Raw genomic sequence first — 144179 nt, 5'->3', positions numbered from 1 at the left:
TCTATAGAGATGGCCCCACGACCACAACGGAAAACCAAGAGCCAAGATGCGATCAAGAGATGCAATCACGATCCTCATGTCATTGCTGCTGTGGCCAAATTGTTTTGGCATGACAGGAAGGTAGACAAGGCTAGGATTTGGTTTAACAGAGCAGTAACACTTAGTCCTGACATTGGAGATTTCTGGGCATGGTACTACAAATTTGAACTTCAGCATGGGACAGAAGAAGAGCAAGCAGATGTGCTGAAGAGATGCATAGCTGCAGAGCCGAAGCATGGGGAAAGATGGACGATGATTTCCAAGGCTGTTGAAAATTCTCACCAGCCGACAGAGGCCACACTGAAAAAATTGGTAGTTTCTCTGGGAAAAGAAGAAGGCTCTGCTGTGGGCACATAGGTCATAGAGTGGTATTTCACATACTGGTTTGCGGTTCTCAGATTGCCCTGCACCTTTAAACAAGTAACTTATTTTGCTTGCCACAAGCAAACGGCTCCCTCTTTTTCCTGGGCAAGCTTTGCAAGTTAGGATTTGTATTTGTTAATTTTGCATTGTAGTGTTGGCGAATCCTGTAAAACAAACATTGACAGGAAGCGTACCTGAATTCGCCATAGTGCGTGTAGGAAATTCGGCGTTCTCCTCAGCCGGTCGATGCCCACAATGAGCCCATGCCTTAAGTCGACGGTGACCATGACCCTGTTCGGCTGCATCCGAATGCGGAACTGAATTTGGCAGGGTAAATGTTATGAATGTCTCATCATCCTCATAGCCCCTAACCCCTTTACCTAATGGGAGATTAGGTAGTTACATGAATGTGGTTACTCCACATTCACGTAACTCTCACCCATTATCCCCATTACGTGGCCACTAACGTGACCCGCTAATGGGTGTCAATCCGGGTCACACTGTGGGTTGGACCCAAACCCATAATGTCCAACATTTTCCCACTTGACCCATTGACACAAAAAGTGTACTAAATCGATGTGTATATCGTTATCTCGATTTAATTCTTTATGTGGTTTCACATGCCACCCTTTATCACAAGGATGAATCGTATGAGTCATGGATATGAACATTTTTTTATGAAATGTCATATTTTCATGTACTACGCTACAATTCACCTTCAGTGCTTAGGCATATAGAAAATTATCTTTATGAATAGGTTGGTCTCTCACCTATTTTATTGGTCCTTTAATATTGTTATTCTGTTATTCTCTCTAACCCATATGAGAGATTCTTTATGCAAAATCAACAATAACACAAAACCTTAGAGAATCAAAACATAAACACAAATGTGATCACATAATGTATTGTCATACATCAGAAGGAATAAAAAAGACCCATTCCCTTTACATGTTGAGAATACAATCTCGGTGCTAGCTCTTTAATTAGGGGATCCACAGTCATTTCTTTCATCTCAATTGTATCAATACATACCAGATGATTCTCAGTCCTTTCTTTAACAACAAAATATTTTAACTCCATGTGTCGATACGATGTTGAGCTCTTGTTGTTATTTGAAAAGGACACGACTGCTTCATTGTCACAAAAGATCTTTAGTAGTCTCTCAATAGAGTCCACTATACCAAGACCCATAATGAAGTTTCTTATCCAAATGGCATGTGACGAAGTCTCGTATAGAGCAATAAATTTTGCCTCCATGGTATGAGCAGCAGTGGTAGACTGCTTTCCACTTCTCCATGAGACAACACCCGCTAGAAGGAAAATGTATCCAGTAGTGGATTTTTTACTGTCAATACACCCTCTTAAGTCCGCATCAGAGTATCCAACGACCTCTAGGTGGTCAGCTTTCCTGTATGTCAACATCTAGTCTTTCGTTCCTTGTAAATAGCGCATGACCTTCTTCGCTGCCTTCCAGTGCGCAATGCTTGGATTTGACTGATATCTACCAAGCATTTTCACAACAAATGCTATATCAGGTCGAGTGCAGGTCTGTGTGTACTGTAAACTCCCAACTGCCGAAGCATATGAGACAACATTCATCTGAGCCTTCGCAATATCATCCTGAGGACAGTCCTTTAAGCTCAATTTATCCCCTTTCACTATAGGTGCTGAACAAAGAGAATAATTTTTCATCTCATATCTTTTAAGAACCTTAAGGATATAGGATTTAATTCTGAGAGAGGCCAAAGACACCCTTAGTTCCGTTACGACAGATCTCGATTTCAAGAACATAAGTGGCCTTACCCATGTCTTTCATATCGAAATGAATGAAAAGAAAATCTTTTATTTCATGTAAAAGACTCAAATCATTAGTTGCAAGAAGAATATCGTCAACATATAAAACCAAAATTATGTACTTACTCTCACTAGTCTTAATGTAAATATACTGATCAACAATGTTTTCAGTGAATTCAAAGTTCATTATTACCTGATTGAACTTCTTAACCTACTGGCGGGAGACTTGTTTAAGTCCATAAATTGACTTATTCAATTTGCAAACTAAGTTATTCAAGTCATCTATACTGAAACCAGGAGGTTGTTGCATGTATACCTCCTCATCCAGATCCTCATTCAGGAAGGCAGTTTTCATATTCATCTGATGCAGCTTTAAATCAAAATGAGCTACGAGGGTCATGATTATCCTCAATGATTTTTTAGTTGAGACAGAAGAAAAAGTCTCATTATAATCAATGCCTTCTATCTGTGTGAAACCTTTTGCAACAAGCCTCCTAGCCTTGTATCTCTCCACATGACCTTTAGAGTCTATTTTGGTTTTATAAACCCATTTACAACCAACAGGTCTAACTCCATCAGGTCGAGGTACAAGATCCCACACTTGGTTCTTTGCCATAGAGTTAAGCTCTTCTTTCATGACATTAATCGAATGTGTTGATCTTTAACTTTCAATGGCTTCTGCAAATGTGAAAGGATCTTCGTCAATGTCTATGAAATCATTTGACTCTTGTAAATACACCACATAGTCCGGATGGATAACATATTTCCCGATTCTGGTAGACCTCCATACAGGTGCTACAGGTGGTTCAAAATGAGCCTCTGTATCCTGTTGTTGTTGTATATCCTCATCAACAACCAGATCTATTTGGGATTGATGTTCATTGACTGGAATTTCTCTTACATTACTCGAAGGAACAATGATAGAGAAAATCAGGTCTTTATTCTTAGCAGGTGTGAAACCTGAATCCTGCATTTCCTCAAAATCAATATTTTGAGACGCATCTATCCCAACAGAACCATTTTCAAGAAATCTTGCTTTATCTGTTTCCACTATCTGTGGTGTACGAGATAGACAATAAAGCCTAAAGCCTTTCGATCTTTCTGGATAACCAATGAAGAAACCACTAGTTGTCCTAGGATCAAAAGCTTTTATATGTGGGTTATACAATTTAGCTTCTACTGGACATCCCCATATGTGCATATATGATAAAGAAGGTTTTCTACCTGTCCATAACTTGTAAGGAGTCTTTTGAACAACCTTCGTAGGAACCTTATTCAGAATATGCACTGCAATCCTAAGAGCTTTACCCCACAAGGTCAAAGGGAGGTTTGAGTGATTCAACATCGCTCAAACCATTTCTTTCAGCGTACGGTTTCTCCTTTCAGCTACACCATTCTGGTAAGCACTACCAGGCATGGTATACTGAGGTACAATGCCTTCCTTTTTTAGAAACCGCGCTAATGGACCTTCCTTTTGTCCCATCTCAGTGAAACGACCATAATATTCGCCATCTCTATCAGACCTGACAACCTTAATAACTTCACTTCTCTACTTCTTTCTTGAAGTCCTTAAAAACCTGAAAGACCTCTAATTTTTCAGATAATAAGTAGAAATACATATACCGTGAGTAATCGTCTATAAATGTGACAAAATATTTTCACCTGTATAACACGGTGAGAAAAGGCTATAGACATCCGTATGCACTATTTCTAACTTTTCATTGTTGCGTTTGACATCTTTCTTATATGTGTTAGACTGCTTAGCCTTTATGCAGTCAACACATGGCTCTATATTAGTAAAATCAAGGGATCCAAGGATCCTCTCTTTCATGAGTTTTTTTGGACTCTCTCTTTTGAGATATGTCCTAACCTCCGATGCCAAAGCAAATAGGATTGATCATCCTTTAGGCCATGTTTATTGTCAATCATTGTGTTCTCAATGAAGTGAGATTCCCGAATTTATTCCCGAATTTGGAATTTGGTTCTTAATCGATACAAACCATCACACATATATACAAAACCTATATTGATTGAATTTTTCATAATAATAAGTTCAGATTTTTCAAATTTAAATACAAAGTCAAACTTATCAAGTTTTAAAATTGAAATTAGGTTCCGACTATAAGATGACACATAAAATGCATCGACCAAATCCAATATAAATCCTGACTCCAACACAATTCTGCAGGTCCCAATGCTCTTGACATGCAACAACATCTTATTTCCTGAGAAGATGCTTCTTTCATGCTTCGTTGGTTCCCTTTTGTTCAGAAATGCCTGCAAAGAGTTGACAATGTGCACTGTGGCACCAGAATCAATTCACCAACTGTGCAATGGAACATGAATTAGATTGCATTCATGAGAAACGAATGACTTATTACATTTATTTTTGAGCCACTTCTTGTACTTCAAACAGTCCACCTTCTTATGCCCCTTTTTTTGCAGAAGAAACACTTTATAGAAGGGCTTCCTAACTGGGATTTAGCTTTTGCTTGAGAGTTTGAACTCTCCCCAGTGGCTTTCTTCTGATTCTTCCTTTTGAAGGAGCTTTTCTTTGACCTCGATCTCTGTTTATCCTTATGAGAGGTCATATGTGCACTTGGCACCCTCTCACCTTTCAATCTCTCATCTTTGTCAACACACTTGGCCAATAGGTCATTAAAAGAACACTCATCATTATGTGTGTTGTAAGAGATTTTAAAGGGTCCATACTTAGTAGGTAACGAGGTTAATATCAGATGGACTAAGAAGGAGTCAGAGATGGCGAACTTCATATAATTCAGTTGAGTCACAATATTCCTCATTTCCAAAATGTGTTGTCGGATGTGACTGTCACCAACATATTTCATAGACACTAATTTGGACATTAGCGTACTGACCCTTGCTTTATTAAAAGTGACGAACTGAGCCTCAATGGATCCCAGAAATTCCTTCACAGTCCTACAATGAGGAATGGCGCCTCGAATATTCTTAGCCACTCGAGATTGCAAAAGCAACAGGCTAAGTCTATTCGAGCGCTCCCACTTCTCAGAGGCAACCTTCTGATCGGATGTACTCTGCTCTGTAAGAGCGGGAGGTTCATCAATTCTAAGGGCCAGATCTAAATTCATATAGCCCAAAGTGAATAATACAATTTCTTTTCAATCAGAAAAATTTGATCTGTCTAAAATGGAGATATTACTAGAACCGTCGATAAGTAAGAAACATGATAAAACAAGGAACGAAAACAGAAAAACATTACTATTATTGCTTAGACGAGACTTGTGTTGAAAAGGTAAAAGTGAGACCCTTTATTTTCACCTTTTCTGAGACATGCATAGTTGAGCCATTATCGTTTCACTTTGGTGAAAATGATAATACTCATAGTTGCTCTGTCTTTTCAATTCTCAAGGAATTGACTTCAATTGGTGAAACTAGTAGATCATATATCTAGAGGCAATTCAACACTATACATTTGGGTACGAAGATGCTTCATGGGCTGAAATACACATCTACTATCACACCCTGTGTAAATTTGGAACACAACGACCTACCTTTGGGTAGAATCGATGTTTCATAATTTCACACACAATCATAATAACGAATCTTAATACGGTCCAAAGAATCCTTAATTAACATGACTTAGATCACTTTGGTGATTACAAGAATCGGACAATCAAGATCTTTTACCAAAAATCTTATTCGTATTATGGAGCACGCCCATGAACACATTATAATGCATGTATATTCATGACATAATATAAGTTCATGCTTCAACTAATATACATAAACTAATTGTCATAAATTTAGTTACAATTCATGCTTAAAATCATCATGCACAACTTAACCAACGCAAAATACATGAATTAACATGCATAAGTCATGCATTATTTAAAATAAATATTTTATAAAGCATGAAAAATAACAAAAACATGCTCATATGGGTAAAACCCAGGGTTCTCAAGTAGGAACCAGTCTAAAAACACTATGAACCGGTCTGAAACCGCCCCGAACCGGTCATCTAAGGGTCTGAACCGGTTCTAAACCTTATAAACCGATACTAAATATTAACAAAAGTTCATAAACCCTATAACCGTATGCCAAAATCCCTGTATCTCTTTATATTTATGAAAATAGTGTCTCAGCATCTTGAAACGAGTGAAAAACTGGGAAGAACCGGTCAAAAACGGCTCTAAACCGGTTTTGGAAGGGGCCGGATCAGGTTCCTGATCCGATTCAGTCTTAATAGTGTTCGAATCCTGCTTAATCATGGATCCGACCTGGTTCAAATGGGATCCAGGTCTGACCTGACCCATACTTGATACGGGTCGGACCCGACCTGAACAGAACCCTGGTTAGACTCGGTCTGAAACGGACCCGGGTTAGACCCGGTCTAAAAATGGACCCGGGTCAGACCCAGTCCGAAACAGTCCCGGGTCGGACCCGGTCCAAAACAGACCCGGGTCAGACCCGACTCTTAATGAATCTGAATCGGACCCGGTCCTAAATGGACTCGGGTCTAACCCGATCCGAGAGAGACCCGATTCTTTCTGGATCAGACCCAGACCTGGTACCATTATGGGTCCGGGTCAGATCTAAGAATAAACCGCAGACTCGATCCACCCAAAATGTGTTTAGATCGGGTCTGTCATCGGATCACCACGCCGGACCCGATCCGATCCACTGTTAAAATGAAATAGAAACCCGATTTCTGTTTTCATTTTAATAGGGAAACCGAAAGGGTTTTCGCCCTTTTCGGTTCCACGACGACCCACGTCATCGAACGAGGATCGACGCCGGTTGCCAGCGACCGATGCCGCCTGTCGACGACTGGCGTCAACCCATCGACGAAAGACGTCACCCCACGATGACGATGCGAGGCTTTGTCGTTCGATGGCTGAAGAGGCAGAGGAAGAAAGAGCACGACTGGTGCAGCAACGCCGAGGACCGACGATCGATCCAGCCGGCATATCGCCCAATGGCAATTGTCCGATTCGGCGACAACCCCGGCACCACTGATCCTGCTGCTGTTTACGAATGCCCCAAAAATCCTCTGGCAACCCACGTCGCCCTCCCATCGGCGAACGACGTCGCCCCACGGCGGCGTGCTATTGCCGACACTGGCTGATCCTGATGGACGCTGGGCAGAGATAAAAGGGTTTTTTTTAACCCCAGACGCCGGTCATCCGGCGTTCTCAACCCCGGCAACTCCTTTGGCATATGTCGACCACCCTACAACCCGACGATGCAGGGGATCTCAGGCGACGACTCCAACGGCGATCCCGACGACGATAGATCCTCTCTGCTACATCGATAATTTTTTTTTTAATGAGGTTCGCCTGAGCCGACCATTGCCGGAAAATAGATGTCGCCCCTACGGCGACAATTGTCAATGAAGGTTGTCGCCCTACGACGACAGTCTGCCGAAAAAAAAAATTCCATCCTCTGTCGCAAACAGTGATGTTTGCGACAGTCTGCCAGCATGTCACCCCACGGTGACATGCTGTCGCAGAATCCAGAATTCAAACAACGGGGTGAAACGCCGAAAGGGCCTACACGGCCACACGCAGCGGAAATGCGTGGCAGTGGACCCATAACCCAATGTTGGCGAAACTTGTAAAACAAACATTGACAGGAAGCATACCTGAATTCGCCATAGTGCGTGTAGGAAATTCGGTGTTCTCCTCAGCCGGTCGACGCCCACAATGAGCCCAGGCCTTAAGTCGATGGTGATCATGACCCTGTTCCACTGTATCTGAATGCGAAACTGAATTTGGCAGGATAAATGCTATGAATGTCTCATCATCCTCATAGCCCCTAACCCCTTATGTAATGGGAGATTAGGCAGTTACGTGAATGTGGTTACTTCTATCCCCATTACGTGGCCACTAACATGACCCACTAATGGGTGTCAATCCGGATCACACTGTGGGTTGGACCCATAACCCATAATGTCCAACATGTAGTTCATGCAATTGCAGTATGAATTTCTCAATGTCAAAGAAAGCTTCTGAGGTATTTTCTCCTAACAATGCTTGACTTGCTCTTGTTGCCTTACATTTGTGAACTTTGAGTTGTTTGATATCAAAGCACATTCCCAAAATAAATATTATGACACCATCTATTATAGATTTCACCAATGTTCTCTTTTGGACCCTAAAGAATGGTCTTCCTGTTTTTCTTCTGTCTATCCCTTTCCCGCTTAGAAAATTTGCTTGCTGCCTTAGTTTGTGTTGCAGTTTCAGTCATTGTTTAGTAACCAACTTGTTGCTTTCCTTTTTATGTATTATTATTCTTTTAACATTTCTCAGTAACAAACTCTTAGTAGCTTTGTTTGTGGACATTGATTATAGTGAGTGTTGACGTTAGTTGGATGTCCTTTGTAGTTGCTTGCACAATGTCGGACACATTGATTTTTGACAATCGGCACTTTGGATTTGTACAGGTGGCAACACCTTGCTCATGTGAATCTAAAGGGTCCTGCCTGCACTGATCCATACAACAGTTTTGGGAGTTGAAACCGTGAACTCCCGCTGGCATAAGGTTGCTTCTTATTCTGCCCTGCAGTCAGCCCTAGGAGGGCTATCCAAGCATATCTATAGTATCTCAGGGAGGCAATTTAAATAGTTTACTTAATCTTCTTACTGTCCCCCTCATTTAGGGGTGTAAAACAGGGCGAACCAAGCTGATGAGTAGGCTATATGAGTTCTTGTTACAGTTGAGTGCAGGCCTGTGCTTGTGTCATGCCCCTGCAAGCATGTTCAAGTTTGACTTACTTTTCTAATGTGATGCTATAGTTCAATTTAGGTCTCCTTTGAAGTTTAAATTATGAACACATTAATTTTGAGTAGTCCATTTGAAGCAAGCAAGGAGGGAGGCCTAAACCCCCACTAGCCCCAGGATATTATAAATAAATGACAGAATAGTATCAATCAGTTTCCAGGATTGCCGTTTGCCTCCTTTTCTTGCTTGCTTTAATTTATCTTCTTGTAATCTAAATTCTCAGGTTATATAATTCTTTTGCCTGTGGCATGTTAAACAAGTGGACGTTGACTTGTTTGATGCATAATGTGGCTTAAGCTCTTGTACGTGTGTTTTCAATCATGAGAGGCATATAAAAGTAAGCTCTCATTGTTAGCATAAGACAAAAAATAAAAACTATTGAAATGCTCATTGCTCTTTCTATAGTTGGGTGTCACCTGTATGCAAGTTTGTGAGGAGGATGGAGGGGAGGCTACAGCGTGTGGGAGTGAAGGGCAGTTGTCAAATATTGAGGGTAATGCGTTTGTGAGGTGTTGCTGTCACCTTTGAACTTGCATCGACAAGTTCAAGGGAAGTTAAACTTGCATTGTTCTGTGATTCTTCTCATATACAGTCCGATTTCTACAGTGCATTGATACTTCAATTTTCAGAGCGAGTTGGTTTGAACCGTGTAGACGGTCTGCGACAAAAGAAAAAAAGAAGGTTAACAAAAAAACACCAACACATTACAACTATTCTAAAACTAGGGCTTTGCCTAAAATGTGTTGGTAATTTTTAGTTAACTTTTTTCTTTCGCTGCATACCGTCTACATAGTTCAAAGCAACTCGTTCTGAAATTTGAAAGAGCATTTGATGCTAACACACTCTGAAAATCGAACTTTGTATGATAAGAGTTACAGGACAATACAAGCTTAACTTTCTTGAAACTTATCAATACAAGTTTAAACGAGGTAACATCACTTCACTGGGTCATTGGAATGAATGATTGTTTGAGCATATTCATTTGTTAATGAATGAAATCAATTTGATTCATTGACAAATTAATGAAATGAATTATTTTATGAGCATGTTCATTTGTTAATGAATGGTATCAATTTGATTCATTGTAAATTTAATTCACCGTGTATTTTTTGATTCATTTTAAATTTGATTCACTGCCATTTTATGATTCATTGTTAATTCAATCCATTTGTAAATTGGATTCACTGTCGTTTTTTTTATTGGCATAAACTATTAAAAGATAAAAATTACAAACCTACAAAGTTTGCATAAACTGCGCAAATATGTGATTTACTTCATGAATAAAATTTATGAAATTTGCATAAAAAATATGCGAACTTTCTTTTAAACTCGAACCTTGAAATTTTGCAAATACTTGAGTTACTTCACATAAAAAATTTACTAAATTCACATAAACAATTTGTGAACTTTTTTTTTAAACTCGAATCTTGAAACATCGCAAATACCTAAGTTACTTCGCATAAAAAATTTATTAAATTCACATAATAAATTTGCAAACTTTTTTTTAAACTTGAACCTCGAAACTTCACAAATACCTGAGTTACTTCGCATAAAAAAGATACTAAATTTGTATAAACAATCTATGAACTTTCTTTTAAACTTGAATTTTGAAACGTCGCAAATACTTGAGTTATTTCAGATAAAAAAATTACTAAATTCATATAATAAATCTGTATTTTTTTTTAAACTTAAATCGACAAACTGTGTAAATACCTGAGTTACTTCGCATAAAAAATATAACAGTGTCATATAAAAAATATGTGAAATGTCTTTCAAACTCAAACCTCCAAACTGCGTAAGTACCTGAGTTACTTTGTATAAAAAATTCAGAAATATGCATAAAATAGTTGTAAATTTCTTTTAAACTCAAACATCTAAACCTTGCAAATAGTTGAGTTACCTTGCATAAAAAATTTACTAAATTCACAAAAAATATGTGCGAGCGAACTTTTTTTTATTCTTTTAAACTCTAACCTCAAAAAATCGTAAATACCTTACTTACTTCGCATAAAAAAATATATGCAATTCGCATAAAAAGTATGTAAACTATCTTTCAAACTCGAACCGACTCTTGGACTCTGTGTTATATAAATAATAATGGCTAAGATATCACATATTCTAAGGCTTGCATTCTAGCATTATTCTCGTAAAATCTAGGTTTTTCTTTGTGGTCTCCACCAAAATAACCGAACAACTATTTTCGGCGTTTCAACAACCTTTTTTCGATGTTATGATGACTAAGAACCCTAATGCAACTTTTCTTGAAAGTATTTTAAAAGAGATTTTCATTAAAAATTATCAGTGCAAACCATGCATCAAATCTTAAATTAACCGGTTCACACTAGTGGTGAAGTTCGGGACGAACTCAGGAAACAGGTTTATAACTCTTGTACTCCACACAAGAACGAGCCTTATTGCCTTAAATGAAATGTAAATAAAATGTGCTACCCTATTCTAGAGGTTCGAGCGAAAATAAAAATTATTACAACCCCAATAAATTAAATAGCTAGTGGTGCTAAAAAAAATAAAAATAAAGAAAAGTAAAAATTTGCAGGGCTTTGTTCGCTCACAATCTAGCCTTCTTTTGTCCGCACGTGCACGGCCCTCGCTATCGCATTCTAGTCAACAAGCTAGCGCCCACCTGCAAAACACTAAACCATAAAAAACAAGCGACACACTAGACTACCTAGTCTAGTTAATATTAGTTACAAGAAATAAAAATAATTTAAGAATCATAAATTTAAATGCATCTAAATATAATTAAAAAAAATAATCTACAAATAAATTCACTAACCTAAGATCTATCATTATACCAATAAACTAAGAAAAACACGTAGACTTAGTGGAGCCATGTTCTGCTAGGATCTGATCAACAAATCCATGTGACGAATTATGGCTGGTAGGTCAAAAATCAAACCAGTTGGACGTTGATTGAATTGGTCTTTTGACCGTTCGGCAAATCTGGCTTGGCGCCTATGCTGAATAAGATTTTTACAAGTAAAACAATTCACGCACTCAACTGATCAGGTTGGGTTGGGTTTGGCTGGCAGCTGGCTGGTCGACCACACCCAGATCGACTGGCCCTGCTTGGTTGTGCTGGGTTGACTGCTAGGAGGATCTGACGAGATCAAATCTGGTCAGATTTGAGCTGGTTTGATGGCAATCAATTAACAGTTTAGGCTTGATATGATTTAGTGGGCTGCCAACCAGACCTATTCGCCTTACAAGCTTACCGAATCTGGTAGGATTTCAGCTGGCTTGATCAGTTTAAATGGCTAGACGTCGATCAAGTCTGCTCGCAAATCAATCGGTTTGTCAGACTGACAGAATAATTGATTTGGTCTGGTATGATCGGGTCTGATTTGACTGTTGTGCGGCTACCAGATAATGATAAAAAAATATTCAGATTGGCTGGCCAAACTAGTGTGCTTGATCAAGCCCGATCAGCGCCTGATCAAGGATAACTGACCAGATCTACTGATGATGGCAAATCTGATAAAAATTTGGACCTAGCAGATTGGCATGTATTTTGTGTTTTTCCTTTTCAACAAAAAATAACAATAAAAAAACTAACTATTATTCAGAAAAATAATTAAATCCAAAGGGACTAATCTATGCAACAAATGACGCTAAATGAAAAGTAAAGAGAAGAAGAAGAAAAAGCGTACCAGGGGTTCGCTTCCGATGGATTGGGGAGAGTAGATCGACCTTCCCAATGCTTGCATGCGTCATCCAGCGCCTTCGATGAAAAAGAAGAAGAAGCCGACGAGGAAACAGGATAGAAGGAAAGAAGGAGAGAGAGAGAGAGAGGGGGGAGGTTAAGAGGGTGTTTTCAAAAAAAATTCTAAACAGGTCCTCTAATGTTCAATAATTTCTCAAAACCACCTCTTCCAAAAATTATTTTCTAAAAACTTGTTAGTAAAAACTAAAATTTTCTAAAAAACTCAAGTGGGTCAAAACTTGTTTAATTTTTTCTGTAGTTAATATCAAACTCTTCTTTGCAAGACCGTGCACAAACGTCGATTAAACAAGGGTTGTTAATGCTACTTTCACACAAAATCATGCATACAAACTGCATCAAATAATGAATAAATTATCCATGATCAAACCCTCTGTTCGTAAACTACGTCATCCTTCAACTAATGTGTCATGAAGTATGTGAACATCTTGAAACTTGAAGAGAGAAGGCTACACCTTCACCGTCTTTGCCTCAAGAGTGGTCGAAAGAGAGGTTTTTAGACGTTTATCACAGAAAATGAAGGCTGAAATTTTGTCACTCCGTAAGAAGCAACCGCAAACACCAGCCAAAAAAATGGATGAAGGGGTTGTTGTCACAATGATGTCTCCTATTCTCGGAGCATCTAAGGAGGGGGGGGGGGGGGGGGGGAGCGGGAGCGGGAGAGGTGGAGAGGACTCGATGAAAGAGCATTTGTTTAAGTCATACACTCACTTAGAGGTTGTTGGAGTTGTACCTGAGTTGTCTCCTCTCTTTGTTGCGAATACGGATGATAAAAGGGCAGAGGATGAACCTCAATAAGAGAAGGACCGAGTTGCACAACGATCGAATATTTTTCAGCCAGGGTTGAAGGTTGTTGTGCAACAAAAGGACATTTTTCAACAAAGGGAGAAGGCAGCTCAGCAAGAGGAGGACCGAGTTGCACAACGATCGAATGCTTTTCAGCCAGGGTTGGAGACCATTATGCAATGAGAGGATGATTCTCAATAAGGAGAGAAGGCAACTGAGCAAGGGTCGGAGACATCGTAGCAAGAGGTGGATGCCGAGAGGAAAGTACAATCTCCGAGGATTTCTTTGAAGAGAGGAAGAAGGTTCAATGCTCTTAGACAAGAGCCACAAGTTGATGAACACATGCATCGCTTCTATTGGTTCCAAGCACGATAGTGATTCAAAGCTCTCCTAAAGGATATGAAAGAAATGCTCGATGATATGCATTTTTGAAGTTTCTTTGATATTTCATAGATTATTCACCTCCTCTTAGAGGCCATAGTGAAGTCTTGAGATCTAAAAACCAATACCTTTTAATTTAGAGATATGGAAATAACCATCACATCGAGGATATGACACGAATAATTGAATTGAAGTGGTACGGGATGCCAATAAGTGGTCAACAGTGAAAAAATCACAAGCAGTTGGCTACCATGGTTTTGGAAGCAAGTGCCTCCAAAGGAAAAAAGCTGAAATTACCATAATTGAAGAATTACCGTGACCTCACAAGGATGAGGAGGGCGACGAGGAGGATGAAGGACAAACTACCGTATGCTTGATGAAAGACTGGTAGTACCTAAAAGAAGAATCTGAAAGCATTCTTGCTCTACTTCGGCAGGACATGCCTATTCATTAAGAGAAGTCGATCCATAGTGTACCAATCTTAAATCATGTCCACTAATACACATGAAGGGCAGTTGTATTTGCATACCTTTATGCCTCATTGAAAAGGTCAAAAAAATAACAAAAAAGTGTTAAAAATGATTTATGAATTTGATGTGCACATTATATTTAAATAGGAGAGCATCTCGATACCCTATGAACCAGGTGAAGCGTGACCATGAAGCGTAAGGGCTGTTGTCATTGCTCTGGTTTATTTAGACATTGCCAAGTTCGACTTTCCCAACTCATGAAAAATTACTTAGGCTCTGATTGGGAGCCGGTATTTAAGGAGGATTTAATTAATACCACCTTTGGTGTTTGAGCCCATGTTTTGAGAGAGATGAGAATGGTGTTGAGGGTGGAGATGGGTCATTTTCAACTACATCGTGAGGAATATAGTTGACAACTCCATTCTCATCTCTCATTCTCTCCAACACCAGCCCTCAAATAGAGCTTAATTGGAAGAAGGCCTGAATAATTCAAGAGCCATCAGTGATTGTTCGAAAGTTCCAGCCAGGATCTCTCTCTCTCCGCACATTGGCTGGCCTCCAGTTGGTAAAACTCTTGAGGTCCCCCTACAGTGCCCACCTGGGAGTGCACCCAGTTTCAACCTTGCACAGACTATAGAACATTGCAAGATGAGAAATCCCCAGTTATTGTCTCCAACTCAAAATCTTTCCACGAATACAAACGGAGCAGTTACAGTCGCAGGGGAAACAGTCACTCCAATAACATACATCTCTCTCTCTGCTTTCATTTCCTTCCTTCAAGCAAGGCCCACCAGCTTCTCACTAATCTCCCACACCTTCCTAGCTTTCTCCACGTCGCTCGCTTCCTGAGACAATTGATTCTGGAATGAAGCAGAGTCCTTGTTCCAACTCCAGTACACGCCTGACTTGCTCAGGCTTGGATCACTCACCACCTTGAAGCCAAAACACAGAAACAGAACAGTTTTGAGTAGACAAATCATTTGTCAATTGGAGGGTCTCTCTCTCTCTCGCAAACAAAACAAGAACTGAAGATTTAAGAACCAGAAGCAGATTGTCAAATGTGGTTCCCCTACAGGCCCACTGCGTGTGTGGTTAAGTATATACTTGATGATACTAACTACAGAGTAGCAATGGATACCTGAGCTAGTCTTTTGCCGGAGTCTTCCTCTGAGACGAAGCCCTTTGTGATGTACTTCTGGAAAGGAGGGAAGAGGAGCCTGAACAATGGGATGTGCTCCCTGAACAATCCGGTTGTGGCGATGCATCCCGGGTACAATGAGGCGAAGGTTATCCCTGTCTCCTCATGGAAACGCCTGTGGAATTCTTGCATCATGAGCATGTTGCAAACCTTGCTGTCCTTGTATGCCTTGGCTCCATCGAATTGCCCTCCGTCGATCATGGCTGCTGTGTTGAGCCCATTCAAGCCTGCTGCCAGGCCCCGGAGGTCGCCGAGGTTTGCCTTTGGAGGCACGTTCCCGGCCAATGTGTTTGTGTTTCCTGCTCCAATTCCACCCCCCCAAAAACCCAGCAAAATCAACAGCAGCTCGCGGAAGAACCCAATCAAAGAGTGTAACAAGAATTCTTGATGATCTTGTTGTTGTTACCTGTGATAGATCCAACTATGACGAGGCGCTTCGACGGGTAATCGGACTTCTGCAGGTCATCAAGGAGCAAGCGAGAGAGGAGGAAATGACCTAGGTGGTTTGTCCCCACGCTCAATTCGAAGCCTTCAGCAGTGAAGGTAGGTTGCTTGGCGGTGGGGAGATAGACGGCGGCATTACAAACGAGCACATCCAGCGGCTTCTCCGACCGCCTGAAGTTGTCGACGAACTGCCTCACGCTGTCGAGAGAGGCCAAGTCGAGATGCATGATTGTGTAGCTGTCTTTGGACATGCCGGCGGACTTGGCAGCCCGCTCGGCCTTGAGGAAGTCTCTGCAGGCCATGATCACATGCCATTTCCCGCTCTCTGCTAGCGCCCTCGCAGTGGCGAGGCCTAGCCCGGACGAAGCACCAGTGACGATGACGTTCCCTTTCCTCAGGGTTTTCTTCCCATCAGTAGTTGCCCTGTTGATCGATGGAGTGGTTACTGCTGTTTGTGCCCTTACGCTGCCCACCAATACCCTCTGCTTAGCCTCTCTCTGCAAAAACAACAACAACAATATAGAAGACCAATTAGAGATGTATGCATGCAAAATTTTGCCCAAAGTGTCAATCAGAGATGCATGCATGTAAATTTTTGGCCAGTGTATCCGCATTTCTCGAAGAACAGGGTGCGCGAAGTTTTGAGTTTTAATGTTCTCCGCACCCGGCTACCAGTGTCCAGACAGGCCTGTTCTACACAATTCTGTCAGCGCAATCAAATGCTCCTTAAGATGGATGATAGAGAAAACCAACCTTGGTTCTGAGAATGGGAGGGTTGAAATCAGATTTGTGATGTTCAGAGAGTGGAACCCCGAAGAAGGCGGCGTCCTTGCCGGTGCTTGTCCTCGTCTGCCATGAAACAAAACATCAAAACGCCTCAATTTAACTCATGGAGAAGAAAAAAGGAACCGAGACAAACTAAAGAAGAAAAGCAGCAGAATGGGGATTTGTTAGCAGCAACCTCCTTGTGAAGTGAGAGTGTGGAAGGAATGACAGAGCCAATGTGTGCTTGAAGCGCCATGGATAGAGAGACTGGGAGAGGGGGGTAATGGAGGAGATATTTAGCTCACCTATAAATAGAGGGAAAGGGGAGGGGATGCCCGACTTGAGTGGTGGATATGTGATCCTAAATTGTGGATAGAGACGCTGCCACCTCAAACGAAATCATCCAATGGGTGTTTGCTCATGGGATTTCCGCGCGTGAATGTTTCCCTCCTACTTTATTTTTTATATGGAGCAGTAGCTCCTCGCAAAAATCCAAACTTTCACCGCAGTAAGTGAGTCTCTGCTATCTTTCCCGTCCTTTATTCTTAATTTGGAGCAGTAGGCCCTCGCAAAAACCAAACTTTTCACCGCAGTGAGTCTCTGCTATCTTTCCCGTCCTTGATTCTTAATTTGGAGCGGTAGGCCCTCGCAAAAACCAAACTTTCACCCGCAGAGAGTTGGTCTCTCTCTCTCTCTCTCTAAAATTGGTTACTTTTGCTCCCTACCCGGATCGACCCTAGAACTTGTTTGATGAAAGTCAGGGTCCGTAGATAGTCCTTGAATCTGAATCTTAGCAGTTGAGATGTTCTGAGCGCCAATGACAATCCAAACCTAGGTTAGGCTCTTATCCATTCAAGTATCAAACCAATGGGGGTAAGGAATTAGGATTCAGCTGTAAACTTTAGAACAGAACTCTTGGTATCATAGGTTATTTTTTTGTGAGCCCATGTAGTGAAAGGCGAACCCAACTTGGTCAGCCTCAAGGTTATCGCTTCCCTGCACCGCCGATTTGTAGATTGATGCCTGAGGGTCATCGGTTCTGTGCATCATCTCATGTGCAGGGAATCGATAGACTCAATGGGATGCAGGTTCCACTCACAATTTTGAAAAGTTTTTGCCAAAAGTAGGGTTCAACGATACATAATTTTTTTATTTTTAATCAACGAGAAATATTTTTTATTGTTTTGGGATGAAGGCATAGTTGTTGTTGTTGTTGTTGAGAAATATTTTTTATGTTCTAATATTAAAAATACTTTTAATGAAATATTATTGAAAAGTAACAAAAAATGTTAAAAATATCAAAGTATTTGTCATATGAATCATTGTTAAAAATATCGAGCAAATTGGCACGTCACCTGCGACAAGTGGTTAAAATGGCGTGTCCCTGTGATGTAAAACCCTAAACTCTAAATAAGAGGAGGAGAACCGGGATGTCGTTGTGCACCCAAAAAGCTATGACGAGGAAGGACATTTGGTTGCACAACTTGAATGAAGTGGAGCACCAAATGACCAAACAAGTGGTTTGGCAATTTGGTTATGTTCAACAATGAACCAATCACCCTGACGTAGTTAGCAAAACTATCTCGATGACAATCAAGAATAAGTCAAAGAATTACCTCACTCTATTTCAATTAGAACTTGCAGATTGGTGCGAGGGCGTCCAAGACATCTACTTGTCCTTCATGGTAGTTGCCAATGATGATGTTTAGGCAGTCTCTACGAAAAATGTCCTTAGTAATGGAGAATTTGTTCTCTGAACCACTTTAAGGAACAAGTTCTACCGACAATTTTTTCCAGGATTGAAATAATGGAAAAAGAAGAAGAATTCAAAAAATTGAAGTAAGGGAGCATGAGTGTGGCAACCTATACCGTCAAGTTTAACTCATTATCTAGATTCGTGAAGACTTTAGTGTCTACTAAGAAGCATAAATGCAAACTTCATGAGCATGGACTAAAGTAAGAGATTTTGAGGATGATGAGACCACTTCAAATTCAGAAGTTTGCTAGGTTAGTGGAAATGACATCTCGTTATGAGTTTTGAGATACCTCAACATCAAAGTCAAAGGTAGAGGAGAAGCCGAAGCAAGTATAACAGGGACAATCTAATTCATCGTCCCGAGGTTTCTTCAAAAAGAGAAAAAATAACAATAGATTTTTGAAGACACAAGAAGGAAGAGCATATCAAATTCATCCATAAAAAACTTCTAACAACTCAGAGTCGCCAGAAAAGTTATGCAAATAAGAGGCAATGCGAGTTAGAGTTTGGGCAAGGTGACAATGTTTTCTTAAGGATATCACCTTTTAAAGGAGTAATGAGGTTTAGAAAGAAAGAAAAATTAAGTCCAAAATATATTGGACACTTTGAAATCTTGAAAAATATAGGTTCTACAGCTTATCGATTGGCATTCCCCCCATCATTGTCCAGGATGCACAATGTGTTTCATGTATCCATGTTAAAAAAATATATGCTCCACCGTGATGCGATAAAGAAACCAAGGCCAAATCTGATGGGACATGTTCCACACGATTACATCATTATGATGCGATAAAGAAACCAAGGCCAAATCTGATGTTAGTGCAGTCCATTGCTGAAATACCACCTCCAAGGGGTCCCTTCTCAAAACAATGTTTCAAATGCTCATATTAGGTGAGCTAACTTCCCTTACCGTGCTGAATTTCCTACGTGTAACATAATACAAATCAAGAAATTCATCCTGAAGCAGGCGATCACCCTTCCACTTGTCTTGCCAAAAGAAAGTACAAGCACCATTACCTACCTGAACCTTAATAAATTGATAAAAGGCCTTGATTATCGCCATTCACCCTTTCCAAATTCTTGAACCCCCTTGCCATTTATAGTTCTCTGACCAATTCCAAGGCAATTTCGATAAATCATATTTTTTAGAAAAAACAATGGAACATTGCCAAATTTGAGCATGCTAACAAGGCTTGGAATTATCTTAAGAGAATGTATTCTCTTAAAGATATTGCACATATATGGAATGTGCAAGATAGAGTTCAGACTATGATCGAAGGGGATAAAACTATTAGAAAATATTATAATGATCTATCCAAATTTTAAGAAAAATTGGCTCTTCTAGAGTCAAAATAACATTGTCTCGAAGATATAGATCTCTATCAAAGACAAATAGATGCAGAGCATTTTTATCAATTCATTAATAGTTTAAGACTGAAATTTGAATCTACCAAATCTATTCTTCTCCATAGAGAAAAAGTTTCTTCTATTGAAGATACTATCAAAGAATTGAGTATGAAGGAAAATAGATTGATTATTATTTGCAATAATTATTTCCAGAGTTTCCTAAAATCACAAATCCATCATTTTCTATTATAATATACTTATTATAATTCAACAAACATTTACATTCCAGTAAACATTTTCTGTTATAATTTGACGGACATTTATAATTCAACAAGCATTTGTTCTTATAATTCAACAAACATTTACCTTCAAATTTAAAACTATATACAATCCACCTATCATTTTTAAAACTACATACATTCACTCTCAACATATATTATAATTGCATTTACAGATATTTACAAAACATTTTTTACTTAATTACAATAATTTACAATTACAAAGCACTATTTAGTTTACGATTATATTGATTTATATTAAATCATTGTTACATTCAAATGTTTACAATTATATTGATTTACAATAAATCAATGTTACATTCAAATGATTACAATTATATTGATTTACAATGAATCACTGTTATATATATACAATCGAAGATGGAAGTCACTATTATGGATGTGTCAGGAGCACTAATAGGTCCTCGATGACCCGATCTTTGTTAGTGATAAGGTCAATTTAAGTTTGTATAATGGACTCTTTTACTTGAAGAAGTTCCTTCAACATGTAGATTTCAACTAGTGCAAGAGCTAATTAGTCATCCACTCCACTTGTAGTCCTTAGTTGCTTCAGACCCCTTGCCATAAGTTCCTCCTCCAAAATGACCCGCTTTGTAGAGGGTCTGCTTGCAAATTAGAGGTTGGCACAACTACATCTACATTATCGTCGACAAGTACTATGGAGGACAAACATATGTCTTCGTTGTCATTGCACCAGTCTTCAAGTTCGAAGAAGAATCGGATGGGGTAATCATTTGTCCTATCATTTATTGTCAGTGTGACAGTTTTGCTAACTATGGCAGGAAACCGATTGGTTGCTGAATATAACCAAATTGTCGGACTACTCGCCATTTGGTGCTAAACTTCATTTATATTGTGCAACTAAATGTCTATCCTTGTGATGGTCTTTGCTTGCACAACCATATATTCATTCTCCTCCTCCTCCTTCTCCGCGTCTTCATAGGGACATCACTTTACCTACATAACGAAGTTTCATTTATGGTTAGTCCTATATTATATTACTTATAAATAAGTATGAAATATTATAAAAATATTCACATTTACCCTAGTCATTATTCACAATAATTTTAAGTAATGGGCATTGGTCATGTGATGACCATACGCTCTTTGACCAATCCTCTCTTTGTTGCTAGACCGACTCTGCATTGCAATATGTGAAAATTTAGGAAGAATGCGACATTTTAGAGGCCTTCTAACAGATATGTGCTCTTATATCCAAACCTGTAGGGATTCATACAAATATTAACATATATTATATTGTATATTAAATAAAAAATAATATTTTAGTTTAAATCAATAATTTAGGTACAAATAAAGGAATAACTACCTCCAACAACACCAACATGCCGGTGATGTTCACTTTTTCAGTCTTCACGCTACTCAGACCTGCATAGAGGTGTGTAAGTGTAGTTGCTCTCCATGCATAGTTCTTGATGCAATCCAAGTCTCTCACCAATTCAATATACAAACTATGGATCGACTTTTCACCACTGTCGATGAATACACATGTGCCCAAGAAGTAGAGAAAGAATAATTTGAGATGCTTATCCCAGATATTACCAGTCTTCCCTCCAACACATGATAGTTTATCTTTATTCTCTTTGCCTTGCTGGGGCCAAAGTAATTTCCCAACCATGATAACTTCAGCCTTTCTCCTATAAACACATCATCTTTTGCTCTCAAATAAATATCACAGATCTGCTTCAAATCTTCATAACATTGTCCATTCACTAACTCCTCATGACACTTAAATCTAGTGATTTGTATCACATCCTCCAACGTGATGGCCATCTTAATATCTTCAAACTGGAATATGATGGTTACCACATTCTAGAACTGCACAACAACCTCTATGAGGGGATGACTAATGTCTCATGTTGTGATCTCCAAGAATTTTTGAAAATATATATGATCAAGTCTGTCCTTTACATCCTTCGATAGAGATAAAAACATTGTTGTGCTTGAAACCAATAGAACCGATGCATGTGACCTGTACGATTACTCACCTCACCTTATGGCTCCTACAATATATATATATATATATATATGATAATTTAATAAATGATTGAATATAAAATAAAAAATAATTACAAACATCTTAAAAATATTTATATACAAAATAACAAATGACAAAAGTACTTGTCTAGGAGCACCATACCTTCTTCTCTGTATCAATATCTTTCTCAGAGTTTGCACTTTCTTTTCGGCATCCTCCCCTTGCTGAGTTGTCTCATCCTTTTTTTGCAGAGTTTCTCCTCTCCTTACTAATGTGCCTCTTTTCATTCTCTTTGCTAAGGTACCTTCTCTGCCCCTCTATCATCTACATTCTCCATGAGCATGTCTCCAATTTTATCTACCTGGTCATTGAGATTAACAAACTCAAAGTGAGTGCATGGGCTAAACTTCTTATTCGCTATGTTCACTTTCACCTCTCCCTTAGATGCTTACGGAATGGGAGACATGATTGTGACAACAATTTTTTCATCCTTTTTTACACATTCTGCTTCGGTTTTGTGCCGAGCAAGAGTTGTTAACTACAATTTGGCCAATATTTTAGGTGTTTTCTGCTGCTCTTTTGGAGTGACTAATAATCGAGCTTATATTTTTATGGTAAATGTTGGATAATCAATATTTTGGCCATTGAGCAGGCTCCCTTTCTATCCAAGTGTTAAGTTTATTACATATATTGTAGTACATAAAATGACCTAGTACATAGTTTTTCTTCTTTGACAGTTCTTGATATACTCAAACACTAGCATATGGTGTGGGTGTGGGCCCCTCAGACACAAACTTCTCAGTCACCATACTGTATCAAACTCTGCAAACTTAACACTAAGAAGCACAAAATTTAACCTTTAACATTAAAGGAAATAAGCTAAACTAAAAAAACGTGCTTAAAATAACATTACAGAAAATAAGCTAAACTAAAAAATATGCTTAAAATAAAATTTAACCTTTGACATTTAACCAACAACCCTGCATACAAAATAACTTAAAGAAATTTAAGCATTCCAAAATAGCTAAACCAAAAAACATGCTTAAAAAGCATCAAACAATGTTTAATTGTATCAAATAAGAAAAAGAAAATTTGCAATGCCTCAAGCCATTAAATCAAGGTATGGTTAACTTGTTGTCTTACTATAGAAGCAAGAGCATCAAACCATTAAACCAAGTAATTGAATCACTATTCAGTTGTGTCAATAAAACCCAATGTTTAGAAAGGTAAACTAATACTGCTATAGTTTCTTACATTTTTCAATGTATTGATTGTAGGCATATTTTCTATATGAAAGATAAATATGGTACAAGAGAGAAGATGCAACAATATAAAAAAAAAATCTAAAATATGTAAACTCAATATTCTCAGTATTTTATAAACATTGAGGAAAAGGGTTACCAAAAAACTAGTTGAAAATACTATGCTTACCGAAAAAACTCGGTGTTAAGAATGTATTTACCAAAAAACTCACCGTCGATGAATTTAAAAAACTCAACGATGAAGTGTCATCAATGAATCATTGAAAAGTGGCCAAAAAAGTTGATGGTTTTTTTTTAGGAAAATCAAGAAAGTTGGAGACCACAAAAAAAAAAACCTAGAATATACGAAAATACCCCTGTATGTGGACAATCACTTTTTATACCCATGAAGAGTTGCATTTATTTTAGTAGAAAAATCGCAAACATGAAAGAACATCACATATTTAGATATGCGGTATTTGCGTAGTTAATAACATATTTGTGTGTCTCCACACAATTAGATATGTAATCTTTTTATAAAATAAGTGATTTTATTGCATTATTTATGAAGTTACGATTAAAGGAAGTTCACATAAGTTATATTTATGCACTTCGCGAGGATCACAAAAAACAAATGTGTAAATATACGTTTAGGTGACAGTTAAAGAAAGGAGAAAGAAGGTTTGCATGGTCTCCAACACTTTTGGTATAAAATATGTGATTTTTTAAAGGTATTTACGAAGTTACAATCATAAGGAGGTTTACAAAACATGTTTTTGTGTGCTTCATGAAGACCACAAAAAATAAGTGTGAACATACATTTAAGTGGTGATTAAAGAAAGAAGAAAGGATGTCCACATGATTTTCTGCAGCTTTGGTATAAAATATGTGATTTTACTAAGGTATTTGCGATTTTATGATTAATAGAGAAGACTGTATAAATAACATAATTTTTTACGTGCTTCTTAAGGACCACTAAAAATGTGCAAACCTTCTTTTAAGTGAGAGTTTGTAATACCTGACAAGCAGAGCAATATATCGCACAAACTTCATGAGTTTCACACATGCAGAGAGTAAAATGTCCTAACGAAGTTGGCTATTTATGGTTTTGGTCATTAGGTGGAATTAGGCAAATTGTGAGGTTTTTAAAAAACATGTCATTTTTATCATACAATATGATAATTTTCCATATAAAAAGATGGTCAATTCAAAACTAGTTTAAGCCATTATTTATAATATCCAAGACTTGACCCATTTTCATTATATTTCTATATTTGAGACCAACCCAAACCCAAACCCATAGTTCCATTAAAATTGATTGGGGATGTTGAGTCAGGTCAGGTATACCTGACCCAGTTACACCCCAAACAATAAGTGATATTAATACTACTTTGATTGTGGATCCATCTAGTTTATTTGTATATCAATTTAGTTTGACCATAGATCTACCCAATTTATCTAGATCCATTTGAGTACAGATGATCCAATCCATTTGAGCATTAGAAGATATTAAGCAGATTGGTCAGGGGCCTAGCTTCTTAGGGCGCATGCAAAAAGCCCTAACTTTTCATAAAAAATCACAACTTTTGATGTGTTTCTGCAAGGCCCACAATAGCAATGAAAGCACAAGGATCCCTTTTCTCGAGGAAAAGGGAACCCAAAATTATTGCTAGACGCCCTTGTTCACGGTAATGGTTTTTTTTTTTTTTGGGGGGGGGGCAGTCTGCAGTCAGACTCATCTTCCACAGAAGAGAGCTCCATGGTAAAATCTATTGTGGAGCGCTCTTTCATGACACAAACTCCCCCTTAATGTCAAAGAGTGAGGAGTAACTTCAATCACATTAGCAAATTTGGCACGATTACAAGTATAAAGAGTCTTAGCTATTATAAGTTCAACAAATAACCATATTGTTCTTACAAAATGACATATTTTCTAAAATGTCCCACATTTTGCATTATCCACTATGTCCACAATTGCAGGTGCTCACTTTTTTAGGACATTTTTATCATTTTTATGCATGAATCTCCTTAGGTTTGCATGCTACCATACGGATGTCCTCTCTCTCTCTCTCTCAACTCTCTTGTCTATCATCTCTCTTGTGAGAAACACAAAAGAGAGAGATTAGAGATCAAAGACGAGTGAGAGAGACAAAGAGGATGTTTACAAATCATGCATGGTAGCTCTTTTAGTTATATTTGAGGACCTCCTTGATGAATAGTTACTTAAAGAAGATTCACATGGTAGCTCATGAATATCATACTATATATGTGAGTGTTAGCACACATTTGCAGACCTCCTTGACAATCTGATCTATTTAAAGGAGATTCACATGGTAGCTCATGAATGTCGTACTATATATGTGTGTGAATGTTATCACACATTTATTGACTTTCTTGATGATTTGATCTATATAAAATAGATTTGCATGGTAACTTGTGAATGTCGTACTATATGTATGTGTGAATGTCACCACACATTTGTGGACTGCATTGACGATCTGATCTACTTAACAGATATTCGCATGGTATCTTTTGAATGTCATATATATATATATATATATATATATATACCACACATTTGCAGGCCTTCTAGACAATCTGATCTACATAAATGAAAGACACACAAAAGAGAGAGAGAGAGAGAGAGGACATTCATAAATCATGCATGGTGGCTCGTTTAGTTAAATTTGGGGACCTCCTTGACGATTAGTTAAAGGGTATTCACATGCTAGTTCGTGAATATCATACTATATATATGCAAGTGTCATCACACATTTGCAGACCTTCTTAACGATTTGATCTACTTAAAGGAGATTTTCATGGCAGCTCATGAATGTTGTATTATATATGTGAATGTCACCACACATTTGCATACCTCATTGACGATCTGATCTACTTAAAGAATATTCATATGGTAACTCACAAATGTCATGCTATATATATGTGAATGTCATCACACATTTGCAGACCTCCTTCATGATTTGATCTACTTAAAGGAGATTTTTATGGTAGCTCACGAATGACGTACCATATATGCAAATATCACCACACATTTGCAAACCTTATTGACAAACTAATCTACTTAATGAAGATTTGCATGGTAGCTCACAAATGTCATACTATATATATGTGAATGTCACCGCACAATTACAAACCTCCTTAATGATCTGATTTACTTAAAGGAGATTCACATGGTAGCTCACGAATGTCATACTATATATATGTGAATGTCGCCACACATTTGCGGACCTTATTGAGGATCTGATCTACTTAAAGGAGATTTGACATTTGCATATATATAGTACAACATTTACGAGCTACCATGTGAATCTCTTTTAAGTAGATCAGATCATCAAGGAGGTCTGCAAATGTGTGGCGACATTCGTGAGATGCCATGCAAATCTTCTTTAAGTAGATCAGATCGTCAAAGAAGTCCACAAATGTGTGACGACATTCGCATATATATAATACGACATTCACGAGCTACCATGTGAATCTTCTTTAAATAGAACAAATCGTCAAGAAGATCTGCAAATGTGTGGTGACATTCACATATATATAGTACGACATCCATGATCTACCATGAAAATTTTCTTTAAGTATTTGATCGTTAAGGAGGTCCACAAATGTAACTAATCGACTACCATGCATTATTTATAAACGTCCTCTCTAGTCTCTCTCTTTTGTCTCTTGTCTCTTCTCTCTCTCCCACTTTCGTCTCTCCTCTTTCTCTCCCTCTCTCTCATCGAGAGAGAGAGAGAGAGAGAGAGAGAGAGAGAGAGAGAGAGAGAGAGAGAGAGAGAGAGAGAGAGAGAGAGAGAGAGAGAGGACATTCACATGAAACCTCAAAAGATTTGTGCACGTGAAAGGTAAAAATGTCCTAAAAAAGTGGTCCACCTGACATGTAGGGATAATACAAATTGTAGAACATTTCAAAAAATGTGTCATTTTGCAAGGACAATATGATAATTTTTTGTTATAAGTTTTAGTTGTTTTCATAATCCAAACTTATTAAGTTTCTATAATTTGCTTAATATATAACATATACTGTAGATGTTTTTAATGTTTAAATTTGTTTTTAGAGAAATCAAAATCAATTGCTTATAATGCACTAAGAACTTGATGAAATAATCAAGGTTTCTAGTTAAATTAGTTTAACCTAAAGCATAGTTTTTTAGCAACTGAGCAATGACAAACATATATACAAGTTTGATTAAGCAAAAAATACATGCAACTATGTTTTCTAGAAGTTAGAATAACTTGAGACTCTATATTTCTCTTTATATATATATATATATATATATATATATGAGTAATGTTACAGTGCTCCAAAAGCAGCTACTCCCACATACTAGAAATCATAGTTGTAGGTTATATCTTCTAAATCAGACCTTTGGATGTACTCAACATAATTTATTTGATAGGAATCAGGCTTGGGATCATGTTTTTGGACATAAAACAAGATTTTTTAAGTCATAAAATTTTGATACATTGTGAGCCATTGATTTTTAAAGGTCTTAAAAAACCTATGTGTATGTTATAATCACATGATTCATAACTTGTTTTCTACTAAATAATGCTTATGGATCATATCTATAGGGTTTGATCATTAAAAAAAGTTAAAGGATTTTGAAAATCGCTTCTATTAGGTGGGAATAGGTGCTCTGGGAGCACCCTAAGAATACTATATATATATATATATATATATATATATAGAGAGAGAGAGAGAGAGAGAGAGAGAGAGAGAGAAGAACGTGATCGCTGCTAACCACTTTTCTAGCTAACTGGGCTTTCAAAGTGTTTTTCTTATGTATTACTTAAATTTGACCCTACAAATGTATTCCACATGATTTTATAGGAATTGACCCTTGAATCGTCTGATTGATATACAAGAAGGATTTTATAAGGTTTAAAAAATTGATGGTCCAAGATTTTTCTAAATATTCAAGGCGTAATAAATTATGTTTTCATCAAAAAACATGAATCAAGTGTCATTTCCTAGTAAATCAATCGTGTTAAACACATTTGTACAATCAAATTTAAGTAATACATGGAAAAAACTTCTAAAGCCCGAAGTGGCTAGCAGTTACCTCCTTCTCTCTCTCTCTCTATATATATATATATATATGGGATGATCTAACATTAAACTAATTATGTTTAAAATTAGATGAATTCAACCTTATGAATGTAAGGTTACTTTTTGAGCTAAAAAAGGTAACCTCCTTGATAATCTGATCTACTTAAAGGAGATTTGCATAGTAGCTGACGAATGTCATACTATATATATATATATATATATATATATATATATATATATATATATATATATATATATATATATATATATATATATATATATATATATATGTGTGTGTGTGTGTGTGTGTGTGTGTGTGTGAATGTCACCACACATTTGCGGACCTTCTTGAGGATCTGATCTACATAAAGGAGATTCGCCATTCGCATATATATAGTACGATATTTATGTGCTAACATGTGAATCTCCTTTAAGTAGATCAGTCCATTAAGGAGGTCTACAAATGTGTGACGACATTCATGAGCTACCATGTGAATCTCTTTTAAGTAGATCAAGTCATCAAGGAGGTTCACAAATGTGTGACGACATTCGCATATATATAATACAACATTCACAAGCTACCATGTGAATCTCCTTTAAATAGATCAGATCGTCAAGGAAGCCAGCAAATGTGTGGTTCGGGTGCTACCATGCAAATTTTCTTTTAGTATTTGATCATCAAGGAGGTCCACAAATGTAATTAATCAACTACCATGCATAATTTGTCAATGTCTTCTCTAGTCTCTCTCTTTTGCCTCTCGTCTTTTTTTCTCTCTCTCTCTTTCGTGAGAGAGAGAGACGAGAGGACATTCACATGGAACCTTAGAAGATTTGCGCATGCGAAAGGTAAAAATGTCCTAAAAAGGTGGTCCACCTGCGATTGTGGACATATAGGGATAATGCAAATTGCTAAACATTTTGAAAAATATGTCATTTTGCAAGGAAAATATAATCATTTTATGTTATAAGTTTTAGTTGCTTGTTTAATCCAAATTTATAAAGTTTCTATAATTTGCTTAGTAGATAACACAAATTTTAGATATTTTTACATTTAAATTTCTTTTTAGAGAAATCAAAATCAATTTCTCATATTGCACTAAGAACTTGATGAAATAATCAAGGTTTCTAGTTAAATCAATTTGATCTAAAACATAACCTTTTAGTAACTGAGCAACGACAAACATATATAAAAGTTTGATTAAGCAAAAAATACATGTTTTCCAGAAGTGAGAACAACTTGGGATTCTCTGCATCTCTCTTTATATATATATATATATATATATATATATATATAAAAGCACCTACTCCCACATACTAGAAATCATAGTTGTAAGTTGTATCTTCTCAATCAGACCTTTGGATGTACTGAACATAGTTTATTGGATAGGAATCAGCCTTGGGATCATGGTTTTGCACATAAAATAAGATTTTTTAAGTCATAAATATTTGATACATTGTGAGCCATTGATTTTTAAAGGTCTTAAAAAACCTAAGTGTATGCTATAATCCCATGATCCAAAACTTGTTTTCTACTAAATAATGCTTATAGATCATATCTATATGGTTTGATTAACAAAAAAAGTTAAAGGATTTTGAAAATCTAAAGCTTTTATTAGGTGAGAATAGGTGCGATGGGAGCACCCTATATATATATATATATATATATATATATATATATATATATATATATATATATATATATAGAGAGAGAGAGAGAGAGAGAGAGAGAGAGAGAGAGAGAGAGAGAGAGAGAGAGGTGGTAGTTGCTAACCACTTTTCTAGCTAATCGAGCTTTTAAAGTATTTTTTCCATGTATTACTTAAACTTGACTGTACAGATGTGTTTTACATGCTTGATTTTATAGGAATGAACTCTTGAACCATCTAATTTCGATATACAGAAAAGATTTTATAGTTTAAAAAAATTGATGGTCCAGATTTTTCTAAATATTCAAGGCTTAATAACTCATGTTTTTTATTGAAAAAACATGAATCAAGTGTTATTTCCTAGTAAATCAATGTGTTAAACATATATGTACGGTCAAATTTAAGTAATACATGAGAAAAACCCTTCTAAAGCCCAGTTAGGCAGTTAGCTAGAAAAGTGGTTAGCAGCTTCCACTCTCTCTCTCTCTCTCTTTATATATATATATATATATATATATATATATATATATATATATATATATATATATATATATATATATATGGGTTAATTTAACATTAAACTGGCTATGTTTAACATTAGATGGAGTTATAAAAATGGCTAAAACACCTTTAAAATAATGATATTTTTTTTAAATACAAGGTTACTTTTTGAGGTAAAATAGGTAACTTTGATAGCTTCATAAAGTTTTAAAAAAGTGTTCAAATTTTCAATTTCCTCAAAGTTTAAAAGACCTATAATGTCCAGAAAAAGTAGCCATACATTTTCAAAAATGTCATTATTTTAAGTGTTTTAGTTATTTTCATAAGATTAAATTCATCTAATGTTAAACACAATTAGTTTAATGTTAGATTAACTATATATATATATATATATATATATATATATATATATATATATATATATGTATGTGTGTGTGGTGATGTGGACTTGACCATCAGCTAGAAGTCATAGGCACAAGTTGACCCAATAGGACCTTATAAGTGGATTCAACATGGTCCAAATGGTAGGAACTGACTGTTGGAATTTGTTTTTCAATGAATAAGTATGATTTATGAGTCAAAGAATATCAGACTATGAGATGTTGATTTTTCAAAGCTCACAAAATTGTGCCTACAATAATCGAACGATCCAATAGCCAATTTCCACTAATCAAACCACGTAAATGATATTTGTAAGGTTAGTTTCATGAAAAACAGATAAAAAACAACTCATTCATATGTAACGGTGAATATATATGTGTGACCGTTCAACCAAAAGAAGGTATAAATCATCCAAAACAGTTTTAAAAATCACATTTGAAAGAATTTTTTGGCAAATCCAACCACCCGAATGTGATCTTCATGTTAAAAAAATTCTAAGAACTGAGTCTTATTGCCAACCTTTTTTATGCGTAGATTGGATTTTTATGATTTAGAAAACTTTACAAATTTCAAAACCATAGTTTTTTTAGCACGTTATAAAATCCTATAAACAGATAAAAAAAAGTGCTAGAAGAGCAAGATCTTATGTTTTTTACCTTAAAAAAGGCATTCATATGATCATATTTGCCAAAACACGCTTTTAAAATTGATTTTTGAAAGTCATTTACACGATTTGTACCTTTGGTTGGACGGTCTCTCTCTCGACCTAAGGGGTTTGGCATAGTGGGATGGGGCCTAGACTGTTTGATGGACAGTCTAGGTTCAAATCCCATGGGCATCAACCCCTGGTGTCAGCCGGAGCTTGGCAACTATCTGGAGTAGCCAGCGCAGCTAAGTCTCTACGCCTGGAGCGGTTTCTCCGAGTAAAAACAATATATATATGGGGAGAGAGAGTGAGAGATGGCAGTGTCCAACGTTATGTCGGACGAACATGCACCACTGATCTTGTGCAGGATCAGCGGTTCAGTGAAAAAAATGTGCTTTAGCAGCAGTCATGATTTTAAGATATAAAAAGTGTTTTAATGACACTTTTTAAATTGATGGATCCCTGCAGTTCAACGCTTCCTACTGGAAGAGAGACTTATGGTACGTTTGGGTGCCTCAACTCAACGGGATTTAGAATCAGAATGATTTCAAATCATTCTGATTCTAAATCCCAGGGCAACCTGTAAGATTTAGAATCTCACGGGTTGCCTGTAATCTCATGTTCGGTTGAACATGAGATTTCAGGCTATTAGAATGGCTTTCTCAGGTTCCTCTGAGAAAGCGATTCTGAATGATCCAACCGAACATCAACTTAAAATCGTATCTGGGATTGGTTCTGAAAATTGCTGCATGTTTGTTTCTATGCTTTCTCACATTTTCAATGCCTTGCACTCATTTAAATGATACCTCAGGTCAATTTCCTACTAGCTGCCCTACAACCTTGGTTTCCACTGGTGACTGGTGGTGCAGGAGGCTGTAGAGTTAAAGGCAGAGCACAGGAAGGCGAAAAGGGGGGTCATTTTCAAAAAATAACCTTATCTACTTATTGGAAATGTCATCTTAAGGTCTCAAAATCAGGTTACAAAAACACTGTTTTGGAAGGGCTTTCATCCCAGACACCTTCAAAATGTTTTCAGAAAAACGAATTCTGAAAACGCCAAAGCCCACTGAATCTCTTATGTTTTAGTGAGATATGAGCGGTTGACTGTTTGTCACTCTAATGAATACATCTGAGCATCAGAAATACTTGAAGTAATACATGTTTTCTACTGAGTAAACTATGATAAACACATCTACAAGTAGAAATTAAGCAAGAAAAACCTGCATCTTTTTTGTAGGGTCCTACGAAGGGACCTTGCAATTTTCTCCCTCAATCAGCTGTCCGGCGAAGCACACTGGGGCATGGAAAGAGAGACAGGGTCAACAGTGGCAGGATCTGGGGAGAGAGAGAGAGATGCACCCAGGAATGTCTGAAACTCATTGGACATTCCTAGGTGAATTGGTCGCACACATACAGAGACAGGTACACACACAGGGGCATGCTCGTGCAGTAGGAATACTCCAGACAGAAATGGTATGAAATGTGTTTCATTCTTCCAGTTAGCCTCAACATGCAAAAGTTTTAGATAACATACTTTGGTGTATTATATACTACTCAACAAAATCAGATCACTCCATCACCTTCGAAAACAAAATGCCTCAGTTAATCGTGAAAGAGTTGATTTGGACTTTGTACAAGCTAGACAGAACTGCCTACCAAAATTTAATCACGTACAGATGATTGTTAAATGAGTTGAAACCACTCCCTATGCAGATGTGCACGGAAGATCCTCGGAAAAACTTACTGGATCGGCCAAGGGCTGTGGTGGTTTATTCTCTAAACAAGGTTTGGGTGGCCTGTTTGGATGTACCTGATCAGCTGTGTCAGAGGAAATACTGAACTGCAAAAACAGAAAAGGAAAAGAAAAAGATGATGACAACAGATAGAGCATAGATGCAAGTTGTAAATTAGCTATATATAGTGTTGCATTTTCGTCCAAGTCTCCCATGGATTTTGCAAACTTGGAGTCACCAGTGAAACTGGCACCAAACTAATGGTCCTTAAGAAAAACAAAGTAACCGGGTGGCCAACCTAACCAAGAGCAAAGCCAACAGCCTTGAGTGGAGCAAAAAGTACACTCAGGGAAGGAATTTAGCATATCAATTAGTCAACAAAACCTTGTGACAGAATTCAGAATGGATTACTTTAATGTTAGGGAGAAATGGCAAGGAAAGAGCATTTGATGGATTGGAGTTATTCATCATAATTTTTGCTTTACTTCTAGATTCCATCAGTTTTGGTTTTTCATCCATGTTCAATGATTTTCTTTTTTGGTTCATATCGCGGACCCCAATTGTTTTGGGATGAAGGCGTAGTTGTTGTTGTTTGTACATGTCTTGATCTTTAAGAGTAATGGCTTGTCACCCTCCTGGTTTTTCCTTTTAATGAAAGCCTGCTTTCCTTTCAAAAGAAAAAGAATATTTTCATGCAATTCTCACCACATATGAGTACAGTAATAGGAATATTGACTATAACATAGTGTTTCTCCAATTAGATGCTAGTTGATAGCATATCAGTGCCCTCAAAATCGTGAACAGCATTTTATCATATTTGGAAAAGGAAATGAGTGCAAATCTACATAGGTTTTAGGCTGAAACTCTAACTACACCATGTCCATTGTATCAGTACCATTTACTTGTAGATTCAAGAACTAAGAGCACGTTAGAAATTGAACAACATATATGATCCTGATACTCTTAGAGGTCCACCATGTCTGTCCCTCTGACACCGACATTGACACTTGACATGACTTAATCAAAGCTATTTTCAAACTCTAAAGAAACCAACACTTTTGGACATGCTGCACATAGCGTGTTCAGTATTAAACACTCCATGTGCTGCACATGGACACTCCAAAATAAAGAAATGCTTGATAATTACATTTTGTTTTCTCAAGCATTTACTATTGTGAACAGAAAAGAACTTTAGCACCAAATAGCCATTTGAGTTTCATTTTCAAAATAAGCCTAGCAATTTCTCATCTAATCTTCAAGAACTTTTATATATTATGTACTTTTTTTCATACAAATTTTTCATTTTCTTGTGTTTTCGCATTGCCTCTCTCTCTCTCTCTTGCCACACTTTTGTTGGTTTTCTTTCATTCCCCTTTGACAATAAAAGGAGGCTCAATAATCTTGTATTATATATATATATATATATATATATATATATATATATATATATATATTGTAATACCCGTGAATTTTATCCGATAAATAAACTTGAGTTTTATGTTCTTGAACTGAATATCAGATAATTTTTATTATTGTATGTGTTAATTGTATTTAGATATCGGATATTCTATTTGGATCTTCAATGTTGGAACCTTTATACCCTGTTCAGAACTTCGATTTTTCCATTTGAATCTTAGTTAAGAGATCTCAAACATTTTAAGTGGATAACCAATAAGGAATTTTAAGCAAATGGATTGGATCTTTGATATTGGATCCTCCCTATCAGGGTCATATTGGATATTGGATCCAGAACAAATGGAGTTGATCCACGATGTTAAAACCGGATTTTAGTGAGGAAAATTTCAATATCGGATCTATAACACTTTCATGGGATCCGTAGTAGCTTATGCGAAGTTTAGACCCACAATATGTCTTTTGGATCCTGTACCTCGGAGATTCTAATGTTGTATGGATCTAATTAAAATTTTAATGTTGGATCTATAATAGATTGTTGGAATCCACGATTCGGATCCGGGACCCATATCAATTCGGGTCCATATATATATATACATATATTAGAAATAAATAGATAAATATATATATAAATAATTTTAATAAATTTACGGTTGGATCCATATGGATCCAACTCACGGATCCACATCGCAAGAGGGACGCGGATCCAACACTCGGTTGGATCCCGGGTCGTGGATCCAGACCCGAGCCGCGCCCCACGTACGCAAGGTAAGTGTTTAAATTTTTTTTTTTACCCGATACTGGGCTTCCCGATATGCTGCGTAGGGTTCTGAGTGAACCCTAACACCAGACGATGGCGTGAGAGGGGAAGGGGTGTGCGCAGCCGCCGGGGAGGAGGAGGTAACTACCTCCTTCCGTTTCGGGGCCACCTGCCTTATTTACTCCCCTCCCACACCTCTCTTCCTCCCATCTCCCTCTCGTTTTTGCACGCGCCAGCAGGGCAGCCGACACCCTTTTGCATCTCCCCCCCTGCGCTCTTCCCCTCCCGTTTCCTTTCCAGCAGCCAGCAGTGCCGCTGCCGATTCCCCTTCCCTCGCATACTTCCTCGACTCCCGATGTCTCGCTGCAGCAACCACCCTCACCGGAGCCGGCGGCCCTCCTTCTGCAACAACAACCTATGAGCGCCGAAACAGGTAGGATTCCTGTATCTCTTCTTGCTGGATATTGAATTAGTCTGGGTGTGATGGGGTTGGTCAAGGAGAAAACCTGTGTTTGGCATGCACCGAGTGTCAGACGAGACTCTTGGCTGTCAGAAAAGCCTAAATATCGAATTTGGGTGGGTTCTTGCCAAACCCTAACTCGGCAATATCTGATTCCATCGATTTGTGGGTTCTTGCATAACCCTAACCGGGAAAATCCCAAATCCGATCGATGTGGGGTTTCGGTTGAAGCACTAGATCGCCCCAGCCGTGGGGTTCCGATTTCTTGTATTTGATAACCTCAGATTTGGGGGTTCGATTCTTGGGTTAGATGACAGAATTTAGGGGTGTTCATTCCAGTATTTGGGTGGAGGAAACGTTGAAATTTTTGTATGCTTTATCATGCTGATGAAATCCCTGTTGATTGATCATGTTAGTCTTATCACATAACACACATACCCTGTTGATGTGAGTTCGGTTGGTCGATCATGTTAGTTTTATTCGGTAACACATTTCATCCCTAGGTTAATTCTTGGTTAGCCGAATGTGTCGGTTTCATTCTGAACGTATAGCTTACTTATAGTAAATTCTGTTAATTGATTCTTGTGTCGTTCATTTTGAGACTATAAGCATGTTAAATTAATTTCTGCTAACCGATCATGATTGTTTCACTTGTAAAATATGGCATCCTTATGCTCAATTCAGGTCAATAGAATGGTGTACAATTCAACCAGCCTCGCGAATTGACTTTATTGATAGTTTCTAAAAGTATATATTATGACTTGAGTTTGAAATGCCTCATAGGTTGGTTAAATTGATTTGAGTATTATAAACTAAACAATTATAGGTCTTTATAAATACATATGATGTTAAAACTCTGTATCGGATTTTGGAATTTACTTAGGCTCTTATGAATTTAAATAACTATACATTCAGATAGTGGTTTTGTGATTATACCACATGGCTTTCAAGAAAACTAGAATATGGTTCGCGTGATTTCAAGGTTGAAACAACAGATCAGACTTTGTAATATGTTTAAACAGTGAATTGCGTTCGCCAGGCTTCTCTGGTGTCGGGACAGATCTACATATACTTAAACTGTTTTGTTTTTTTTTTCTGTCAGAAAATGTATTATTTGAACTGCTGGGATGTGGTATGATAGTTGTGTTGAGGAATGGGGTTTTTAAATTGGTTTCACACATACGATGGAGTATATAGTGATATATGGATATGTGCTTTGCCTAAGGGGGCAATATATGAATGAGTTACCCGACGTGGGTACTTGAGTTATTGGTTTACGTGCTATGATGATAAGAATGATAAAAACCTATTTGTAATTATGGTGTGCTAAGTGAGCCTCTGAGAATGTAGACTTCTCTCAATTGTTGATTCATGTAAAATGGTCATACTAGCCATACTATTGTTGGATCTCAAAGGAGGATCATGTTAATCTATTTTGTTGTTTCATCATAGGATTCTGAAAAATTTAGTTTGACTAGCCCTATATGTGATATCAGTGATCTCTGTTAAATAAAATCTATAGGTTCACAACATCATGTGATAGGATTAGGAATCAACATGCTTATTTTATGGGATTGTTAAAATTGTTTGGAAACGGATTGAAACATTTGCTATTTCTAAATATACATACCTGGTAATCTGTTGTGGGAGAAACCTTGGAAGCAAGTATACATGAGAATCTAGTTGGATTCATGTTAAGTTGAAATTTAAGTTAATATTTACAGGCATATTCAGTTGATATGCAAATTCCTATTTAGATGCTTATAGATGGATGCTCGGGTCCATATGAAGTTGCATATTAGTTAGATGCTCAATGCCTATGTAACTGCATAGTAAGTGTATGTTCAATTTCGTACAAAGCTGCATATCAAGTTGATATTCAATGCAAACTTAATTGCATATTAGGTTGTTATTCACTGTTACATGAAGCTGTATATTAAGCTAATGCTCAAATGCTTATTTAGCTGAATGGTAAAATGATATTCAATTTTATATACTAAGTTGCATAATTTAGCATGTTCAATTGCATATTCCTTAAAATAGGCAAAATGCCATTAAGTATATATCATCTAGAAGGTGCAAATGGCCATGAAGATGTTTATTCTCCAATGTTCATATGCATGTTAAACTGTATATATTTTTCTGAAATACTATTGCCTAACACTACATATTTGCTGAAAGTATTAAATGCCAACTAAGCTATATATCTTGTGGAATGTTCAAATGAGATGGTGTTTGGAAAAAGGTATATAGTTGTATTACCAAATCTCTAAGATTACCCTGCATGCTCAATAAGGGACACCAAGAGTGTCTTTGCTTGTTGGCAGAGCTTTTAATGCATGCCACCCTTTTTATAGATGGAGGTGTTGTGGTAATTTTTCTATTAAAGAATAAATAAATAATAATAATGATGATGAATGATGATTTGATAACCGAACCTATGGGTCGGTTTGTTATGGACATATGAATGTCAAGCGAATGTATTGAGGGTCAGGCATAGACCATCGAAGTTATGATGTGAATCCACATGGAAAAAGAAAATATAATATGGTTGCCCAACTGGTTTAAAGGCATCGGGGCATTCGTGCTTGACTGGTTTAAAGGCACCGAAGCACTTTGGGTGGGTTATGCAATCAATATGACAAAGGTCTGGGACTGGTTTATACACCTTGGTAAAATGACTAAGGTTGGGAATTTTACTGCTATGATAGTAGAAGGAAGTTGGGGAAATGCCCCATACTTCGGGAATATAATTAAATGAAAAGATTAACCCATTCAGACTCGGGCTTACCTTGGAGAGGGTAGGTGGTACAAAACTCCGGGGACATGTGTTTTACTGTTTCGAGCTAAAGTGACTCGATGGTCCCCAGTCCTCGGAGTTGGGGGGACCCGGACTACCAATATGTCCTAGGTGGTAGCTCTTTGTTCTTCTGCAGAAGTAAGGATGCATCCTGTTTTTGTTTTGGCCTTTGGGAGATTCTCTCGGTCACTGGCCGCTCCCTTAGGATTTTCAGTCTCAGTTAGAATGTTCGGGTTAATAAAATACCCTTGAATAATATATCCCCGAACGTTCTCTTCTGTGATGGTTGCCTTGGCCCGTGTGTACCCGCGGGATAAGATAATATAAACACTATTTAGAACAGTTAGGTATCACAGTGAGTGAAGTTACTCAAGGCCAAACATGTGCATATTCTTTCAGCATGCTTTATATTTTGAAATTTAAATGAACTGAAATCCTGAAATGGGTAAATATGAGAAGATTGAACTATTACATGAAAGTTATGCATGTTATTGTTATTGCTGTTGCATAACTTAACTCACTTGCTTATTAATGTTGCATACCATGTTCTACCTGCTCACGTATATGACTGTTAATTACTGTTGTTGCTTTACGTGCTATTGTATACACTAAAGATTTACACTTGACACCCACATCATATACTAGACTCATGATGTACTTGCATTAAGAGTTACAGTTTTCCTACTTAGACGTGGTAGTCTAATTCCAATCAATTTATTATTTTTCAGGTAAAGAATATGGTTTATGAGCGACTGCAGGATGAGGCATCGAATCGAGGTTTTTGGATTTATTGTTCCAGGAATCGCTTGGGTTTATTGTAATTTTTAACTGTTCATATAAATTATAACTCTGTTAATTTTCATTGATAAATGGAATGAGATAAATGTGTTGCGTTTTCTCTCCACCGTAATGTCTCGAAATATTTAACCCTATATTATTTCTTGTTTCCGCTGATATAAAAAAAAATCTTTAAATTTTGGGTTAAAATTTCAGGGCGTTACATATATATTATGCATACACATACAAATTATGGTGCAGGTACAAAGGATATGACATGGAGAATTTTGAAATTATGGGTACAGGGTATGACGATACACATACATATTGGCTACACTCTTAGAGTACAGTACTTCAGCTCAATCTGGTGCACGTTTTATTTGGCCAATTTGACCCCATGAATGCATTCAGCATGGTCCATTTACTAGGAAATCCACTTTGAATTAGACGGTTTCAACGCAAAAACATGATTTTCTTTAATTGAAAATTTGAGCCATTGTAGACCATTGAATTTTGTAGCCCTTAGAAAATTTGCTTATACAACATGATCGGACTAAAACATCTTTTTGACTAAGCAAACCATATAGATCATATCCATAGGGCTTGATTCACAAAAATCCCAAGAAAATATGAACAGGTGGTTTCAGCTAGAGTGTATGGTACACTCAATGGTATCCAATATTTTCCCTATACATTATGCATATAGTATCAATGAGTTCAACATCACCTCATGCATTTTCAAGTACAGCATACCATACATATGAGCTTAGCATTGTTTATTTAATATAAATCATGTTTTAAACTAGCCTAAATGTGGGAGGCTTCTTTTTTACAATTATACTTTGTTGCAATTCAAATTGTTCATTTTTAACCTTATTTAAAATACATTTATTTATTTTTAATTCAAGGGATGTTTTGAAGTAAAGGAATCATAAAAGATTTATTCATATAGTTAGGTTTACTTAAATATGCATGAGTAATAAGATATTACTCATACATACCACTTTAGTGAATGCCCTTATCACCAGACAAGAATGGATGTACTTGGTGCATCCAACTTGCACAAAACCAAAAAAAGGCTTTAACAGCAGTAGCTGACTGATGCTAATGGCTAAGACTACTTTTTTGTACACTTCACCCACACTGTTGAACATGCACGCATCTGTTGGGGCATTCGCCCTTAAGGGTGTTCAAATTTACACTGGGATAGTGTTTGCTACCCTCGTGGGTAAAGAACCCCCTAGTTGCAACTCATAGGGAGGCGTTGTTTTGACCAAATCTGACCTCATGGATGTGTTCAGCATGGTGTCAAAATAGTAGGGATGGACCCTTGAATTGTAGTTTTTTTTATGTAAAAGTGTCTTTTGAGGTTTGAAAATTTGGTACATTGTAGGCCATTGATTTTTCAACCCTCATAAAATCTGACATATACATGAGAAAAACATGATCCAAAAGTCAGTTTCTACTAAATATGTAGATCATATATGAAGGGTCAAATGTGTAAAAAAACTGACAATAAAAAAAATACATTTTCCACTAGGGGGTTCCCACGAGGATAGAAAATATTACCAAATATACGACCCACGCCTATGATTTCTAGCTCATTCCGACAGTCAACTCGATGTGAACAAATGTTACCCCCCATATGTATGTATGTATGAGATCAAGATTGATGTTATGGGTTTGGAACAGGTAAATAATCATATTTAACAAACATATAAAAAAATGATTTTGTACGGGCATGATATTTTAAGTAAAAGGAAGGAGGCATGACATTTTAGGTAAAAAAAGAGGGGGAGAGGGGCACATGATATTTTGAGTAAAAAGGGTAGCAAAAAGAAAGGGGGCATGCTGTTAAAGTATATATATATATATATGTGTGTGTGTGTGTGTGTGTGTGTGTGTGTGTGTGTGTGTGTGTGTGTGTGTAGTTATTTCTTGACTGTTTTGTATATGTAATAGGTTGTGCCCATTAGGGGCATTTTTGTCTTTTTATTATCATGTAATAGGTGGTGCCCATTAGGGGCACTTTGGTATTTTTTCTTTTTTGTTGTCTTTATTCCTTCTTTGTAGCCGTTGGGACTATCCCAACAGCTAGTTGGCTAGCCCTCTTTAGAGCTTGTATCCTCTATAAATATGGATCTCTTCCATATTATGTGTGCTTTTCTCAAGCATTTCTAGTGAATAAAATATTTAATTTTTATAGTGTTTTGTTTTCTTATGCTTGCCCATTAGTGGCTATTGTGATCATATTTTTTATTCTTGTATTTGCCCTTAAGTGGCTTGTGTATTACCCCTTGGTGCACTAGTGCTTGTGCACAATTTTTTGTTTCTTGTATGCCCTTACTGGGTTCATCAATGTATTGTTTCTTGTTTCATTACACATAGGGTGTCAACGGGTTGGCTTTGGTTCGAACCCAGGTGGAACCAGACCTAGCCTTGATTTTTAGGTATGGTATCAGGTCTGGATCTGGGTCTAATCAGAGCCATCATAAGTGTAATATCGCGTATTTCGGTACTTAGTCATTTTATAATTTTGATGAAAATTTGGCTAAGTCTGAGAAAAAAGTCGTTGAGGCTCGATTTTTAGATTGATGTTTTTGAGTCTGGGTTTGACCCAAGTCTCATCAACTAGGTCTAAACGAGCCAATCGAAACCTGAGAAAAAGTTTTTTTTTTACCTTTAAATTCAAACGAAATTTGAGCGAAGTTCAGGTTATTTTCAAGCGAAATTCGAAATTTGGTAGTCGTGTAATATATTGTTGGGTGCGTCTCAAAATGCTGAGCGCAACGATATCTTGTCTTCCTGATTTTGAGTTCTAGTTTGCCCGAAAATCGCATTTTTCTGAAAATTGAACAGTTTGTCGAAATGGATCCAGAGTTGGATCGGTTTGGATCCAGAGTTGGATCGGTTTGGATCCAAGGCTTAGGATCCAAATTTTTATGGATTTGGGTTCTATTTAGGTCCTACTTAAATCTGGATTTGATCCAGATCTTGATCCATTTTTTTGTTTTGGGTTTGGATCTTGGATCCGGATCCAAATCCAACCCCAATGTTTTTTCAGCTTTAAATTGAATATAAAGCTTTATTTTGGGGTGTATTATAGTTAAGAAACCTTTAGGGTTAATTTGGTTATTTTTGAAAGTTTTTAGATAATTTTTATTAATTAATATTCAAAAATTAATTAATTAAATAAATAAATAATATGAATTCTAAGTTTCTTTTTTTGGGCTGAGCTTGCTTATGAGTGGTTAAGAAAGAGTTTTAAAAGTTTTATAAAGTTGGAAAAACTACCAAACATGGAAAAGTCAACATTTGGTAGAGTTTTAAAAAAACTAAGAAACAAAAGAGAGAGGTTGTTCCACTTTTTGGGAACGCTTAGAAAGATAATTGGAGAAAGGGGGGGGGGGGGGCGTCACCCCCTCTCCCACCCATTACTTAAAAGAGAGAGAGAGAGAGAGAGAGAAAGAAAAAAAAAGAAAGAGAAAGAGGGAAAAGATGAGAGAGAGAGAAAGAGAGGAAGAAGAGGAAGAAGAGGAAGAGAGTTCCTCTTCTCCAAACAGCCCCTGTTCCACCATCATTCTTCTCTATTTTTCGATTTTTATCAAAGGTACGGATCTTCTCTTTTGAATCTAGGTGAGAAATCGAATATCAGTTCGATTTTATGCTATATCTTGGATAAAAATCCATGGAAAGCGTGTTAGTGATGAGTTTCAAAGGAGAGAGACATGGATTTTTTTCTCCATGGCTGAACTTTTTGTTTTTTTTTTCCTTTTATCATTTCATGAAAAAAGGGGGTTTTCATACATACGTGTCTGTGGGGCAGTCAGCCCAAGCCGAGTGAGTCAGCTGGGCTGACTGTTTGACCCAGCCGACTGGGTCGGCCGGGTGGTTCACCTGTTTGACAGACTTAGCCGACTGGGTCGGCTGGGTCATGTCTTTAAAACAAAAGGGGAGAGTTAAACAAAAAAAAAACTTTTTTCTTAGGGGCTGTCAGCATGCCCTGACAGCATGTGCACACAGGCCCAAATTGGGCCTGTGCATGGGCTGTCATGCCCAACCGACAGGGTCGGTCAGCCTGGTTTGGCAGAGACCTGCTTGGCCAAGTCTGGCCCTTGGGCAGGACTGGGACAGGCCTGGTAGGGTTAGCCCGACCCAGGGCTTGCTAGTAACCCCAGCCGACCAGTCGGCTGGGTGTGAACCCTGTAGGAACAAAAAAAAAAAATTTTTTGTGTATTATGTGCTGCCTTTGTATATCTCCAGAAATATTTTTTTCCATTATGAAGGTTTCAGCTATGTGCATGCTAGAACTGAATTTTCACAAGCCTGTGATTAACTAATGTGGCATGATCAATGTCCAAATGCAGTGTACTATGTCACATGGGTGCGGGTGCGGGTGCGGGTGTGGGGATGCGGCACTTCCAAAAAACCCGGGTGCGGGGGTGTGGTAAAAATAAATAAAAAAATTATATATATAGTCCTTCAGATCCTCGGTGCGACACCCTAACATTCGCGTTTTACCAACCAAAGGCCAGTCAATTTGAAGTTAATGATGGGAGGGGGGTTTCCTCCTTATCCAATTAGCTTAAAATCCGATACTTAAGGGTTTTGATCGGATTTTGGATACGGGTATGAATGCAAAACTAAATACCGAACGCCAATCCGATCATTAATTGGATCCGATTCTGGCTACCGAACCCGATTAATCGGTTTCGGATGTCGGGGGCAGAATGTTCTATACGTGTATGTACTACGGTACCCACCCAGAACACCACCCACCGCCAACCGGGGATAGCCGGTGGGCATCTGTTTTAGGGTTACGGGTTGAGCCAGTCAGGCAGTATAAATACAAAGCCTTGGGAAGATAGTAAACCCCTCTCTCTCTCCCCCACGTCTCTCTCTCTTATATCGAACCAACAAAACCCTCTCTCTCTCGTATATATAAGCGATTGTCTTCCCTCGCTCTCCCTCTATAAAACCCATCGAATTCAAATTTTTCCCTCCTCGATCTCGAACTATCCCACGAATTTCCCATCGTCGGACGGATCTTTTTCACCGGAATCGTTCGTCGATGAGGAGAAATTGGGGATCCTTATTTCTTGGGTTTTCTTTGGGTGCGATCGACGGTTGATGAGCGGAGAGTGGGTGATTTGAGGTCGGGGAAGATGTCCGATCAGGAACTAGAAGGTAGCCAGCCAGTCGATCTCTCTAAGCATCCCTCTGGCATAGTATTGACCCTACAGTAAGTTCTTGGTGTTAGTTTTGGATCATGGATCCGACCCACACCACATTCCAAGGATCCACCTCGGGATGCATGGGCGGTGACATATTGTAATTTATTTTTATTACTTGTGTAATGTTATACTTTGTACAATACATATAAATAGTAATAGAAAAGGGAAAACCTTATTGCCGCCGACTCCCCTCTTCTCTCTTTACCTCACCTTTGTCTCTTGCAGGTTGATCTTTCTAACATGGTATTAGAGCACAGGCGCGGAAATCAATCATCTAGAAGACCTATAAGGACCAGCACGTGCTTCTAAAGGACGTAGGATTTATTTCTGTCTCTTTTCCTTAATCAGATTTTTTTTTCTTTTCCTTAATCCTTTTTCACGTCATTCTAGTTTCTCTTTCGGTTCTTTTTCATTTTCAATATTTTCTGGTACGCGCGTCTTAATATTCTGTTCCAGTCTGCCGAATATTTGATTTTCTCCCCAAAAATATTTTTGTTCAACATTTTCTGGTTCGCACGTCACTACTCCTCTGTGTGACGAAGGGACTGATATTATTTTCAGCACACAACATTGTTGTTTTTCTCTCAATACACTGTCAATACAGTCGGCACTCTATTTTGGTATCATCCCATTCCTATTTCCTATCTGTTATTACATCTCATTCTTCATATAATCCATGGATTCCAAGTTGAACCCTAGTTTTCTTACTCACCTCATGACCCACAAGTTATCCCATGATAACTACCTACTTTGGAAGCGTCAGATTGTGTCTTTTATTCGCAGTCATGGTCTTTATGGGCATCTAGATGGGCGATCACCCGCCCCACCTACACATATCGTGCAAGAGATAACAGGTGAAGATGGAAGGTGAGTCAACTTCGAACCACCAATCCTGCTTATGATATATGGGTACAACGGGATCAGACATTAGTTGCTTACATAACTTCCACACTTTCTGATCGTGTTTTACAAACTATTTCTGATGATCAATCTGCTGCCGAGTTGTGGAATGGACTAGCTCATTCCTTTTCTCAGGTTTCCGAATCTCGGGCTTTGCAACTCAAGTGGCAATTCCAATCCATGCGAAAAGGAAACAAATCTATTACAGAGTTCATGGGGGATGTCAGGGTGATTACAGATCAGTTAGCTGCCATTGGAAGTCCTGTATCTGATAAGGATATGGTACAACAGGTATTAGGTAGCCTTGGACCTGAATATCGCATGTTTTGCACGACACTCCAGGTTGTCTCAGTTCTTCCATGTTTTGATGATCTTCAATCTAAGCTTTTGCAATATGAGGTCAGTTTAAATCAGGAACACGCGTCAGATGATGCTCATCCTGTGATGATGGCACATACGCCTATTCAAACAGGAGTCTTATTTACACCTCCTCGTCCCAATGGAACACCTATGAACAAAGGAGGATTACTACCTACACCAGGTGGAGGAGGTAGTGGCTCAGGCAGTGTATCACGAGGGGGACGTATTCCTACTTGTTTTCTATGCAATAAGCGGAGACATGTTAAAGCAAATTGTTGGTACAATCCTCAGAACCAGAACAAAACAGGGAGGCCAGGGCAGAAGGCAATTCAGACGTTTGCACGCACTCCTCAGGGACAGGTTCTTCCACAGGACGTACAAAATATCCTTATGACTATTTTCAATCAAATGAATTTGCGCCAAAATGATGAAGGTATATGGTATATTGATTAAGGGGCAGCAACACATGTTACTTCTGATGCAGGTAAATTTTCTCACTTGACTCCTTACACTGGAAATGACACTATAGTCATAGGAGATGGATCTCACCACCCCATCTCTCACACTGGAAATGTCTCCCTTTCTTTGCCTGAATCTCAATTACCCTTGTCAAATGTCTTACTCACACCTGCTATTCAAAAGAATATTCTATGTCAAAATTAGTTGATGAAACCAATTCTTCCGTTGAATTTACTCCTTCTGTTTATCTTAAGGATCTTCACACCAAGAAGACGCTCGCTAAAGGTGAACGGCGCGGGAACATGTACGTCTTTGAAGAATCTCATGTGCCTTTGAAGACGTCATCTTCCGTAGCCGTGGCTTCTTCAACTTCTTCATTTCCAACATTTTTGAGTCGATCTATAGATCATAGTTCTTCATCTAGAGTCTTGAAACTTAATAAGCCAAACTTATGGCATCTTTGTTTGGGTCATTGTAGTCAAGTTTTTCTTGACAAGTTGTCTGCTAAAGGTTTAATACCCGCAGTCAGTTTAGAGTCAAAATGTCCAAGTTGTCACTTATGCAAAAGTCATGTACTTCCTTTTCATAGTATCAATAAAAGAGCAACAAAGCCTTTTGAGATTATATGCTCAGATGTTTGGGGTCTTGCGCCCACTGCCTCTCTTTCTGAATCTCGATACTATGTACTATTTCTTGACTCTTACACTCTATTTAGTTGGATTTACTTCATGAAAAACAAACATGAAGTTTTCAAGTTGTTCAAACAGTTCCATGCACTAGTCCAAAACCAATTCAATACCAATATTGTATATTTCCAGTGTGATGGGGGGGGGAGAATACATATCCCATGATTTTAGTGAATATTTGAAGGAGCATGGCATCACACGTAACATTTCTTGCCCTCATACCCCTCAACAAAATGGAGTAGCTGAGAGAAAACACAGGCATATTGTTGACAGCCTTGAGCATGATGCACACTGTGGGTATTCCTTTCTCTCTTTGGACAGAGGCTTTCCATACAGCTGTTTACGTTATCAACAGGTTGCCCATGACCATCCTTGAAGATAATTCTCCGTATTTTGTTCTTTATAATTGTCATCCATCATATGAAGAACTACATCCTTTTGGTTGCGTATGTTATGTTCATATTGATCATTCATTGAGAAATAAGTTTCAAGACAGAGCTGTGCAGTGCAAGTTTCTTGGGTATGCAGATGACTATAAGGGATACAGGTGTTATGATGCTCATACAGGCAAAATCCGGGTATCTAGAAATGTTGTTTTTGATGATGAAAATTTTGACACTCTGGGTTCATCTTCCACAGATACACAGGACAGTTATGATCCTTGGCTCAGTGACTCACTTTTATATGATTCGTTGCTTTATGATGATTCATCTTTATTGACAGACAATGAACCTTATACTTTCGATGTGGAACCGCATATGGAAGACATTCCTCCTACAACAACATCCTCACATTTTTCTGGCCTTGTTTATTCTCGTAGAGCTCATCCAGTCAATGATGAGACTCCTCTACGACGTTCCACTCGGATTAGACATCATATAGATCGCTGGGTAAGTTATAACAATTTCTCTTTGGATTTTCAAACATTTCTAACTAGAGTGTCCAAAGAAACAGAACCTTCCGCCTTTCATGAGGTTGTACATTCTCGTGCCTAGGTAGAGGCGATGAATGAGGAAATGGAAGCATTGCATGAATGCAATACATGGGAGATTGTACCAAGGCCAGATAACAAGAATGTTGTAGGATCCAAATGGGTGTACAAGATCAAGCACAAACCAGATGGCAGTGTTGAGCGCTATAAGGCTCGTCTGGTTGCACGAGGCTTCACACAGCAGTATGGGCAGGACTACGATGAAACGTTCAGCCCAGTAGTAAAATTGGGCACCGTCAGGATTATCATTGCATTGGCGTTACAACATGGATGGTCACTTAGTCAACTTGATGTTAAAAATGCATTTCTGCATGGTGAACTAAAGGAAGAAGTTTACATGGAGCAGCCACCTGGTTATAGCATGCATGATTCATCCAATTGGGTATGTAAACTTTGATGCTCTCTTTATGGCTTGAAACAAGCTTCTCGATCTTGGTTTGAAAGTTTTTCCACGAAGATCCAGCATCATGGGTTCACTAAAAGTGTTCTAGACCATTCATTGTTCATATTCAAAAGTGATTCAGCTATTGTTTGGATGCTTATATATGTTGATGACATCATTATCACCGGGAGTGATGAGGTTCACATATCTTGGGTTAAGTCTATGCTGATGGCTAAATTCAAGATGAAAGACTTGGGTCCCTTGCGATATTTTTTGGGTGTGGAAGTTGATAGTCGACATGAGACTATTACATTGAGCCAACATAAGTACACTATTGATATTTTACTTGCTACAGGGATGGAGAATTGTAAACCAATTAGCACACCTTGTCTTCTAAATCATAAGCTAAGTGCTAAAGAAGGCACTACTTATCATGATCCTACTTTGTATCGTCGAGTTGTAGGGATGTTACAATACCTAACATTCACTAGGCCTGACATAGCATACTCTGTCAATCACGCTTCACAGTTTATGCATGCTCCTACAAATGTACATATGGAAGGAGTGAAAAGGATCCTTCGGTATTTAAAGGGTACGATTGGAGATGGCTTGATGTATACCAAGGACAGAGCTTATACGTCAGGACATCGACTATTCACTTACACAGACGCGGATTGGGTTGGTGATCCTGACGAGCGCAGATCAGTTTCGGGGTATTGCATTCTTATCGGCAATAATATTGTAACATAGAGTAGCAAGAAGCAAAAGGCAGTGGCGCGATCTAGTACTGAAGCAGAGTATCGTGCAATGGCAGCAGGAACAGCCGATGTTACATGGGTGAGACATCTACTGCAAGAATTACAAGAACTGATCTCGTCCTCTATGCTTCTTTGCGATAATCAGAGCGCTATTAATATTGCCTTCAATCCCATCCTTCATTGTCGCACGAAGCATATCGAGATCAATCAACACTTTGTTAGACAAAAGGTGGAAGAAAAAGAAATTGAACCTGCATATGTTCGGTCAGATATGCAAGTTGCTGACATCTTTACCAAGGGATTATCCACTCATCAGTTTTGGGCACTCAAAGACAAGTTGAGCGTGATCAAAGACCATACTCAACTTGAGGGAGGCTGCTAGTTTTGGATCATGGATCCGACCCACACCACATTCCAAGGATCCACCTCGGGATGCGTGGGCGGTGGCATATTATAATTTATTTTTATCACTTGTGTAATGTTATACTTTGTACAATACATATAAATAGTAATAGAAAAGGGAAAACCCTATTGCCGCCGACTCCCCTCTTCTCTCTTTACCTCACCTTTGTCTCTTGCAGGTTTATCTTTCTAACACTTGGTTCCCGATCCGTGAGTTTTTTCTATTGTTTTTTGTGTCGTTGTATCGACGGATTGGTCGTCGATGGGGCTCTTTTTTGTTTCTTCTCTTTCTTGGGTTTGGGCAATCCGTTTGGTGAATGTTTTCTCTTTCTTTTTTGTTGGGGTGTGGGTCTCAAATTTTTTTTTTTCATTAGGGTTTTCTTTGATGAATGTGGTGGTGTTTGTGCACAAGAAGGCGCGTGATTGTTTTGTAGGGAATGATCTTTTATCTGAAAATTGGACCAAAATGACCCTGGGTGCGATCAACGCACCCAGGGTTGGGTTGACCGCACCCGCACCTGCACCCGCGTCGCGTCGACGCGGCTGCGGCACCCTGTGACATAGAGTGTTAACTACATGGGTATCTTGTGAATATGTACAAATCTAAAATATAGTTGCCCAAGTAGTCCCATATGTAAAGAGATGCATGAATGAAAGTTTTGCATGTGATGTATGTGAATTAAAAACATGTATTCGTCAAGAGTAAATGCATTAAATGAAAACATACATTTGACATATTTATGCATAGTGAATGAAAGCATACAATGGACTGAATAGATGCATTACATGAAAGCGTGCATGTGTCACTATCATGTGAATTGAATATGAAAATGCTTTTAAATATTCTTGTCTCACGCGCATAGTTGAAACATGCAAATATGAATGTGTACTTAAAAAGCATGTCATTTATTTTCGTATATGGCATGTTGTTATGGTTTTTGCGTATAGTGCATCGATGATCGAAATGAATCATCGTGGACTTGGTAAGCCCTGAGCTTTGGTTTGTTCTTTCTTTAATCATTTCAAATGCATTGCAAAAATCATATTTATTTTTATTTCATAGTAATGCACTGTTCTCTGTGTTTCAACGGGCAGGAGTTCCGTGATGGCTCTCGCAAGGGTAGATGCAAGTTTTTGCCTTAGCTTTTGCATGTTGAATTGTAAATTTAATAATTGGCATTTAATAAAAAGATAATAAATAAAAATAGTGTAATATACGTTCTGAGATCTCCCATCGAAAAAATAGGCATCTTAGAGATTCGATTTTGGAGAACCACGAGGATACAAAACTCTGTATGCATTACTTATTACCCTTGAACCCGATATTGAGGTTTTTTTTCCTGACCACGGTTTTAGGGAGAGTCCGCCACTTTACCTGGGGGTGGTGTGTTCGACACAACTGTTGTTTTGGTATACTAAAAAAGTAGCATTATTGGATGTGGAGGTCCTTAGTGTCCCGGCATTAGATATGGAGGTCTAATGTTCCGAAGATGATTCGGTCGAGGGCTAAGTTTGAAACCCAGTAATAAAATACAACATGTGTGCTAAGCTACCCTGGGAACCCAACTTGACCTCGAAAAATTGTACTCGTTTGGTGTATCCGCGGACAACAGTAATTAAGAAGATGAACTTAAATTGTATGCATTTAATAGGGCATGCATATGGAAAGGAAAACTTTAAGTAAAGATAATAAAGTGTTCATGCATTGCACATAAATCATGCATATTCTTGCTATGCATTAAAACATGCATATTTTACCTGTTCACTTAATTGTACATGTTGGTAGATGCATGATGTTTAATTTTTAATGCATGTTAAATGTCTTGCTTACTTAAATTGTGATCTCTATTATTGATTAATGTTCTTTCATGCTTAATAAATGCTTTCTATTACATGAATGTTTAATTGAATTATATAAATATCATAATGGTATTCCTCTAAGTTATTGCATGAAATCTTATTTGTACTCTTTATGCTCATTCATTTTCATTAGAGAGATCTGTATGCAGAATTCTTCGGATTTCTGACACCCTCTTTTGTATTTTTTCGCAGCCACAGGAGACCAGTAAAGCGACTAGCTTCTGTGAGAGCTATGAGTCACATTTTTTCTGGACAGTTCACAGAAGAACGGTGTAGCTTAGTCTTCTTTATTTTTCCTTTTTACATTTAGTGGTTATTGCACTCTGAATTCTTCATTTATGTAATTGTCTCGAGACTTATCACTTATTATTTTAATAAAGGTTTGGTTTGGTATGAATGATAATTGTAAGCTCTATTGTGGTTGGTTGTTTTATCTAATTGAGAGTAGAATTGTAAAGGCCCCGGGTTTCTGTAATGACCCCAACTCATAACCCTTAAGGAGTGTGAAATTTTATTTTTTTTAAAAAGTGCGGAAACAATCCCACAGACCTGTGGCCTTTACAGTTAAACGCAACCACCACCACAAGGGATCTTATACTCATCTTTCATACCAAACCAAAATCAAATCAAACTTTATGTATTCAAATGTAAAGAGTCTGAGACATAAGTAAATGAAAGTAAAGAAAGCAAAAGAAAGACAAAAGGAAAGAGCCACGCATCTGAGGCTGCGAAAAACACAAAAAATAGGATGTCAAAATCCAAAGAATCCTGGGTAAAGGTCCCTCTAATGAATCAAACAAATAAAAAGAACATAAATAAGATTCATGCAATATTTTAGAGAGACATAAATGTAACACATTCATGATTTAAACAATTATTCATGCAATAGAGAACATTTATTAAGCATGAGGAAACATTTAATAACAACAGAAATCACAATCTAAGCCTTAAAGACATTTAACATGCATTAAGAAACATCATCGTGCATTCATCAGTATATCACAATTAAGAGAACAAGTAAATATGTATGATCTAATGCATAGTAGGAATATGCATGATTTTAATGCATATGTATGAGCGCATTATTATCTTTAGTGAAGTTTTTTTTTTCCATATGCATTTTCTATTAAATGTACACAATTTAAGTTTCTCTTTTTAATTATCGTTGCCCGCAAATACACCAAACAGGTAAAATTCCTGAGGTCAAGTTAAGTTCCCAAGGTAGCTTAGCACACAAATTGTATTTTATTACTGGGTTTCAAACTTAGCCATGGACTGATATCAAGAAACAACACCATCCATCGAAATATTAGAAATCAGCATCTAATGTCGGGGACACCATAGAAATCAGCATCCACTGGCGCCACTTTCTTGGTATACCAAAACAACAACTGTGTCTATACATCACCCCCAGGCAAAGTGGCAGACTCTTCCTAAAACCGTGGCCAGGAGAATAGCCTCAATATCGAGTTCAAGGGCAACAACAACGCATACGGAGTTTTAGTATCCTCACGGTTTCTCCAAAACCGTAATATCCAAGATTCTCACAGTAAAGAAGGGACATCAAGGAAACATCAATTACACTCTTCTTCAATTTCTTTTATTTTATTATTAATTCATCTCTTTTACATTTGCAAATCAACATGCAGAATTAATAACATAAGCTTGCAAATCAGCATGCCAAGCTCTTCACAGGACCACAGCTCGTGGCATCATGGAACAATGCAATAAAAACAATAATATCACATTTGATTTTTGCAATGCATATAACAACTAAAACAAAGAGCAACACATGTTCGAGACTCATACAACCCAGGATGATCCGTTTGATCATCGATGCATCTGTATGCAAAAATCATGAATAACATGCCAATATGCATTCTTTCCACATGCTTTTCAATGCACATTCAGCTATAAAAATTTAAAAATGTGCATGAAATAATACTACACATGCATGAGTTCCCATCTTCATATTCATCTCACGTTTTTTCTCAATACATGGTATTCATGTCAAATGCATGATTTCATTTTATGCATCTACTCATGTCAAATGCATACTTTAACATCGCAGGTTCATGTCATATGCATGCTTTCAATTACGTGAACACTCATGCAATGTTCTACATACAAACACATTAATTCCATGCAAACTCATGCATAAGAAGCTAATCTTATATTAAAACTTTAACTTAACATGAAGCATTTAGTTAAAGCATTGGAAACAACTTATACCATGGCAACAAAAAACAAATCATGGCAGCACCCATAAACGTTTTTGTTCCACTAATTACGTAGGGGTATACCTAATAAGTTTTGCATGACCATATGTGTTTTATCACCTTATAAGCAGGCATGACAGGATGCCTAACATTAAGCAAATCTGCTGAAAAAAAAAAATCGATTGGGTGATTAAACATGAGTATATATACATAAGAGAACTTAAATCAGTAATGTCAAAAGCATCTTCTAAACCCAACAAGTTTTGGTATTCTTTCAACAATCTCTTTAGAGAAAGCTATTGATGCCTGCCTATGCAAATAGCAGATATGTACCGGGTTAACTATACATATTCAACACATTTTTATTTTACATAAGCTATAATACAAAAACATGCATAGTCTCTTAGCCAATTGTTGGAGTGGGCAAAACCAGCAATCTCCTACAACAAGATGTAAATGGCTTATAGCATGTTTTGTGTCATTATGCCCAAGAACGGATGGGTATAGATAAGAGAAAGAGCAGCATATGCTTAAAGCTGACAGGGCTTTTGTCTGGCCAGTTCTAACCATATGAATTCTGGGTTAAAGCAATACGAAATGTGGATTCTTTGAAATGCTTTCTGTTGCGCTGCCTGTAAAGCCAGACTAAATATCTTATTTCTTCTGTCTTCCAGATTATTCTCTGTTTCAGGAATGCATGCCTTGCTTTACTCAAAAATTTAGATCTTGACAAACAGCTAGCCTAGGTGGTAAAATGCTCTAGTAAGATATTCAACGTCTCAAAAAGGTTATCCATGTTACAAATCCATACAACCCTCTAAAAGTTCTCAGTTCAAACTTCTTCTGCAGATTATTTTCCTAAAAGCCCTTTGTACCCTATGAAGGCTATAAACATCTCATACAGATTTATGACCACCAAGCACTAGAATGTACAAGATTGACTAGCAGATCAAGATGTTGTCATTGACATTGATTTAGATTCCAGTTCTTCTCCGCAGTTCTAACTTCTAAGTCATCAGTTCCAGAGTTGTGGCTATCAGATATGATAGACTTTCTCCAAAACATCAAGCCTTTCTTGCTTCTTACGTTGTTGTAGAATCATATATTCTGATTCTATCCTTTTAAAAGCATTGAGTACCAAAAAGTTGGACTATCACACCAAATGCAAGTGCAGAGAACCAGACACTATTCGCCATTGGCATGGATGAGAACTAAATGTAAGTTTTGGATAGTCATTTATCAATTCTAGAACTCTCCTCCATCCAGAATAAATATCTTGTCAGATATCACACTAGTACCACTTAAGGAAATTTAGATATTGAAGCTAACCAGTCAAATTCCTCTCTTATAAAATCATGGAAGATTTCAGACTCCTGCTATCATGTGCACCAGAATGTTTCAACTTTCAACACTTACATGATCATTGCTTGTTGTTGATGAAGTAACATACTGGGCTTTGTTTCGAAAGCTACCCATCATCCCTTAAATATTTTCATGCTTGCTTTCCTATGTTCAACATTTCGCGTATATTTTTTTTTTCTGAGATGAACCAACTACACCCAGCCGACCCAGTCGGCTGGGGTTCGGTTCAGGCCCAGCTGGACCCAACCAGCTGGGTCCGATCTGGACAGACCTGGCAGGGGACTACCAGGTCTGCCAAGTCCAGCCGCAGGCTGGTCCGGGCCCGGCACGGCCTAGCATGCCCAGCCGAGCTACTCGGCTGGGCTGCCAGGTGCCCAGCCAGCACCCTGCTGGGTCTGGTTCAGCCCAACCAGACCCAGCCACACCTGGCAGGACCTGGCACGTCAGGCCAGAGTCGGCTGGCCTGACCGCCAACCCACCAAGGGTCTAAAAAAAATATACTTATATTATTTTCTTCTTCTTCTTTTAAAACATAGAAACCTTTTTTTCTATAATACCATGAACCAATAGGCCACCAACACAATTTTTTTTTCACGAACGCGCATGAAGATAAAATATTATAACATAGGTTTTTGGTGCATCCCACGATCCAAAAACATGGATCATCCATGGAGATCGATCATACCATAATATCAACCCTTAACAATTTATTTGTACCGTCAAACCCATGCATTTTTGGCATAAAAATACACATGTACAGAATGTTTTTTGTTGCTACGTGTATAAAATCGAAAATACTTCCATGAAAGAGGATCTACAAAACCTCATCCATGTATTTTAGAGTAAATATCTAGATTTACTCTTTTCCCATGCATTCTTCTCAAAAGCATCGCATGAAAATCCAATTCATATTCTTTTTCTCATCTGAAACAAGAGAGAAACCCGTACCTTTGCGTGAATCGAAAGAAATAAATGGTGGATCAAGGGTTGGATGGCTGAAAAAGATCAAATATCCTCCTCTTCTTCCCCCTTTTACCTCTTTTTTCCTTACTTTCTCTCTTCCCCTTCTTTTTTTCCTTCTCTTTCTCCTTTCTATCTCTTTTTGAAGTGTTTTTATAGGCCCCCATAGGGGAGGTCGCCCCTCCTTCTCCAGCCCTCTCTAAGAGAGTTTCCAAAAGGATGAAAACTCTTTCTCCTCCCTCTAGTTTCCTAATTTTTTTGAAATACTACCAAATGTTGACTTTTCAAAACAAAAACTTCCAATTCTTTTAAAACACTTTCCTAACCTCTCTTAAGATGGAATAAGGACTCTTTTAAATAATCCTACTCATCCCCAAAAATAAAAATTCAGAATTAGTATTAATTAATTAATATTAATTAAATTTATCTAAAGACTTCCAAAAATTACCAAATTAACCCAAAAGGCTCATCAACCTTATTAGACTTCAAATTAAGGCTTTATAGTGCATTTAAAGCTGAAAAAACGTTGGACTTGAATTTGGATCCAGATCCGGGTCCAAGATCCAAACCCATACCCAAAACGAAAATGGATCAAGATCTGGATTAAATCCAGATTAAAGTAGGACTTAAATAAAACCTAAATCCATATTAGTTCGGATTGTAGGCCTTAGATCCAATCTGATCCAACTCCGGATTCGTTTCGACAAACTACTCAATTTTCAGAAAAACATTATTTTCGGGCCAACTGTAGCCCGAATTTAGAAAACTAAAACACCGTTGCGCTCAGAATTTCGAGACGCATCCAACAATATATTATACGCATATAAAAATCTGGATTTCGCCCAAAAATAACCCGAATTTTGCTCGAATTTTGCTCGAATTTAAAAGTCAAAAATAAAACTCTTGCTCACGCTTCGTTTGGCTCGCCTCGCCCTTGTCGATGAGACCTAGGTCAAGCCCAGACTCAAAGACTTCAGTCTAAAAATCGAGCCTCAAACAATTTTTCTCTCGGACTTAGCCAAATTTTCGAAAATCTCAAATTTAACTAAGTGTGAAAAATACGCGATATTACAGTTTCTGAGAAGATTTCTGCAATGGTTTAAAAAAAATCTGCATTTTCAAGGGGTATGAGTTGGGGTCGTTACAATAAGAAAAACCATACCCGGACCCGATAAGAACTATATGAACCAGACCTGGGCCATACCCAGTAAAACAATGTTTTTTATCATTTTTACATTGAAAAATTATGGGTCTTAATCGGAACTCGCATCGGTCTGGCATAAAAAAAAATCACAAACTATACCCAGGTCCATGTATTAATCGGACCTTCGAGTCTTCTTACTTATCACCATAACCAGACCCTATAGAGTTTGGTATGGGTTGAGTCTGGGTAAACCCGACCCATTGACACCCCTAATTACACATGGGTGATATTTAGGTAAAACAATGGAGGATTCTGTCCCCTCCCTCAAGTAAAACAAAGGGGGATTCCGTCCATCAAACCCCACCTCTCTCTCTCAAAAAGAATAAGAAAGAGAAGCAATTGTTGTTATGAGTTTGGATCAGGTAAGAAGTCATACCTAACAAACATCAGAAAATAATTTTTGTAGGGCATGATATTTGAAGAAGAATGGGGGAATAATAGTTTACATAAAATAGATCGGATTGGGAGAGGGACACATGATATTTTTTAGTACAAAAGGAATGAGGTGGGGATGATATTTAGGTAAAACATAGGGCATTTTCTCCGGATTGGGAGAGGGACACATGATATTTTTTAGTACAAAAGGAATGAGGTGGGGATGATATTTAGGTAAAACATAGGGCATTTTCTCCCCCTCCCCACCCACCCCAAAGAATAAAAAAGAGGAAACACCTCTCTCTCTCTCTCTCTCTCTCTCTCTCTCTCTCTCTCTCTCTCTCTCCTGCTGTTGACAGCGTGGGGAAAGGATGATGTCAAGGTCCTGGCGAGGAGTTAAGGCCAGGTGAAAGGGTTAAATAAATAAAATAAAAAAACTAAAAGTTGTTTTTTTTGGTAGGTTATGCATTAGGTGTGACCCGTATCCAGAGACATATCCATACTTGTACCCATGGTGACACAGATACCTGACCCTGCCAGACATATATAAAGTTGTGTCCACATGTCTAATTTTTAAATGTTCAATGTATCTGACACTTCATGCATGTCTGACACAGATACTCGTATTATTGGATGGGTAACATAAGTTCATCAAAACACTCAGAATTTTATTGGATATCATAGTACATGGTTGGGTAAAATCATGACCCAGTGAAGCTGCATTGTATTTAAGCATCTGAAGATTCATTGTTGTGTCTTCAACAACAGAATTTTCTCACATGAGAGTACAAGGCATTAGATTTTCCCCATTTCAAATAGGAAATGGCATGTAAAGGCAAAATTGAGTAAATAATAGGAAATATCATTCACTGTGACTTACATTACATGTATGTAGCTTTGCTTTTTCTGAAAGTAGTTCCCAATGGGGTATACGAGCATTCAGCCAGATAGGCTTATAAAACCGAGAGTGGCTCTGAGTGACTATATTTTACCAAATCTGACTCAACTAATCAACCAGGTCCATAATTGATTACTATACCTGACCAAACAGAGCTGGGTTGGTCCAATATTCTACCAAAATAAGTATTGTTCTTGCTATCATTATCTAGAGCTATGTCACAAAGATATGGCAAAAGGACACAGGACATATCATTTTTGTGGAAATTTTCATTACTGAGTAGTATATAAGATGGCAGGACATGACAGTGCTTTGGAGTATCCTGGTAATCAGCTTTCTGAATTCCAGAGAAGAATATGCCAAAGAGACGCAGCTTCACTACAACATTGATGAAAATGCAATTTTAAGCATGTTAAGTACTTATACTGACCTTGAAAGCACATCCTGCCACACAAGCATGAAAGCATTCCTGCTTAAGGACAAAAAGAAAAAAGAGGCTTGTGTTATGGACTAATCAAACTACAACATATAAGAAAGTACACATCTTAACCAACAGAACTCCATACATTGCATCTTGTTGTTTACTCCCAAGTCCTACCAACTTTACATGTATCCAAAAGCATTACAGAAACTAACCCCACTTCAGTGCATGGAATGCTGATAAACAAGTTACAGAATTTTAAAACTGAAAATCCAACTTTGCAGTTATTTCAAATTCAGGTTGGACCATAGTACATTAAATGATTGAAACTAGATATAGTAATTTCAACCATAGACATTTTTCTTTCCTTTTTCTAACGAGAAAATATGCTTTGTTTCATATCACAGTTGAGTCATAGTCATTGAGTCATTGCTGTTTTAGCTTTAACACAGGCACAATGGAGAAGGAAGATGTCAGCAAGGAAGCTTTTCATGGAGGCTATCCGGACACCAGGGACCATTTTGAAGGAGGGAAACTGAAGCCTACAGGACAAGAGAATGTTTCACGAATGAGAACACTGATGTTTGACTCCATTGTTAAAATGTGACTATCTGTATATATATATATATATATATATATATATATATATATATATATCAGGGGTATTTTGGTCATTTCTCATGTTGTAATAGGGACAGTCTAGTAGAGACTGTTCTGTAATTCTCGTTTCCTTTTATTTTGTATTTTCTTTTCTTCTTTTTTTTGTGACTGTTACAGTCAATATAACTGTTGGAGGCAGTTCCACTGTTAGCTGGGAATTTTTTATGTGATTTGTGTTTGGTGATTGTCTCCAAAGTGAGATTGTATTTGGTGATTATCTCCATAGTGAAATTGTATTTTGACCCATTAGTGGTCCTTGTGTATTTGTGCTCTCTTGTAGCCATTAATGGCGTTCCATTCTTCATTTCATGGTATCCAAGCCACAGGATCCTGTAATTCAAGAATTATCTTGATCAAGCTCTCCTTTTGGAGATTATTCTTTTCAGGCTATCACTATCATGGCAGATAGGGAATTTTCTTCCATCATCTCCTTCAAACTCTATGAGAACAACTACCAAAATAAATTATAGGGTTTTATTAGTGGATCCATTACCGAATCTCAATTAAAGCTAACAAGGAAAGAAGGAGATCAAGTGAATGTCATCTCCTATGAAGAGATAGAACAAGCTCTAAAGGAATATCAAGACAAGTTGGAGGACTGGGAGGCGACCAATACCCAAATACTCTCATGGTTCATGAATACTATGGAGTTCAAGATTGTCACCAATATCATTAGAATCAAGAAGGCATGTGATGCATGGGTATTTCTAAAAAGCACATTTATTCAACGAAACATGGCTCAGTTATACTATCTCCAAAAAAAAAGGTACGTAATATCAAGCAAGGAGATAGAAGTGTTAGAAACTTTTATGGTCTCTTATCACAAATATGGAATGAATTAGCTATGCTAGAACCTAAGTGGGAAGGTTCAGCAATAGAAACAAGGCTAAAATAAGTTGAGAGAAAAAAATTTCCCCTTGTATGAGCTTAGACCGGAATTTGAGAAAGTAAGGTCATCCGTTTTTCATAAAACTTTTGCACCTCCTATAAGTGAGGCTACTGCTGAAGTATGTCAAGAAAAAACCAGACTTGGGATGCATAAGACTAGTGATAAGGTTATTGTCGTATCAAGGCCGGAGAACCATGTGAGAATATATAAACCTCTTCACTTTGAGAAAAAATTTAATTGAGGAGATTTTGAGAAAAAATACAATGGAAGAAGAAAGATCATTTGTTATTTTTGTAATGAACCGGGGCAACCAGAATGCCCAAAACTCAAAAGAAAGGTGTCAGCAGTGAGTGAAGAAGCTCTCAAACAAGAAACAAGCAAAAAAGGCAAACTCAATGACTTGATGATCGCTCAATTGGCGGAACCCGTTTCATAAATACTAAAAGTCACTCAATCTACATCCGGTGCCATTGTGTCTACCACTTCCCCTCCAGGTAAGTCCGCTTGGATTTTATATTCGGGAGCTTCATTTCATATGACACCTAATGAGTTCCTACTATCCGATTGCACCAATTCATATTTTTCATGCATGTCAACCGCCGATGAAACTTCTCTAAATGTGAAAAGTATAGGAAATTTAAAAAATCTTTTAAAAGACTCAAAAAAAAATTGGTTGCAAACGTTAGAGTCATTCCACAACTTATCCTTTTCTCGATTTTTCGAATTTCCGATTATGTGTGTAAGGATTTCTTCTAATTTAAGGCTTGTTGGGTACAGGATCTCTAGTCAGGGAAGCTGATTGGACAAAACCATAGAAGAGAAGACCTCTATTATATGGATTTTTTGTGTCTTCCTAAAGAATTTTTTTGTAACTATGCCAAATAAATTGACTTAGATCTTTGGCATAGAAGATTAAAACACCCAAGTATATCCAAATTATCGCTTTTTCCATTTTTTGAAAAATATTGTAAGGAAAAAGGTTGTGTAATGATTGTATACTTGGAAAAAAATAAAAATGCTATCTTTTGGATCTAGAACCTTTTTGTCTAATGAACCTTTTGAATTGGTGCATTTGGATGTATGAGGCCCCGGATGTATGAGGCCCCACTCTCGTTATGTCAAAAGGTGGATTATCATACTATGTTACATTTATATATGTATGAGGCCCCCGCTCCAACATGTTTTTTAACCATACATTCATATCATGAGCCTTTAAGCTATAAGGAAGCCAAAGACATAAAAGAATGGGCTGATGCAATGAATTTACTACTAGAAGCTTTACATAAAGCTAGTACTTGGAAAATTCAACCTCGCCCTAATGAAAAAAGACTATATGATGTTAGTGGGATTTTAAAATTAAAATAAAGAGTGGCTGATTACTAGAAAGATATAAGGTTAGGTAAGTTGTGAAAGGGTACTCTCAGAAATATGGTATAGATTATCAAGTATGACCACTGCTAGGACCCTAGTTGTTGTAGCATCCATTAGGGATTAGTCCATATATCAGTTAGACTATAAGAATGCATTCTTAAATGGGATTTTGAATAAAGAAATCTACATGGATCCTTCTCTTGATCTAAGTATTGAGAAAGGTATGGTTCTCCATCTTCGTAAAACTTTATATGGCCTTAAACAAATTCCTAAAACTTGTTATGATCGGTTTAATAAAACTATGTTAGATCTTGGTTTTAAATCATGTTATACTAACACTGCTCTTTCTATAAGATCTACATGTTCCACACTTGTCATTCTACTCTTGTATATTGATGATATGATCATCACTATGTCACATGCATGCGGGAGCGGGTGCAGGGATTCGACACTTCCAAAAAACCCAGGTGCGGGGGTGCGGCAGGGGCAAATATATATATATATATATATATATATATATATATATATCATGTATAGTGTATATGTATAAATGTATGGTAGCTGTTAAGGTCCATGACATTTATGCATGTTAGCACGTTCACCACAATTTTATGCCCCTAACAAATTTAAAAATTGATATGGTGATTAGGTGTATTAATTGTCACAATTATGGACATTTTAGTAATTTTTATTAGGAAAACATATTAATAATTGTGCATTTTGAATGCACAGCTAATAAGTGTGTAACTTATTTTTACACAAAATTGCAAAAATAGCAATTGGTGTCCATTAATGCATGGAACCGCCAGTCATTTTTAAACTTCAAGGGTGTATTTTATGGTCATGTGTTAACACCTGCAGATGGCTATGGAAGTCGACACACTTATTAACTTCCTAGACTGATCCCTATTCATGAGAAGCCTTTTGTTTTATGTTTGCAGAGGCATTGATTTTTTTTAGATGTATATCTGAATGTGTGTGCCCAACTTGCTTTTTACCATTTTTTTATCTTATATGGTTGTCCCCAAAGATGAAAGTGATGAGTTGTGGAGCCTGATGCATTGTTTTTGCCCTTGCAGGAAGGGGGGTCCGGGGGCTCCCCCCGTCCAGAGGGGGCGCCCCTGGCGGGGGGTTATAGGGGGGCAGCACCCCCCTCCCCCCCAAGATTTTTTTTTTTAAATTCTGCAGCCCATTTCATAGGGCAATTTTAAAAAAAAAATCCAAAAAAATGGACCAAAATGACCCTGGGTGCGGTCAACGCACCCAGGGTCGGGTTGACCGCACCCGCACCCGCGTCGAGTCGCGTCAACGCGGGTGCGGCACCCTGCTAGCCGAATCCCTGTTACATAGGATCATCACTAGGAGTGATAAGAAAGGAGTTGAAGAAACTAAATTTATGTTTAAGAAAATTTTTTATATGACTGACTTTGGTTTCTCGAGATATTTATTAAGTATTAAAGTAGCCTATTAACCAAGAGGATACATCTTGTCTCAGATGAAGTTTGCAACTGATATCATTGCACGTCAAGGAACCATAGATGAAAAGCATGTTGACACTCAAGAAGTGATCAATGCCAAAATGAGAACTAAAAATGGGGTCTTGTTGGATGATAGAACACTATATAGACAACTTATTGGATCACTAACATATTTATCTATTACTAGACCAGATATTGCGGATGCACACTGCAAGTCAATTTCAATATGTGCGACCTTCGGTCTACATGAGTATTATGTTGAGAATAATTCGATACATTAAAAATATTATATCTAAAGGGATTTTCTTATCTTCTTCCTCATTATTAAATCTGATTGTATATACTAACTCTAATTGGGGAGGAGATCCGAATAATCGACACTCAACTACTGGTTTTTATTTGTTCTTAGTTGATTCTCTTATATCTTGGATATGTAAAAAACATAAGGTATCATTGTCCTCCACGAAAGCTTAATACAGGGTGATGGCTACAACAACAACCGAGGTCATGTGGCTGAGGTCTTTGCTTAAAGATATCAGAGTTTATGTCTCAAAATCTTCAAAACTATGTTGAGATAACAAAAGTGTCATATATATTGTAAGCAATCATACATCTAAAATCAACAAACAAAGCACATCAAGATGGATTGCCACTATGTTCGAGAAGAGCATTTGAAGGGGACTATTGATTTGCCATATATACCATTTGAATTTCATATTGCGGACTTCTTCACTAAAGCACTTTCCTTACCGCAATTTTTTTTCTCCTTAACAAACTTTTGGTGATCTCACTGCAAGTTTGAGGGGGAGTGTTAAAATGTGACTATATATATATATATATATATATATATATATATATATCATGGGGTATTTTGGTAATTTATCCTATTATAATAGGGACAATCTAGTAGACTGTTTTGTAATTCTTGTTTCTTTTTATTTTGTATTTTCTGTTTTTTTTGTTTTGTGACTGTTACAGTCAATATGACTGTTGGAACAGTCCAACTGCTAGTTGGACTGCCTCCCTTTTGCTTTCTCTTGGCTCTATAAATAGAGCCATCCCTCATGTTGTAATGCATGCTTTTTACAAGCATACTTAAGATATTATAAAGACTATTTTTTATGTGATTGTGTCCAAAGTGAGATTGTATTTGGTGATTATCTCTACAGTGAGATTGTATTTTGACCCATTAATGGTCCTTGTGTATCTGTGTTCTCTTGTAGCCCTTAGTGGCATTCTATTGCTTTTGTTATGACTTCATTTCATCCATTCCCTGGAAGAATATAGTCAAAGAAAGAAGTTCAAAAAAGCAAAAATAATTTGGTATCCAGCAACAAGTTCAGGGTTTGGTTGGAATTAAGATTGCTTCAGACACCAGAAAGAATCTAAATTCTAACAAATCAACCCTGGTCTGATCAAACAGCATGTATGCTGAAGTGACAGGTGAAGGTTGAATGCGCAGAAAATATGGTCTTGCTCCACCAGCAACAAGCTGGAACCATTACTCCATAGGGAAAGAAGAAAGCCCTCCAAGCTGAATCTCCTCATGGATCACAACATCAATAATGCAAGACCACCACCTAATTCCATGTCGTCAATCCCCAAAGAATCCACACAGCTTCCAGTGATTTCTGAGTTGACTACCAACAGGCTCCCCTTTAAATAATAACAGTACCAAAAACTGCTAAATTGTGGCCGACTGCAACCTCATCCCTTCAATCTTCCACCTATGTTGCAGAGCTGAACACATGGTCACTAGAGTGCATGTGAATTTATAAGAAGCCAAAGCAGGAAAGGGTGGATTTAAAACAAGTTAAAACGAGAATCACAATAAGTGCATACATGGGAAGCAAATGAAGAGCATGCATTCTTTCCTAATTCTGTGGAAACAGGTGTCTCTGAAGCAAGATCAAGAGCTACTTGGAAAGCAAAAAGAAAAGCATGTGATCAGTTTTATCATATTCAAATCCCTCAGTTTGATTCTGCCTTGGATTGACCAAGAGAAAATCTTATTGAAGACCTCATGAAGTAGAAAACTTTGAAATGAAAGAGAACCAAATATGTGAGTTAAGTTTTCCAGTTCATTTCTTAAAACCAAACGCCAGGGGGGATCTTTTATAGCCACATATAGCCATCATTTACCACTCAAGATAGCTTTCTGCCATATATAGCCATCATTTACCACTCAAGATAGCTTTCTCTTCATATCCAATAATAGAAACTTAGCCTGAGGAATGCCAGGGTACAACACTCTTAAGGTACCACTTGGATGACACCCAAAACCCAGTTTAAAACTGGGTTTTGGGTGTAAGCTGGGTTGTGTGCCTAAAAATCAAGTTTTGGTGTGTTTGGGTGGCGTACCAAAACTTGGTTTCATCCATGTCATAACAAAACTTGGATAAGCGAAAAAAGGGCCCCCAAGGTATGCAACCTGGTTTATAAGGCCCAACTCCCTCAACTCTTACTCTTTCTCTCTCCCATCCCCCACCTCCCAATACAACCTGTGAATCCAGCCACTTTCCGGACGAAGATTGTTTCTTTTTTTCTTGGTATTTTTGTTTTGGTGGTGGCTTGTCGGCCATTTTCCAGGCAGCCACCGGCCGGGAAATGGCCGACCTAGGATTGCCCCAACCATATTTTTTTTTCATTTTTGACATGGCCGACCATTTTCCAGCCATCCACCAGCCGGAAAAATGGTTGGCTAGCCATTCCCTTTTTTTTCTGTCTGCCCAAATTTGTTACTCCTATCAACAAGTTGTAACGGAATACAAAAAGATTAAATGTCATTTATGAACATATACAATCACAATGACCACTTATGGGTCAATTACATAAACACAAATCAGCCACTTAAGGGCACACAACACATAAAAAATATAGGATTGTATTGAGAAATGCTCTAAGCAAAAGCATGAAAAAGAGCAGCGGTTTCAATCCCTATATATATACAAGAGAGGAGGACCATATAGCCATTGGGGAAATCCCAACTTCTCTATGGCCTAATTACCATAAGTCCCATGACCTATTTTATATTTACAATAATAAATAAAAAATAAAAATAGAAAATAAGACAATGAACAATGACATGTACAATGACCAAAATACCCCTACATAAGTAAAAGATCAAAATACCCTCATTATATTGATATATTACATTGACACCCCCCCTCAAACTTACAGTGTGATCACCAAAAGTTTGCCTAACAAAAAATGAAATCTAAGAGAAGGAAGAACTTTAGTTAAGAAGTTTCCAAGCTCATATTCAAACATGACATATGGCACTTTTGTTGTCATAGAATAATCCTGATGGTGTTGTTGATGGTACTCTCATGTCTTCTAGTAAGCTTCTTAACAAGACAATTATGATATTGTGGTGGCCACAGCAAGATACTCGACTTCTGTGGACGATAGATACCTTTTGGTTTCTTTTTACATTTTCAGGACACCAGTGAGTCTCCTACAAAAATACAGAAACCAGTGGTTGAGCATCGATCATTAGGATCTTCTCCCCAGTCAAGAGTCAGAATATGCAATTAATCCAAGAGGAGAGGAGGATGGCAATACTAATCTTTGATTAACAAATTTTTTTAAATATCTAATAATACACATAGCAGGAGGTAAGAGAGTGCTGAAATTGACCAACAGTGTATATTGCATGGGATATGTCTGGTATGGTGATAGTCAAGTACGTCAAGGCACCAATCATATGTCGATATGGAGTGGGATCGTCCAATAGAGTTTTATCATCAACCTTCATCTTTGAGTTGATAACTTCAAGTGTATCCACTCTCTTCTCGTCAATTGGTTCAGACCTGTCTATAATCTCAATAGCAAATTTAGATTGAGTTAACAATTATCCTCGGGTAGAATAAGTCACTTGAATCCTCACGAAAAATCTGAGAAAACCTAGATCAGTCATTTCAAAATTCTGTTTGAGTACATGCTTAATATGATTTACTCTTTGTTTGTCTCCTCCTTATATGATTATGTCATCAACATAAAGGAGCAAAATTACAATACCTGCAGCAGATTTCTTAACAAATAAAGTAGTGTTAGTATAACATGAAAAATATCCAAGCCTAGTCATAACAGAACTAAAGCGACCATATCAGTCCTTTGGTGCTTGTTTGAGACCATACAAGGCCTTTTTAAGATAAAGAACCTTTTCATTCAGAATATCATACCCAAGTGGTGGATCCATATACACTTCTTTTAATTCTCCATTAAGAAATGCATTTTTGGCATCCATTTGGTAGATAGGTCATTTCCTAATAGAAGCCACAACTATAAGTGTTCTAACAGTAGTCATTTTAGCGGCAGGGGCAAAAGTCTCATCATAATCTATCTCATATTCTTATGAGTACCTTTTGGCTACTAGTCTGGCTTTATGTCTTTCCAATGTTCTATCACTCATAGTTTTAACCTTGAAAACCCATCTACATCCTATTGATTTTTTCTCAGGTGGTATCAATTCTCAGGTTTTAGATTTTTCTAATGATCTTATTTATTCACACATGGCATTTTGTCATTCTAGATAGTTTTTAGCTTGATTATATGAGACCAGATCAAAGTAAGAGAAATTTTTTGCTACACAGGCTTTGTATTGAGGAGCAAAAGACTCATATGTCATAAATTTATCAGGTTCTTTATGTTGTCTTTCAGAGTGCCTAATATTTTTGGTTTCTTGGGCCTCTAGGTTGGAATATTTTTCTAAGGCATTAGGAAAGTTGTTCTCCTGTCCTCTTTTATATTGAATAATTTGAGAGTGATCCTAATGTCCACCACACTGAGTATGCATTTGAGGTTCATTATTATCAATTTGATTTTCTTCTAATATCCCAACTCTAAAAATATATATTCAAATTTTCTCTTAAGCACATTTTTATCAAAAAAACTTTCTTTTTCTAAAAAGGTAATATTTCTTGAAACATACAATTTATCATGTTCAAGATCATAGCATTGAAATCCCTTTTGACTCTCACCATACCCAAGAAATACACTGGTGATGGCTCTTGGAGATAACTTGTCATTTTTGTTGGTTAACACAAAACACTTACAGCTAAAGGTTCTTAGTCTAAAATAATCAAGAGAAATTTTAAAAAAGTTTTTCATATGGAGTTACGTTTTAGAGTTTTGACGATGGAAGTCAATTTATAGGGTAAACTCAAGATTTGCCTCAACCCAAAAATGTTTTAGAATACTTTTAGAGAAGCAAAGTCCTTGTTGTTTCTACTATATGCCCATGTCTTCATTCGGCTAATCCATTTGGTTGGAGTGTGTTTGCACATGACCTTTGGTGTAAGATTCCATTGGTTTCTAAGTAACTTTTGAAATCATTTGACATGTATTTGTAATGAGAATTGCGGAAATACAAGGTACAAGAAATATCACAAAAGGAGTTCAATGAAGAACCAAAACACGTAAGCACATAATGTGCACAACACACAAAACCCACTAAGGGGTAAATGCCAAAAAGCAAAATAGGAACTTTATTGAGAAAAAAAGAGTCTTAGAACACTGTATATATATTAGAGGGAGAGCCCTCTATTTATACAAGAGGAGAGCCATTGAGAGGGGGTCATTGGAGCTCCCACCATAGACGTTGGGGAGCCCCAACGGTCACATTAATGACCGTTGGGGACCCCCAACGTCTATTAGTATGGGCCCCCCAATGGACCCAGCTGAATTACAAAAAATAAAAGACAAACAGAAAATAGCAAAAGGAAAATCCTAAGAAAAAATACAATATTTAGTGAAATAACCAAAATACCTATATCGGGTATTTTGGTATATATATATATATATATATATAGAGAGAGAGAGAGAGAGATATTAACACCCCTCCTCAAATTTTATACGGAAAAAACCAAAAGTTTGTTAAGGAGAAATAGAAAACAAGGAGAGGAGTGGGAAGCGCTTTGGTGAAGAAGTCAGCCAACTGATATTCGGATGTGATATAAGGCAATGGGATGGTTCCCTTGAGGTATTCATCTCGAACATAGTGATAGTCCATTTCGATATGCTTGGTGCACTCATGGAAAGTATGATTGCTTGTAATGTAGATCGCACTCTTGTTGTCACAGCACATCTTCGAGAGAGTTGAGATGGTGATCCCCATATCGCAGAGAAAATTTTGAAACCATACAATTTTCATGCTTGTAGTCGTCGTGGCACAATATTCAGCTTCTGTGGATGATAAGGAAACTTTTTGTTGCTTCTTGCACCTCCAAAAAATAAGCAAATCCCTAAGAAAATGTAAAAACCAATAGTTGAGATTCGATCATTGGGATTACCACCCCAATCAGCATCAATATAAGCAGTTAAATCAAAAGATGAAGATGATGATAAAAAAAGTCCTTTAGAGATAATGTTCTTGATATAGCGCACGATTCTCTTGACAACTGTCATATGAATTATTGTAAGAGCATGCTGAAACTAGCTTGTTGCATGAACGGCATGAGCAATGTCAGGTCGAGTGATGGACAAATAAGTAAGAGATCCAATTAATTGTCGATAAGGAGTAAGATCATCAAGTAAAACACCATCTTCAAGTCTTAATTTAACATTTATAACTTCAGGAGTCTCTACTTTCTTTTCATCTAAAATCCCCGACTTAGCACAAATGTCTACAACCAGCTTCATTTTGGAAAGAATGTATCCTCTAGGTGAGTAAGCCACCTCAATACCTAAAAAATATCTTAGAAAAACCAAGTCAGACGTATCAAAAGTTTTCTTTAACATAGACTTAATGTCATTTACTCATTTTTTGTCATTGCCCGTGATGATCATATCATCAACATAAAGAAGGAGAATTATAATAGAATCACTTGTTTTCTAAACAAAAAGAACAGTGTCAGTATAGCAAGAGACAAAACCCAATTTAATTAATACATTACTAAATTTATCATACGAAGCTTTAGGAGCTTGTTTAAGACCATATAATGTCTTTTTTAATTTCAAAATTTTTCCATTTAAATTTATGTCAAGAGGAGGATCCATATAAACTTCTTCACCAAGATCTCCATTTAAAAAGACATTTTTAACATCAAGTTGATAGATGGGTCATTTCTTAATAGATGCAATTGCAATAAGGGCTCGAACACTAGTCATTCGAGCGATCGGGGCAAACGTCTCATCATAATCTACCCCATACTCTTGAGCATATCCTTTGGCTACCAATCTAGCCTTATATCTTTCTAAAAAACTATCACTTTTGGATTTTAATTTAAAAACCCATCTACAACCTATGGGTTTCTTTCCTTGCGAGGGAACAACAATTTCTCAAGTTTGAGCTTTCTTAAGAGCATTAAGTTCATGTTCCATTGCTTCATTCCAATGAGCATATTGTTTGGCATCATTATAGTGAGATGGTTCATAGGAGTGACGAGCTATTAAACAAGCTCTAAAATTTGGTGAAAAAGATTCATAAGAAACAAATTTATTTGGTACTTTAGAAATACAATTTAATCTTCTTAGTGAAGATTCTTCCATAGGGGTATTTTGGGAAAATTTGTCAAATGCACATGGATGATTGCTTTCACTTCTAGCATAAACTTATTTCTTACATGTTCATCCATATTTTTATGTAAATCATTTCCTTCATTGTTAAAAGATTTACATTATAATCATCATTGAGAGACTCAAGGGTCTCAATAGAATTAGATTTGTCTTCTCGGAGTAATAAATCAAATAGGAAAGAATAATCAACATTTTCTTTTAGATCATTATTTATAAAACCATTTTCTTCTTCAAGAAAAGTAACATCTTTTGAAATATAAAGTTTGTTATTTGATACGTCAAAACATCGGTATCCCTTTTGTTTTTCACCATATATCAAGAAGACACATTCAATAGCCTTTGGAGAAAGTTTATCATTCTTGTGAGTAAGAAACTAAGAACAAAACATTTACAACCAAAAATTCTTAATCTCTTGTAGTCGGGAGTCATGTTGAAAAGTTTCTCAAAAGGAGAGAAATTGTTTAAAGATGATGAAGGTGTTCTATTAATTAGGTACGTTGAAGTCAAAACGGCTTCGGCCCAAAATGATTTTGGAATGTTTTTGAAAATTATAAGAGTTCTAGTTGTCTCTATTATATGTCTATGTTTTCTTTCCGCAAGCCCATTTTATTGCGGAATGTTGGGACAAGACCTTTGATGACAAATCCTGTTTTGTCGTAAATAAGATAAAATTCATTTGACATATATTCGCCCCTTGAATCCGATCTTAGAATAGATAGATTACTTAAAAATTGATTTTTAACCATTGCATGAAACTCTTTAAAATAGAAAAATACTTCTGATTTTCTATTTAAAAAATATATCCATGAATATCTAGTGAAATCATCCACAAAAACTACATAGTATGAAAAAACTCCTTTAAATATGACTGGTGATGGACCCCACACATCGGAATGTACTAATTCAAATGGTCGTGTAGAGAAAAAAATTCTTTGAGGAAATGGAATAGTTTTTGATTTAACAAGTATGCAATCTTTACAAATTATGGTTTTTTCTTTACAAGTGTTTCCCGAAAAGGAGAAAAGAGACATCTTAGCAAAATTTGGGTGTTCAAGTCTCTTATGCCAAACATCAATACTTTTGACATTTACAAAATTACAAAATGACTTGGATGGTAGTGTCAAAAAATCCATAAAATATAAATAACCCCTCCTATGGCCTTGCCCAATCAGTTTCCCTGACTTGAGATCCTGCATGAAGCAATCTTTAGGTGAGAAAGAGACTTTGCAGCTATGATCGGTAATTTGAGAGACTGAAAATAAGTTTAAATTGATTTTTGGAACAACCCTTGTTTTTAAAACAAAAAACTCTTGAGAATATTTTAAATCAAGTGTTCCAATGTTTTCAACTTTTAAAGAAGTCCCATCGGCCGTCGAAACAAAAGATGATGTAGGGTTGGAATAGATATTAGAAAGAATGTTTTTACGTGGTGTCATATGAAAAGAAGTACCTGAGTCTAGTATCTACATACCTGAAGGAAATGATGAAGATGCTATGGCAGCACCCAAAGTTGAGGAAGTCTTGAAGAGATGTTGGAGTGCCTCCAAAATTTGAGTAAGAGTTTTTTTAATGTCTCCTCCATTGTTGTTTCCCTCTTCTTTCTTTGAAATATTTTCACCAAACGAAGCCATCTTTTCCCTTTAGCTTAGGACAAACTGGTTTAATATGTCTCAGTTTGTTACAATAGTGGCAAATAATACCCTTTCTAAATCCATTAGTTTTAGCAAAGTGAGGAGGCCTATATGTTTTAACATTGGATCCCGGCCTAGTCACAGCCAAGACTTCATCATTTTTACAAGTCATGCCAAGACGAGTTTCTTCTTGGCATACTTCGGCAAGAAAATCTTCAATAGGTAAGGCCTTGCTTCTATGAAGAAGAGATGCCCTCACTTGTTCATATTCCAGTCTAAGATCGTGAAGAAATTGAAAGAAATGTTCATTTTCAATTTGTTCTCTTCTCATTTCAATATCTTCCAGAGCCACCCACTTGGGTTCTAGAAGAGCAAGTTCATCCCAAAGGGGAGATAAGACACTAAAATAATCTCGGACATTCATGTCCCCTTGTTTAGTAGATCTAATATTTTCTTGACAAAAAAAAAATTGTCTAGCTAAATCTTTTTGGGTATACATACCCATAAGGAAGAACCAAGCTACATTGGTTCTTCTAAACTTAGCAATGTTGGCACAAATTTTAATGTCAACATTGTTCATAAACCACGCCAAAATTTTGGCATGGTTACTTTCCCAATCCTCTACCTTTGATTGATGCTCATTAATAGCTTTAATCTGATCCTCACCATCAAGAGCCTTTTCAACGCCACCTTCGATCTTGGTGAGCTTCAATGTTGGTTCAAAAGTAGTCTCCATCACGAAGCCCCATAGCTTTTTTCCACGAAGATGATTCTCCATAGCGGACGTCCACATTAAGTAGTTCGATCCATTGAGTTTGAAGGCGAGCTCTACTCTTGAGTCGTGCTCCATGATGAAGAGGAAGAGTAAGAGAGAGAGAGAGTTTAAATAACTTCCAAGATTACAAGGAGCCCCAATGACTCTGATACCATGTAATGAGAATTGCGGAAATACAAGGTACAAGAAATATCACAAAAGTGGTTCAATGAAAAACCAAAACACACAAGCACATAATGTGCACAATACACAAAACCCACTAAGGGGTAAATGCCAAAAGGCAAAATAGGAACTTTATTGAGAAAAAAAGAGTCTTAGAACACTATACATATTAGAGGGAGAGCCCTCTATTTATACAAGCAGAGAGCCATTGAGAGGGGGGGGGGGGGGGGCATTGGGGCTCCCACTATAGCCGTTGGGCCCCCAACATCTATTAGTGTGGGGCCCCCAATGGTCCCAGTTGAATTACAAAAAACAAAAAATAAAAAAGACAAAAACAGAAAATAGCAAAAGGAAAATCCTAAGAAAAAATACAATATTTAGTGAAATAACCAAAATACCCCTATCGGGTATTTTAGTATATATATATATATATATATATATATATATATATATATATATATATATATATATATATATATATATATGACTATATACATATATTTTAACAGTATTCTCCCCGTGAATCAGAATAAAAGATAGATATATTTGTTTTGAACAGATTTGTAACCAATTTGTGAAAATTTTTAGAGTTTTCAAATACTTCATTTTTGTGCCTAAGAAAGTAGATTCATGTATAACGAGAATAGTCATCCACAAAAATAACATAATATACGTATCCACCTTTGCCCCCATCATAAAAAACTACATAAGTTCCACCTAGCTTTTTCTTGAGAGTTGGGCAAGAGCTTTTCATGTAGCCAAAGCCCTTAAAATAGTGACACTGAATAGAGCTTAGGTCACCTCTTCCTCCAGCTCTTCCACCACCTCTACCACTAAATCTGCCAGGGACTGCAATAACCCTGTCACTGAATGAATAGGTTTTAAGAGACCTTATTTAGTCTCTTCTGCAATATTCAGTTACGACATTGGTAACCGAGAAAAAAAGTGGACGATGCAGTATGACACTCACCCCGTCAAACTCTGGTTGAAGAGACATAAGAAAGTCAATAATCCTAATTGTTTCATATGTCACCTGGGTACGTGTAGGGGTGCAGGTACGAGTACGAACGATACGACACAACAATTCCAAAAAATGAGGTACGGGGACAAGGCTATATATATATATATATATATATATAAGGTTTGGGTCTGGATCATATATGGATCAATATTAAGGTCTATATTAAAAATTAAATAGATATTTCAAAAATTAAATGACCATGACATACGTGTAATTTTCAAAAAAAAGGGGAGGGGAATGAAAATTTTAAAAACAAGGTCTATATGTGTAATTTTCAAAAAAAGGAGGGGGAATGAAAAGTTTTTATATAAGGGGAGAGGGGTACGTCGTAACATCCTCTCTCTCTCCACGAAGGAGAACAAGGAGAAGATGAAGATGACGGCAAAGAAGAAGGTGCAGATTGAGAGACTCTCAGCCAAATCAACATTCAAACAGGCTCTCTCTCTATCTCTCTCATTCTTTCCTCTTTCCCATAGACGAAAACCTTACCCGACCCAACCCACAGTCCCACGTACCCGTGCCGCACCCGACACCCGTATGCGTGTCGAGCCGTGTCGACATGGGTACGTGGCCTGTTTTGCAGTGTCCCGGTAACATAGGTTGTTTCCTTGTGTTGATCAAGAAGCCCTAGACAAGTTTGGCATGAAGTGCACTTCTGACACTTTGCACACTTTTTGCATTTGGTTTGGCCCTCTGTGAGTGCAAATGCATCCCAAATTCTTTGCATGTAAGAATAAAATTCGTCAACTGACTTGTTTCCTTGACTCGTACCCCCTCAATTCTTGAGTGAGCTGGTATTGCCTAACCCGATTCTCTTGCTTGTAAACTTGTTTGAGATATGTCCATGCTTCTTTGGCCTCCTGAAATTTTGAGAGGCTTATAGCTATATCCACTGTTCTACCGAACCTAATATCTAAGCATTCACTCATGCATTATTTACTATTCATTCTTCCAATAGTTTCTCACAATCGGCATCTGTAGGCTTCGGTTTGATTTTGGTCCCATGCAAATAGCCACTCAGCCCCCTTTCTAACAATTACGGCTGTCATGAAATCAGCCCAATAAACATAGGTTGTCCGGTCCAACTTCACCGAAACAATTTGAATTCCTTCTTTCTCCATTCCTCACACAACCCCCAACTACAATATTCAATAATCCTCCACACAAACACAAACAAGCAGAACACACTCCAAAATAGCACAACACCAGCCAAATAATGTGTTATTCACAGCAGTATGCAACAGCACCTCCAAACTACCACACTGCCATATGACAATCACTCAACAAGACTAAACTGATATTGAAATCCACCAATATAGATGCTAAAAATAACAATAAACCAGCCAATCTAGCAAATAGAAGCATTCATACAGGCCAAGAGATCACTTTAGCACACAACCAAAATACCCTATGATAGCAGCTCCAAAATTTCCACTACATGTACCAAATCACATGAAGCACATGTTCAGCACAGTAACCACCTCTTGCATACAACAGCAGTGATATCTAACAGATTTCAAAGGACTGCAAACAAAATATATGCGCAAAACCAAAATCGATGTGCCTAGTACATAAATAATAGGCTATCGATAGTGAGAAACTTCCATATGAATCGATAAATGTCACCCAACATCAAAAGTATTGAAGCCCAACTACATCCAAGGCATGTCCCAGTCAAAAACGATGCCAAAGAGTCCAAACACAGAGACTAAAAACCTCTGAGATGATCGTTATGCTAAAAAATCCAAAACAGTCGACATAGGAACATCCAGAAAAAAATACTTGTAAAATCTCACAAAAATCCCAAAGTGCACCAATGATGGTGATTCTTGATTCTATGAACTCCTAAAATCAAGAACTACAGTACTGATGGTGCTGACATCAGCACCCTCCTGCACAAGCTTCCGTGAGAACCAGAATGGAGCCTCCTTCACCTTCACCAGCACTCACTAATCTCCTTCTTCAGGGCTCTGATACCACTTCAGAGTTTCATACTAAGAGGAAGAAGATGAGAGAGAGAGAGAGAGAAACAAAGAAAGGAATGAAGAAGATGCATTAGCTTCAAAACTGAAAGACACAACATAAAGAGGTCAACCCCCCCATTCCACTAAATGACAAAAACAGTCTACTATAACCTATTGACAGATTACATCAATACCCCCAAAGAATAAAGACATGCACATTTACACTCAAGTGGGATAGCACAAATAGTTAGTGATACACAAGATACTATTATATTACACTATTCAACAGCGGCGAGCATTTGAATATGGAGTCACATTGTCAGTTGCTTATAATCCCAACCAGGTAAGTTTAAAAAAGCTCACATTGACATGGTCAGAAATACAAGTCACTCACAGAATTTGTTTCAAAAATGATGTGGCAGCCTTCTTCCTAAGGATCCCTCTAGAGTTTCTATTTTCCCTATGCTTACAGTCTTTCTTAAATAATCTAACAGAGTTGTTTACCTCACCAAACATTTTCATGGATCAATCAGGTGTCTCATAAGTTTTGATAAACTTCAGCAATTTGATGAGCGAATGTAGACTAATATTTTCATGACATATTGGTGCTACAAATTTCAGATAGCAAATAAATCTGAATCTGATCGCTGGTTGTATAAAGGAGGGCAAAGAAAGGAACCGCTGAATAATTTTCTGCTCCTGGAGACCGATCAATGTAAGCACTCCATTGATGGTCCTTTAAAACTGGATCTTTATAGCAAATCTCATTGCATTCTCCCAAGCCTGACAATGCAACAAATGAAAAAGCTTTTAAGGATTACCAAACTATTGATGTAATTTGGGGTGGGGGTGGTAGGGAGAAAACCAGGTAAAATACAGAAAAATAAAGAGTTCACACACACACACACACACACACCCCTCCAAGCACTCATTTTGATAGCTAAAAACTTATTATTATAAACTTATCACTACTGTAGAGCATCCTAATATAATAAATCAGTAGAGCAAAACTAAATTTTCTGTAGTATAAGATGGAACACTAAATCCTTACAACATCAAACAGTATAACTATTTTTAGGTACACACAAAAAAATTTGAATATTAACACGTAAATGAAATGGACTAGTCACAAATTCAAGTTGCCAAGAAACATGTTTAGTAGTTTACAAGAATATTCAAGTACAGACTTTAACAAAAAACATGCCACAGGATACATTTTTTCACAAGAAAATTGATAGTTACAAACACGAGAACATTGAAATGAAGTAATAACAAAAGCAATAGAATGCCACTAAAGGGCTACAAGAGAGCACAAATACACAAGGACCACTAATGGGTCAAAATACAATCTCACTATGGAGATAATCACCAAATACAATCTCACGTTGGAGACAATCACTAAACACAAATCACATAAAAAGTAGTCTTTATAATATCTCAAGTATGCTTGCAAAAAGCATGCATTACAACAAGAGGGATGGCTCTATTTATAGAGCCAAGAGAAAGCAAAAGGGAGGCAGTCCAGCCAGCAGTTGGACTGCCTCCAACAGTGATATTGACTGTAACAGTCACAAAACAAAAAAATCAGAAAAACACAAAATAAAAAGAAACAAGAATTACAAATCAGTCTCTACTAGACTGCCCCTATTAAAACAGGGTAAATGACCAAAATACCCCAGATATATATAATATATATAGTCACATTTTAACACTTTCCCTCAAGTTGCAGTAAGATCATTGAAAGTTTGTTAAGGAGAAAAAGAAATTGCGGTAAGGGAAGTGCTTTAGTGAAGAAGTCTGCAATCTGAAATTCAGACGGTACATATGTAATATAGTGTGTTTTTTCAAGATTTTTAATTTTGAAAATTATGAATTTTTAACTAAGTATTAAATGAAAATGATAAATTGTGAGAAAATATCTTTAAATATAGATGACGTTAGTTGGGTCTGGGCGTGGCCCAGAGCCCACTGACAAGACCTAAATGAGACAATTATTATTTGAGAAATTTTTTATTTTTTATTTTTAACCTTTAAATTCAAGCAAAAAATTGAGCGAAATTCAGGTTAAATTCAGGCAAAATTTGGAGATAAAAATTAGGTATGTATATCGTTAGATGTGTCTCGTAATCCTGAGAACGTTGGTGCTTTGTTCTTCAAAATCGAGTTACGGTTCGCCCGAAAATCGTGTTATTCAAAAATGACTTGCCTCTATTTTTACCTTTTTCTTGATTGGATCGAACTGGATCCGCTCTGTTTGATTAAAGTTGATATGGATCTAAAACCAGTTCAGGACCCATATTAACTAAGATCTAGTCCAGGTAGGATCCATATGGATTTGGATTCAAAATCCAAATATGGTCAATTTAAAACTTTAAAAACAATTTAAAAGTTAAATTGGATAGGTACAATCCTACCTGGAGTAGAACTCTACCATGGGAAGACTTCCAGAGGGGAGGGGACACTGAATATTCTTAGAATATAATATTAAAAATTATATATATATAATAAAATAAGATGAGAGAGAATCATTTACGGTGGTTTGGACATATTCGGCGAAGGCCTAATGATGCTCCAGTTAGAAAGATGGAGAAATGGGAAAATATATTAGTTAAAAGAGGTCGGAGTAGGCCTAGGAAGACTTGGATGGAGATGATAGCAAAGGATATGAATGCTTTGAACCTCACCAAGGACATGGCATTGGATCGAAATGATTGGAGGAGAAGGATTCATGTGGAAGACCTAGAATGATTTTCTTTGTTGGTTCATATCGCCGACCCCAATTGTTTTGGGATGAAGGCGTAGTTGTTGTTGTTGTTGTTGTTGTTGTTGTTGTTGTTGTATATAATAAAATAAGACAATTAATAATAATAATGAGTAATGTAGAGAGGTAGAGTTCTAACTTTGGTAGAACTCTACTCTCTATTAGAGAGCCATCTAGAGGGGACGTCACCCTCTAGATAAGAAGATAATTAAAAAATAAAATAAAGAAAAACAAAGAGATAAAAAATAATAAAAAGAGAGGATAATAAAGAAAAAAAAATCTAGAAACAATATAAGAAGGGGTTGGACTCCCCCTCTCCCTAGAATCGTGATTCTAGAGAGAAAGGGAGAGAGTTAGAGAGGGAGAAAAGAAAGAAAGAAAGAAAGAAATGAAGAAGAAGAGGAAGGAGAGGGAGAAATCCATCTTTCTCATCGATCAACTATCGATTTTCAATCTTTTTAACAATCGAATTAAGGTACGGGTTTCACTCTAGATTCGTACAGGGAGAAGTAGTTTTAAATTTGGTTCTTGCGTAAGTTTAGATGGAAAAAAGGAAAATCGGATTCAAAGAATATATATGTATATAAAGTGATGATTTCATGTATATATACGTGTATATATATATATGATTATTTCCTAAGATTTTTTATTTTTTTGAAGTACCAAATCCTGAAAATACCGATGTTTGTGATAGATGTAGATTTTCTTCAATTGATGAGGGCATGGGTTAACGATTTTCCTGTTATGCACATGATTATACATGCACACACACACACACACACACACACACACACACACATATATATATAGATATAGATATATATTGAATTCGGGATGGATGATTTATTAAAATTGGATCCATATGCATTTTGGCATGTTCGAATCAAATATGTTGAGTTACACACATATTCGAAATTTCTGATGGTGGTTGATCACGTTTTACTATGTTAAAATTGTTTTGATTATTTCATGCTGCTGGAATTATTTCTGGATTTCAGAATTTGCTGATCTTTGTGTGCAAATCTGATCAGATTTGCCGACTCTTTTTTAGCACAAATCTAATCAGACTTGCAGTATGACTTTCGTGTGCAAATCTAGTCAGATTTGCCGATTTTTTTTAGCACAAATCTTATCAGACTTGCAGTATGATCTTTGTGTGCAAACCTGATCAGATTTGCCAACTCTTTTTTAGCACAAATTTGATCAGACTTGAAGTATGATCTTTGTGTGCAAATCTGGTCAGATTTGCCAACTCTCTTTGACTACAAATCTGATCAGACTTGCAGTATGATCTTTGTGTGCAAATCTAATCAGATTTGCTGACTCTTTTTTAGTATAAATCTGATCAGACTTGTATATTTCAGTGAACTGTTAACAGTCAATACAGTATGAACTTGTATATGTGATGATGGTTTGCCGATTTGATTACAAGTGTTATCAAAACTGATAATGTAAATTTGATAACGGTCTGCCAAATTGCGTACATGTTATTTCGGTGAACTGTTATAAAAATTTGTTTCCCTGTTACTGTATTGACTGTTATAAGACTGATTATACACTGTTTTGATGCTATTATGTTCACTGTCATCAAATATAAACCTATGTTGTTATCTTGACTGTTATTAGAATTGTATATGCATGTCTTGTCGACTGATTACAAATCTGATTCTTTGTTTAGTCGTGGACTGATAGCAAATCTGATTTTTCAGTCATTTTGTTGGTTATCAAATTCGAGTTCATGTATCAAATATGATGTGATGTCGGTTGTCTGTTAAAATGTAAAACTGTACATATATGTATATATAATAATATTATATTATTATATATATATATATAAATACATTTTTAATTTCTTTCTTTTCTGTATTTTTTTTCCTTTATTTTTATTTTTTGTCTTTATGTCATCTAGTTCAGTTTGAACTAGAATGACTGTTGCTAGTCAAGTCCTGTCCAGACTTGACTAGCAATAGAGCTGTTGGACTGACACAGTCCAACAACTCTTAATAGAGCTGTTGGACTGACACATTCCAACAGCTCTAAATAGAGCTGTTGGACTGTGCCCAACAGCTCTATTGAGTCCTCTTTCAGCTGTGTATATAAAGGGGTGCAGCCCCTCTTGTATTTCACTCCAATGCTTCTTAAGCAATTGGTTTTTCATATCAATAAAGAATACATTTTTATTTTTATTTTGTTTCCAGTTATACCCTTTTTAAGGGTTATGCTTTAGTGTCATTCTTGACACTTGCTCTTGTTAATCAAAGCTCGTGTTTCGAAGATCCCCATTTCATTTCATGGTATCAGAGCCGCGGAAGTACTAAATCTTGAGGAAAAGCTGCCTCGGTTTCCGTGCCCGTTTGCAAAAGTGTTCGCCACTTGAAGAGAAGTATTTTATCACTTCATTGGAGAAGATTTCACATCTTGTTGTATTGTTTTTTTTTTTTTCTTTCTTTCTCATTTTCCTTCTTGTTTCTCTTCTATCCCTATTCTTTCTCTCCTTGTAATCGATGGATGACAATGATAAAGTCACCATCATGCCTATGAAACTAAGCGATACGAACTATGTAACATGGGCTTCAATCATGAAGCACCATATATGGGGAAAAGGCTTATGGGGGATTGTGGATGGTTCCGATTCGGAACCTAAGCTATCTCTTACTAAAAAGGAGGGAGATAAAGACGTCCCTCTATCGGAAGAAGAGAAAATCAAGGTTATTGCCTCATACGAGAAGAAATGGAAAAAATGGAGAATATCTCATGCGAAGATAATGTCATGGCTTATCAATAGCGTTGACATTAAAAAATGCTCAAGTCTTGCCAAATTTGATCATGCCGATAAGGCATGGGAATACCTTAAGAATATGTATTCCCTTAAAGATATTGCACACGTGTGCAACCTCCAAGAAAAAGTTCGAATGATGACACAAGGAGACAAAACTATTCGTGAATATTACAATGGGTTGTCCGAACTTTGGGAAGAACTTTCCCTTTTAGAACCAAAGTGGCATTGTGCCGAAGACATCGAGCTTCGTCAGAAACAACTCGATGTTGAACATTTTTACCAGTTTATCACTGGATTAAGGCCGGAATTTGAAACCACTAAATCGGCCCTACTTCACCGGGAAAAAATTCCTTCTATTGTTGAAACTATTGAAGAGTTAACAATGGAAGAAAATCGTCTCCGGAAAGGTTCTTTAAAAATTGAAGATGATTCCGTTTTAGCCGTGTCTAGACCAGGGAATCATGTTCGATCATATAGGCCTCCTCACTTTAACCGACAAAATGGTGACTATGATAAGAAGAAAGTTATTTGTCATCACTGTCATGAACCGGGACACTACAGGCCACAATGTCCCAAACTTAAGGAGCTGAGAGAAAAAAGAGCTGCAATTGCTGGATCGGAGCCTAAAGATCAGGATGCACCAGTTTCCCTGGCCCAACTAATGGAGATCCTTCAGCCTCTCATCAAAGGTGCCTCTTCCTCATCTGAAGCTTCAACCGGCGCAGCAGCCTCATCTTTTTCTGATTTAGGTAAAATTTCTTGGCTTCTTGACTCTGGTGCATCTTTTCATATGACCCCAAATAATCAAAGTCTATCCAAATGTGTTAAAAATAAAACAAGCGTGTCAAAGGTCTTTACTGCTGATGGGACTTCTCTTGAAATAGAAGGAATAGGAGATTTTGAAAAAATTTATAAAACAAAAAAATTTTTTATTCCAGAAATTAGACATGTTCCCAAATTAAATTTAAATCTTTTATCTGTATCTCAAATTTCTGATTATGGGTGTAATATTTCTTTTTCTTCTCATGGTTGTTGGGTACAGGATCGCCAGTCAGGCAAGCTGATTGGGGAAGGCCATAGAGAAGGAGGACTCTATTACATGGATTTTTTAGAAATGCCGAAGAAAGCTTTTTGTTATAATATTCAAAAAATAGAGTTGGAACTGTGGCATAAGAGACTTGGTCACCCACATATAGCCAAAATCCAACATTTTCCAAATCTAGAAAAATTTTGTAACTCTGAATCATTTGATTGTAAAGATTGTATTCTCGGCAAAATGAAAAGATTACCATTTCAGAACAGAACCTTTTTCTCTTCAAGACCACTTGAATTAATACACTCGGATGTTTAGGGTCCTGCACCAGTAATTTCTAAAGGAGGATTTGTTTACTATGTTATTTTTGTCGATGATTTCTCCCGACATACGTGGATGTACTTTCTCAAACATAAGTCTGAAGTATTTTCATACTTTCAAACTTTTCATAATATGGTTAAAAACAAATTTCAAAATGATATTACTATTTTTCGCACAGATTCAGGGGGAGAGTTTTTATCCACAGATTTTCAAAATTATCTTAAATTGCATGGCATCACACATCAAAGATCTTGTCCTTATACACCTCAACAAAATGGACTGGCAGAACGAAAACATCGCCATATTATAGAAACCACTAGAACTTTATTAATAGCAAATCAAGTCCCTAAAGACTTTTGGGCAGAAGCTGCCTTAACTGCCACCTATCTCATTAATAGGATGCCATCTTCTTCGTTACAAAATATCACTCCCATTGAAAAACTTATGAACATTTCTCCAGACTACTCTAGATTAAGAATATTTGGGTGCAAATGTTTCATATTTACTGACAAAAATGATAAACTTTCCCCTCGTGCGATTCCCTGTGCCTTTTTAGGATATGCTGAAAACCAGAAAGGTTATAGATGTTTTGACTTCAAAAATAATAAACTATATGTGTCTAGAAATGTTTCCTTTCTTGAAAAGGAGAGCTTCTTTGATTTTAGAAAATTAAAAGACGTCACTAAGTACTCCTTTTTGCTAGATCTAACATCAACATCTGATGAATATGACCTTGATTGTAACTTTGATAATGACCCAAGAATTATTGATCTTAATGTTGAAAATGAAGAAGTTCATAGAGATACTAGTATTCAATATTCCAGGCGACAAGAGTCTAATACTCCATGTGCACTTGAGAAATATTCTAACATTCCAACTAGACAATCATCCCGAATCTCGAGGCCTCCAGAAAAGTTTGTATCATACGAGTCTTTCTCACCCACATATAGGGCAGTTATTGCATTAATTCACTCATATGAAGAACCATCCACATATTTTCAAGCAAAAAATGATATCAAATGTATAGAAGCCATGAAAGTTGAATTAGATGCACTTGAAAAGGCTTCTACATGGAATATTCAAGATCTTCCTCCAGGGAAGAAAACTATAGGATGTCGATGGGTTTATAAAATTAAAACCAAGAGTGATGGTACTCTTGAAAGATATAAAGCCCGTTTAGTAGCCAAAGGTTATGCCCAAGAATATGGGATTGATTATGAAGAAACTTTTGCTCCGGTGGCTCGTATGACTACTGTCCGAACCTTAATTGCCTTAGCTTCTATCAAAAAATGGTCTATTTTTCAAATGGATGTCAAAAATGCTTTTTTAAATGGAAAGCTAGTTGAAAAAGTATATATGGAACCCCCTCCTGGTCTAAGTATTCCTAAGGGTAAAGTCCTTCGCTTAGAAAAAGCTCTTTATGGACTTAAACAAGCACCAAAAGCTTGGTATGATAGGTTTAGTCGTGTTATGATTGATATTGGTTTTCAATTCTGTTTAACTGACACTGCTTTGTTTATTAAGAATTCTGATGCAGGGATCATTGTGCTTCTTCTCTATGTGGATGATATGATCATCACCGGAAGCGATAAACAGGGAGTTGAAACAATCAAAACACTTCTTAAATCTCATTTTGAAATGACTGATTTGGGCTTGTTGAGATATTTTTTAGGCATTGAAGTTGCTTATTCTCCTAGAGGATATTTATTATCTCAGACTAAATTTGCTTTTGATATTGTTTTCAGGTCTGGTATTACTGATGATAAGAAAGTTGACACTCCAGAAGTTGTTAATGTTAAAATGAAGATTGATGATGGAGAACTTCTTGCAGACCCTACTCCTTACAGACAGCTTGTCGGGGCACTTTCCTATCTATCCATTACCAGACCAGATATAGCACATGTTGTTCATACAGCAAGTCAATTTCAACATGCTCCTACTTCTGTTCATATGGGAGCAGTCATGCGTATTATCAGATACATCAAGTCCTCTCTTTCACGAGGACTTTTTTTATCTTCCTCTTCTTCTCTTGATTTAATTGCATATACTGATGCTGATTGGGGAGGTGATCCCAATAACAGACACTCAGCCACTGGCTTTTGTGTCTTTTTAGGGGAATCATTAATCTCGTGGTGTAAAAAGCTGCAGAAGGTATCTCTCTCATCCACCGAAGCTGAATACAGAGCCATAGCAACCACGACCATGGAAATAGTTTGGCTCCGACGACTGCTTGCTGACATGGGAGTTGAAGCAACAAAGGCTTCACAAATGTGTTGTGACAACAAAAGTGCGATCTACATTGCCAGTAACAGAACATTCCACGAACGCACCAAACACATCGAAATGGATTGTCACTACGTCAGAGAGGAATATCTACACGGGATAATTGATCTGCCATATGTCACTTCAGAATATCAGTTAGCAGACCTCTTTACAAAGCCTCTCGCTGCTCCCCGATTTCACTTTCTCTTAGACAAACTTTCGCTCATTGTACCGTAAGTTTGAGGGGGAGTGTTAAAATGTAAAACTGTACATATATGTATATATAATAATATTATATTATTATATATATATATATATATATAAATACATTTTTAATTTCTTTCTTTTCTGTATTTTTTTTCCTTTATTTTTATTTTTTGTCTTTATGTCATCTAGTTCAGTTTGAACTAGAATGACTGTTGCTAGTCAAGTCCTGTCCAGACTTGACTAGCAATAGAGCTGTTGGACTGTGCCCAACAGCTCTATTGAGTCCTCTTTCAGCTGTGTATATAAAGGGGTGCAGCCCCTCTTGTATTTCACTCCAATGCTTCTTAAGCAATTGGTTTTTCATATCAATAAAGAATACATTTTTATTTTTATTTTGTTTCCAGTTATACCCTTTTTAAGGGTTATGCTTTAGTGTCATTCTTGACACTTGCTCTTGTTAATCAAAGCTCGTGTTTCGAAGATCCCCATTTCATTTCATTGTCATCATATTTAACTATAGGTTGATCTAATGGTTGTTATCAAATACGAGTATTAGTTGTATTTGATAATTGTCATCATATTTAACAATATGGTGTTTTGATGACAGCTATCAGATTTGATTACTTGTTCTAATTAATATTTGTTATCAGCTTTAACATATGTTGTAGTATCATGATTGATATCATATTTAACCATGTGTATTTTCGATGACTGGCATCAGATTTGATTATGTATACTTGGATGGCTGCTAATTGAATGGACAACATTATGATTTTTGGTGTTGTGATCAGATGGACCACTATATGTGTGCAAGGGCAATCTAATCAACTGTGCACCAGGTTGCTTGTGTGCAATCTGGACCAGAATTGTCACTCTTCACGTGTGAATCAACTGTGCACCAGGTTGCTTGTGTGCAATCTGGATCAGAATTGTCATTCTTCGCGTGTGTGCAACCTAGACCAGATTTGCCACTTGTTGCTCACATGCAATCTTATCAGATTTGTCACAAATTTTGTGCGTGAAATCTGATCAGATTAGCCATGGATGGAGCATGTGCAATATGATTAGACTATCGATTATGTTGGATGTTTGCAATTTGATCAGATTGGAAGTGTTGGATGTTGATTTTTGAACAGTTTTACTATGTTCAGACCTGCATTCATGTGGACTGCAGGGTGATTCATTTGATGTGATTTGATTGTGTATGTTTATATATTCAAATACTATGTTGCAAATGTTCATATCATACACATGAAAAAACTGAAGTTATTTTGATGTTTGCATAAATATGATCATGTGCATGTTTGGGTGTTTATGCATGAAATAGATCATGATAACGTGTGTTGAAAGCATCTGTTCGCATGCATATGCAATTTGCTTGATGTGCATTCATGTGGTGTGTTTGAATGTGCATTGTGAACATGTTTTGAAACAAGGTGTGTGTCGCATGTTCACTAAAATTTTGCAAAAGATGCATACATCACTTTGAGATGCTTTTGTGGTAAGATGTGAACCATTGTGAGCCGTGTAGGCTAGGAGCATGTGTTGCTCTACTTGTGTTGATTTATTTATACATTTGCAAAATTTATTTCTATGAATTATTGGTTTTTAAATTGTGCAGGCTAAGGCCCAAAGTTGGTTTTGTATATGGATTTGCAAAGCGGTTCCTGTATAAAGAGCTTGAAATTATTTGAAAATGGTAAAAGAAACCAAATAGTTAATTAATCTTTTCCTTGATGTCCCTTTCACAGTGTGAGAATCTTGGATAGCGGTCATGGGAGATTGTGGGGATACTACCACTCCGTATGCAATTGTGCCTCCGAACCCGATGTGGTGGTTCACCTCTTAGCCACAGTTTTAGAGAGATTTCAGTCACTTTGCCCAGAGTGGTGGTATTGACTCAGCAGTAGTTATTGGTATATCAAAGCAGTGGCGTCAATGGTTGAGAATATTCATTGTTGTACCGGCATTAGGTGAGGATTTCTAATGTTCCAATGGAATGTGAGAATTCCTTATATCGGTCGAGAAACAAGTGTGAAACTCAGTAATAAAATACAAATTGTGTGTTAAGCTATAATTGGGAACCTAAATTGAATTTCGGAAACTTGTGCTCGTTTTGAGTATCTGCGGGTTTAAGAAAAAGTGAAAACTAAAATTGTATGCATTTAATAGGAACATGCATACAAAAGCAACTCTGATAAATAAATTAATAAGTTATTCATGTATATGCATTGAATCATGCATATTTATTGTTCTGCATTAGTTCATACATTAATGATTATTCTATTTCACATGATAATTGTTATTGCATGATATTTCATTAAATGCTTGAATGGTAAGTGGTTATGGTAAATGGTTGTTGTGATATTCCTCTAAAATTATGCATGAATTTGGTTTATGTTATTCTTTTACTGTTTGGATTTTTAGAGAAATTCGTACAAAGGACTTTGGTTCTTACCTGTTTTCATAAAAATTGTTTTACAGAACCAGGTTCTCAATGATGGGTTGACTTGCTAGCCGAAGACTGCGAGCCTTGTGTGACAAGTTCTTGGTTCTTGACAGAGTGGCTTCTTGTGATAGACGGTTTTACTATTTCAACTTAATTGACATTTATTCAATTGATTAATAAAGTTGATTATTCTTCGTTGATTCGATGCACTGTTTGTTTGTGGTTTGGTATATTAAATTTGTGAGACTCCGGATCATTGGGTTTGTTTTTGTAATTGTTTTTAAAAAAAAAAACTTCACTATGTTTACGAGGATTAATTGGGGTAGTTACAATATATGGCAAATCAATAGTCCCCTTCTCGAACATAGTAGCAATCCATCTTGATGTGCTTTGTTCGTTCATGAAATGTATGATTGCTTACAATATATATGACACTTTTGTTATCACAACATAATTTTGAAGATTCTGAGATATCAACTCTGATATCTTTAAGCAAAGACCTCAGCCACATGACCTAGGTTGTTGTTGCAGTCATCGCCCTGTATTCAGCTTCCGTAAAGGACAAGGATACCTTCTGTTGTTTTTTACATCTCCAAGATATAAGAGAATTAATTAACAACACACAAAAACTAGTAGTTGAATGTTGGTTATTGGGATCCCCTCCCCAATTAGAGTTAGTATATGCAGTCAAATTTAATAATGAGAAAGAAGATAAGAAAAGCCTTTTAGATATAGTATTTTTAATGTATCGGACTATTCTCAACACAGCATTCATTTGGACCGAAGGTGGCGCATGTTGAAATTGACTTGCAGTATGAACTGCATGCGCAATATCCGGTCTAGTAATAGATAAATATGTTAGTGATCCAATAAGTTGTTTATACGGTGTTGGATCATCCAATAAGATCCCATCTTCAGTTCTTATTTTGGCATTGATCACTTCTTGAGTGTCAGCATGTTTTTCATCTATGATTCCTGAATGATATCAACTGCAAACTTCATCTGAAACAAGATGTATCCTCTTGGCGAATAGGTTACTTCAATACATAAGAAATATCTCAAGAAACCAAGGTCGGTCATATCAAAAATTTTCTTAAGCATAAATTTAGTTTATTCAACTCATTTTTTATCACTCCCAGTGTTTATCACATCATCAATATACAAGAGTAGAATGAAAAGTGTGGAACCTGTAGATCTTATAAAAAGAGCAGTGTCACTCAGAATTACCAAAAGCTTCTTAGAAAGGTTGGAAGTGTGCTTCTCGAAAACTCGCTTCGGAAGCACACTACTTGTTTCTGAAACTTGATGGGAATCTTGATTCTCCTTATGCTTTCCATATGTTTTGTCCATGCTTCTTCTATGTTTTTTCACTTCTTTTCATATTTTTTATGTGCTTTCTCACACTTTTCACTCACTTCTCATGTGCTTTCTTTAAATTGATAGTCATCTTGTTTAGTTTTTGACAAAAAAATATTTCTTAAACTAAAAAAAGTCATGAAATTTAAGAATAGTCATTTTTATTTATGTTCTATTTCAATTCACTTGTGGCTTTCTTTTTTATTTCTTGCTTCTCACTTTTGCTTCCCGTATCGTTTCCCGCTTTCGCTTCCTAGTCTGGCAACCTTGGTATCAGTATAACATGATTTAAAACCAAGATCTAATATAGTTCTATTAAACCGATCATACCAAGCTTTAGGAGCTTGTTTAAGGTCATATAAAGTTTTACGAAGATGGAGAACCATACATTTCTCAATACTTAGACCAGGGAGAAGATCCATATAGACTTCTTCGTTCAAATTCTCATTTAAGAATTCATTCTTAACGTCTAACTGGTATATGAGCCAATTCCTATTGGATGCTACAACAATTAGGGTTCTAACAGTGGTCATACGAGCTACTGGTGCAAAAGTCCCTTCATAATCTACACCATATTCCTGATAGTACCCTATAGTAACTAACCTAGTCTTATATCTTTCTAATAATCCGTAACTCTTTGTTTTAATTTTAAAAGACCACCTGCATCCTATAGTTTTTTTCCCTTAGGGAGAGGTTGAATTTCCCAAGTACTAGCTTTACGTAAAGCTTCCAGTTCTAAGTTCATTGCATTAACCCATTCTTTTTTGTCTTTGGCTTCCTTATAACTTGAAGGCTCATGATATGAATGTATGGCTAAAAAACATGTCCTATAATTAGGAGAGAATGATTCATAGGAGACAAACCTATTTGGTGGTCTAGGTATGTATTTGAATTTCCTAAGATTAGGTTTCACTATTTCAAGTGATTGGCTATATTTATCAAGTGCACATGGATTCTCCCCAGCACCACGTCCGGAGTAATGTATAGGTTCAAGAATATGTTCTCTACCATCTCTAGGTTCATTACTTGGTTCTTCATTAACACTACAATTATCATTATCATTCTTGTTAAAATCATTAACCATAATATTTTGTTTGGGCAATAAATCAAACAAGAAAGCATACTCAGATTCCTCCTTAGATCATTGAGGATTAAATCCCTTTTCTTTTTCAAAAAAAGTAACATTCCTAGAGACAAAGTTTATCATTTTTCAAGTCATAGCACCAATAGCCTTTTTTGTTATCAGTATATCCAAAAAATACACATTCAATAGCTTTAGGGGAGAGTTTAGCATGTTTCTCAAGAAGAAGAAAGCACTTGCATCAAAAAAACCTTAATTTTTCAAGACTAACTGCTTTTCTATTGGATACTTATTTTCTAAAATTTGAGAGGACATCCTATTTATCAAATAAATTGTATTGAGAGCAACTTCGGCCGAATGTCTAAGTAATGTCCTAGTAGTCTCAACAATATGGCAGTGCTTTCTTTTGACAACTCCATTTTGTTGAGTTCTAGGAGAAGTTTTTTGGTGTATAATCCCATGGGTTTTTTGGTAAGTTTGAAATTCATTTGAAAGAAATTCTCAACCTAAATCGGAGCGGAAGATCTTAACATTTGTCTTAAATTGATTTTTAACAAGATTATGAAAATCTCTAAAACATGCAACCACAGCGGATTTGAATCTAAGGAAGTAGATCCAAGTATTTGTACTAAAATCATCTAATAATGTAACATAATACAATAATTCACCTTTTGACATAACGGGAGCGGGACCCCATGTAACGCCCCAAAAATTTTAACCTTATTATAGTTCAAATATTGAAATTTCCAAACCAATTTTTTTTTCATAAGTATAAGTAAATCAGATCTTATAATACGGAAACGATTTTTAAGAACGGTTAAGACTTTGAGCACGGTTACACTAAAGATAACAATCAAATCAAAATGTACGGGATATACACATTTTAAACCACGTACAATATAAGACTAAAATATGAAGAGTTTTAATTTCATTTCAAATCAGAGTATGAAAAAATACTTCAGTCTTTACATGATCAAGTACTTAAAACGAAAAGATCATGAATACCAAGATCGCAAGGTAAGAGTGGACCCTCGAAGATGCAGCTCGACCAGCCCTTCGCTCCAACTACTCATCATACTTTACCTGCATTACCTATCTTCCATAAAATGGGGCCAGACACGCTAAAGCCTGGTAAAGCAACCCAAACTCAAACTTAAAGAAAACATATCAAGCATTTAAAGGTAAAGATATATTATTCATCCATCGTCAAGTGATAGACAAGGGAACGTCCTATGAGTCATCTATTTCAGGCATTCGAACATAAAGCATTTAAAAACAATTCATCACTTAATATTCTATTCAACCTTAAATCACGTAATAAAGCATAATTTATACGCATTCAAGTCATACAAGTCATCGCATAAATAAATAAATATATATATATATATATACATCCAAGACATTCAGATCATTGCATCATTTTCATATGCATTCATAATTCTTATAAACAATAAGTCAAATCATATTTGACCATTCCAACGTGAAACACACGCACATACATTATAAGTAATTTAGTTAGATATTCATGATACACATCAATCATGATACATAGGTGTGATATATTTACTTAGACAAACATATTGCAATTATTTGCAATGAAACTATGTAGGGGTGATGTATCATTCACCTAATAAGTCAAAACTAGTCATTTGTAGGCGTGATGTGTCATTCACCTATATGCTAACATAAGCGTCACAATCATAACCTTATATCAAGATCTAAAATCAATAAAGATTTGATTATCATATCTGAGTTCAATATATAATCATGTATAATAGAAAAGCCAAATCTATAGATTCATAACTGACTATCTCAATCAACTCAGAAGATCATCCCAATTCATCATAAAATTTCATTTATTCATAATAAAGATTTACAAAATCAACGCCGGATCACCTGGTCTGGGAAATGTACAACCTCACAAGGAGTTACCGCCCTAGACGGATGGTCTACTTGGTCTTGAACAATGCACTTCCTCACAGGAATATACCGTCTTCGTAGGCTACCTGCTCTTGGACAATGCACTTTCTCACAGAGACTTACCGCTCTAGCCGGATTACCTGATCTGGTCATGCACATCCTCATAGATAATCCTTTGGGAACAGTTCCTCAACGAGTACCATATCCAGTGAAAACTATTGTGATACATGCACCAATACAATCGACCACTCTCAGGGTCGATAGCCATCAACACGGACACAAACATGTATACAATCAAAGCATCACATCATACATCACTTCATATGACATTAAAATTATAAAATCACACATTTAACCAATAAAGGAGGAGGGTTGTGGTAGGCCAGTGATAGTCAGCATAAAAAACTTAGTCATACCCTATGAATATGAACCAATATGAGAATTTTGTTGGGGCGTTCCCTATTGAGCGATGTGTTGTACTCTATAGGCCGGGAGGCAGTGATAAATGGACAAGGGTTGCTAGGTCGTCGCCCCGAAGCGACGCGTTACACCGGCGCATGGGTGTAGTGTCAAATAGGCAAGGGTTCCCTCACTTTGTTGGACAGGTGGGGGTAAAGAAGTTAGTCCAAGACCATAAAATTAGGTTAGCCACTTGGAACATAGGGTCTTTAACTGGTAAGTTGGTAGAGTTAGTAGATGCTATGTGTAGGAGAAAGATTGATATTTTATGTCTACAAGAGACCAAATGGGTAAATGAGAAGGCAAAAGTGATAGAACCTCGGGGATATAAGATTTGGTATACAGGAATAAGTAGAAATAGGAATGGAGTAGGGATTGTTATGAGTCGTGAGTTTATAGATAAAGTAGTTGAGGTTCGTAGGAAGGGTGATAGGATTTTACTTATTAAATTAGTATTAGGTACGGATATTATTAATATTATTAGTGTTTATGCACCTCAAGTAGGTTTAGATGATTCCATTAAGCGTCAATTTTGGGAAGATTTAGATGGAGTAGTACAAGGGATATCTTATGGTGAAAAGATTTTCATCGGCGGTGACCTTAATGGACATGTAGGCATTAGTAGGGATGGATTTGAGAGTATCCATGGAGGCTATGGTATAGGAGAAAGAAACGAAAGTGGAGAAAGGATTTTCGATTTTGGTTTGTCCTATGATATGATCTTAGCAAACACTTGGTTTAAGAAGAGGGAGTCTCACCTAGTAACATTTAAAAGTGGGGTTAATACGAGTCAGATAGATTTTTTCCTACTTAGAAAGAGAGATAGGGGTTGTTGCATCGATTGTAAGGTTATATCGGGAGAAAGTGTAACTACACAACATAGAGTCTTAATTTTAGATCTTAGAATTAGACAATGCCGCAAAAGGGCTAGACATAGGATAGATCCTAGAATTAAGTGGTGGGCACTGAAAGGAGCTAAACAAAGAATGTTTGTAGAGCAGGTAGTTAAGGAAGTTGATTGGTGTCCCAAGGAGGATTCAGAATCAATGTGGAATAAGATAGCGAGTGACATGAGAAAGGTGGCTAAGGAGGTATTGGGTGAGTCTAAAAGCGGTGCACCGCTAGGTAAGGATACATCATGGTGGAACGAGGATGTCAAATTAGCTATTAAGGTTAAAAGAGAGTGTTATAGAAATCTAAGTAAGAGTCGTGATAATGAGAATTTGGAAAAGTATATGATAGCAAAGAAGGAAGCTAAAAAAGTAGTTCGAAACGTGAAGGATAAGGTATATAAGGAGGTTTATGACAAGTTAGATACCAAAGAGGGCGAGAAGGATATTTATAGGCTTGCAAAGATGAGAAATAGGAAATCGAGGGATCTGGGTATGATTAGATGTATCAAAGATGAAACACAAAGAGTTTTAATCAAAGATGAGGAGATTAAGGAGAAATGGAAAGATTATTTTGATAAGCTATTTAATGAAAGTCATGCTCAGGATCTTGGAGACTTGTTCATTCCTTTTCATGAGATGAATTGTGACTTCATGCGCAAGATTCAAAAGAAAGAAATTGCAGAGGCTTTGAAGAAAATGAAATCAAAGACAGTTGGCCCAGATGGTATACCTATCAAGGATTGGAAATGCTTGGGAGAGAAAGGTTTAGAATGGTTGACAAATATTTTTAACAAGATTTGGCGGACAAATAAGATGCCTAATGAGTGGAGGAAGAGTATTTTGGTGCCTCTATATAAGAATACGGGTGATATACAAGATTGCACAAACTATCGTGGTATAAAACTCATGAGTCATACTATGAAACTTTGGGAGAGGGTGATTGAGTCTAGGTAGAGGAAGGTTGTCATGATATCGGAGAATCAATTTGGTTTTATGCCTGGAAGATCAACTATGGAAGTTATACATCTTCTTAGACAACTTATTGAGAGAAATAAAGAGAGGAACAAAGATTTGCATATGGTTTTTATTGATTTGGAGAAGGCATGCGATAGAGTACCTAGGGACGTTCTATGGTGGACAATGACGAAGAAAGGTGTTTCTCTCAAGTACATTAGTATAATTAAAGATATGTATGAAGGAGTAGTAACCAATGTCCGCACTTGTGGAGGGGTGACAACCAATTTTCCTATAACGGTTGGGTTACATCAAAGATCTGCTTTAAGCCCTTTCCTATTTGCTATAGTGATGGATGAACTTACGAGATCAATTCAAGAAAATGTGTCGTGGTGTATGTTGTTTGCTGATGATATTGTTTTGATTGATGAGTCTAGAGCTGGGGTTAATGCTAAGTTAGAATTATGGAGACAGACATTGGAAGCAAGATGTTTTAAGTTGAGTAAGAGTAAGACAGAATACATGGAATGTCGATTTAGTAAGCAACGAAGTAGTGATGGGAGTGTAGTGAAGCTTGGTGAGCAAGAAATACCGGTGGATGATTCTTTCAAATATTTGGGATCTATCATTCAAAAGTATGGAGAAATTGATGGAGATGTAAATCATAGGATAAAGGTTGGGTGGATGAAATGGAAAAGTGCAACTGGAGTGTTGTGCGATCGTAGAATGCCATTGCGGTTGAAGGAAAAGTTTTATAGGACGACTATTAGGCCCGCTTTACTATATGGTACGAAATGTTGGGCTGCCAAGAGACATCATATTCAAAAAATGAGTGTAGCTGAGATCTGTATGCTTAGATGGATGTGTGGAAATACAATAAAAGATAAGATTTGGAACGAGGAGATACGTAAGAAGGTAGGCGTTGCACCCATTGAAAATAAGATGAGAGAGAATCGTTTACGGTGGTTTGGACATATTTGGCGAAGGCCTAATGATGCTCCAGTTAGAAGGATGGAGAAATGGGAAAATATATTAGTTAAAAGAGGTCGGGGTAGGCCTAGGAAGACTTGGATGGAGATGATAGGAAAGGATATGAATGCTTTGAACCTCACCGAGGACATGGCAATGGATAGAAATGATTGGAGGAGAAGGATTCATGTGGAAGACCCAGAATGATTTTCTTTGTTGGTTCATATCGCCGACCCCAATTGTTTTGGGATGAAGGCATAGTTGTTGTTGTTGTACACATTTAACCAATAAGGCTTCATGAACCAAAGTTCACTATTGAACTTAAACATTTATCGCATGCATTCAGAATTTCATTTCATGTGGCATTTAAATCATATCATACATAAGCATATTATCCTACGCATCATATCATCGCCACAAAGAACATTACACTTCGTAAATTGAACCTCGAAAAATGCGTAAACAAAACATGAATTCTATGCATGTATACGTGAACATGCACATTTCATAATACGAAGCAACTAAACATCAACATACATAACTCCTACGTAGTTCGAGATTTGCACACACGATAAAAGTCATGCATTTTTCACCACAAGAATCGATATATCACCTTAGATATAATTGTGTAAGGGTTGGTCAAAATCTCATTGACCATCCTACCGTGCATCATACGCATATATTTCTCAAGCAAACAAGACATACAAGTTCAAAACAATTTATAACATTCGCATACATTCTTCTATACAAGAATAAATGAGTCCATCATATGACAAGACAATATATATAACATTCACAGTATGCATCGAATACGACTTATACATATCCATAGTAGTTATATGTGCACCATGTATCAAATTCATACAAACATACAAAGCAACATAGTATGCGCAAACCAAAGTATGATGGCACACATTGCGTACATATTATACATTCATAAGTGCACGAACATTCAAACCCACACACAAGTGTACCTGCAACAAACACGCTCCATATTCCGCAAACTACAATAATGATAAGCATGATTTCCGAACTACAATCACAACAGTCCTAGATAGCCATAACTAACTGAAGTGTGTAAGGATAACTTGTATTTGCAATTCATTTAGATATTCAATGCAACATCATGCTTACACAATTAGTGCCTAAACATGCTCTCTACAAGTTCAGTTAAGGTATCTTACCTTAATAAAGTGAAGAACAATTAATCGAAACTCAAAAGACCGAGGAGTTTTGAAGTCCGCAAAGACCGCTACCCAAGTAATGCAACGAACCCTTCGTGTGCGATCGCAAATGTCAAAAACTCAAAAAATGCCAATTATAACAAGATTAGCCAAAAATAGCAAATTACCCTATAAATCATTACCAAGAGCCAAATAACATACAAATACACTCAAATAATTTACAAACTCCATCAAAAATATATTTAAATATAATATATACATATATAAATAGTAATTTATAGCCCAAAATAGTTCTATAAATGCAAATTATACCCTGATTGACTTGATTGAACAAATGAAGATGTAATAAATAAATAAAATTCAAAAGCTAGAAACACATTTCTAATTTAGAGATTAAAAAAATGAGTTCTTTATTTATTAATAATTCTTAAAAAATTACAGGTTTTACACCCATACATCCGAATGCACCAATTCAAAAGGTTCATTAGACAAAAAGGATCTAGATCCAAAAGATAGCATTTTCATTTTTCCAAGTATACAATCATTACACGTAGTCTTTTTCCTTACAATATTTTTCCAAGAACGAAAAAAGGGATAATTTGGATATACTTGGGCGTCCTAATCTTTTATGCCAAAGATCAAAGTCAATCTCTTTGGCATAGTTACAAAAAGAGTTTTTAAGAAGACACAAAAAATCCATATAATAGAGGTCCCCTCTTCTATGGTCTTGCCCAATCAGCTTCCTTAACTGGAGATCATGCACCCAACAAGACTTAGATGAGAAGAAGACCATGCACCCATAATCAAAATTTTGAAAAATCGAGAAAAAGTTTAAGTTGTGGAATGATTAACGTTTGAAACCAAAAAAAAAATGAGTCTTTTGAAAGATTTTTCAAATTTTCTACACTTTTCACATTTAGAGAAGTTTCATCGATAATTGACACACATGAAAATATCAATTGGTGCAATCGGAAAGTAAGAACTCATTAGCTATCATATGAAATAAAGCTCCCGAATCTAAAATCCAAGGGGACTTACCTGGAGGTAAAGAGGTAGACAAGGCGGCACCCGATATAGATGGCAATAAAAAATAATGACTCATTAGGTGTGATATGAAATAAAGCTCTCGAATCTAAAATCCAATGGGACTTACCTGGATGAAAAGAGGTAGACATGGCGGTGCGGCACTAGAAGTAGATGGCGTGGTGTTTAGTATTTGTGAAACGGCCTCCACTAGTTGAGCGATCGTCAAGTCATTGAGGTTGCCTTTTTTGTTTGTTTCTTCTTGTTTGGGAGCTTCTTCACTCACCGCGGCCACCTTTCTTTTGAGTTTTGGGCATTCTGGTTTTTTGTGCCCCAGTTTATTACAAAAATAACAAATAATCTTTCTTCCTCCTCCATTGTATTTTTTCTCAAAATCTCCTTAATTAAATTTTTTTTCAAAGTAAGGAAGTTTACATGTTCTCACATGGTTCTCAGGCCTTGATACGACAAGAACCTCATCACTAGTCTTGTGCATCCCAAGCCTATTTTCCTCTTGAAATACTTCGGCAATAGCCTTACTTATATGAGGTGTGGAAGTTCTATGAAGAAGAGATGAACTTGCTCAAATTCCAGTCTACGCCCATACAAGGAGAAAAAAAATTCTCTCTCAACTTGGTTTTGCCTCATTTCTATTGTCGGACCTTTCCACTTAGGTTATAGCATATCTAATTCATCCTATATTTGTGATAAGAGACCATAAAAGTTTCAACACTTCTATCTCCTTGATAGGTAGTACGTACATTTTCTTGGAGATAGTATAACTGAGCCATGTCTCTTTGAATAAATGCGTTTTTTAGAAATACCCATGCATCACATGCCTTCTTGATTCTAATGATATTGGTGGCAATCTTGAACTCCATAGTATTCATGAACCATGAGAGTATTTGGGTATTTATCGCCTCCCAATCCTCCAACTTGTCTTGATATTCCTTTAGAGCTTGTTCTATCTCTTCATCGAAGAGGGCTTTCACTTGATCTCCTTCTTTTCTTGTAAGCTCTAATTGAGGTTCGATAGTGAATCCATTAACAAAACCCCATAATGTATTTCCTTTGATGGGGTTTTCCATAGCGGTTGACCATATTAAGTAGTTGTTCTCATTGAGTTTGAAGGAGATGACGGAAGAAAATTTTCTCTCGGCCATGATAGTGACAGCTTGAAAAGAATAATATCCAAAAGGAGAACTTGATCAAGATAATTCTTGAATTACAAGAGTTTGTGGCTCTGACACTGTGAAATGAAGTAATAACAAAAGCAATAGAATGCCACTAAGGGCTACAATAGAGCACAAATACACAAGGACCACTAATGGGCCAAAATACAATCTCACTATGGAGATAATCACCAAATATAATATCACTTTGGAAACAATCACCAAACACAAATCACATAAAAAAGTCTTTATAATATCTCAAGTATGATTGTAAAAACCATGCATTACAACAAGAGGGATGGCTCTATTTATAGAGCCAAGAGAAAGCAGAAGGAAGGCAATCCAGCTAGCAGTTGGACTGCCTCCAACAGTCATAAATATGATTGTTGGGAGCAATCCAATGGGTCAAAATACAATCTCACTATGGAGATAATCACCAATACAATCTCACTTTGGAGACAATCACCAAACACAAATAACATAAAAAATATAAGTCTTTATAATACCTCAAGTATGCTTGTAAAAAGCATGTATTACAATAAGAGGGATGACTCTATTTATAGAGCCAAGAGAAAGCAAAAGGGAGGCAGTCCAGCTAGCAGTTGAACTGCCTCCAATAGTCATAAATATGATTGTTGGGAGCAGACCAACTGTAAAACCCATAATTTTTAAGGATTATTAATAAATAAAGAACTCATTTTTTTATCTCTAAATTAGAAATGTGTTTCTAGCTTTTGAATTTCATTTATTGATATATTACATGTTCATTTGTTTATTCAAGTAAATCAGAGCATAATTTGCATTTATATAACTATTTTGGACTATAAATCACTATTTATATATACATATATATTATATTTAAATATATTTTTATGGAGTTTATAAATTATTGAAGTGTATTTATGTGTTATGTGGCTTTTGGTAATGGTTTATAGGGTAATTTACTATTTTTAGCTAATCTTGTTATAATTGGCAATTTTTTTAGTTTTTGACATTTGCGATCGCACACGAAGGATTCGTTGTATTGCTTGGGTAGCGGTCTTTGCGGACTTTAAAATCTCTCGGTCTTTTGGGTATCGATTAATTGTTCTTCACTTTATTAAGGTAAGATACCTTAACTGAACTTATAGAGAACATGTTTAGGCACTAATTGTGTAAGGATGATGTTGTTGCATTGAATATCTAAATGAATTGCAAATACAAGTTATCCTTACACACTTCACTTAGTTATGGTTATCTAGGACTGTTGTGATTGTAGTTCGGAGATCATGCTTATCATTATTGTAGTTTGCGGAATATGGAGTGTGTTTGTTGCAGGTACACTTGTGTGTGGTTTGAATGTTCGTGCACTTATGAATGTATAATATGTACGCAATGTGTACTTTGGTTTGCGCATACTATGTTGCTTTGTGTGTTTGTATGAATTTGATACATGGTGCACATATAACTACTATTAATGTGTGTAAGTCGTGTTCGATGTATATTGCGAATGTTATAAACTGTTTTGAACTTGTATGTCTCATTTGCTTGAAAAATATATGTGTATGATGTACGGTGGGATGGTCAATGAGATTTTGACCTAACCTTATACAATTATATCTAAGGTGATATATCAATTCATGTGGTGAAAAATGCATATGACTTTTATCATGTGTGCAAATCTCAAACTATGTAAGAGTTATGTATGTTGAGGTTTAGTTGCTTCGTATTATGAAATGTGCATGTTCATGTATGCAGGAATAAAACTCATGTTTTGTTTACGCATGCTTCGAGGTTCAATTTACGAAATGCAATGTTTCTTGTGGCGATGATATGGTGCGTAAGATAATATGCTTATGTATGATATGATTTAAATGTCATGTGATATAAAATTATGAAGGCATGTGATAGATGTTTAAGTTTAATAGTGAACTATGGTTTATGGAACCTTATTAGTTAAATGTGTTATTTTATGATTTAAGTGTCATATGAAGTGATGTATGATATGATGCATATTGATTGTATACATGCATGTACCGTGTTGGTGGCTATCGACCCTGAGAGTGGTCAATTATATTTATGCATGTATCACAATAGTTTTCATTGGATATGGTACTCATTGAGGAACTGTTTCCAAAAGATTCTCTGTGAGGGTGTGCATGACCAGATCAGATAATCCAGTTAGAGCGGTAAGTCTCTGTAAGGAAATGCATTGTTCAAGAACGGGTAGCCCGCAAAGACGGTATATTCCTGTGAGAAAGTGCATTATCCAAGACCAGGCAGACCATCCGTCTAGGGCGGTAACTCCTTGTGAGGTTGTACATTTCTCAGACCAGGTGATCCGGCGTGGATCTTGTAAATCTTTATTATGATTAAACAAAATATTATGATGAATTGTGGTGATCTTCTGAGTTGATTGAGATAGTCAGTTATGAATCTATAGATATGGCTTTTCTGTTATAGCATGATTATATGTTGAACTCAAATGTGAGAATCAAATCTTTATTGATTTTAGATCTTGATATGAAGTTATGATTATGACGTTTATGTTAGTATATAGGCGACACGCCTACAAATGACTAGTTTTGACTTATTAGGTGAATGATACATCACTCTTATATAGTTTCATTGCAAATGATTGCATTATAATTGTCTGAGTGAATATATCACACACATGTATCATGATTGATGTGTATCATGAATATCTAACTAAATTACTTAGAATGCATGTGCGTGTGTTTTACGCTGGAATGGCCAAATGTGATTTGACTTATTATTTATAAGAATTATGAATGCATATGAAAATGATGCAATGATCTGAATGCCTTAGATGTGTGTGTGTATATATATATATGTATATATATATATATATATATATATAATTTATTTATGTGATGACTTGAACGCATATAGATTATGCTTAATTTATGAGTTAATGTTGAATAGAATATTAAGTGATGAAATGCTTTATGTTCGAATGCTTGAAATGAATGACTCATAGGACGTTGTTCCTTTGTCTATCACCTCTCGATTGATGAAATAATATATCATGTCTTTATATTTAAATGCTTGATATGTTTTCTTTAAGTTTGAGTTTGGATGGCTTTACCACACTTTAACGAGTCTGACCTCATTTTATGGAGGATAGGTAATGCAGGTAAAGTATAATGAGTAGTTGAAGCAAAGGGTTGGCCGAGCTGCATCCTCGAGGGTCCACTCTTACATTGCGATCTTGGTATTCATGATATTTTCGTTTTAAGTACTTGATAATGTAGAGACTGAAGTATTGTTTTTATACTCTGATTTGAAATGAAATTAAAACTCTTCATATTTTAGTCTTATATTATACGTGATTTGAAATGTGTATATCCCGTACATTTTGATTTGATTGTTATCTTTAGTGTAACCTTGCCCAAAGTCTTAACCATTTTTTAAAATCGTTTTCGCATTATAAAATCTGATTTACTTATACTTATCAAAAAAAAATTAGCCTCAAAATTTTAAAATTTGAACAATAATTAAGGTTAAAATTTTGGGGGCGTTACACCAGCAACTAGTTGGACTGTTCCAACAGTCATATTGACTCCAACTGTCATAATGGCAGTCATATTGACCATAACAGTCACAAAACAAAAATAAAGAGAAAAATACAAAATAAAAAGAAACAAGAATGAAAAAACAGTCTCCACTAGAATGTCCCTATTATAACAGAAAAAATGACCAAACTACCCTTAATATATATATATAGTCACATTTTAACAAACATCAGATCCTAGAAACCCCAACTCAATAATAAACCAATAAAATGACTAGTTCATAGAGCTGATAAGAGCAATTGTTGATGGTTTAAAACACATCAAAGACTTCAAATGACTGGACACTCAAAACATTCTCTGATTCTCAACTTTTGATATGGAGACAATCATCTTAGCAAGAACCAAGTATTCTTCTATCTGAGTACTTTCAACTGTGTTAGGTATATAAGATATTAAGCTCATTCTAAAGATATTCAAATAGTCAAGGACGATCAATAATATAAAATTTGCATGCTCCAATCAAAAAGACGCTAATATGAGTTATGGCGTCATGCTAGAGGAAACACAATTTGCCATGGAATGACTGTAGTTCTGCCACAAACTTTTAGCCAACTAAATGGATCTCTTAAGCTCCAAAGATCCTTTGTACGACCTTTCTCCATGCTCCTCATGCACTTTAAGATGAATATTTGTCACTTGATAAACTTTCCGATGAATAATGAACTCTTTGGTTTCTCACCTGATAAAATATGAAGAAAATAATCAACATTTCCAAGAGATGGGCAGCATTGACAAATTGGAGAAAATCTTAAATATGCTTTAAGGGATAGGAGAAAAAAAGATGGCAAATGGGCATGTTGGATAGGCAATGACAAATATAGCTGGTAAATGAGCCAAGAGCCAAGCTTGAACTGTTCAGTTTCAGCTCATTTAGTCTCAAAGCCAGCTCAAACTAGGTTTGTCTTGTCATGAGTTCAATCCAAGTTGAAGCTGGTTCAATCCTTATAAATATTATTTTTATGATTTTCATGTTTAAAATAAATGTGACAAAGGGAGGAGTTGAACACACCTCTTCCATATGAGCCATGTGCTCAACCAACTACTCAAGAGCATGGTTAAAGACATATATGATACATGCATACATACATACATACATACATATATATACATACTTATGCAGTAAATTGTGTGACCAGAAATATGTGAATTTTCATGTGCACCTAGATTTTCAGAGACTTTTTGGTGTTTTTTTAATGTAGACTGTACAAATGTGGTCAACATGCTTGGTTTTATAGGAACCAGCTCTTGGATTGACCAATTACATGTAAGCAGGTTTTTCTAGGGCTTGAAAATTGATGGTCCAGAAATTTCTAAATATTCAAGCTTCAAAAAAACATTTTTGGTCAAAAAAACACTATCCAAGTGTCAATTCGTAGCAAATGGATCATGCCGAACACATCGGTTGGGTTGGATTTGTGAAACACTAAAAATGTTGTCCACAATCCACATAAAAGTTCCCATATTTCAGTAACCCTATATGTACATACATATAAGATATACAATTTAGTTTGATCAACTAATTGAAACACCACAATTAAACTTTGTTGGATAGTAGAAACAAGGTACCTGGTAGACAAGGAGAACCAAAACAAGTAGGAATAATGGTGGTGCCTATATTATTAGGATGATGTTTTCCATCACCTATAACAATTTTTCTTCTATCAACATAAAATATTCAGTTTGAGAGCTTATTCAAGTAGCCTGTGAGATGGTGTGCTTCACAAAAACTTAATTGCCATGAGCTCTAGCCAATGCTGCCCATAATTGTACATTAGGCCCCTCAGCCCATAGACTCACACGAAAACTATGTTACAACACTATCTGACTAAAGGATGTGATTAATGTGTCTAGATCATGAGAAAACTGGCCTGTGCAGGGGAAATAGAGGGTGAATAGCTTGTGTTTTGAAGATTAGGTAGCAACACCATATCATGCCTGAATGGCATGATATGGTGTTGAAAAGATCTATATGTTGAGACAGCACCATCATTTCCTCAAGATGTGCTTGCAGCCACCATAACATAATGATGATGCTGGAGATCCCCCTTCTGAGATGAAATATTAAATATTGATTCATATTCTGATAGCACAGATTGAAGCTCATCAAAGGATGGTTCAGGAGTGAAATCCACATACATCACTATAAACATGTTAGCCTCTAAGCACTCGAATTTCTACATGCAGACATCTTCATCAGATATGGAGCCTCTAACGGCAACCAATTGGTCAACCACATATTTGATCTTGTTCAAGAACTCCAGCATACTTAAATTGCAGTACTCAAGAGCATCATAATCACTTAAGAGGCTACACCTTAGGCTTGGAGATTAGTCCAAATTAGTTATGTAAGATATGCTATAATTCTTGCAAAAAAAGGCCATCAAGAATATACAAGAGAACCTCTCATGAAAGCCTTCTTATGGTATCAGCAACAACTTTAATCATTTTTGTGCAAGGCAATCTAATCAGGACTATGTGCTAGCCTCAACATCTTTAGATTTTCCTTGAATTGGCTACACAAATTCTTCCGGCACAAGTCAGATCTATCAAGGTGTCCCATCAAATTGTGACTGCTAATGAAAAGAAGAATTTGTTTTTTCAGGTTATGAAATTAGACTCTACCAAACTTGTCAAGTACCAACTGATTGAGAAAGGAGGGACTAATGCAGTTAGAGGAAGACATGATAAAGGAAACAATGACAGTGATTAGAATAAAAATCTGATATATAGATGACATGGAGGATACACAACAAAAATCGAAAAAAACTGAAAAAGGACACCACGTGAAGTGACTGCAAAACAGAAATATTGTGGTTTCTGTGACTGGATGAGTACATATCTGCTCAGGCCAACAGAATGATAACATCAGCAGCAGGACATGATCAACAGGAAAAGAAACGAACTGCAGATCATGATACAACAGCAGGGAAGAGGTCTGGTGCTAGCTTGACTACTGAAGTCAATTGCATGATGGTGTTAGGAGATAGGTTGGCCTTCTTTACATTCCTTTAACAACAAATTTTGATTCAAAAGTTGTCAATCAATTCTTTGTTCTTGAATCTTTTTTTTTCGTTAACTTTCCTCTCTTTTTTAATGTTGAAAATAGGTGGTTCTTTGCTTAAGTTATTTTATATCAGAGGGTTTCTGAAATTTTGTCCTCATAAGGACTTACATGTAATTTCTCCTTTTTGCCTCTCTCTATTTAATATAGAGAGAAGCCCTAATTAATGTATGTTATCGAGTTCTATTCTCACAGCCGTCTCTCTCCTTCTCTCTCTCTCTCTTCTCTCTCCCTCTCTCTCTCTCTTCTTCTCCCCCTCTCTACCTAGGGTTCGGGTCATCCCTTCTCTTCTTTAACATGGTATCAAAGCTAGCGATCTCAGGAGCGTGATCGAGGAGCGTGATCGATCTGATCTCAAGAGCGTGATCTACATCCTCGAACCAGGTGTCGATTAAAATTTTTTGAGATCTGATGACAGATCTGGCCTAGATCTGTTATCAGACCTAAAGAACAACATAGAGAGCATCGTGGGAGTACTCAGGTCAGGCAGTCGTAATTTTTTTTTGTGTCTCACATGCCGTGACGCCTGGGTGTGGCAGCTGATAGCAGATCCTATTGTCGTATGGCTATGTCTGCTGCCATGATGTGTTTGTTGCTGTCGTGACTTACAACATCTGCAAATATGATTTCAGTAATTGCTGTCGTGATTTTAAGCCTCTGTCGTGATTTCAGCATCCACCGTGACCCTTCATGTTGTCGTTATTATTTTGTTTGTCGTGATTGCATCTGTGGTCGTGACTTCAGCATCAAACCCACATCAGCCGTGATTCTTCATGATGTCGTGATTGTTTTTCCCATGCTGTCGTGATTAGTTTCAGCATCGGAAGCTCTGTAGTGGAAACAGCCATTTTTTTGCTGTTGAAAATCATCATGTTTATGTGAAAGTTGTTTTCTGGTCGTTGGTTCTAGCTGATGCGTGACTGTTATGTGTGTGGACTGCTGTTCAAGATTCATGTGTGTGGGCTGTTGTCCACTATTGTCGTGGAAATTGCAGGCTTGATTCCTGTGGTGCTGGGGAATATTCTCCTCGTGTGACCTGCTGTTCCTTACTGTCGTGGTGTCTTTTTGTGAACAGCTGCTAGGTTGCTTGAAATCTATCTAGATTTTTTTTGCTGAAACAGAAATATTTTGTTAGTATGGCTGAAACTTCAAAGTGTGATTCCAAATTGGAACACATTGGTGAATATAAAGCATTTGCCAACCCCTTCTCGTATGGCTCTTCCGTAAGGTTGAATGAAACCAACTATGCCAGATGGTCCAGAACTTTTATGATGTCGGTATCTGGACATCGTCGAAAACATATTTTGTTGGAAGGCGAACCCAATGAGAAATTGGGAAAATATGTTACTTGGGATGAAGATAATGACATAGTTATGTCATGGATCATGAATAGTGTCAAACCCCATATTGCAGATGGATTCATCTACTATAATACAGCCAAACTGATGTGGGACAATCTTCGTGATACATATTCACAAGAAACGAATGTGAGTCGTATCCTGCAAGTCGAACAGGAAATATATAATTTGCAACAGGGAGATCCGACCTTGGCCCAGTACTATGCCTCGGTCAAAGCTGCGTTTGAGAGACTTAATGCTCACAGGCCCCTATGTTGCTCAAAGCAAAAAGATCATCAAGAATAAACCATGGTTGATCGTTTTCTTACAGGTCTTTCTTCAGATTTTTCCGTTGCAAAAGTTCAAATGTTGACTGGATCAGATGTTCCCACTCTTGCCGATGCTTACAATCGCCTGAGTAGACTTGCGATCTCTCTGCCACAATCTCAGCCTGTGACTCAGTCATCTGCTCTTGTTGTCCCATCTAGTTATGGGTGTGGAAATGTTCAAAATATCAGAGGACGAGGACGTGGACATGGTATGGGTGGCAGAGGAAAGCTTCAATGTACATTCTGCGGAAAATCTGGACATTTAGAAGATCGTTGCTGGGATAAGCATGGTCGGCCAACCTCTTCTTCATTAAAGTCATATACTCCTAAAGCAAATGTGACTACTATCGAGGCTACAAATATACAAAAGAATATTGCTGAAAATGAGAGTAGTATCACTCTTAGTCGTGCCGAATATGATGAGCTCATAGCTCTTCGACCTTTGAGTTTCACTCCTCCTGTAGCTGGTGTTGCATATTCAACTGGAAATCATCTTCATCCGACTGATAGTAAGTGGGTTATTGACTCTGGTGCATCCAGACATTTGTGTGGCAATTCTCGTGTTTTTTCAGATCTAAAGGATATTAAGGCTCAAATTGGAGTCTCCTTAGCCGATGGGAGCTCCTCCCCGGTTGTTGGTCAAGGAAATATTTCTATATCCTCCTCATTACAGTTGAAAAATGCTCTTCATGCTCCAAATTTTCCTCAAAGTTTACTTTCTGTTAGTTGTTTTATAAAAGAACAAAACTGTAGAGTAATATTTGATCCAATGGGTTGTCATTTTCAGGATTTGCTGACGGGGAAGAAGATTGGTGGAGGCTATGAAGAAAATGGAATTTACTACCTACATCATCCAATGGGTACTGTCCATGCTGCAGTGGAACATTCATTCAATCTTGTTCAGTGGCATCGTCGTCTTGGTCATCCTTTGTCAAAGCTTCGGTCGGTCTTTCCTCAGATTCCTTCCACCACATCATTTCAGTGTGAGGCATGTCAGTTGGGCAAGCATCATCGAAGTTCGTTTCCTTCGAGTCAGAGTCAGTCTAGTAATAAAGAAGTTTTTGAACTTCTTCATGCAGATGTATGGGGGTCCTAGTAAGATTCCTACTAGGACTCAGTGTCGTTATTATCTTGTTATTGTTGATGATTTCTCTAAGTTGTCATGGGTATTTTTAATAAAAGGAAGATCTGAAGTTTCAAGTATTATCAAATCCCTAATTCTTGAAATAAAAACTCAGTTTGAATCTATTGTCAAGATTGTTCGCATTGATAATGCTCTCGAGTTTAAATCAAAAGGTCTGTTACAATTTTACCAAGATCATGGCATCGAACCTCAAACTTCCTGTACCTATTCATCTCAACAAAATGGGGTGGCTGAGCGAAAACATCGACACCTCCTTGATGTTGCCAGGACCATTATGATTCAATCCAATGTTCCTGCGTCATACTGGGGTGATGTGATTACCATTGCTTGCTATCTGATCAACCGCATGCCTTCGTCTTCTGTGGGTGATCAAATTCCATTACATATCCTAAAACCGAATGCTCCACTTTTCCCTTTATCACCAAAAATATTTGGATGTGTTTGTTTTGTACACAAACTTGGCCCTGACCGTGATAAATTAGCCTCTCAAGCTACAAAATGCATATTTATCGGTTATCCAAAAAATCAAAAGGGCTATCGATGTCATGATCCTATTTCTCGCCGAGAGTATGTCAGTGCGGATGTATCTTTCCTGGAATCCTCTCCATATTACTCTATTTCTAGTTCCTCGCTGCAGGTTGGCCCAGCTGAGTCTTTTCCATTACCTATACCTCCTTTTCCGTTGGAATCTGTGCCCCCATTACCGAATCAAACTTCATCCACTTCCAGATTTAATAATCCTCCATTGGTATATGTGCGTAGAGCTCCACTTCCGCAAGAGCCTTCATCTTCTTCTTCTCCTGAGGTAAGTTCTACTGACAATAGTGATCTCCAGGATGATGATAACAGGCCTATTGCTCTACGAAAGGGGACAAGACAATGTACCTTATATCCCATATCTCATTTTGTCTCTCATGCCAGAATTGGACATCAGTTGAAGTCATTTGTTTCAGCCCTGTCTGCTGAAACTATTCCTCTGAATTATCAACAGGCAGCACTTGATAATCGCTGGAAGCTGGCTATGCAAGAAGAAATGACAGCTTTAGTATCTCAACATACCTAGGATCTCGTTGATTCCCCAGCAGATGCTGACATTGTTGGATGTAAATGGGTATATACAATAAAGTACAAATCTGATGGTTCTATTGAAAGGTACAAGGCCAGATTAGTCGCAAAAGGGTATACTCAGACATATGGAATTGACTTCTTTGAAACTTTTTCTCCTGTTGCACGAATGGGTACCATCTGTCTTGTTCTCTCAGTAGTTGTTCAGCATGGTTGGAGCTTATGCCAATTAGATGTGAAAAATGCATTTCTCTATGGGGATCTATCTGAGACCGTTTACATGCAACAACCTCCAGGCTTTGAGGTTGAGGGGGAGTGTCAGAAGGTGTGTAGATTGCGAAAGGCGATTTATGGCTTGAAACAAAGTCCTCGTGCATGGTTTCAAAAGTTATTTGAAGTAATGTCAAGCTTTGGCTTTAATAGATCAGCAGCAGATCATACTCTTTTTATAAAGAAAACTAGCTCTGGCATAGTTGTTATGGTGGTATATGTGGATGACATTATTCTTACAGGAGATGATGTGAAAGCTATTGAAGCCACAAAGGCTCATCTTCAAAAACACTTTGTTACAAAAGATCTTGGTTCACTCAGGTATTTTCTGGGTATAGAAGTTGCTAGAAGCCGAGAAGGGATGGTGTTGTCTCAACGGAAGTATGTTCTTGACTTATTAAAGGAAACGGGCATGTTGGGAGCTAAACCAGCAAATATTCCCATGGACCATAAAGTTCAGTTGTTTGAAGAAAGGTCAAAACCTGTTGATAGCAAAAGCTATCGCTCCCTAGTAGGGAAGTTATTATATGTAACTGTGACCAGGCCGGATATTGCTTTAGCAGTAAGCAAAGTTAGCCAATTTATGGACAAACCAACTGAAGTACACTAGAATGCAGCCATAATGATTCTCAGATATCTAAAATCATCCCCTGGAAAAGGGTTATGGTTCAGGAAAGGTGGAACTCTGGAGATAGTAGCCTATTCAGATGCTGACTATGCTGGATCTGTAGTAGATAGAAAATCTACTACAGGATTCTGTGTGTTTCTGGGAGAAAACTTGATTTCATGGAGAAGTAAGAAACAAACTGTGGTTTCCAGGTCAAGTGCTGAATCGGAATATCGGGCTATGGCCCAAACAGCTGCTGAATTGATGTGGGTTTGCACTGTTCTTCATGACCTCCAGGTGAAGGTTCTCACTCCAATGACCATGATGTGCGATAACAAAGCGGCAACATATATAGCAAACAATCCTGTCTTTCATGAGAGAACAAAGCACATTGAGGTTGATTGCCACTATGTACGAGATATGATTCAAGCTGGTCATATTACTACCAAATACCTAAAGTCGAAAGACCAAGTTGCAGATATGTTTACAAAGCCCCTTGCTAGGCCAAATTTTTCAAAGTGTTGTGACAAGCTGAGCATGATTGATATCTATGCTCCAGCTTGAGGGGGAGTGTTTAAAATAGGTGGTTCTTTGCTTAAGTTATTTTATATTAGAGGGTTTCTGAAATTTTGTCCTCATAAGGACTTACATGTAATTTCTCCTTTTTGCCTCTCTCTATTTAATATAGAGAGAAGCCCTAATTAATGTATGTTATCGAGTTCTATTCTCACAGCCGTCTCTCTCTCTCTCTCTCTCTCTCTCTCTCTCTCTCTCTCTCTCTCTCTCTCTCTCTCTCTCTTCTCTTTCCCTCTCTCTCTCTCTTCTTCTCCCCCTCTCTACCTAGGGTTCGGGTCATCCCTTCTCTTCTTTAACATTTAATAAAGGGCTAACATGGCTATTTAAAGTTTTAAACCAGATAACTCAGATCAAACAAAAAAACAACGGAATTAGAAGAAGGTTTTGAAGAATGGAGGAAATAAATTTGAAGTTCCAAAGAAGAGAATGAGTGTTTGAGAAAGACAATAAGAGGAATCAGCAGTCAAGATTCAACTGAGACTTATTCACATCCTGCTCTGGTACCACATCAAACTGCCTTTGAAATTTGTGCCCTGCAACCAAAGACAAGAAAATAGAAAAGAAGGGGAAGAAGAAGAAAGAAGGATAGGAGAGAACTCTAGGGATCATGCCAATGTCACATGGATTCTTCATTTCTACTCCTGTATGCTATCCACTTATATACTACTTGTATTGGAAGACTTCATAAAAATCACTGGATGTGCTTATCCACAGCCATGTCCGTGTGACAGCTTCTCCTAGGGATGTTCCTTTTGTATCAGTCCTTTTTAAGTTGATTTACAAATATACCCTTAAGATTAGACTAAAAACTAATGGTAAAATACTGAAATACCCCTTTACATAAGAATAACTACAGAAATATGCCACATGGTCAACTTTAACAGAATGAAGGCGTCAGCATTGAACATCCAGTCCACTAGTTGGCGACCTGTCTTCCTCAGCTAATCACCAGAACAATTTCACAAGGCCTTGTTGAATGTGAAAACACAGTATCGTCACTCCCTCATTGTACTGTTCAACCACCTGTATGTAAGTGTCACAATTGTCACCACCTCCCAATTACAACAGAAATCCCATCCCCTATAGCATGTCCCCTGTTTTTGCAGGAGTCCTAGATATGTATAAAATTGAATAACAGGAACTAATCATCAAAAGACTTTACCAGCCACAGAAAGATAATGACCTTTTTTAATAGATAGCTCATGATATTAGTGATCAATAACTATCTCATTCACTACCTAGCAGATACCTTAAACATGATTTAGAGGTAGACTGAGCATAGCCAGCAGTTACCAACTAGAATCCATCCTCCTAGGGATTTCACACCAAAATCTCACTACTCAGCAAGAGTAGACACATTTATATGCAAGTGAAATCCCCATGCAACCGAGAGGAGAAGAAAGAGGAAGAGAAATGATGCACTCTTGTGACAAATCCAAAGATATCCGAAGCCAAAAACTTTCAACCTTGGCGGGGATCAAGTGCACCCCTCTGTAATCACTATTCCGAATCTGTATACCAATAATGCTAGATTACTTGCCATAAATAAGCTACTCGATATCATGGAAGCAAGAAGAACAATCCCTCTACCACTTTTGCATAATAGAATCAATAACAAAACAATAGATCCTTCGGGCCTTCAGTATAAAGATAGGTATTCAGGGAAAGCAAACACTTTATTGTCAAGCACAAGTTGCTTTTTCCAACAAGAAACCATGCTTCCTTAAAATCTTTGTCAAACTTGGCTGTTTATGAAGCAGATATTTTTTACTGAAATTTAGGCATGTAAGTAAACGTTTTATCAACCATTGAAAGCATTAGCAGTTTGTAGCATACATAAGATTTTATCTTCATTATTAAATTTAGTTGAAAATTTGTTCTTTACTTTTTCTATTAAAGAAATCCTAAGGAGAATCCCTGAAAAATAAGCACCAGGGGACCAGTTAGTGCCATCCACTGAGACCTGAATGCCGCTACCGGTCATGTCACTACAAAAAAAAATCCACACATATACACCTTTTCAATGCCACTCCTTTTCTAATTCCTTAATATACTAGCATCTATGACATAGCTTGCTCAAAAATTCAAGAAATGCAGAAACAAGAACAAAAGATAGCTAAACTATTTTGTGGGAAACATTAAAAATAATGGGAAATAGCAGAAAATGCAGTATGAAAACATAAAGCTACATAAAAATACTCCAACTAAACTCTCCATTGCTACAAAAAAGTTCATGTATCAATTATCTGAAGCTAATTGTACAACAAATAAAGACTTACAGTCCTCCCAAGTTTCACCATCAGAATCACAGCCCTTTTTGCAAAAAACTCTCCCTACAAGAACCTATCATCGATTATTACCAGTATTCAATGGGAACCTCCATATTTCAGATCAATAATTTAATGAAACTGAAAGTTGAAATATATAAACATGCAATATCAAATATAAATGCTCAATAAGCTTATTTACATGTGAATATTGTTGTTCTAATTAGTTCAAATAAACTTAAGCATGGGAGGGAAACAAAATTGCAACTATCTGTTTCAGTTGAAGCAAGATGTCAATCATGCAGGATCCAACTATGTGTACATAGGAAACTTGTATAATCACTAGCACTAAGCTAATAACTGCCTAAGTTTAGAACAATGCCGCAACTTCACAAAAAAGTTGCTGAACCTAGGTTTGCTTCTTAATTCAACAGTCATAGGATCCAAATATATTCAACACTAAAAACATTAAAAAATAAAAAAAAAATAAAAACTAAAAAAATAAAACATGCATGAATGGAATAAATTTATAATGCAACCTAATATAAAAATAAAGGTATACTAAAGGGCAAATGTAATTGTGTCCTCTATCACAAGTAAAAAAAGGTAAAGAGGTACCATCATAGCGAACATAAAAACAAATAAGATCTAAAAGAAACTCAAAAAAGAATCCGCAATAACAACAAAACCAAATCTTAGTAGCACCAGCACTATCATGAAGTATGAACAAATATCACACCATAAGAAATAAAGTTTCCTGGCCATACACACCACAATTTATAAATTACAACCAAACTTCATAATTCGCCGACCCCAATTGTTTGGGATGAAGGCGTTGTTGTTGTTGTTGTTGTTGTTGTTGTTGTTGTTGTTGTTGTTGTTGTTGTTGTTGTTGTTGTTGTTGTTGTAACCAAACTTCATAATCAAAATACAAATTTAATTATGACTTATGTCTTCAAAATACCAAACCTCGATGATCAAAGAATTAATGCGTGTTAGGCTGCTCTAGTTCTTCTCCATAACATGGTCATCAACAGTAGGATCATCAAATATCAATATCCTTTCCCTTACATTATCTCCATCTAGTTAATTGGTTCCTCTTTTAATTATTATGCTTCTGCTCCAGTTAGACCCTTAGGTCCAACTGAGGGTGGACATGGGCCAAGCAGCCGAGCTCATCTGGACCAGGTTGGGCTAGCATTTGAGCCCCAAGCAAGCTAACTTGGATTGCACATGTGCTTAAGCCATCCAAAATAAAAACCAAGCTGATATGGTCTTGCCCATACTGTTGCATACCCATTCAAATTGGTCAGGCAGCTTGACCCATCCCTTTGGGCAGGTGTTTGACCAGGCCATGGCTCGTTGATGCCCAGCCTGTTGCCTGCCACTAGGTTCATTATTGCTCTCCTTGTTTATAAGCCAACTTTACAAATCTTTGACTTCACTTTCTTCTCACCTTGCTTACTAGCTTTCAATTGAATACATTATCATGATTACCACCAAGAAGAAACATTATTTTAAATGCTTCTTATTGATATATTTCTAGGTACTCCTCAAAAAACTATTTTGCACACAAAAAGTTGCATTTTACACTGTCATTTTCATGTTAAGACAAATAACTTCCTTTGTATGATTTTTTTCCAAGTCCTCTCAAGTGTCTATTAGTCTTCGTCAGTTTGCTTTAGCAACAAAAAGAATCAAGGATGACAAGCCCATACCATATTTTGGATGGGTAGGCCAACCACTCCACTAGTTGTGGCCCAGTTAAACCTGGCATGCCAAAGGGCCAGTCCAGATGAGGCCCATCGGTCAGCTGCCCATGGTCCATGGGTCACCCGATCCATTTGAACAGGTTCAGCCAACTGACCCAGGTCTTATTTTCTTTGAGCCACCTACCTTGCTGCTCACACCTAACCATGTTGACAATAGTAAGAGTAGTTATGCAAACAATGAACTGCAAGAAGAAGAATATTCCTCATAATATAACTAAGGATGACTTTGTATATAGGTACTCAGAAATTAGAATAATCAAGTGCATTCTCTGTAGGCTGTTGGCATAGAGTGTCTCCTAAAGCTAGAGTATATGCAGGGATTAATGTCCCTAAACAGGCCTGCCACCCAACTGAACTTAAAGGGAAAAAAGGATTCCAAAAACAAAAAAAGCCAGAAACTATATGAAAATTTTAAAGGCACATGTATCTCTGGCCTATGCACCCCCCTCTCCGTTAAGGAGCAGATCCAGTGATCCGCCTGACCACACAAGACCTAGAAAATCACTGCAAGTATAGCGATTTTTGTAAGATCTTGAATGTGTGTAGAAGGACGAACCCGGGGTCAAAGAGCGTACGCTGTTACGCAAGAAATCACCACGGACAGATGATTTCTCTCACAGCCTCTAGTCTTTCACTGTTAGATTTTTTGTTTTCAGAAATCTATAATCTCTGTACTTTTCATGCACTTGCATCATCTGTAGAACTGGCCCCTAGGGCCATTCTTGTATTCCTGAAAGGGCGCTGGATTGGGATATGTCCAATGGAGAAGTGCCCCATTCAACCCCAAGGGTTACAACCCTTGACCTAGACTAAGTAACCATGTATTCTTGTTTCTTGGGAGACATGTAACCGTTGGAGGTGTCTCTCTCCAACGGCTACCTTATGGCTACATATACCCAACATCTCCCACTTGGCCATAAAGGGCAATTTGTGCTACCAAGCTTGCTCTCACTTTTGGGTTTTGCATTGGTACACTTATGTTACTTGTATGTCAATCATGCATTCTGCAGATTTTTTATACATACCTCATAAGACTAATATTACTCGTATGCTAGTCACGCATTCTTCAAATTTTTCATACGTTCCTCATAAGACTTTATTGGAGTTTTCTCGGACTCACATGCCTTAACAGTCATTTTGCTTTCAACCTTTCTTAATCAACTTCCATATATTATGACTGTAAATCATCCACAGATATCTGTTTTCAATTTTCACATCATGCACCAAACAAAGGGTTAATTATCTATTTATGGGACATAATTCACATGCCATAGAATTATTTATGATATTAGTTGTTACACTAATCATCATCAATGTACCTCATGGACGTGAAATTTTATACTCATCCCAAACTTGTCGTTCCAATCTTCAAGATATATGAGCTTTCATGTTAACATGCATATTAATGATTGAAACTTATTCACATAAATTATAGATTTTTTATGACATCATGAGGTCTTTTTGCTAGCATTTTCCATCATGATCTAAGTCATGTTTCACATAGATATATGAAACTTTCAACCATCATTTTATCATAACCCTTAGTGCAAATAATGCATCAAACTTATGCATTCAAAAATCTTAATAGAGCAAACAAGAATATACCCTTATCTAGAGTACCACCATGATGAATTTTAAGCATGTTTTTTATCATACATCACATATCGACAATGTTGTCTTATCTCATATAAGCTCATATGTATAAATTGGTCAACTAGGGTCTCTTATGACTTTTTCATGAACTTAAGACATCTTGTGTCAATATTGCACATAGTTTATACTAAGTCAGTATAATATATCCTGACTTACAGATAACAGTTATATGCACATTAGTGGGAAACATTCATCACTTGCCACTTGCATAGATCCATGAAAAATATACATATCATTCTTACTGATAAATTAAACTCCCACTATCCATGAGATTCATTCAAAACATAAAAAAAAAAAAATTACATTATGTGCAATATGGTAATCATATGAATTTAGACGATAGTCAAATTCTATATGATGTCTATCTTGTTTTGCATGATGAGAATATCTCAAGTCAGATTTGGATATGAATTGAATCCAATGAACTTGCTCTTAGATCTATATATGGACCTAAACTAATATTTTAAAGGTCTAATATTTTAAAGGTTCATGTGTTTACTTGATATGTCAAGAGCCTAAAAAAAATAGGTTTATAGCCTTTGACATAATCAAGTGTGATGGGATAGAAAAAGAATCTCCCATCGGGTTTGGATATAATTCGTATACAATTGATTTTGTTCAGAAGACTTGTATTTTGTTATAAGAAATAATCCATGTATTTAACATGTGATGCTTTGCATTGATAAATTGATATGCATGGAAAAGTGGGAGATCAATTTAGTTTTGCTCTTCCATGCGAATATTTTTTTGGAAACGATGATAAATAAACATCATAAATTAAGGCTAATGCATAGCGTGCAACATGGATTAGATAGTCTAATTCATGATAATTTGGATCTGGATATATAACAATCCAAAATGATCAGAAAGAGATAGGCCTGATTAGAGCATATTTTGTAAATATGTGATAACCAACCTGGTCAGCTTAGAGGTTGAGGTCGATACAATGGTCAGCCTCCTTTCTTTAATCAGCCAGGACATGTAGGTAATAGTAATACCAATCAGCCAACTACTTTAGGACAACCTATTGTGTGTCACTTTTGTGATAAGTTGGGCATACTGCAAAGACATACCAATAGGGGTGGCCAACAAGTCGGCCCGGCCCGGCCCGCTAAGGACCAATCCAGCCTGTTGGGAAAACCCCAATCTACGAACCCTTTGTTAGGCCCGTGGGCCTAATCGAGCCAGGTCGGGCCTATTATATATGATATTGTTATATATAATGTATATTATATATTATATATAAATTATATAATATATTTCATGTTATATAACTTATATTATTATATATATGGGCCGAGCCGGGTTGCAAGCCAGCCCGGTTCGAGCTGAACTTCGGCCTAATTTATAGGCCCAAGCCCGATCCATGGCAGGCTGGGTCAGGCCATCGCACAAGCCACCCGGCCCCATGCCCACCCCTACATATCGATCTATAGTTGGTGATAATCATGATTCCACTCCTCCACGTGCATACTTTGTTGTCCCTGTTATCATTGGAGAGGACACCTTGTACCCTAACTCTGGAGCATCCCATCATATTTCTCCATATTTGAATTCTATTACTTAATTCAGATTAACAAGGCAATGATTCGGTGCAAGTTGGGAACAGTTCATGTTGGAAAATACTTCATATTGCTAATTCTAGTTTGAATTCTGAAAAATCTTATTTTTTTATGAAAGATATATTGCATGTGCCTAATATGACTAAAAACCTTCTTTTTGTGCAAAGATTCACCAAAGACACCCAATAAATTCTCACAAACTGGATTTTCATTCTAAGCTCCATGTTTTTTGTTGGATACAGTAACTCTCATCATGGTTATCAGTGTCTTGACCCCTCAACCGGTAAGCTTGTTGTATCCAAAGATATTACCTTTGATGAGAACAGGTTTTTGTTCAGCAGTGAGAAGGAAAAGCCCATTAAAAGTCCTGATGGTTCTGGTACTTTTGTTGCTATACCTATTTCTCCCATGTCGTTCTCTTCAACCCATGAATATGAACCCAACACTCCTGGAGCGAGTTCACCTCAACCAATTGAGGCTCTTGAACCTGAATTTGTGGAGTCAACCCAATCCTCTGGTCTTAACCTTGTTGTTTATTGAGACGTAAACCTGAAGATCCAGATCTGGATCTGGTTGAGAGTCCAAAATCCAAATTCATTTCAAGTCATAGAGAGCCCTTTATGTTGTAAACTTTATGTGTTACTCTTTTGCCTTTTATTTGTATTATATTAGAGATAAACATTTGGGCAATATTGTAAAGTGTGAAGTATGTTAATATAAAAGAAAGCCAGACCACATGTCTCCCTCTCTTGAGGAACGTTTTAAAGAAAAATAAACTTGTCCACTCCCTTTTTCTTTTCTTTCTTATTCTGCATAAATTTGGTTCAAAGATCGTGAGCCATATTTTACTATAGTGTCAGAGCAGGGTCGATTGATGATCAGATTTTTTCCAGGTATGTTTTTATAGATCTTGATCTGCCTTTTGGGTGGCTTTTTCTAAATCTTTTTTATCTTTTCTCATTCTGCACAAAATTGGATATGTATTCGGGTGCAACCTAGACACTTTTGGGAGGGTCTGACCAACCCAAGTGCTCGACCATTGTTTCGGGACATTTCTATTTTGTCCCTCGTTTTGTGTTCCTCCCCTTTTACTTTTCTGTGTTTATATCAGATCCAATCAATCTGGTTTGTATGACTTATTTGTCATCCTTCTCGATCAAATCTTGTCAGGCTATTGTGATAAATCCTCTCTTCTTGGATCTTTTGCATTTGATTATCAAATCTGACATTAAATCAGTTTCTGGTATTTTTTTATCTAGTTTGTCAGCAAATCTGTTATTTTCTTCTTGATATCAGATCTGAATATCGTGAGTTTCAGTGCACTCATTTTGATTTTCTCAATATTCTAAAACTTGTTCTTGATTCATAATTTCATATTGATATCAAGTCTCATTCAATTTGGATATCATCAATTTCGGTCTATATTTGGACTGGGTATTTCTTTCTCATCATAACTTTGTTATATATATATCAATTTGTTTTGACCTACTTCTATATATACAGAGTATCTTGGTTCAAGACTTTCGAAAAAAAGAAAATTTGTACGTGTTTTTATGTATTCTGATTTATCCGATCCCTAAAAAAGAAAGAGGGATCTCGTTTATGCCTTGATATGTGTTTAAAGTGGGTCATTTGTCTACTATTTGCAGCGGCATATATATTTCTTTTATCCCTTTTGTCATTGTTTATTGTTTAAAAGATCGTTTGATATGGATTTGGGTCCCTCATCTCCAAATCTGTATTTCAATTTTCTTCCACAACTTGTTTGGATGGGCCTGTCTCGGTTCCACCAAAGTTGATTTTGTAAGATAAAAAGGATGAGAAAGGACAGGTCATTTCTTCATCCCAGATCGGGAATCCAGAGTCGTCAGTTGGATGAAAAGGGATCGAGCCCTATTAACGTATATCACTTTGACCCTTTCGCAATAAGTTTTGATTGGTGTCCCAGATGATTGCATGGCTATGCAGTTATGGATGCATTTAGTAGGGACTTGTTCTCAAATATCAGAGTCCAAAGTAACGTTTTTGAAGTGTGAATTTCAAAATTTGAAGAAAGACAAGACCACTTTTATCATGGATTACCTTAACAAGATTAAGGGCATAACCATTTAGTTAGCCCTAATCGAGTAAGAGGTACCTGACAAAGACAAAGTATAGCATGCCCTAAATGGTTCAGGGCCAGAGTACCATGTATTTTCGACCACTTTGGAGTGTCTTGAAGCTTTCCCTACTTTTGAACATCTGAGGCCTAAGTTACTTATGAGATGTCCCTTAAAGGCCTATCAGACAGAGGACAGGGAGATTCCCAAGATGTTCTTCATATTGAATCCTTCCATGGAAGAGGCAACAGATTACGTGAAGGCAGAGGATGTGAAAGAAGTAATGCAACAAGGCGAGGTTTGTTGCCTACTCCGAATATGTCTTTTTTAAACAATTAAGGAGGAAGAGGTATCCCTACATGCTACGTGTAAGAAACTTGGGCACATAAAGGCGAATTGTTGGTTCAAGGATGATCCCAAGTATAATACTCAACTGAATATAGTTCAAAACAAGCCACAAGGTGGAAATACAAGGCAACAGCAGAAAGCACAATCAAGTGAGACCGGCAATGCAACGTTAGGTAAAAATGTGTTATCGGCTGCTTTTAATGGTTTGAATATGAAGCAAAATGAGCAAGGGATCCGGTGCATCGACTCTGGGGCAGCCAACAACATCAGTGGTGATATGATTAAGTTTTTTGACTTAGTTCCTTATCATGATAAACACAATGTTGTGACTGGAGATGGAACTCGACACTTCATATCTCATGTTGGTCGAGTCTCTATTCCTATTTCTAGTTCTAAAGTTATTTCCTTATCCAATGTTCTTTATGTTCATAATATCAAGAAAAACTTGATTTTTGTTTCTAAACTTGTAAATGATACAAATTCAAGCATCTCATTTACCCTTGATTCTGTTTATGTGAAGGATCTACTCACGAAGAAGACATTCGCTGAAGGGGAGAGATGTGAGAATATGTATGTCTTCAGGGAGAACCAAGTTGGAAAAACAAAAACCTCTAAAGTGTTCTTTTATATATGTCTCTAGTATTGATGAGTCAAATAAGCCTGAAATATGGCATATAATCGTTTAGCTCATTGTAATAGGTCTTTTGTTGAGGAACTTGTTTTTAATCATCTTATTCCTAAGTCCAGTCTATGTCAAATGTAATAGGTCTTTTGTTGAGGAACTTGTTTCTAATCATCTTATTCCTAAGTTCAGTCTGTGTCAAATGTCCAAAGGTTCTTTATGTTCAAGTTGTCATGTAAGAGTCATGTTTTGCCTTTTCCTTCAATTAGTAATAATACCTCCAAACCTTTTGAAATAATTCATTCTTCTATTTGGGATTCTGCACCCAAGAATTCGTTATCTGAAAGTAAATATTATGTCATATTTGAAGATGACTTCACTCGTTATACCTGGATATTTTTCATAAAACATAAATTTGAGGCATTCAACATATTTTGCAAGTTTCATATGTTTGTTATGAGCCATTTTCCTAATCCTATTATTAGTTTTCAATGTGATGGAGGTGGAGAGTTTTGCTCAAAGGAATTCATTTTAGAGAGTAGTTTTGCGATGATTCATGCTAGCAATATGCCCATAATTTTATGGACAGAGGCCTTTCATTATGTTGTTTTTGTGATGAATAGGCAGCCAATGAAAAGGTTGGAAAATAAATCCCCCTTTTACAAGTTATACAGGAAGAATCCAGATTACGATGAATTAAAAGCATGGGGTTGCACGTGTTATGTACACATAGATAAGTTCTTGAGGACCAAGTTCAATGAAAGGGCTTATGTATGCAGGTTTGTTGGGTATGTAGATAACTATAAGGGGTACCATGATCTTGTTGCAAGGTGTATTAGAATATCCCGAAAGGACGTATTTGATCAGTTGTTATTTCATAATGTTACCAAAGATAAATCTGTTCAAGATACGCTCAAATCTGCATCACATACAGAATATTATCAGTCGTGGCTGAATGCTGAACTTTTTGCCTTTCCTAACCTTGAACATTATGCACGAGAATGTACTAAAGGTTCATCTAACTTAAATGATGAAGAGCTTCAGCCGAATGTGCAGGATAGCGATCCTAATGATGGACAGCCACCAGCTGAATCTCAAAGGTACAAAGAAGGTGTTAAGGCCCAGAGAACCAAGTGAAGAACCAGCTTTAGGAGAAACCCTACATGTTCTAAATGATATTGTTGATCCAAGGAGATCGACAAGGATTCGAGATCCAGTTGAAAGATGGGTAAGTTATGACAGTTTCTCTCCAGAACACCAATTATTTTTAACTGAAATAGTTAAACACTATGAGCCCAAATCTTATAGCCCCGCAGTCAAACATAAAAGATGGGTAGAGGCTATAAACGAAGAGATGAGAGCCTTAAAAGAGTGTCAAACATGGAATATAGTCCCAAGACCAAATGATAAAAATGTTCATGGTTCAAAATGGGTGTATAAAATAAAATATAAGCTTGATGGTACTATAGAAAGATATAAAGTTTGGCTCGTTGCAAAGGGTTATACACAGGAATAGGGTTTGGACTATGATGAGACTTTTAGTAAAATGTGCATTGTCGGGTTAATTTTGTCTATTGTTGTTAATCATAAATGGACTCTAAATCAGTTAGATGTAAATAATGCATTTTTACATGGTGACTGGTGACTTGAATGAAAAAGTCTTCATGGAACAGCTAGTGGGTTATAATGTTGTGGGTCCACATACTCATGTTTGCATATTAAAAATGGCTATATATAAGATTGAAGCAAGCTTCAAGATCCTGGTTTGAAATTTTTCTTCAGAAATCCAGAAACATGGTTTTCAAAAATCTTAATTGGATCATTCCTTATTTATTTTTAAAAAAGATGGGATAATTACTCTCTTACTCATTTATGTTGATGACATTATAGTTATAGAAAATTCAGAATGTCATGTCAAAAACATCAAACTTCTTTTGAGCATGAGATTTCATATAAAAGATTTTGGGAAATTGAAATATTTTATGGATGTTGAGGTAGACACAGTAGGTGATGGTGGTCCTATTTTGACTCAGCATGAGTACATCATAGATCTTCTTGGCAAGACAGGTATGAAAGATTGCAAGTCAATATCAACCCCAAGTCATGTACATCAAAGATTGAGTAGTGCAGCTGAAGAGTTGTATAGAGACCCCACTGAATATATATTACATATGCAGTTAATCAAGTGTCTCAGTTTATACATGAGCCAAAGGTTACTCATATGGAGGCAGTGAAACGCATATTGAGGTATTTAAAAGGTATAATGGGAGATGGCTGGGTGTATAAAAGAAGGTTACAGGAAGAAAATATGTTGGTGTTATTAGCATTCTTTGATGCTGACTGGGCTGGAGATCCGGATGAAAGAAGATTCATTTTTGGTTAATGAGTGTTTATTGACAGCAATGTGATATCATAGAGCAATAAAAAATAGAGAGCAATTGCCAGGTCGAGCACATAAGCTGAATATAGAGCTATGGCTACCGTCACTTCAGAATTGACATGGATCAGGTTTATTCTGATAGAACTGGGAGAAAAAGTCTCAAGGTCAGTTTTGTTTTGCGATAATCAAAGTGTAATCCAAATATCAATAAATATGGCCCAATACAGTAGAACCAAACATATTGAGATTGATCAACATTTCATTAAACAGAAGATTGAAGAAAAAGAGTTGGAGACTAAGTTTGTTGGAACTGAAGATCAGATTGCAGATATTTTTACAAAGGGCTTGACATTTCTGAGATTTTGGTATTTGAAGAACAAGTTGTCCATGGTGAATACCATGTACAACTTGAGGGAGACTATTAAGATGTGAACCTGAAGATCCAGATCTGGTTGAGAGTCCAAAATCCAAATCCATTTCACGTCATAGAGAGTCCTTTATGTTGTAAACCTTTTGTGTTACTCTTTTGCCCTTTTATTTGTATTATATTAGAGATAAAAAATGGGGCAATATTGTAAAGTATGGAGTCTGTTATTATAAAACAAGGCCATCCCACATGTCTCCCTCTCTTGAGGAACGTTTTACAGAAAAATAAACGTGTTCACTTCTTCTTTTCTTTCTTATTTTGCGATAAATCTGGTTCAAAGATCGTAAGCCATATTTTATTATTGTATACCTTTGACCTATTCCTCACCAGCCTGTGAGTCCTAATCTACCTGTGCTTCAAAAGACACATCATATGATAACAAGAGCTCAAGATATGACTTTGAAACATAGGATTTTATAGCTTTCAAGTATTCTTTTACTTTTGCCTTCGTAGATGAACTCACCTAAGACTAGGAACCATCCACTATTAGTCAAGCCTCTAGTGATCCAAAGTGGAGACAGACTATGAATGAGGAGTATGATGCCCTGATAAGAAATTGTACTTGGAGTCTTGTCCCTCTTGATCCATGCCAAAATGTTATGGGCTGCAAGTGGGTGTATAAAATCAAACGGAATTTTGATGGAACATTAGAAAGACATACAGCTAGGTTAGTTGTTGAAGGATTTCATCAGGAGGAAGGTGTTGATTTTTTTGAGACTTTTAGCAATGTGGTCAAGCCAACTACTATCCAGATTATTTTGTTTATTGCTCTTAGTGACGGTTGGCATGTTAGACAACTTGATGTTAATAATGCTTTCTTGAATGGTACTTTAGAAGAAAATGTCTTCATGGTTCAACCACCCGGGTTCGAAGACTCGTTTACCTAGTTATGTTTGCAAGTTGTTTGAATAGACTCCATGAGCCTAGTACTAGAAATTGAGTAATGCTCTTATTAACCATAGTTTTTTAGCTCAAAAATTGATCCCTCCATGTTTGTGCTCTATAAAGACGGCTTGCAAGTTTATATTTTGATATATGTGCATGATATTTTGTTCACAGGGAATTCTGGTGTTTTTGTTCAAAATCTTATTAAATCTATCGGTGATCAATTTGCTGTGAAAAAACTATGTCAGTTACATTACTTCTTGGGAATAGAAGCTCAATATACTTCTCAAAGAATGTTTATGTCTCGAAGGAAGCATGTTATGGATTTACTCATGAGATCCAATATGTTGGATGCAAAACCCATATCCATGCCTAGGGCATCCTCCATCAAGTGGGACGTTATTTGAGAATCCTAACTTGTATAAAAGTATTGTTGGAGCCCTGCAATATATAACCATGACTCATCCAAATTTGTCTTAGTGTGTGAATAAAGTGTATCAATATATGCATCAACCTACGGTTGCCCACTGAGTTGTTGTGAGGCGGATCCTACATCTGAAATATTCAATACAATTTGGACTATTATTGAGACCTTCAAAATCCAAATCCATTTCAGTCTACGTTGATGTTGATTGGGCTGAGTGTCCATATGACATAAGGTCCACTTTTGGATATGCAGTGTATTTTGGGTCTAACTTAATTCCTTGGAGTCCTGAAAAGCAACATGTCGTATTCTGATCCAGTATGGAAGCTGAATATAGAGTTGCTAATTTATTTGCAGAGACAACGTGGTTGCAATATCTTCTAACAAAGCTTGGAATTAATGTGATCAGGTCACCAACTATATGGTGTGACAATGTCAGTGCAACATATTTGGAAGCTCATCCAGTGTTTCATTATCGGAGTAAGCACATTGAGATAGATGTGCACTTTGTTCAGGAGAAAGTTGATATAAGAAGTCTTCAAATGCAGAAAATTGTTGCTCAAGATCAAATAGCAGATGTTCTTACAAAGGCTCTTCCACTTGCTCGGTTTAATGTTTTCAGATCCAAGCTCAATGTCACGTACCAGGCGTTTCACTTGTGGGAGGCTATTAAAGATCAGGATGGTGTTATTAGCAAGTTCCAACGACTCAAGGACACCCACGGGAGTCATCCAACTCATAAACCTGTTTTGGTTAGGAGTTCCAATGAAGAAACGTCCAATAATAGCAGCTTGCCTAAAGTGAGTAATCCTGATGTGTCTATGTTACCAAAAGTCGTTGGACTTTGTTATGATAATAAGAGAGGGAACCTTCCTCTCAAAAACGTGTAATCATATGAGATCTGTATATGGAACCTCTCTCCATGGTTAATGATAAGAGAGAAGAGAGATTTACCCGTGAATGTAGATCCTTCAGGATAGAACCACGTAAATTAGTGTGTGCCGTGTGGTTTATTTTTTGTTCAAATGCTTGATGATACCTTGATACACAACACCCGAAGGAATTCAAAGGCTCTCTCAGCCCAAAGAACAACAGACAAAGAAACGCGGGAACATATCTAATTGACAAAGCAACAACATGGGATACCAACAAACGCTTTTGGCATTCCAATCTTTACTGGCCTTGTAGAAACCGCCGATTGAAATGAATGACCGGTAGTGACGCTAAAGATCATTAGAAAACAATGATGGATTGATAATTTCAGCTGGAAGATAAGCGAACAACATAGTCACCTTGATCGTTTCCTTCCTTATAGTCGGAAATTGGTGGGGTTAAAACAAACAAAACAAAGGAAATAAAAGAAAAACAATACTCTACGAAGAAATCCCACTTACGGAACTTGGGAATACAAGATATCTGATGCATCTGTAGACATGCACGAAAGAGGCATCGGACTAAGAGATAATTGGGAGGATCGAGGGAGAGGTCAAACGACTTACAAGGGATCTGCATGAGGGCGGAGTATTTGTTGGTGCAGTGGTTGCCGCAGGGGGACGACCATTGTTGGGGGAACATCTCGTCGATGATCCTCGTTCTGGATTGCCAGCTACCCACCACGTCGAGAGAGAGAGCGGTGCTTTATTGGGCAAAATTTGGCGCGTCGGGATGACCGAGCAAGTGCGAAGTGGAATGGGTCATCGTCCGAGCCGTGCAGTGACGATACGGATAACTCCTAGGGATGACGAGTCCGGCTGAGGGTGGGAAATGGGGAGAATGCCTTCCTATTTTGCCCTTCCATATTGGAAAAAAAAAAGTAAAAAACGTTCATAAAAAAATGCGTAAAGCTCTCTCCATCTTAATTTATGCTTTTGTTCTTGTTTGAGCGAATCCAATACCTTTTCTTAATTTGTAGAAACTGAATTCCACTATGAGACGTCTTTGTAAAAAAATGGCTTTGTAAAATAAGAGAAATTTCATGCTTTCACTTTTGAATAAGAATGGGTGTTGATTTGTGCTTTTTTGTGAATTTGTGGGTGTCATGTTTCTTGTGATGGATAATGGTGTTGACTCACCTTATTCAAGTAGGGACAGACAAGGTGATCATGTTTGTATGAGCCAAGAACAGGGCCCATTGTGACATGGTTTAATACTTTTGGGGTTCATGTTTGGCTCATCTCATTGTTTGTTCGGTTAGTTTGAGTTTGTCGCACTTCTAAAGATGGTTATTTTTTTGTGACAACTCTCCACAGAGGATCCATGGCTGAATGGTTAACGCACTCAATTCATAATGGTCTTTCAAACACTATCAAACAGTGTAGCCTAATCTTGGTGGTTAAGCAAAGTTTGTGATAGATGATTCAAGGATTAGTGCTATTCAAACAAGCCGATCAAACCAAAAAACATGATCTAAACTCAAAAGAAACCTCAATATTGTGCTTTGATTCAAAGGAGAGAGAAGTCATGCTTCGACTTGAGAAGGGGTGAGGGAGAGAGTTTACACATTTTTTTCTAAATATTTTTTTACCCTTTTCAGTATGGAAGGGCAAAATAGGGAGGCATTCTTCATATTTGTTCACCCTCAATTTGCCTTTACAAACGCATTATATGCGCAAATCACCACATATTTGCGGATCTCCTTGAGGTTCAGTTACTTGAGGAGATCTTTGTGACAAATATCCTGATATTTATAAAAATCTTGCGATAATATCGTGAGAAATTGTCCTAAAGTTTAACATTTTTAAATATCGCAAGATTTATGAAAATACATAAATATTGTGATTTAAACATGATATTTATGTTTTAAAGAGTTGTTGATCATGAAAAAACCATGTATTTTTTTTATATTTTTATCAATATTTTCTTATAAAAAATGTTTTATATATTTTTTAATTAGATTTTTTATTGCCAATATTTTGCCAAAAAATATGAGATTTATGAAAAAAAATTAATTTCTCACGAGTTTTTGAAAAATAAGATTTTATCGTTTTGAACATTTGTCACTATGAATGAGATCCACACGGTTCTATGTAAACTTCATATTATATATGCAAATTTAGTGAAATATTTAAGTTTTGACAAGTTTCAATTACAAAAGGTTCATATATTTGGTTATCAAACTTTGTACTATATATACGAATTTAGCAAAATATTTGCTAAGTTTTGACATATTTCAATTATAAAAAGTTCATAGATTTGGTTATGCAAACTTCATATTATACATGCAAATTTAGTAAAATATTTGTGAAGTTTCGATAAGTTTTAGTTACAGAAAGTTTACATATTTGGTTATATGGGTTTTGTGAAGTACGCAAAAAAACATGTAAATCTATCTTTTAGTGAGAGTTTGTGATACCTAGAGAGCATACCTAGTGGCGGATCTAGGATTTTGCTTAAAAGAGGCAAAACAATTTTATAATATAATATATATATATATAACTTAAATATAAAGAGAAGATTTTACTGAAAGGGGGGGGGGGAAATTTTTATTATAATAAAATAAAATATAAAGGAGGCAATATAAATTTTTATATTTAAAATAAAATATAGCACAAATATAAATGGGAGTAATATAAGATTTTAATGAAAATTTTCAAAACTTGAAGAGCCCGCGTACCAATATATTGTACGAACTTGAGAAGGTTTGCTCATGCAAAGAGTAAAATGGTTTTAAAGAACTCAGACATTTGTGAATTTGGACATGGGGCAGGTTTTAAAATCTGTGGCCATTTAAGAAAACATGTCTATCATTTAACGTTAAAAATTCTAACATGCCATGTATGTAGCACTTTTATTTTTTAAAAAATATACAACTCGAACAACATTTATAATTTTATCCTCTTCGAGAAGGAGGGTGGTCCTACTCCTTTTTTATTAGGTCCCTTTAAGACTCAAAATCATACTTTCAAGTAATTTTGCTGGTCTTCATCATTAGATATGTTTATCATTATTTATTTATTAGGAAATAAGTTTTCTTTCAAATTGATTTAATGTAAAAATGTAAATATTTTATTGTCAGGTTTTAGTATAATATCAACCATGTATTTTTTACATTTTTAAATTACTTGTTTGTGCATGAAAAATCTCAAACAAATACATGTTCCTTGTTGATTTAACAATGATAAACGTATGCAACGGTATAAATAAAGTAAAAAATGCTTGAAAGTATGATTTATGAAAGGTTCTAACAAGACCTAACAAAAAAATGCCGGACCATCCCCTTTCTCTATTCTTAAAACACAGAAAATGGCATTTAGCGTAAAGTCATAAAGAATCAAATTTTTGACATTGGATACTTTCATTGTTTTTCTTAATATTGTTTAGGATAGGATAAGCGGCAATACCCCACCTTGGCTACTATAAGTTCATCCCTGACTGCATCACTGTATAGGTTTTAATTTTAATCTTGATCCCCACCTTCACCTCTGTTTCATATCCTCCATCTCCGGGCAGAGCCCCATTTTTCTTGGGTCCACAACCATCACTAGATGTCATAGATGTGCCTACTATAATATTATTCTTATTTTCTCTCAAGCCTTTTGTGTTTTAAATCAATGGCATCTAAGGCATACCAAATGTAAGACTAGAAGCAAGCTGGGAGGGTGTTGTGTGTTCTTCCCGGAACACAAATTCGTGTGTGCTGGTGTGTACAGAAGAATATCTTGGGACCCACGATAATTCATATGCCAGTGTTGCCCACAATGACTTTATAATAAAATAACATATAAAAAAGGTAGATATGCTTTTAACGAAAATGTCCTCTCGTAAGCTAGATATGTGTTGGACGAAAATGTCCTCCCGCTCCCCGTATATAGATTTGCATGTTCCACCTTTGTTTTTAGTTTGTGTTACAACACATGGCCGCTTTCTCATTCCTACCTTGTGTTAGATAGAAAACATTCCCAGGTTTGTTCCTACCTCATCGAGATAACTATAAATCGAATGACTGGTTCGATCATTAGTGGGCGTCATAGAGGGATTTATCGGCCATATCTTTTTACAGTCATCTCTTCTTCATTTTCGTTAGGCAGTATGGAAAAGAGCAATGACGCACAAACATTTCAATAAGTGTCATTAAAGCGTGGTGAATACCTTTCCATGTCATCATGCTATTGTTGAAGAACGTATGCCATTGTGAGTGTTATTAAGGCGTTGTTTTGTTATTGCAGGTAGATTTTATCGTTTCGTCGGTTGAAAACTTGAAGATATTTGTTAGACGTTGGGACCTGTTGACAAGAATGCTTGGTTATACATGCAAGCAAGGGCCTCTACCCTATTCAGTATCGTTCATTCACTCAGTATATGTAATGTAACGCAAATCGTGGTTGTAGTAACACGTATATTGTTTTTTGAGATATTGTTTTGTTTGTTAATATCGATTTATAATATATTATGTTGAATTATCGTATATCAATATGTAAGATATTATGTATTCTCTAGTGTCGATTTGTGAGTTTTTGTTTTGTTTGTTAATATCGATTTGTAATATATTATGTTGAATTATCGTATATCGATTTGTAAGATATTATTTGTTTTCTAGTATCAATTTGTGAGATATTATTTTGATTGTTAATATCGGTTTGTAATATATTATGCTGAATTATCGTATATTGATTTGCAAGATATTATGTATTTTCTACTGTCAATTTATGAGATATTATTTTGGTTGTTAATCTCGACTTGTAATGTATTATGTTGAATTTTCGTATATTGATTTATAAGATGTTATTTGTTTTTCAGTGTCGATTTGTGAGATATTGTTTTGTTTGTTAATAGTGATTTGTAATATATTATGTTGAATTGCCATATATTGATTTGAAAGATATTATGTATTTTCTAGTGTCGATTTATGAGATATTGTTTTGGTTGTTAATCTCGATTTGTAATATATTATGTTGAATTTTTGTATATCGATTTGTAAGATGTTATATGTTTTTTAGTGTCGATTTGTGAGACATTGTTTTGGTTGTTAATCTCAATTTGTAATATATTATGCTCAATTGTTGTATATCGATTTGTAAGATATTATGTGTTTTCTAATGTTGATTTGTGAGATATTATTTTGTTTGTTAATATCGATTTGTAATATACTATGTTAAATTGTTGTATATCTATTTGTAAGATATTATGTGTTTCTAGTATCGATTTGTGAGATATTGTTTTGTTTGTCAATATCGATTTGTAATATATTATGTTGAATTGTCGTATACCGATTTGCAAGATATTATATGTTTTCTAGTATCGATTTATGAGATATTGTTTCGGTTGTTAATCTTGATTTGTAATATATTATGCTGAATTGTCGTATATCGATTTGTAAGATGTTATGTGTTTTCCAGTGTAGATTTGTGAGATATTGTTTTGTTTGTTAATATCGATTTATAATATATTACGTTAAATTGTTGTATATCGATCTATAAGATATTATGTATTTTCTAATATCGATTTGTGAGATATTGTTTTGTTAATCTCGATTTGTAATATATTATGCTGAATTGTTGTATATCGATTTGCAAGATATTATGTATTTTCTAGTGTCAATTTGTGAGATATTGTTTTGTTTGTTAATATTGATTTGTAATATATTATACTGAATTGTCGTATATCGATTTATAAGATATTATGTATTTTCTAGTGTCGATTTATGAGATATTATTTTGTTTGTTAATATCGATTTGTAATATATTATGTTGAATTGTCGTATATCGATCTGTAAGATATTATGTGTTTTCTAGTGTCAATTTGTGAGATATTGTTTTGTTGTTAATCTCGATTTGTAATATATTATGTTGAATTGTTGTATATCGATTTGTAAGATATTATGTATTTTTTAGTGTCAATTTGTGAGATATTGTTTTGTTTATTAATATTGATTTGTAATATATTATGTTGAATTGTTGTGTATCGATTTATAAAATATTATGTATTTTCTAGTGTCAATTTATGAGATATTATTTTGGTTGTCAATCTCGATTTGTAATATATTATGTTGAATTTCTGTATAGCGATTTATAAGATGTTATTTGTCTTCCAGTGTCGATTTGTGAGATATTGTTTTGTTTGTTAATATCGATTTGTAATATATTATGCAGAATTGTTGTAAACGTATGCGCTGGCTAACACAATTTGATATTTTGCTCATGACAGTGTTAAGCATATCAACTAGTTGCAGTAAAGATGATGTATCTCAATCACTAAAAAGTCATGGAGCAACGAACATCCATACTATTGACGCACCTGAAGAAGTGAATATGTGCACTAATGATGCACATGATAAGAAGGGTGCATGCATTGAATTCACTCTAGACTTGAATATTCTAGCAGACGAAGTGCAATTCGATAATGATATTCCATCAGACGAAGTGCAATTCGATAATGATATTCCATCAGACGAAATGCAATTCGATAATGAGGTAGACGATCATGACAGTGCACTTGATAAAGGTGCAGTTACCTCAAGTTTACATGATAGTACACTTGACTTTGTTCCCGTAAAGGGAATGCAGTTTAATAATGAGGAAGTTGCATACAAATTTTATAATGATTATACCTTAAAACTTGACTTCAGTGTTAGAAGATATTCTTGGGCAAAAAATGCACAGGGTGTCGTGGTGAGAAATGCATATGTTTGTTTTAAGCAAGGTTCGAAGAAGTCAAGTGAAAATCCCACAAGGAGCAAGTCAGATTCAAGATATGGTTGTCCAACGAGAATGGTGTTAAGAAGACTTCCGAATGAGAAATATATATTTCATACTTTAATAAATGATCATAACCATGAATTAGCCCCTTCATTTATGACTCCTATGTTAAGGTCACATCAAAAAGTAACTGACGTGCATGCTGCAATTGCTGAAATAGTTGATAGCGCCGGCATTGCACTAAGGACGACATATAATTTGTGCGCGCACATAGATGGTGATCAAGAGAATGTATCATCCACACCTATGGACCTAAGAAACCATTTGAGAAGAAAGAGGTCAGGCAACATGAAGAATGGAGGAATATGTTCTTTGGTTGATTACCTACAGAAGAATTCAAGCAATGACCATGGTTTCTTTAGTGTAATGCAATTGAATGAAGATGGGTATATTGTGAATATGTTTTGGGCAGATTCAAAGTCAAGATTAGATTATGCATGCTTCAATGATGTGCTTGTTTTTTTATACGACAGTGAATATTAATACAGAACAATGGTCATTTGCGCAATTTCTCGAAGTGAACCATCACTCACGGAGTTGCATATTAGGCGACATTTTTTTGTATGACCAGACTAAGGAAACCTTTGAGTGGTTGTTCAGAGTATTTACACAGACAATGAATGAGAAATACCCTAGAGTTGTACTTACAGATGGTGATCATGCAATTGTGGGTGCAGTATCTCATGTATGGCCATATGCACATCATCACCTATGTTTGTGGCATATGTTTCAAAATGCAGCAATGAACATATGACACATTTTTAATCAGAAGGCAGGGTTTGATAAAATGTTTAGAAAGTGTGTACTTGAGAGCATGAACGAGATCACTTTTCTGTCTGATTGAGAGCAAATGATTCAGATGTATAACCTTGAAGACTGTGTGCGGTTACAAAATTTATATGCAAATAAAGAAAAGTGGGTATTGGCATATGGAAGACAATACTTTTGTGCAAGTATAATAAGCACGCAAAGAGCTGAATCTATACATGTCACATTGAAAAAAATTTGTATTCATGTTTAATAATATTTCGCTTCATAGAATAATATGAATTATTTGTAGACGGTCTTAGACAGAATGAGCTTGAACAATATGTGAAATGCTTCAACACTCGCCCTGTAACTTTGGGTATGAAAATATTGATGCGACCTACAAATTTGTATACACTAACTGTATTTGAATAGACTAAGAAGGAGGTTATACAGGTCATAAATTGTAACATAGAAGGACGTATGCAATATGAGAATATACACAAATACCATATTATATGGGAGGGTGAAGAGAAACCAGAAAGGACAAAAGCACATGTTATGTACAATGTATGTAAGTCACTTATGCATGTTGCGGATTTGGCATCGAAAAGTGAAGAAGCCTATGTATGTATGAGAAAATTGTCAAGGGAATTACTTTAAAAAGTGCAGTTAATTCACCATGAGTCAGTTGTAGCTCATGAAGACCAATCTAAGAAAACAAGATCGAACAACGTAGATGAAATTCATATTTCTCCTGACCCTTATGATAAGTTGCGTTGAAGCGTCAACATCATCTTCGACAAGTCAAGAGTAAACCTTATAGATTATGATGGAAATATTCATCTAGCAAAGGCTATCAAAAGGAAATCTGCCTTTGATCGCAGTCGTTGAAGGACAAATGGTGCACTGGAATTGGTTTGCAAGAAAATATGTAAGAAACAACCAACCCCTAAGCAACCAAGCCCTTCGCATGAACATGTATGTAATACAGTATATTGCTTCCCATATAAATTGTATTACATGCAACTTATCAATATCTAACTTGTATAATTTTTAACATGTAACAATATCCTACAGACGTGCATTACAACGTTGGAACCTGCAATCCCCCAGACCTGTTTGAGTGGAACTATGACATGAGTTTGACAAGTCTTTTGGTATGTAACAATCTTGGGAGGATGTTTGCATTTCTTGTTAAACTTAATGTAGTGCCTGATATTGTTCTGTTTAATGACAGACTCAGTTCAATTCAAAAGTGAGCAACACAACACATGAATCACGTGTGGATTCTTCAGCTACAAAATAGTTGTAGCATTTAACTTTCATTAGTGTAAATCGTTGTAATGTTTAACATTCTGTAATTCTTTGTTGTAATTCTATAATTCTTTGTTATAAATCGATAATTCTTTCTTGTAATTCTATAATTCTTTGTTGCAAATCTATAATTCTTTGTTGTAATGTTAAAATTCTTTGTTGTAATTCTACAATAGAAATCATACTACAAATATCATAAAATTTATCCCTAGAAAATACATAATATCTTACAAATCGATATACAACAATTGAGCATAATATATTACAAATCAATATACAGAAATTCAACATAACAACTTATAAATCGATATTAACAAATAAAAAAATATTTCACAAAAATCGACACTAGAAAATAATTAATATATTATAAATAAATATATGACAATTCAACATAATAAATTACAAATCGATATTAACAATCAAAACATTATCTCACAAATCGACACTAGAAAACACATAATTTGCTTGTTCCGAGAAGAACACATAATATATGATTTGTCGTGTCAGTGAGTTTTGTATAACCATGTGTTTTTATGATTTATGAAGTTACAATATCTCACAAATCGACACTAGAAAACACATAATATCTTACAAATCGATTTACGACAATTCAACATAATATATTATAAATCGATATATGGCAATTCAACATAATATATTACAAATCAATATTAACAAACAAAACAATATCACCAAATCGACACTCGAAAATACATAATATCTTACAAATCGATATACGACAATTCAGCATAATATATTACAAAACGATATTAACAAACAAAACAATGTCTCGCAAATTGACACTAGAAAACACATAACATCTTACAAATCTATATACGATAATTCAGCATAATATATTACAAATCGATATTAACAAACAAAACAATATCACCAAATCGACACTATATCGAGAAGCTTCATTCTTAAAAAGGCAGGTTGCGGAGGCAGTTTTGCCTCATTCATTTGCTCGAGAAAATAAAGGGTGTGCTTACAAAACCAGTAATCAGACTGACATTAAGAAGCCAAAGATTGAACTCGCTGATATGAACATTTTCTTATTTCATCAATTAATGACCCTGAAGTTCCCATTTCTAAGAAAGCTGGTAAGAATTTTCACTTGTCTTTGGCTTGATAACTAACAAATCGATTTACGACAATTTAGCATAATATCTTCCAAATCGATATATGGCAATTCAGCATAATATATTACAAATCGATATTAATAATCAAAACAATATCTCATAAATCGATACTAGAAAATACATAATATCTTACAAATCAATGTATGACAATTCAGCATAATATATTACAAATCGACATTAACAAACAAAACAATATCATCAAATCGATACTATAAAACACATAATATCTAACAAATCGATATACGATAATTCAACATAATATATTATAAATCAATATTAATAAACAAAATAATATCTCACAAATCGACACTAGAAAAGACATAATATCTTACAAATCGATATACAACAATTCAGCATAATATATTACAAATCGATATTAACAAGTGCGAGGTGCGTAATTTTGTAAGATGTGTCATTTTGTATTATGATTTTGAAAAGTGTGCCTGCGAAATCGACATTGTTGCAATTTGCGCGATTGAGGTGGCGATTTGCGTATTCAACTCATCTGTGTCAGTGCATAATTTTGGTTTATGGATCAATGTGAATTTTGTACACAGTCTTATAAATTTTTGTATACACAGTCTACAAAATCTGTTACAGACGTACATAAAAAAATTATCATATTCGAGAAATTGAATATTGAACCAAAAATTGCTCTCTCTCTCTCTCTCTCAATAGTAGAACATAACCCTCTTCATGTTATCCTTGAGAACAGGTAGATGTTTAAAACAACTTTCTCTTACTTCTAGGAGCCTCGCGTCTTTCATTGCTTTCTAGGTAATCTTGCAGTCTGGGGTTTTGTATCTTTCGCAATTAGAAAATCCATCAATTTTTCGCATAGTTCTGTGCGGAATCTTGGAATATCATCCTAGGAAAAAAAAACCCAAAAGTCAGACCAATATAGAAATGTAGTCAGCAATAATATAGGATAATAAAACATGTTTAAGTGTACAACATACAACAGTGAATTTTGGTACTCGTCCATAGTATATTGTGAAAGTGCAGTAGGATCGAGGCAACAAGCACTAGAGGGGGGGTGAATAGTGCTTTTTTTTAAATTGTCTACGGAATATTGACAGATTTTGCATTTTGCAAAGCAAACACACAAAGAACACAATAATTTATCTTGGTTCGGCCTTTCTTGACCTACATCCAGTCCCCAAGCAAAACCCGTTTGAGATTTCCACTATCAACCTTGTGTAACTACAAGATCATACAAACCAAATCTGGTCCCACTTCCAGTAACACACCTACTGAAAGCAAACAACTCCTTTAAACCAAGGAGTCCTTCTTTTTACAAAAAATTGAAACAAGTAACAACTTACAATACAACCTATGAGCCCTTCTTATGAATGCAAATAAGATGCAATTGGCTTTTGAGGTTGTTGGAATACTCTACTCATGAATTCACTATCGCTCAAAGGAATTTAAGTGAAAAACTAAAGTGAAAAATATCACGTGAGTGAGAAAATGAATATGAGTGAAAAACAAAGAGTAATTGATTCAAATTGATTGAATTGCAATGCTTTTGAGTGTAAACTGCACTCATATTTATAGTTGAAACATTTCATACATTGAGGGTATGAAAGTGTGTCAAAACAGTCCATTTTGAACGATCAAAACGTTTGAAAAATGAAAAGACACGCCTTTTAAAAGTTCAAGTAAAAACGACAAAATTAGTCGACTAGAACAGTAGTTAGATGACTAATAATTAGCTATTAGTAGACTGACAGTTATCATCGGTCGACTGATCTGTTTATCGATCCGTTTAAAAATCTGAAGATTTGAAACTTAGTCGACCAGAGAAAAGTTAGTCGACTAATAATATCATCAGTAGACTGAAAATCCTTTCAGTCGACTGCTGCTAAATTTTTCTGAAAACATACGTTCTGTCCGGTCGACTGTTAAAATCATTAGTCGACTGCTGCTAAAATTCCAGAAAATAGACATTCTGTTTGGTCGACTAATAAAACCTTCAGTCGACTAATTTGACAAAAATGATATTTTGTTTAGAAAATTTGGTGCGAAAGGATTAGTCGACTAATAAACATGAAAATTTAAGAAAAGAGTTTTCTAAAAAGATTTTCATGAAGGTTTCTTTTAGAAAAGTTTTTCTAAAGACTTTTTAGGTGAAATGCAACCTAAATATACACTCTAAGTAAGGCTCTTACAAGAATCTAAGACATTAAATAAATTTTATATTTTCGCACAAGTCTTCAAAGATTCTTCATCGAGTTCTTCAATGCTTGTCATATTTCTTCATTGCCTTAGCTGAAATGCAGTTGATTTACTTGCTCATCATCAAAACCATGTACTTGAAGTATCATGTACAACTTCATTATCATAACATATTGCTTCAATATACTTTATTACAAGGATGCTACAATCGACCTCATTATTTTGTAAAAGAGCATCCTCAGTGACTTGAATCCTCCATGGGCCAATGTTGACACCCAACATGTCTCTGAAAAATCCAACTGGGGTTTATGCAAAAGCAAGTAAATTTCAGGCCACGGTAGAAGATACGGTAATCTTATAGATAAAAATTTATCAAACGCGCAATGTCACAGTCTACACCAATGTTATAGTCCAAGGAGTTGTATAACCATATTTTTTGTTTTTGTATATCCAACATGTATAAGACCTAATGTTTTTCCGATTGACATAATATAGGAATCAATATATGAAAATCGATGTTAATAATCAGCATATAAATCGATATTAAGAATCAAAACAATATCTTAAATTGATATTAGGATTCAACATATAAATCGATATTAAGAATAAGAAAAATATCTTAAATCGATATGCAAATTCCTATTGATAGCTTAAAATAGATATTAAGAATCAACATGAAATCAATATTAAGAATTAAAACTATATCTTGAATCGATTTAACATCTTGCAAGTCGATATGGTTATAAACCTTTTCACTTGATGAGAAGTTTGTCATTTGGTCATCGTCACCCCAGTATTGTAATCCATCTAGAAATCCAGTCACGTATGACATTTGACGAACAATACTCTGTTGAACGAAACAGTAATAATAATAAGTTTAAAACACGCAGGTACATTAGTAAATCAAAAAAGAAAATAAGCATATATGATAACCGATATATCATAAAATAAGGGGTGACGACGTGGACCGGCATGGATAATCCCTTGCTTTGAATATACATGATGAAATCGTGCATAGTCTGTTTACAACAAATATGCACTTCTTAATATACATGACCACGACATACGTAAATGTATAATTGATAGTGGTTTCATACGTACAAAATTACTGATAGTGTGTCCTTCTGCAAATTCATCTCGCATCCGGTTGATGTTCTCTTCAAGCACTTTGCTAAGTTTTCTGGCACCTTGTTTTGTGGATGTTGCACTGAAATTAGCTGAATATTCAGTAAAAGAACTGTTGCATTATATTCAGTAAGCAAATTGTAAATGACATAAAAAAGATGAAGCAGATTAAAGGAATAGAAGGTACCCTTTTTTGTGGACGGTTGACTGAATCACAACGTCTTTCTTTGACATCGATACAGTTTTTGCGACGACGGTGGTTAACTGAAACGTCAGTTTTTTTGTTCATTGCTCACGAAGCAGAAAAATTAAATGTCGCTTATTCCTTGATCTTAAAGGAAATGTTTTGTGTTCCTTGCGAAACACACTACCGAAGATAATCATTTCACGTCTTGCCCATTTTCAAAAATCACGCCCAAAGATTATAATAAATAAATAAATTAAATTTCACATTAATTAAAAGACGTCATTTCATTTGCTAGTATCATCGAAACGACGTTAATACATGTAAATGAATGACACGTTGCATAACATCATTAGTGTGTCAGATGACGTTTACCTAAACTCTAAACCTTTAACAAATCTTATGCGACGTTCCTTGCACTTAAAGAAAATGCTGCAAATAATAAACCCTAAACCAGAAATCGCTTAACGGTTGAGCAAACCTACGTACAAAATGTGGTAACTTAATAATTGCTCTACCTAGTAATCGTTATTATAGGAATCACTATACATAATAAACTCAAAATAGTAATTGTTATACGATTTAGCAAACGTAAGTATAATTCGTGGTAACTTCATAATCACTATACTTATTAATCGCTATACAAGATAATCGCTATCACAAGAAACACTATAAATAATAAACCGTAAACCAGTAATCGTTATACGATTTAGCAAATGTAAGTACAAATCATGGTAATTGCATAATCGTTATACTGAGTAATCGCTATCACAGAAAACACTATAAGTAATAAATCCTAAACCAATAATCGCTATGCGATTTAGCAAACGTAAGTACAAATCATGCTAACTTCATAATCGTTATATTGAGTTATCGCTATTACAAGAATCACTATAAATAATAAACCCTAAACCAGTAATCGCTATACGATTTAGCAAACGTAAGTAAAAATCATGCTAACTTTATAATCACTATACTAAGTAATCGCTATTACAAGAATCACTATAAATAATAAACTCAAAACTAGTAATCGCTATACGATTTAGCAAACGTAAGTACAAATCATGGTAACTTCATAATCACTATACATAGTAATCGCAATCACAAGATTCACGATACATGATAAACCCTAAGCCAGTGATTGCTATACGATTTAGCAAACATAAGTACAAATCATGAAAGAATTATATAATTACAAACCTAAGTTTATGTATTCTTGTCGATTTTTTAGTGACACTTATGTGTTACGCTTCTTAAAGAAAGAATTATATAATTACAACAAAAAATGATAGAATCATAACGTAGAATTATCGGGATACACAAATCACATATGTTTATTCAGTGGCACTTGACGACTCAGATGGACATACAAATCATCTCTTTATTTGCCTTGGTGGAGTCTCTTTATTTGGTGGTTGTAAACACCCCAAATTTTCAACCTTCGCTCATAAACCCTTTCCTCCTACCACTGGGACCCATTATCTTCAGCCTTCAGGGAACCAGTTGGTCGACACCCAAGCCAGGGCTATTAAGAGCCCAAATTTTGCACCAAATTCCAATACTTCATCTTGCAATCAAGATTTGATATCTATTTTGGCTCGATTTCAATCATCTAATTCTTTCCTTTGAACAGAAATGTTCAAATCTTTATCTCTGCCAGGGGTCCGAGATTTCAAATCCCTCATCCAGGGTTTGCCTTTTGCATCTCATTTCATATCATTTTGTATCATTTCATACCATTTCATGTCATTTTATGACATTTTCATATCATTGCATCACATTGCATATCATTTTTGAGATCCAATACTCCTGTTTTTTAAAATATTCAATCCAAATTTGAGTTTTAAAACTTTTCTTTCGAAATTAATTTCAAAACCTCGGTTTTAGATCGATATTTGCCATTTGTTAACCCCCGGGATCGTATATTTCAAAATATTTTTCTTAGAAAGTGATCTGGATTCATTTTAAACTCAATTTTTAACTAATCTTAATTCTTAGATGAGACCCATCTAAGTGGTGTCACTTCTGGATCCCTTCTTTCATCAAAATTTCTCAAGTGTCAGAGTTTTAGTCTGATTAGGACTCTATCTTTTTACCTTTTTGAACCTTTTTTAAAATTCTATTTTGGTTTTAAGCCAGAGGTAGTCCTATCCCTCATCAATTTCTATCATTTTGGCTAAAATCTTAAAGTTTCAGTCGGATTAAGACTCTTTCTAGGGTTTTAGTCCGACCAGGACTCTACTTTTCATATCTATTTTTATCTTTTTTAGAGAAAACCTTTCATTTTGGCCAAAATTTTAGAGTTTCATTTGGACTAGGACTCTGCCCTAGAGTCATAATCGAATCAGAAATCTATCGTGATTTCATTTTTTTTTCATTTTCACTTGTTTTCAAAAGTCCTTTTTAAAATCTCTTATTTGCTTCTCATAAAAAAAAAAAATTCAGAGTTCTAGTCACTCTTCCCTAGAGTCCTAGTCGGACCAGAACTCTGAATCTGACTTCAATTTCTATCTTATTTTCACTTATTTCCTAAAATCCTCTCATTTGTTTTCTAGAAAACCCTAAATTTTAAGAGTTCTAGTCGAATTAGGACTCTGTCCTAGTTGGATCAGGACTCTAATTCTGATTTCAGTTTTCATCTATTTTTGTGAAAAAGCTTCTAAAACCTCCTTGTTTGTTCAAAATTCCGAGAGTTTTAGTCAAATTAGGACTCTATCCTAGAGTCCTAGTTTGATCAAGACTCTGACCCTAGCTTCATTTTTCAGCTCATTTTATCAAATTCTGAGAAAACTTCTTAAAACTCCTTTATTTATCTTTTAAAAATACCAAAATTCTAGAGTTTTAGTCAAATTAAAACTTTGTCCTCAGAGTTTCGGTCGAGTCAGAACTCTATTCTGATTTCACTAGTTGTTATTTTTCACCTGCTTTCGAAAATCCTTTTATCTGTTTTCCAAAATAAGCAAAATTCTAGAGTTTCAATCGAATCAGGACTCTGTCCCAGAGTCCCAATCGATTCAGAACTCTACCATGATTTTATTTGTTACCTTAATTTTACTTGTTTTTCAAAAACAAACCCAAAATTTTAGAGTTTCAGTCCGATTAGGACTCTGTCCTAGAGTCCTAATCCGGTTAAGACTCCATTCTAATTTCTGTTTCTACTTTCATTTTCATTTTTTTCACTTGTTTTTCAAAAATTAGTCCATTTTACAGAGTTCCAATTGATTCAGGACTCTATTTCAGAGTTTCAGTTGAGTTAGGACTCTAACGCTGAATGCTTTTTTTGACTTATTTTCACTTATTTCGAGAAAATCTTTCAAAAACCTCTTCATTTGGCTTTCAAAAACCTAAATTTTAGAGTTTTAGTTGGTTTATGACTATAGTCTAGAGTTTTAATTCACTTACGACTCTATTTTTAAAACTTCTAATTTCATTCGGTGATTTTTACTCTGTTTTGAAACCATTTTCAATCTTTATTTTAACTTTTTCAAAACCCTAATGTGGGGCCCACTCAGTTGACGCTTCATCTAGAAGAGTTCTGATCCAGTCAAAACTTTATTTGGTTCAAAAACTTTTAATTTAAATTCCAAATTCTAAACCTCTTTTTGAAAACTTCTATTTTCAAGTTTTAAAAATAGCTTTTGAAAAATCAAGTGGGGCCTACTCTGGGTGGTGCCACATTTGAAAGAGTTAGGGTTAGCTTAGGGTTAGTCAATGTTCTAATTAGGTTAGGAGTCTAGAAGAATCAAAACTTGATTTTAAAATTTCTATTTTTACTTTAGATTTTAACTTAGTTTTTTAAAGGTTTTAAATTAGAGTTTTAAAAACCAAGTGTGGGCCCATATAGGGTTGCACTGCATTTGGACTCATTTTAATAGAATTAGGATCTTAGGTTAGTTAGGGTCTAATTAGAAAGGTTAAATGGTCAAACCTAATCTAGAAAAACGCCCCCCCCCCCCTAATTAAGTTAATTAAGAAAATTTCAAAACAATTAGGACTCTCCCTAATTAATGCTTGAAAACCTATAAATAGGGACTCTAGGGGGGGTCAAAGGG

At 36.2% G+C, this 144179-nt stretch overlaps 2 protein-coding genes and 1 pseudogene across 5 annotated transcripts in view; 1 reads left to right on the top strand and 2 right to left on the bottom strand.

Moving 5' to 3' along the window:
* Positions 1-578, top strand: part of LOC149818742 (protein STABILIZED1 pseudogene) — a 3257-nt pseudogene extending 2679 nt beyond the window's left edge. Inside the window, exon 1 of the transcript XR_016427054.1 lies at positions 1-578. This exon is cut by the window's left edge and continues 2679 nt beyond it. The product of XR_016427054.1 is annotated as a protein STABILIZED1 pseudogene (transcript).
* A 14397-nt stretch (positions 579-14975) lies between these two features.
* LOC149818741 (protochlorophyllide reductase-like) lies at positions 14976-17057 on the bottom strand. Its single transcript, XM_089983977.1, has 5 exons — positions 16938-17057; positions 16730-16825; positions 15939-16473; positions 15473-15831; positions 14976-15266 (listed from the first exon to the last, which is right to left on the bottom strand). The coding sequence occupies exons 1-5, from the start codon at positions 16995-16997 to the stop codon at positions 15111-15113; spliced, it is 1206 nt and encodes a 401-aa protein (XP_089840103.1). The 5' UTR covers positions 16998-17057; the 3' UTR covers positions 14976-15110.
* Positions 17058-33102: 16045 nt separating this feature from the next.
* On the bottom strand, positions 33103-127414 carry LOC149818740 (uncharacterized). 3 transcript variants are annotated; one of them, XR_016427388.1, is made up of 6 exons: positions 127240-127414; positions 113581-113634; positions 77194-77297; positions 59055-59093; positions 58607-58765; positions 33333-33471 (listed from the first exon to the last, which is right to left on the bottom strand). XR_016427388.1 is itself a non-coding variant. In XM_089985687.1 (5 exons), exons 1-5 carry the CDS (start codon positions 127313-127315, stop codon positions 33337-33339), a joined length of 408 nt encoding a protein of 135 aa, XP_089841813.1. In that variant the 5' UTR covers positions 127316-127358; the 3' UTR covers positions 33103-33336. The 3 variants fall into 3 exon arrangements, 2 of the variants coding, with proteins under 2 accessions (XP_089841813.1, XP_089841814.1); XM_089985687.1 differs by lacking the exon at positions 58607-58765 and having other exon boundaries at positions 33103-33471; positions 127240-127358; XM_089985688.1 differs by lacking the exons at positions 58607-58765; positions 59055-59093 and having other exon boundaries at positions 33103-33471; positions 127240-127365.
* Between the last annotated feature and the right edge of the window lie 16765 nt (positions 127415-144179).

This window comes from Nuphar pumila, chromosome 13, assembly GCF_984573655.1.
Source record: "Nuphar pumila chromosome 13, dmNupPumi1.hap1.1, whole genome shotgun sequence".
In the NCBI taxonomy this organism is placed as follows: Eukaryota; Viridiplantae; Streptophyta; class Magnoliopsida; order Nymphaeales; family Nymphaeaceae; genus Nuphar; species Nuphar pumila.
The sequence above is the reverse complement of the archived record's forward strand: the minus strand, read 5'-3'. Positions and strand labels throughout refer to the sequence as shown.

Bases quoted from the DNA above. Each gene is read 5' to 3' on its own strand.
- LOC149818741 (XM_089983977.1), bottom strand. From the start codon at position 16,997: ATGGCGCTTCAAGCACACATTGGCTCTGTCATTCCTTCCACACTCTCA. The intron at 16,474-16,729 runs GTTGGTTTTCTC...TTGTTTTTGCAG, and splicing joins CTCCCATTCTCAGAACCAAG to AGAGAGGCTAAGCAGAGGGT. The intron at 15,267-15,472 runs GTATCCATTGCT...TTTGGCTTCAAG, and splicing joins CCGGCAAAAGACTAGCTCAG to GTGGTGAGTGATCCAAGCCT.
- LOC149818740 (XM_089985687.1), bottom strand. From the start codon at position 127,315: ATGTTCCCCCAACAATGGTCGTCCCCCTGCGGCAACCACTGCACCAAC. The intron at 77,298-113,580 runs GTAAGTCTTTAT...TTGCATTGTCAG, and splicing joins TGGTGAAACTTGGGAGGACT to GCTTGGGAGAATGCAATGAG. The intron at 59,094-77,193 runs GTTCCTTTCTTT...GTCCTTAAGCAG, and splicing joins GAGCAGAAAATTATTCAGCG to GAATGCTTTCATGCTTGTGT.